Source organism: Leishmania braziliensis, chromosome 36 (genome assembly GCF_000002845.2).
Source record: "Leishmania braziliensis MHOM/BR/75/M2904 complete genome, chromosome 36".
Taxonomy (NCBI): Eukaryota; Euglenozoa; class Kinetoplastea; order Trypanosomatida; family Trypanosomatidae; genus Leishmania; species Leishmania braziliensis.
In genome coordinates, this window is record NC_009327.2 from 1,202,889 (window position 1) to 1,326,418 (window position 123,530).

At 56.9% G+C, this 123,530-nt stretch overlaps 41 protein-coding genes across 41 annotated transcripts; all 41 read right to left on the minus strand.

Annotated features, from left to right (window-relative positions):
• Positions 1 to 252: 252 nt before the first annotated feature.
• On the minus strand, positions 253 to 12,834 carry LBRM_35_3160 (conserved hypothetical protein; the record flags this gene model as incomplete). The annotated part of the gene is made up of 1 exon (XM_001568885.2): positions 253 to 12,834. The coding sequence occupies one exon, from the start codon at positions 12,832 to 12,834 to the stop codon at positions 253 to 255; it is 12,582 nt and encodes a 4,193-aa protein (XP_001568935.2).
• Positions 12,835 to 15,949: 3,115 nt separating this feature from the next.
• Positions 15,950 to 17,191, minus strand: LBRM_35_3170 (putative succinyl-CoA ligase [GDP-forming] beta-chain; the record flags this gene model as incomplete). The annotated part of the gene is made up of 1 exon (XM_001568886.1): positions 15,950 to 17,191. The coding sequence occupies one exon, from the start codon at positions 17,189 to 17,191 to the stop codon at positions 15,950 to 15,952; it is 1,242 nt and encodes a 413-aa protein (XP_001568936.1).
• A 761-nt stretch (positions 17,192 to 17,952) lies between these two features.
• On the minus strand, positions 17,953 to 18,351 carry LBRM_35_3180 (conserved hypothetical protein; the record flags this gene model as incomplete). Its single annotated transcript, XM_001568887.1, has 1 exon — positions 17,953 to 18,351. One exon carries the CDS (start codon positions 18,349 to 18,351, stop codon positions 17,953 to 17,955), a length of 399 nt encoding a protein of 132 aa, XP_001568937.1.
• An 867-nt stretch (positions 18,352 to 19,218) lies between these two features.
• LBRM_35_3190 (conserved hypothetical protein) lies at positions 19,219 to 19,734 on the minus strand (the record flags this gene model as incomplete). The annotated part of the gene is made up of 1 exon (XM_001568888.1): positions 19,219 to 19,734. One exon carries the CDS (start codon positions 19,732 to 19,734, stop codon positions 19,219 to 19,221), a length of 516 nt encoding a protein of 171 aa, XP_001568938.1.
• A 1,413-nt stretch (positions 19,735 to 21,147) lies between these two features.
• Positions 21,148 to 21,858, minus strand: LBRM_35_3200 (conserved hypothetical protein; the record flags this gene model as incomplete). Its single annotated transcript, XM_001568889.1, has 1 exon — positions 21,148 to 21,858. One exon carries the CDS (start codon positions 21,856 to 21,858, stop codon positions 21,148 to 21,150), a length of 711 nt encoding a protein of 236 aa, XP_001568939.1.
• Positions 21,859 to 22,859: 1,001 nt separating this feature from the next.
• Positions 22,860 to 24,323, minus strand: LBRM_35_3210 (putative GTP-binding protein; the record flags this gene model as incomplete). Its single annotated transcript, XM_001568890.1, has 1 exon — positions 22,860 to 24,323. The coding sequence occupies one exon, from the start codon at positions 24,321 to 24,323 to the stop codon at positions 22,860 to 22,862; it is 1,464 nt and encodes a 487-aa protein (XP_001568940.1).
• A 906-nt stretch (positions 24,324 to 25,229) lies between these two features.
• On the minus strand, positions 25,230 to 28,094 carry LBRM_35_3220 (putative ATP-dependent RNA helicase; the record flags this gene model as incomplete). The annotated part of the gene is made up of 1 exon (XM_001568891.2): positions 25,230 to 28,094. The coding sequence occupies one exon, from the start codon at positions 28,092 to 28,094 to the stop codon at positions 25,230 to 25,232; it is 2,865 nt and encodes a 954-aa protein (XP_001568941.2).
• Positions 28,095 to 28,717: 623 nt separating this feature from the next.
• On the minus strand, positions 28,718 to 29,176 carry LBRM_35_3230 (putative glutathione peroxidase; the record flags this gene model as incomplete). The annotated part of the gene is made up of 1 exon (XM_001568892.1): positions 28,718 to 29,176. One exon carries the CDS (start codon positions 29,174 to 29,176, stop codon positions 28,718 to 28,720), a length of 459 nt encoding a protein of 152 aa, XP_001568942.1.
• An 880-nt stretch (positions 29,177 to 30,056) lies between these two features.
• On the minus strand, positions 30,057 to 30,797 carry LBRM_35_3240 (putative exosome complex exonuclease rrp41; the record flags this gene model as incomplete). Its single annotated transcript, XM_001568893.1, has 1 exon — positions 30,057 to 30,797. The coding sequence occupies one exon, from the start codon at positions 30,795 to 30,797 to the stop codon at positions 30,057 to 30,059; it is 741 nt and encodes a 246-aa protein (XP_001568943.1).
• A 1,931-nt stretch (positions 30,798 to 32,728) lies between these two features.
• On the minus strand, positions 32,729 to 34,048 carry LBRM_35_3250 (clathrin coat assembly protein-like protein; the record flags this gene model as incomplete). Its single annotated transcript, XM_001568894.1, has 1 exon — positions 32,729 to 34,048. One exon carries the CDS (start codon positions 34,046 to 34,048, stop codon positions 32,729 to 32,731), a length of 1,320 nt encoding a protein of 439 aa, XP_001568944.1.
• A 463-nt stretch (positions 34,049 to 34,511) lies between these two features.
• Positions 34,512 to 34,994, minus strand: LBRM_35_3260 (putative pre-mRNA branch site protein p14; the record flags this gene model as incomplete). Its single annotated transcript, XM_001568895.1, has 1 exon — positions 34,512 to 34,994. One exon carries the CDS (start codon positions 34,992 to 34,994, stop codon positions 34,512 to 34,514), a length of 483 nt encoding a protein of 160 aa, XP_001568945.1.
• A 464-nt stretch (positions 34,995 to 35,458) lies between these two features.
• On the minus strand, positions 35,459 to 36,088 carry LBRM_35_3270 (conserved hypothetical protein; the record flags this gene model as incomplete). Its single annotated transcript, XM_001568896.1, has 1 exon — positions 35,459 to 36,088. One exon carries the CDS (start codon positions 36,086 to 36,088, stop codon positions 35,459 to 35,461), a length of 630 nt encoding a protein of 209 aa, XP_001568946.1.
• A 492-nt stretch (positions 36,089 to 36,580) lies between these two features.
• On the minus strand, positions 36,581 to 38,701 carry LBRM_35_3280 (cullin-like protein; the record flags this gene model as incomplete). Its single annotated transcript, XM_001568897.1, has 1 exon — positions 36,581 to 38,701. One exon carries the CDS (start codon positions 38,699 to 38,701, stop codon positions 36,581 to 36,583), a length of 2,121 nt encoding a protein of 706 aa, XP_001568947.1.
• A 937-nt stretch (positions 38,702 to 39,638) lies between these two features.
• Positions 39,639 to 40,340, minus strand: LBRM_35_3290 (fibrillarin; the record flags this gene model as incomplete). The annotated part of the gene is made up of 1 exon (XM_001568898.1): positions 39,639 to 40,340. One exon carries the CDS (start codon positions 40,338 to 40,340, stop codon positions 39,639 to 39,641), a length of 702 nt encoding a protein of 233 aa, XP_001568948.1.
• Positions 40,341 to 41,102: 762 nt separating this feature from the next.
• LBRM_35_3300 (putative lipoate protein ligase) lies at positions 41,103 to 41,900 on the minus strand (the record flags this gene model as incomplete). The annotated part of the gene is made up of 1 exon (XM_001568899.1): positions 41,103 to 41,900. The coding sequence occupies one exon, from the start codon at positions 41,898 to 41,900 to the stop codon at positions 41,103 to 41,105; it is 798 nt and encodes a 265-aa protein (XP_001568949.1).
• A 646-nt stretch (positions 41,901 to 42,546) lies between these two features.
• LBRM_35_3310 (conserved hypothetical protein) lies at positions 42,547 to 44,982 on the minus strand (the record flags this gene model as incomplete). The annotated part of the gene is made up of 1 exon (XM_001568900.2): positions 42,547 to 44,982. The coding sequence occupies one exon, from the start codon at positions 44,980 to 44,982 to the stop codon at positions 42,547 to 42,549; it is 2,436 nt and encodes an 811-aa protein (XP_001568950.2).
• Positions 44,983 to 47,736: 2,754 nt separating this feature from the next.
• On the minus strand, positions 47,737 to 48,387 carry LBRM_35_3320 (putative ATP synthase; the record flags this gene model as incomplete). The annotated part of the gene is made up of 1 exon (XM_001568901.1): positions 47,737 to 48,387. One exon carries the CDS (start codon positions 48,385 to 48,387, stop codon positions 47,737 to 47,739), a length of 651 nt encoding a protein of 216 aa, XP_001568951.1.
• Positions 48,388 to 50,142: 1,755 nt separating this feature from the next.
• On the minus strand, positions 50,143 to 51,282 carry LBRM_35_3330 (conserved hypothetical protein; the record flags this gene model as incomplete). The annotated part of the gene is made up of 1 exon (XM_001568902.1): positions 50,143 to 51,282. One exon carries the CDS (start codon positions 51,280 to 51,282, stop codon positions 50,143 to 50,145), a length of 1,140 nt encoding a protein of 379 aa, XP_001568952.1.
• A 941-nt stretch (positions 51,283 to 52,223) lies between these two features.
• On the minus strand, positions 52,224 to 53,930 carry LBRM_35_3340 (conserved hypothetical protein; the record flags this gene model as incomplete). The annotated part of the gene is made up of 1 exon (XM_001568903.1): positions 52,224 to 53,930. One exon carries the CDS (start codon positions 53,928 to 53,930, stop codon positions 52,224 to 52,226), a length of 1,707 nt encoding a protein of 568 aa, XP_001568953.1.
• A 1,057-nt stretch (positions 53,931 to 54,987) lies between these two features.
• CYP10 (putative cyclophilin 10) lies at positions 54,988 to 55,590 on the minus strand (the record flags this gene model as incomplete). The annotated part of the gene is made up of 1 exon (XM_001568904.1): positions 54,988 to 55,590. One exon carries the CDS (start codon positions 55,588 to 55,590, stop codon positions 54,988 to 54,990), a length of 603 nt encoding a protein of 200 aa, XP_001568954.1.
• Positions 55,591 to 56,684: 1,094 nt separating this feature from the next.
• LBRM_35_3360 (conserved hypothetical protein) lies at positions 56,685 to 57,434 on the minus strand (the record flags this gene model as incomplete). Its single annotated transcript, XM_001568905.1, has 1 exon — positions 56,685 to 57,434. The coding sequence occupies one exon, from the start codon at positions 57,432 to 57,434 to the stop codon at positions 56,685 to 56,687; it is 750 nt and encodes a 249-aa protein (XP_001568955.1).
• Positions 57,435 to 58,457: 1,023 nt separating this feature from the next.
• Positions 58,458 to 59,726, minus strand: LBRM_35_3370 (putative ADP-ribosylation factor GTPase activating protein; the record flags this gene model as incomplete). Its single annotated transcript, XM_001568906.2, has 1 exon — positions 58,458 to 59,726. One exon carries the CDS (start codon positions 59,724 to 59,726, stop codon positions 58,458 to 58,460), a length of 1,269 nt encoding a protein of 422 aa, XP_001568956.2.
• An 819-nt stretch (positions 59,727 to 60,545) lies between these two features.
• On the minus strand, positions 60,546 to 61,550 carry LBRM_35_3380 (conserved hypothetical protein; the record flags this gene model as incomplete). Its single annotated transcript, XM_001568907.1, has 1 exon — positions 60,546 to 61,550. The coding sequence occupies one exon, from the start codon at positions 61,548 to 61,550 to the stop codon at positions 60,546 to 60,548; it is 1,005 nt and encodes a 334-aa protein (XP_001568957.1).
• A 757-nt stretch (positions 61,551 to 62,307) lies between these two features.
• Positions 62,308 to 63,342, minus strand: LBRM_35_3390 (conserved hypothetical protein; the record flags this gene model as incomplete). The annotated part of the gene is made up of 1 exon (XM_001568908.1): positions 62,308 to 63,342. The coding sequence occupies one exon, from the start codon at positions 63,340 to 63,342 to the stop codon at positions 62,308 to 62,310; it is 1,035 nt and encodes a 344-aa protein (XP_001568958.1).
• A 2,897-nt stretch (positions 63,343 to 66,239) lies between these two features.
• LBRM_35_3400 (receptor-type adenylate cyclase a-like protein) lies at positions 66,240 to 70,454 on the minus strand (the record flags this gene model as incomplete). Its single annotated transcript, XM_001568909.1, has 1 exon — positions 66,240 to 70,454. One exon carries the CDS (start codon positions 70,452 to 70,454, stop codon positions 66,240 to 66,242), a length of 4,215 nt encoding a protein of 1,404 aa, XP_001568959.1.
• A 4,350-nt stretch (positions 70,455 to 74,804) lies between these two features.
• Positions 74,805 to 76,526, minus strand: LBRM_35_3410 (conserved hypothetical protein; the record flags this gene model as incomplete). Its single annotated transcript, XM_001568910.2, has 1 exon — positions 74,805 to 76,526. The coding sequence occupies one exon, from the start codon at positions 76,524 to 76,526 to the stop codon at positions 74,805 to 74,807; it is 1,722 nt and encodes a 573-aa protein (XP_001568960.1).
• Positions 76,527 to 77,786: 1,260 nt separating this feature from the next.
• LBRM_35_3420 (putative DNA topoisomerase III) lies at positions 77,787 to 80,642 on the minus strand (the record flags this gene model as incomplete). The annotated part of the gene is made up of 1 exon (XM_001568911.2): positions 77,787 to 80,642. The coding sequence occupies one exon, from the start codon at positions 80,640 to 80,642 to the stop codon at positions 77,787 to 77,789; it is 2,856 nt and encodes a 951-aa protein (XP_001568961.2).
• Positions 80,643 to 84,007: 3,365 nt separating this feature from the next.
• On the minus strand, positions 84,008 to 84,784 carry LBRM_35_3430 (14-3-3 protein-like protein; the record flags this gene model as incomplete). The annotated part of the gene is made up of 1 exon (XM_001568912.1): positions 84,008 to 84,784. The coding sequence occupies one exon, from the start codon at positions 84,782 to 84,784 to the stop codon at positions 84,008 to 84,010; it is 777 nt and encodes a 258-aa protein (XP_001568962.1).
• A 700-nt stretch (positions 84,785 to 85,484) lies between these two features.
• LBRM_35_3440 (conserved hypothetical protein) lies at positions 85,485 to 87,140 on the minus strand (the record flags this gene model as incomplete). Its single annotated transcript, XM_001568913.1, has 1 exon — positions 85,485 to 87,140. The coding sequence occupies one exon, from the start codon at positions 87,138 to 87,140 to the stop codon at positions 85,485 to 85,487; it is 1,656 nt and encodes a 551-aa protein (XP_001568963.1).
• Positions 87,141 to 88,769: 1,629 nt separating this feature from the next.
• LBRM_35_3450 (putative oxidoreductase) lies at positions 88,770 to 90,392 on the minus strand (the record flags this gene model as incomplete). Its single annotated transcript, XM_001568914.1, has 1 exon — positions 88,770 to 90,392. The coding sequence occupies one exon, from the start codon at positions 90,390 to 90,392 to the stop codon at positions 88,770 to 88,772; it is 1,623 nt and encodes a 540-aa protein (XP_001568964.1).
• Positions 90,393 to 91,054: 662 nt separating this feature from the next.
• On the minus strand, positions 91,055 to 91,978 carry LBRM_35_3460 (conserved hypothetical protein; the record flags this gene model as incomplete). The annotated part of the gene is made up of 1 exon (XM_001568915.1): positions 91,055 to 91,978. One exon carries the CDS (start codon positions 91,976 to 91,978, stop codon positions 91,055 to 91,057), a length of 924 nt encoding a protein of 307 aa, XP_001568965.1.
• Positions 91,979 to 93,069: 1,091 nt separating this feature from the next.
• LBRM_35_3470 (hypothetical protein, unknown function) lies at positions 93,070 to 95,724 on the minus strand (the record flags this gene model as incomplete). The annotated part of the gene is made up of 1 exon (XM_001568916.2): positions 93,070 to 95,724. One exon carries the CDS (start codon positions 95,722 to 95,724, stop codon positions 93,070 to 93,072), a length of 2,655 nt encoding a protein of 884 aa, XP_001568966.1.
• A 1,288-nt stretch (positions 95,725 to 97,012) lies between these two features.
• LBRM_35_3480 (conserved hypothetical protein) lies at positions 97,013 to 98,563 on the minus strand (the record flags this gene model as incomplete). The annotated part of the gene is made up of 1 exon (XM_001568917.2): positions 97,013 to 98,563. The coding sequence occupies one exon, from the start codon at positions 98,561 to 98,563 to the stop codon at positions 97,013 to 97,015; it is 1,551 nt and encodes a 516-aa protein (XP_001568967.2).
• A 638-nt stretch (positions 98,564 to 99,201) lies between these two features.
• On the minus strand, positions 99,202 to 99,786 carry LBRM_35_3490 (conserved hypothetical protein; the record flags this gene model as incomplete). Its single annotated transcript, XM_001568918.2, has 1 exon — positions 99,202 to 99,786. One exon carries the CDS (start codon positions 99,784 to 99,786, stop codon positions 99,202 to 99,204), a length of 585 nt encoding a protein of 194 aa, XP_001568968.1.
• A 903-nt stretch (positions 99,787 to 100,689) lies between these two features.
• LBRM_35_3500 (putative 60S ribosomal protein L22) lies at positions 100,690 to 101,079 on the minus strand (the record flags this gene model as incomplete). Its single annotated transcript, XM_001568919.1, has 1 exon — positions 100,690 to 101,079. The coding sequence occupies one exon, from the start codon at positions 101,077 to 101,079 to the stop codon at positions 100,690 to 100,692; it is 390 nt and encodes a 129-aa protein (XP_001568969.1).
• A 1,809-nt stretch (positions 101,080 to 102,888) lies between these two features.
• LBRM_35_3510 (conserved hypothetical protein) lies at positions 102,889 to 106,398 on the minus strand (the record flags this gene model as incomplete). Its single annotated transcript, XM_001568920.2, has 1 exon — positions 102,889 to 106,398. One exon carries the CDS (start codon positions 106,396 to 106,398, stop codon positions 102,889 to 102,891), a length of 3,510 nt encoding a protein of 1,169 aa, XP_001568970.2.
• Positions 106,399 to 107,449: 1,051 nt separating this feature from the next.
• Positions 107,450 to 108,280, minus strand: LBRM_35_3520 (conserved hypothetical protein; the record flags this gene model as incomplete). The annotated part of the gene is made up of 1 exon (XM_001568921.1): positions 107,450 to 108,280. One exon carries the CDS (start codon positions 108,278 to 108,280, stop codon positions 107,450 to 107,452), a length of 831 nt encoding a protein of 276 aa, XP_001568971.1.
• Positions 108,281 to 110,697: 2,417 nt separating this feature from the next.
• Positions 110,698 to 113,160, minus strand: LBRM_35_3530 (conserved hypothetical protein; the record flags this gene model as incomplete). Its single annotated transcript, XM_001568922.1, has 1 exon — positions 110,698 to 113,160. One exon carries the CDS (start codon positions 113,158 to 113,160, stop codon positions 110,698 to 110,700), a length of 2,463 nt encoding a protein of 820 aa, XP_001568972.1.
• A 1,321-nt stretch (positions 113,161 to 114,481) lies between these two features.
• On the minus strand, positions 114,482 to 115,705 carry LBRM_35_3540 (putative actin-like protein; the record flags this gene model as incomplete). Its single annotated transcript, XM_001568923.1, has 1 exon — positions 114,482 to 115,705. The coding sequence occupies one exon, from the start codon at positions 115,703 to 115,705 to the stop codon at positions 114,482 to 114,484; it is 1,224 nt and encodes a 407-aa protein (XP_001568973.1).
• Positions 115,706 to 116,870: 1,165 nt separating this feature from the next.
• Positions 116,871 to 117,335, minus strand: LBRM_35_3550 (conserved hypothetical protein; the record flags this gene model as incomplete). Its single annotated transcript, XM_001568924.1, has 1 exon — positions 116,871 to 117,335. One exon carries the CDS (start codon positions 117,333 to 117,335, stop codon positions 116,871 to 116,873), a length of 465 nt encoding a protein of 154 aa, XP_001568974.1.
• Positions 117,336 to 118,540: 1,205 nt separating this feature from the next.
• LBRM_35_3560 (conserved hypothetical protein) lies at positions 118,541 to 119,767 on the minus strand (the record flags this gene model as incomplete). Its single annotated transcript, XM_001568925.1, has 1 exon — positions 118,541 to 119,767. One exon carries the CDS (start codon positions 119,765 to 119,767, stop codon positions 118,541 to 118,543), a length of 1,227 nt encoding a protein of 408 aa, XP_001568975.1.
• Between the last annotated feature and the right edge of the window lie 3,763 nt (positions 119,768 to 123,530).

Sequence of the window (123,530 nt, forward strand, 5' to 3'; positions counted from 1 at the left end):
ATTTGCACTGAGCAGCAAGAGGAAAAAAAAGAGACGAATGGAGGAGGCGGAGGGGGGAGGGGAAGCCAGAGCTGCACGTCTGACATGGACTCCTCGCGACACAGAGGCCGGCAGCAAAGGTTCCGTACGTACTCTGTACTACGTACAGGTTGAATACCACCGCGCAAGCACGCACATACCCGATCGTGCGCATTCCTTTTCCATCTTGGATTCTTTTTGTTTCCCTAATTTCGCTTCTCCCCCTTTCCGGCGCTACAGGTACGCCTGCCACCCTGCATCGGCACGAGCAAGTACGCGCGAGTCAGACGCGATGCGCAGCAGTCGCTGCACAAACACATCTTCCTGTTGAGGCGTCGAGAGTGCTGTCTCCGCGAGGTCGTCGTCCTCTTCGCTGTTGCCTTGTGTCCTCTCAAAGAGGCACATCTTGATTCCACTCCACACGTCCTTGTCTTGCGTCACGTACGCGTTGCGTGCAACATCGCGCAAAATAATGTCGGCGGGGTTCTCGAGGTGGAGCTTGCGGCGCACTAGGTCAAGCTGGTGCGCAGCGATGCAACTTGCCTCGTCGCCTATCGCGTCTGCATCGGGCATTAGGAGCGCAGCGACCATTCCCTCGATAGTGTGTCGCTCGGTGCGCAAGACGTGCAAGACGCGGCGCATGCGGCAGCGCGTGACATCGTTACCCAACACCCCTTGCACTCGCTGTAGCTGGGGCGTGTGCCGAAAAGGCACCAGCTCCGGCACCGGCAGCTTGCGTGTTGCGTCGCCAAACGCCAAGCCGAAGTTCATGGCGACCAGCTCACAGCTCAGGAGGTCCACCATCAAAGTGTCAGTGTGGCGGCCCCCAACACCCAGCACAAAAGACACCGTGGAGGCGGCGGCATTCGTGTTCAAGAAGGCGTCTCGTACGCCAAACCAAGAACAGTAGTCAGGGGCGATACTTTCGAGCGACTCTACAAGGGCCGACTGGCGCAGACATAGCACAAGATCTGTGTACTCTTGTTCTGGGCTCCTGGTGATATGGGCGCTTTTATAGAGAGCAAGGATGTCCTGTGGCTTTCCGCGTGTTCGGCAGAAGCGGGCCACCGCCTCGCGCGCATCTGGTGGTGTAGCTTCCTTCATCAGCTCCTGCAGCGAGGCAGTCTTGGGTACCCAGGCAACGAGTGCCACAAACGGCGAGGCGGGGATGACGGCATATGTGCGGATCATCAACGCCGACAGCCGAGTATGTGGAGACGCGAGAAGACACAGATTCGCGAATGTGAAAACCTCCTGGATGCGCTGGTCTAGCCGGAGGTCCTTGCCGCCTTTGACCATGTATGTGCAGCTTCCGGTGGAAGTGTAGATGTCCACCTTCTTCGGCGACCGTTTCGACTTGAGCACGAACACCTGGTCCGCTACGCCAATGAGTGTGCGGCACTGCTGGGTTGCCTCCTGCGGTGTGTGGAGGAGATGTGTCGGTTGAACTGGGTGTAGGATCGGCTCGGCTGCCTCGCTGGTGCAGCCCAGCTGGAGAGTAGCAGTAGTAGTGGACATGGCCATGGCGCTGCACCGCAGGACGCGTGGGAGTCGCTCCGAGTACAGTGTCAGCTCCTGTGACCCGGTGGCGCTATCTGCCACGCTCGTGGGGAGGGTGTTCAGCGCTATCGTTACCTGGCGAAGGGCCTCCCTCTTTGCGCTGCTGAATCGCTTTTCTGACCGGAGCACTTCTGTGCAAAACGTGTTCCGGCGATCGAGTTCCTGCAACACCTGCGCGGCGCGGCGGTGGTAGAGTTGGTCCCACCCCCAGCGTGCTGGGTCCATCAGGGTCTCTTTGCAGCGCTCGTATAGCTGCCGTGCTTCCATGAGATACCCTGTCTGCACGCCGCCGCCGCCGCCGCGTACGCACTGCTCGTGCTGCTTCACGAGGAGTTCAACCTCGCTCAATCGAATTTCCAGACGATGCTGGGGCTCCACGAGTTCATCAAGGGCGGCGGCGAACTCGGCAACAAGGGCCATCCTGTGGCCCCTGTGCCACTCGTTCAGCTCTGCAAGTTCACGTGCCAGGCCACTGTCGATGGTGCGGCGGGTGGCGCGACATTTTCCCAGATCGGCGAGACTACCCCATGCACAGTTGATAGGGTAGTAGAGCACCTGCCCATGCTCGCGACAGAGGCGCAGGAGAATTCGGGCAAGAACGGTGTGCTCTGTCTTTAGTAGCGTAGTGATAAGAAGGGTTGCCCATGGGAGCCACACCTGTGCGGGCAGTTGAACCAGGGCCTCCCATGTATTGTGCCACTGAGCTTGCGCTTCGGCTTCGGGCATTGGTGGGAGGGCAAAGAGCGAGAGCAGCTGCGGCACTCGTGCTGAGACCGGAAGCTGTCCACCACCATCGGTTTCCACGCTGCGGTCACCAGTTGCCTGTGCACACCACAGAAATGTGTTGGCGTAGAGCTGCCAAAGCGATCGCGTCGCGGCTGTTATGGAGTACACGTGCTCGGTATCCGTCGCATCTCCAGACATGGCGGCAAGTGTGCAGGCGCCGTGCAACACAGGCGGCAGCAGTTTCTCTAGCGCACTGAGCAGGGTCATGTGGGACGGTATCGCGTCCTGCAGGTTGTCCTTGAGCGGCGCCACCCACGTCTCTCTTTTCTGTGCCAAGGTTGTCGACTCGGTCGAGCCGCTTAAGATGCCGCCGATGGAGGTGAACATCTCTACTTCACACTGCGCAACGTCGGCGGCCCACTGCCGCAGCGCCGTGGGAGACAACAGCCCCAAAGCTGCATGCTGCTGCATGTCTTTTCGCGTCATCTGCTGGAACGCGGCAAAGGCCTCTTCTTGTGGTACGCCACTCACTTTGCCTGACATAGCTGCAATACGAAAGAGGCTACTCCGCTTCCCGAGAAGATCCAGGGCGCAGCGTGTCTGCTCGGAAAGTGTGCTGTGGTTTGCGTTGGACGCTATAGTCTCGATGGCACTCGTTTTCGCTGGGAGAAGGAGTAGTTCTGCACACTGCTGCACCGTCCATGTACCAAGCAGCTCGTGAGCCCGTGCAACAAGCTTGTGGCGTTCGTCGTCCGTGAGCTGCAATGTGTTCGCGAGATCACCCTTCCGTTGGACATGATAGTCAATGACTAGCTTGCGGATGAGAAGAACGTCGTCAATAAACAGTGGGCCATATGCGTCGCCAATGGGTACCGATGTTGGCATCGTATCGAGGTAAGTTTGAAGCGCCGCTTTGGCACTGCCCACGGCGCTTGTGGAGGCCTCTCGCAGTACCTGCGCCGCATCTGCCAACTGCGAGAGAGCATTGGCGGCGATGTAACAGCGGGTTTGCGAGATGCCGTCGCCGTCAGAAAGAGAAGCGGTGCTTCTAAGCAGATGGTCAACAGAGGCCTCTACGTGACGCTGACAATCCAACCACAGTCCATCTGCCATGAGACACGCACCCCACTCAAACCCCGTGCGGTGTTGCAACGCCATAGATGCCCTCACTGTCGCTGCAGAGGCAGTCCTGTCGCACATCAGCTGTAGCTGCGCGCGTAAGCGGAAGCGCACGCCCTCAGCGCTTGCTTCCTCGCTTTCTCCTGCCCACTCAGGCGCTGCAGGCTGCAAAGTCGACGCGGCGCCACCCCAATCCAGCAGCAGCTGTGAGGCACGACTGCGGTAGTGGCGTAGTACTTCCTCCCGGGCAGCGAACAAGGCGGGGGATTCACCGTTCGCGTGCGTCGCAGGGGACGCTACAGTTGGGACTGCTGCTGCTTCTTTTTCATCTTCCAAGAGTTTTCCAATGAGGCGCACCGAGTAGGCTGCCCCGCCCGCCTCCATGGCATCCAGAACACCCTGCAACTGACTGACTTGTGCTCCATGCCCCCTCGTAGCCCTGAACAGACGCAGAGCCGACTGGAATGCCACGTCATCGCATCGACGCAGTCGCTGCGCCACGTGATAGGCATGCCACATCGATGCAGGAAATGAAACAGAGAGTCTTCTAGGCGCCCCTTGCGTTGTCGACGGTACCAGCGACGACAACAATTTCTCCACGACGTGCGCTGTGCCGTCCGCAACGGGCAGGGGTGCTGTTGGCACCCTACCGCCACGCGCCTGAGCGTCGTTCGTGAGGCGCACTAGAGCTGCGCAGTCCAGGCTCTCGAATGGAAACCCGCAGGCAGCCTGCGCATGCAACAGTAGTTCTAGCGCAACGAAGAGGTTGAGGGGGTTCTTGGCATGCTCGCACTGCCTGCTCGTCGCCCCGCTTTCAAATGCAGAGAAGAGGGAAGTGAGGGCACTAGAAAGAGAGGCTGTGCGTGGCAACTCGCTGGTGGTCGAGGGTGCGATAGCGGCGTTGCTGATGAGGTCAATGAGCACACGGGCGGCCACCGCATCTTCATGGAGACACAATATTTGCAGCGGCGCCAGCAGCGACTTCAGTACCAGCCGCACCTCCGGGAAGCGTTCCGCCGTATGGCTTTCAAGGAGGGGCGCTGTGGATGGTGTGTTGAGCACCGCGCGACCATCTCGAAGTGCGGCGCCATGTGCAGTGCGTAGCCGCATCGTTTCAGAGATTTGCCGGGACGCCATCACCCTGGCCGATGTCCCAGCGTCGTCTTGCTCAGAGTCGCTGCTATCCATGCGCAGCCAAGATTGGGCTACAGTGGATGTGGAAACTGTTCCAGCACCGCGCCACGGCGCCACGGTGGCGTTGGTGCGCAGCGCGGCATCAGGTCGCCTTGCATCCGACAGAGGCTGCTGCTGCTGCTGTGGTGGCTGGGGTATCAGAGTCGATGGCACGAAAATCTGGGAGAGTGCAGTGGTAATCAAGCATGCAGCGTTCGCTGTCACCGCACCCGAAGGATCACCGTACCGCACTGTTTGGAAGAAAAGAGGCACGTTCCTGGGATCCCTCCGCGCACCGGAGCTTTCCACCACAGTAGTTGCTGTCGCCGTCAGTGTCGGAGACGTCCCTTCCGACCGCAAAGCTTCGGTGAACGAGAAGGTGTTATTGGCAGAGTTGTGCGACCGCTTTGACAGAGAGAGAAGTAGGAGGGCGGAATGCCGCACCCACCCCCCACTGCCACTGTCGCCGTCTCCGTTGGCCCCGTCCTCGGCTGTGATAAGATACGTGAGACGCCCCCACATCGTGTCTGGTACGTTCGGGGCGTGGACATCAAGGTACGCCAGCACCATACCCTGAACCGCAGGAGAGGAGTCGCGGAGCCCACGATGCACCAAGAATGCCTCAACATCTGCGCTGACGCTGTCGCCATCGTCCTGCTTCTCCTGGTCTCCTCTCATCACCGCCCACCGCTGTAAGGCAGCCAAGCCCATCGCATAGAAGGCAACACGCGTCTGCTCCACTGACTCTAGCGCTTGCAAGGCGCTGAGACAGCAGAAGTCACGCAGAAAGTGGCGCACCGACTCCATCGACAAATGCGGTAAGGAGTTCCTCATAACTGTGCAGACGCCCAGCAGAAGGTTGCTGTTAGTGCCACATAGCTGCCCAGACAAGTGCATGTGAATGGAGTCGTAGTTGTCGGCGACGTAGGTGCCGGCGTGTGCCAAGATGCGCAAGATGAGCAGTTTTTCTGAGTCCTTCCGAGTGTTGTATCGATGCAGCAGGTCCGTATGGCTGAGCAGCTGGTACACCAAGTCGCCACTTCGGTCCTCCTGCATCGCCTCGAGCACATCCAGAAATTTCTTGTCTGATTCGTATGAAACCAGAATTGGGCATACGGTGTCCTTTAGTGCGTCACGAAGGAGCTTTCTGACCGCAGAGGACGGCTCCCGGGTGTCAGCTTCGCTCAGTAGACGGTATTCAAGGCCTACAAGTCGTGCCGCGATGCGGTGCAGCTGGGGTGACGCCGAGACATCCAGAAAAGCGCCAAGCAAACTGTATACCTCCACCACCTCCTGGCTGTCGCCGGTGCAGCCGAGACACCCGCACAGGTTTGTGACCAGATAAATCACTTCCAAGGAGGCGCGGCGGTCGTACCCAGGGTGTGAGAGGAGCGTCTTCACCTCTTCGGAAGTGAGCGGCGGCGAAGACACGCTGGCGGGTGCTGCGCCTTGTGTCCGACGGATTTGCTCCAGCAGCTCCGCAAGCCTCTTGTGAGAAGTGAGGTCGAGTGGTCGGCTTCCCTCCCGTGCAGTGAAGGCGTGTTCCCATGCCAGGTGAAAGGCAGCATACCGGGCGAGCGCTTTCAGGTATGCAGGGCTACCCACCTCTAAGGCTCCCGACCCTCCTTCGCGGTGCCATCTGGTTAGAACAGCGAGAAGTTCCCAGACGACCGGCCCTGCCCGTTCCGAGGGCGCCACTGCGGCCACGGAGTCGGCGACGCCGTCGAAGATGCGCCGTGCGAAGGTGCCCAAGAAGCGTTCGTTACGGCAGATACACTCGTAAAAGAGCTTTTTGACGGACAGGCACACCTGTGGGTGCTGCACAATGGCAACAAAGTGACGGACCCACTCCGGTGGCTCGCCCTGCACCACCAAAGATGAAGGAAAGTGCCGAATAAGATGCGCGAAGAGCTCTGAAAGTTGACAGTTGTTCATGTCCCGCCATAGTTGCACTTCGTGCGGGTCGACACCGCCTCCCTGCGCTAGCACCTCCCCCTCCGCGTCCAGCGAGCTCGTCACGACGACGTCCCGCTTCTTCACGAGGAAGAGTACGTTCCACTGCGCAACGCAGCACTCTTGAAAAAGGTACTCACAGAAGACCTTCTCCGCTTGCTGAGTTTTCGAAAGCGTCGCGAGAAGGCACCGGAACGCGGCCTGACGGTATCGACGCAGAGCGTCCGCGTGCGTGCTATCGCCAATGCCACTGTCAGTCTCCCCAGCGCTATTGTCACCATTGGTGTTCGGTCGCTGCCATGCCTCGCGACACGCCTTCAGAATCTCCAGCGTGAGCTCCTCCCCGGTTGTATTTGGATTTCGGCAGGTGAACACTTTGTTAATCGATCCTCGCAAGTCAGAGAGAGGGCAGAGACGATGCATCAGCTCCAGGCAAGAGAGAGCCGCCGTCTGTACATAGAGGCATCCAGGCGTGGGTGCTCTGCCGGCCTCCGTTACCCAGTTGCAAACCTCTGCCTCGAAGAGTTGCAGTCGCACCGCCTCAGCGGAGGCGTGCAGGAGTGGAAGAAGAACGTGGTCTGTGAGGGCGTCGCAGATTCGAGGGTGTGTGCGCTGATCGCGCAGCAAGCGGAAAGCGCAGCTGAACGCGTCCAGCTGTAGCGCTTGATTGCAAGTGCTCAGTGTCTGAAGCGCCCTATGCACGTGGCGAACAATAGTGCCGCGCTGTGGCATAGACTCCTTTGCGAGGAGAGGGGCAATCACCTCGAGCACCTCCACTTTGTAGGGCAGCACCGCCGCGAAAAGCGCTGTCCCTGAACGGGCCACCTTGGCACCATTCACCTTTTCCAGCGGTGTCTTCAGCTCTGTCCACCGCAGCGGCAGTGCATTGTTGAGCACCTCGCTGAGAAGGCCCAGCGCCACTTCCACAGCCCGCAGGTCCACGGGGAAAACCGCCAAGGAGCGATGCGCGGGGCGCGGCGTCAGAATTGCCGCAAGCATGTGAAAGCCCCATACAACGCGGTTTGTCGCATCAGTACTTGCCAGGAGGGCGTAAATGTTGGTAGGCTGGCTGACGCACAGAACAAGATTGCAAAGAGCGCCGCTTAGAGTCGGAACTGTGCGAATGCCAGGGCCTGTAAGCCGTACAAGCATCAGCAAAGCTGCGAGCCGAGCGACTCCGCGATCGTCGTCTTGCCCCTCCGTCATCGAGCTCTTTCGCATTTCTTGTTCCGCTGCAACCATATCCGCGCAGACAAGGCAGAGTACCTTGTCATGCTCGGATGTTAGCGAGCGCTGCTGCAGTTCCGCGAGCCAGTCCCTAACCAAGCTGAAGAGGAAGAGTGCCTCGCTTGGACCTCGACAGGCAGCTTCTGACATCAGGACTCTCGTCAAGGATGGCAACGCAGATACGAGACGGTCTGTGGGTAGCGTAGCACTTGCTTGCTGCCAGCACCGCGCCATGGTACTGCTGAAAGCGCGGCCCAGCGCTGCCGAGCTTGATTTGGATGAGGATACCACAGCAACCGCACCGTCATCGTCGTCGAGGCTGACAGAGAACAAGGGGCTCGTGAAGGAGCTGTTGTGCTGCACCACGTCGGAAGCAAGCAGGGTGCGTAGGTGCTGGCAAAGGAGTGCAGGGTCAGCCTCACTGAAGAAAAGTACGAACAGTCCCTCGCATACCCCTTCTCCACCTGCACTGTTGAGGGCGTCGGAGTTTTGCAGTAATGCCAGCAGCATTTTTACAACCACGTTGGGCGATATCTTCATTGAATCAGCTATGAGCATCCACAGCGTTGTGAAGGCGGAGGCATAAGAGGTCTCCATCTGGCAAAGTGCGGCTGCGAGGGCCACCGGCTCAGTAACGAGCGCTGTCGGGCCCATTCTCAACGCATCGATAAGTCGGCTGGCAGGCGAGGCTGCGGTGAACACATCAAACACACTAGTACCCTGGATGGCGCAGAGTACTTCCTCAACCACCTGTTCACCATGACGCCTTTGGTTAACGACGCGCATTACAAGCTGAATGAGTTCCAGGCCCAGTCGCGCCGTTGTCGAGAGCCGCGAGGAGGGTGTACATCGGCGAAGCGGCGCGCCAAAAGCCTCACCTTCGCCGTCGTCTCCTGCCCACTGTCCCATGGTTACTTTAGCTCCCACCACCATCACGCGAACAGCCTGCGCTATTACAGTAGGCGTGAAAAGCTGAGAGAAATGCGTGGTGTGCGTCTGCACCGGCATCACGTCCACGAGTTCTAGCAGCCACCGTATGAGGCGCGGCGAAACGCATCTGCCTTCGTGCGTCGCCACGCGTGCCTCTTCGACGATGGCTTGAAGCACGGCCGTCAGCAGGTGAAGCAACTCTGGATCGAGAGAGTAGTCCTCCGCCCGCGCAGAGATAACGGGGGGTGCCGCTTCGACGGTCGCCCTTTCGCTCCACCCGGCGAAACATCCACTCTGAAGGAGCGCTACAAGGGCGGCGCACCCGTCAACCACGCTGTCGAGTGACTTAACTGCGGCGGGGCACATCCGCTGCCGCTGCTCACGGACTACTTGCTGAGAAAGCGACGACACCTGGTGCACGTTGCCGCTCATGTGCGTGACTGCAGGCAGCGCCTGCAGCAGTGTGATGGCGCAGGCGATGTGTCGTTGCACCAACGCTGGCAGCACCGCAGGCGCAGCGTGTACAAGATATGCTGCGCCTTGATCCGCTCCCCTCGAGTCCTCTTCGCTTCCCAGTTTGCGGATATCGCGACAGTAGGCTCCCACGCAGCGGAGCGCCTCTTGTACTTCGTTGCACGTGGCGGTCTCCATCGCCCCCCATAGAGGGACCTCCGTGCAGCGTCGCAGACAGCCCAAGGCACCTTGCACCACCGCCTGCACTGTGCGCCCCAGCCCTGGTACCTTCGCTTTGTACAGGGAGCGCACCATGCCATGCACACACTGAGCTGCCCCCAATCGCGACCACTCCGATGCGCCACACTCTATCATTGTCAGCTGCCTGATCACAGCTAGAAAATGAGGTGTCGCCGTTTGCGGCTCATCTGTGGGTGGTATGGCATATGCAAAAAGGGCCTCCATCGCAACCTGTCGCTGCCTCACTTCTCGCTCACCAAGCCCGTGCAACAGTACGAGCACAAACGACTCCGCCTCTTGGGGGGTACCCGCTGGCCTACCAAACCACCGCGCTGTTTGCATCAGTAATCTATGCAGCTCCTGATGCACCGCGCTACCACTGTTGTCATCGCCGCCACTACTACCCCCTGTGCTGCTGCTGCTGCTGGCTAGAGAAGCAAGGGACAGCAATGGGGAAAAGACAGCGCTGTACCAGTGACTCACCCTCTTACAGAGCACCCACATGGCGCACCAGTGCAGGACTTCCGCTGCCGCTGTGCGTATCGCTGGCTGCTTGCCGTGCAGGCTCAACCGAGAAGCGAGGGGGATAAGGTACCCAATATGTAGCGCACTATCTACTGGTATAAGCGGTACTGTGACTGGCTGCATTGTTGCCAGCCAGCGCGGCATGCTATCTCGAAGGCCGTTGCTGGCTCGCTCGCCGCTGCAGAGCAGGGCGAAGGTAGCCTTGCTGCTGCGATGCTGCAGTTCTGCGGCGATGGTGATACCGTGCCGTGCCGCCAACATCTGCACGGAGGCTCGCACGGCAGTCGCCACCTCCGTGGAGTGCAAGGCGGTCGTGAGTGCCGGCAGCACTACAGCTGCCCAGCGAGGCGAATGGCACAATTTACTGTCCAACACGCGCAGGGCATACTGCCGGTTACTCTCAAGCATAGCGGGGCTGCTGCTGAAACTGTAAAGGGCGTCATTCGCGCCGCCGGTGGGGATTTCGTCATGCAGTGGTGTCGGCGTGGGCGCTAAGACGACCTTGAAGGCGCGCACATACGCATCGAGGCGGCGGTCGTCGCGTGCTCGGGCGCGACTACCGATCATCTCACCCCGCTCTTCACTTCCTACAAGCGCCACACCAATCAACACGCACATGGCACACTGGTAGAGCAGCTCATCGCTGTAGACATACAACAATCGCAGGGATTCGATGTTAAAAAAACGGCGAAGGGGCGGTGAGACGCATGGGTGATCGTGGTGGTGGCCATCGCTGGTGATATCCGAGCTGCCACTCACTAGTGAGGCACCCATGCAGGGTCGCGCACGTCTCGATAAGTGTGGGCACATTCCCTCACCCACAAGGGTGCGGTGGAGCAGCGTGTAAAAGCCGGAGACGTGCGGTGCGGCACTGGCGCCACGCACCAGCGCTTCCAGCCACAGCGTCATTTCTCCTGCTGGTAGGTGGCAAACGCGGTCAGACAGTCTGAGACCCTCGCTGAGTCGGACAAAGAAGTCCACAAGACTCAAAAATGCGCTGTACTGCGTTGGGAAGCGAGGCTGCATTCCATCGGGGCCGTCCACCAAAATTTGCTCCAGTGTCGCCTCCCTGTTGCTCGCCACGACCACCACTTCCAGCCGGGTCCTCTCGCAAAAGTCTCTACAAGCGCGGTAAAAGGCGATAGAGAGGCGCTGCTTCGACTCTGTCTCGGTTTCTGGGACAAATTCTTCGCATGATGTCAAGAGCTTCGTCCACAGTGTTGCCATGTAGTCCAACCGCTCCTCACACGAGATGCACTCCCCAGCAAGCCTCATCATGGCTGCACCTGGTGCCTCTCCCACAAGCTCAAGGGTACGCTCGCTTAGCAGGCGTGGCAGGGTACTGTGGGGTGTGTATGGGTGGTGCATAAGAGCTGTGATGACAACCATGATACCCGGCACCGTCTTCTCCCGATCGTAGAACTTCGGGTGCGGGTAGAGGAGAAGGATCCAGTCCAGGAGTTCCCGCACCATTGTCTGCTGCCGCGGCGACACCGATGGCAGTAGCCTCAACAGCTGCCCAAGGGTGGCGAGAAGGTACGGCGCCTGCCGAAACAACGCCTCCGTCTGCACTGCAGACGTGGGGGCCAGCAGAGACCCTACACGCTCCTCGAGTCGTGTGCTCATCGTCTGCAGTGTCTGAGTATCACTTAGCGCTGCCACGGCGGGGAGCAGGTGATACAGGGCTTCCAGGGCATAAGAGGCTTCCCGATCCGCGCTGGAGTCCAAGGACCGCAGGAGGGTCTCCACAATGCGGTGAAGTTTGTGTGATTCGTCTGTGTTATGCGTGGTACTCGTGCCCACCACCTCTGATGAGTGGCGCTGCAGCAGCTGTGAGCTCAGCGTGGACCAGAACGCCGCCACCGCCGCGTGCGACTCTCGACGCACATCCTTGTTTCGGTGCACCCACAGCGCCTTGAGAGCAGCACCGTACTCAGCGGCGCACAGCAGTATGAAGGGGGCGAGGGTGTCGGAGGCTCGGCGACGAAGCAGGAACAGTGCTGAATGACAGAACATGTAGTTGGTCGACGTTTCGCCCAGCATCAGCGCGCTGAGTACGATGTTGTTAATGAGTGTCAAGACAGAGGCATCCTCTTTGCAGCGGAGCGGAAAAGTGCCCAGGAACCCAACCAGACCCCGTAGAAGGCCCTCTCCAAGGGTTTGATTCACTTCTGTCTGCTGAGTTAGACACCTCGCAACATCGAGGAAGCATTTCAGAATTCTTTCCACGAGCTGCCGGCTTAGGGCGCGCGCATACTCTGGTTGTTCACACAGACACCCCAGTAGTCGCATAGAGGCGTTCTGCGGCCGAAGCGCGACATTGTGCTTGGCTCCGCAGACATCTGTGCACATCTTGGCCACCTGTGCCGCCTCATCCCCCGAGGCAACCACCGCGCAATGCGCTTCCTGCAAGTTTGACGGTTGCATCAACGCGAGCAGGAGATGCAAGCACTCCGCCAGCGCATCCGTGTGTTTCTTTAATGGAAGTAGCGTCCTCAGCAAGCGCATCGCGGCCTCAAAGAGGCACCGCAGTTGCCCAGGTGACGCACCTAACACGAGCGGTGGCTTCACAGCGTAACACAGCAGCTTCACAAGGGGTTTCAGAATGTCTGCCTCAGGCGCACGGGAGGAGGCCGCCACTGCATCGGCAAGGCGGTGAAAGAGCGAGAGGAGAGTCCACTTCGCTGCATGTGGCTCTCTGATAGTGCTTGGCGTTGGACATACAAGCTCCCATACGCGCTGGCCGTTCATTTTCTGGCCAATGAACAAGTATGCATGATCGGCAATGCACTTCCCTATCGTGTCGATTGTGATGGACGCCGCTTTCCCACTCAAGTCGGCAGCAGGGCCATCTACGAGGCGTCCAAGCTGCGTGATGCACTTCAATATGACGCTGATGACCTCATCCATCCTAGTGCTTTCTCTTTTCCCCTTGTAGAGAAAGGGATGGGTGGGGTGGACAGGTGGAGGAAAGAGTCGATGTGTCGATCGCAGCTGTGGCCTTTTCGTGTGTTTTTTTTTACCCTTTACTGTTTCAGACAAATGAGTGCGAAGGCACACTCGCTTAATGGGCGTATCAAGTCACTCGATGACTGTCTGCCTTCCGTATCGGAGTACATGTGCTGAAGAGGTAGGAGCCCCGCTTGCCGATCTTCTCACCATGGATGCAATGTTGGGGGAGAGGGGAGTTAAGGCAGAAAAGAGAAAGAGCCCAGTTCCTGCCATTGACCCTTACTAGCGCGGCATGTGCGCATACGTGCATGTCTCTGCGTGTGATGAGTGCTGAGGCTGACGAGTAAGGACGAGGCATACATACACTCGCCACGTCCTGAGCTTTCGTTTGAGGTAGGCAAAGGAGATCGTTCTACAGCACATTGACCCTTAGCCCCTTTTTTCGTACGTGCGGGTGACGCTCACCAGCAGCGCGAGGGAGGTCGAATGGGGGAGAGGGGTGGACATGACGCAAGGCCGAGGGGGCGAGATAGCTGCTGAAAGAGAGGCGGCGCCCTTTGCAGGGGTGATGACGGCCGTCCCACGTGCATATGCTTACGTGTGAGGTATGCAGACCTTTTTTTTTCATTTCCACCCTTGATGCCTTCAATATGAACTGAATTTGCCACACCGCTTGCCGCGGTGGCGCCTTCCTTTTGTGTTGTGTTGTGTTTTTCTGTTCGTCATCTCGTTACGTTGGCCACACACTTCAAGGCGTGTGCGCCTCTCGCATGTTTAATGCTCGACTGGGGGTGCGCGCGTGCGTATGTGCCTCTCCCCAAACAAAGAACCACAAAAATGGCTCGCTCTCCTCCGTTTCCCCCTTTGCCGTACAGAACGAGCGGGAGAGGAATAGAGAAAATAAAAACAGAGAGAAGCCCAGGAGGAAGAGAATCAGCTGTCGAGTGTGTGCGTGCTAACATAAAACACATACACATATGAGCTTATGCACAGTTTCTCTCTTTTTTTCCTTTCGCCCCTTCGCTGGAATCGGGTATTGTGCTGTCACTCTTATTTTTGTTCTGGAAAGCGCAGTTTCGGCCTTCATGTGCGTGCGCGTGTGTGGTCAATGACTTGCCTATGACTTTGCCCTTCATCAAGTGCTCATGGTAGTAGGACATGTTTGCCTGTGCGCGGCGTTGTCGTCATTGGGGACAAGTCAGGGCCCGAAGTCATCTAACTTCCGCAGCTAGTACGCTTATATGTATGTCTACGTGCTGCTGCAAGGGGCTCAGCAGAGTAGACATTCATCAACAAGAGCACCCACAATCCACACACACACACACACACAGACACCGACAGACACAGACAAAACTGATTCCCAAGAAACAAGAATAGTAACATCTTTACTCCCCTTACCCCTCTGAGTTGACTTCCGCAGTGATGCTTTTTCCTCTTCGCACCCCTTTCTCCCTTCTCTGTGCACTTTTCTTTCTCCTGGAGCTGCGCTTCTGCTTGACCTGAGACGAGGAGGTGAGAGGGAAAAGGGTGACATGAGATGAAAAAGAGGAGGGGGGAGGGAGGGAGGAGGAACCGAAGACGAGCTCTACGCGACCAGAGAAGTGAGAGCGTAAACACACAGATGAGGGAGAGAGAGAGACAACACCAAGTCAACCAACAAGCGATAAAAAGAGTGCACCACTGTTTGCTTTGCTTTGTTTTTTTTTCCCCTTCGCACTTGGCCACCCTGGACATTGCCTTTTGCTCCATCCCATGTGCTTCTTCCCTCTCTCACGCACGCTTCATTCACCCTCTTTCTGTGTGAGTGCGCGTGCATATAGGTCAGCAAGCAGAGACGGCTGGCGAGGCAGAGGCGTAAGGACAGTAACACACATACACACATAAGGGATGGGGGATGCGATGTGTGTGTGTGTGAGAGGGAAGGGAAAGGAAGACGCCGAAGTGGAAAAGAGGGAGGGGAAGTGGTGGTGGTGGTGGTGGGCTGAGCGGAGCCAAATCCGAAGAAAAAGAAGAGAGCTTAACATGAGAACACACATACACACACGAGACAAACAAAGAGATGGTCAAAGCGAGACATAAAGGGTGGCGAAGGCACAAGACGAAGAGGCGCCTCGCTGTCTCCCCCTTTTTTTGCCACTTTTCTTCACACTGTTGAACGACTCGCTTTTCTTTTATATTTTCACCTTCACTTCGGCCGGGTGGGCAACACGGCAGAGAAGCATTAGAAAGAGAAGAGGGCGGCAAGCACTTGTTGCTGGTTTTTTCAGGGGTGAGGTGGGGAGGGGGGAGAAAGAAGCTGGAAAGAGAAACGAGTCAAACGGGACAAACGATGGGAAAAAAAAGCACACAGGCAGTTCCCCCCTCCCCCTCCCCTCCCTCCACACAGACGCAGACACCTCAAACCGGGACCCTCCCTCACTCACTCACCCCACAAGAAAATTGAAAGAGAAGACACACGAAAACAGTTTTTGTTGTTTTGTTCTTCGTCATCGCTCAGGGCTCTCTTCATTCCTCCATTCTGTCTTGCTTTCTCCTTTCCGATTTCATTCCCCACCCCTCCCCTCTCTCCTCCTCGTATTCCCCTCTCGCACCCTCCCCCTCCTTTGCTCTCGTGTTTGTTTACGTCCCTTTGTCCTCGCGTCGGGCTTTACCATCACCATAGCAGGCGATCGCAGTCGTGGTTGAGGCGCTAGAGGTGAGAAGAGGGAGGAGGAGGAGGGGGCGGGGGTGCGGATTTTGACTACGCTCATTTGTACCAGGTGTGACGGTCAAAGGGGGGAGAGAGAGAAGGGTAGATGGAGGCGGTGGTGGGTGAAAAGGGGCGTGCACTCATACACGCACGGCGACAGAGACACGTAAGGGACATGCAGCACCATCAGGAGTCAAGAGAAAAGAAGTACAGAGGGTGGTGGGCAGACGAGTGAGGGGTAGAGAGGGGCAACGGCAAATGGGAAGAGGAAATGGACCAACAAACAGACAAAAACAAAGGAGGCCTTTTGATGATACACCACCCGCGTGCGCATGCACAGACACCCGCAGAGGTCCCTCTCTTCTTCTCGCTGCACCGTCTTGACTACTTGGCCAGCTCTACCGCTTTGCGGGCAGCAGAATCAAAGTCATCGGCGGAGTGGATGGCGAGACCACTATTGCTGATGATGTCCTTGCCACGCTGCTCGTTTGTTCCGCAAAGACGCACCACAATCGGGATGGTGGTGCTGAGCGTCTTGGAGGCGTTCACGACACCTTGCGCTATGACATCGCAGTGCATGATACCACCGAAGATGTTCACCAGGATGCTCTTCACATGCGGATCGCCCGTGATGATCTTGAAGGCGGACACAATCTGAGCCTCAGAGGCACTGCCGCCAGCATCAAGGAAGTTGGCCGCGCTGCCACCATGCAGGGAAATGGCGTCCATGGTGGCCATCGCCAGACCAGCGCCGTTCACGAGACAGCCGACGTTGCCCTCAAGGGCAATGTAGTTCAGGTCGTGCTTCTTGGCGAGCACTTCCTTGCTATCGATCATGGTCTGATCTTCCAGGGAGAAGATAGCCTTCTGGCGGAAGGCGGCATTGTCGTCGAAGCTGAGCTTCGCGTCGATCTCCATCACATCACCATTCTTGAGCTCAACAAAGGGGTTAATCTCCACCATGGTGCAGTCATTGGACTTGCCGATATTGTAGAGGGTTTTGATTTGCTCCGCCGCGTGCTCCGCCGTCTCGCCTGAGAAGCCGAGCTCCTTGGCGTACGCCACAGCCGCATCGTGGTCCACCCCCTCAGCGACGTTGACCTTCATGGTCTTGATCTTTTCCGGGTTCGTCTTGGCGAGCTCCTCGATGCTGGTACCGCCTTCAGCGCTACCAACGAACATGGGCGACGCGCTCTTTCGGTCAAGAATGAGGGAAAGGTAAAGCTCTCGCTTGATGTCCGCGATGGCCTCCGTGACGTACAGGGTGCTCACCAGCTGGCCCTTGGGACCGGTCTGCTTTGTCACCAGCGTGTTGCCGAGCATGTGCTTGGCAGCCTCGACGGCGGCAGCGGCGCTGTCGCACACGTGCACTCCACCCTGGAATCCATCCTTGAACACGCCCTTACCACGACCGCCAGCCAAGATCTGAGACTTCACGACCTTCTTTTCCGTCTTGATCTTGGCGCACGCGGCCTCGACCTCCTCGATTGTCTTGCATGCGATACCGAACTCCACCTTGCCGCCGTTGTCTTTGATGATCTTCTTGGACTGGTACTCGTGGATGTTGAGGAAGCGGCGCTGCACACCGGCAGTCTTGGGGGTGCACAGACGACCAAAGCGTAGCATGACGAATGACGGTTATGTACGTATATAAACACGTGATCACCACGCAGAGGACGCAATGGTAAAGGAGCGAGCGAGAGAAGTGCGTGAGTAAAAAAGCGACTGAAAGGAATCTTATGATCAAATGCAAACAAGTCGCAGGGCGAGAATAAGCGGGAAGGCTGACTTTCGATTCCTGCGTCGGCAGCGAGGGTAGCGGAGGTGGTAGACGTACAAGGGGAGAGGGATTGGGGGGGGGGGGGAAGAGGAGAGGGAGAAGAAGAGTAACGAGAAGCAGGCATGGAGATGAGTGCGCATCTGTCTCTGAAAAAGGATGCATGCGAACCACCACCACGAAGGTGAGCACCCGCTTGCGCAGAGTCCATTGCATCGATCTCGGGATGCGGTGTGGGGCAAGAAGCAGCGACGGAGAAGAGGAAAGGAGAGACTTTCTTTCCCTTTCCAGCTTCTTCCATGTCACCATTCATCATGCGACGCCAAACCGCATCTTTCCGATCGAAGCACGTGTGATGGTGTGTTAATATTGTGCGGTGCACTTTCTGTTTGCTGTCCATCCACATGCTGTAAGCCCCCGCGGCGACGGGAGGGGCCGTAAGCCAATACGTAGAGAAAGAGAGAGGAAGAGCCACGGCCATCAAAGGATTCGACCTTGCCAGCCAGTATCGCGCAATCCCCACACCCCTCACAGCTTCCCTTTTCCTCACAGTGAGCAGCTGCTCCTACACGCGCACGTGTATGTATGACCAACACGGATAGGGATGGCGTCACTTGCTGTACTCCCGCAACATGCACATCGTGGTGTAGTACTGCCGCCCGTACAGCAGCGTATTCCCCAGCATAAATGTCAGAAGGATCGTGTTAAGCTGCGTCGCACCACTGTGCTGAGTGAAGAGAAGCGAGTAGACCACCAGACGGATGCCCTCGTGGATTGTGTTAAGCATCAGTAGCCACCGGTTTAGTGGCTCTAGCAACACAAATATGCGTGGAAGCATCAAGAAAACGAGCAGGGCAGCGTACAGTGTCCCCGCAAGCGGCGCGTTAGCCCCTCTGTCGAACCACCAGGTGCCCTGCGCTACCGTTTGCGGATTGGCCTGCCACAGCTGAAGCAGTTCATACGCATCTTTGAGGATGAGCACAACCGTGTACCACTGAATCGCAAGCATGGGCGGCGCTGCGGCAGTTGTGGTGAAGCAAACACAAGACAGTGTGACCAAAAAAAGAAAAAAGACAATCGATGCGAGTTCCCCTTGCGCTGAGCAGTGAAGTACGTGCCCGTGTAACGGGAGGGTTGATTGATGCTTGATTAGTCGCTCTGCCTAGGCAGGAGGAGAAGAGGGGGCGGAGGCGGCCAGCAGTTGAGAGTTCCTGGAGACGCAAAGTTGTGGGAACAGCGGCACCACAGGCAGTGCAAGAGAGGTGGGGAGAAGGTGCGCAGAGCTGAGATGCTAGCAAGTGCATAACGAAGAGAGATCCAGAAAAGGAATAGAAGGATGAAAAGTGCCCAGCAGAAGAGGAAAACCCGTCCATCAACCTGACTCGAAGGTGATGGATCCTGCCACCTCTCACCCCTCTATGTCAAGGAAGCTCGTCTTTCCCTGGCAAGAGACAGTGCTCGCTTCTCAAAAGGCAAGCCGGCGAAGTAGGAACACCACCACCACCACTACCATCATGCACCACTGCAGTCGGCGAGTATTTGCCTGTATGTGTGCAGCTCGCGTTGCACACAAAGTATAGCCCAGCAGGATCGCCACCGCGACGACGCCCTGCGGACCCAAGACAGGTGCTTTACCCACAGTCACACCTTCTTCCTCGAGTTCGCCGCTGCCGCCGCCCCTGCCCAATCGTACCCAGTCTCGATAAATAGCGCGAGAGAGAGAGAGAGAGCTAGGTCCGAAGAAAAGACCAAAGGGGAAAACAACAGCACACAGAAGGTATGAGCAGACACCACGCTGACGAGCAGATGACAAGACGCCACACGAGACAAACCACAGCTAAAGCGAGGAACTGCCGTACCGGTGCGTCCAGAAACTTCAGTTGTTCTTTTTTTCTCCCCTGTTCTTTGCATAGTCTGCACGCTTCTTGCGAATGATGGCAAGCTGCTCTTGCCGCCACTCGAGACCAGCGACTTCGGCTCTTGTTTGTTGCGCCTTCAGCTGCACCAGCCGCGCACAAAAAAGGCAAATGTTCACTAGCATCAGCGTGCCAAAGACATACACGGTGCGGTTTGGTGCCTCCTCCTTGTGCTTGCAGCAGTAGAGGTAGAGCCCTGCCTCGAACGTGTGAACGGTGACGAGGTAGGCGATGATGATGCGTGACTTTGGCAGTGCGCAGGCCATCCCACGTGAAACGATGAGGCACGCTAGTATGGCCACAAACACGTACATCAGCGACTTGTTATTTGTATAGTAGTACTTGTCGTCAACCCAGGCACCGGCATTTGGAAGAAGTATATCACCACGTAGCAGCATCACAATCGTGGGAATCTCAAAGAGGACAGCCCCTGCGCAGTACGCCTGGAATACTCTTGTGATGGAGAGGCCCCACATGGTGCTCTCTTCCGTGGCGTCTGGCGAAACGAAGAAGAGACAACTTCAATGAAAAGCGTAGAGATGGTATGATAAGGGGGAATGGCCACAATTCCAAAATTTGTGTGCAACGTGAAAGGCCGAAAGGAGCAGGACGATGTTGCGCGTGCTTGCAATCATGGGTGGAGAGGGAGAGGTGAGGAATTAGGGGCTCGAGGGGGAAAAAGTTTCGCAGAGAGAGAACGGTGGGGCAAGACGATGACAACGAAGACTCCATTGTAACCTCGAATATATATATATATATATATACGGAAAGAAACACGTACGCAGAAGTACTTCACGATTATGTTGGTCTCGCTGTCCCTGCGGCTGCATGTCTGTCAGGCATACGCACCTCTCTCTTGTTACACATGCCTATTGCCGATTCACTTGATGGGTTCACCTAGTGGAGCAGGAAGACGTGCAGCCGAGGAAGAAGAACGCATGTGCGATGCGGGGTGGCGAGGCGGCCACCGGCAGCAGATGAGAAGAGCTTACAGCTGCCGCGGCGAAGACTCATCATCGACGATGCAGGTCGTTGTGTTTGCAGAGGTCTATGCGCGCGTGCTTGACCTGCACCTTCTACGGCTTCAACTTATCTTTCAAGGCGTTGGGGGGGGGGGGGAAGTGTCGTAGCGCCCCCCCTCCACCTCGTGCGTTTTTTTTCACGCCTCCACACGACTGCACAGCACAGACGTACACTTTTGCGGCGCAGTTGGTGTGTATGCGTGGGCAGTGGATGAGGGCAACCTCACGTGTTCACTCTTTTCCGCCATTCTCTGCACGAGGAAGCGTGAGGGCAGAGGTTTAGTCTTTGAGAGCGGTGTCGGGGGGGGGGGAGAGGAAAGGAGAGGTACGACAGACAGGAGAGAAAGATAGCGCAATGGGGTTGTAACGCTGAACAGTTCGTAGGGGGCAGGATGGTAGTGGTGGTGTTGTTTGGAGAAAGGGGAAGTGTCGGAAAAGGATTGGAACTAGAAGCCATGGGTAGCACGCCAAGAACCACCCGAGATGCGTACACACACACACATACACTCACGAACGCGTAGTACGATACTCGGTCGACTTTTCTGCCTTTTCTTTTTCCTCTCCGGTGGCCTCTCCTAAATAGGAAGTGGGGCCGATGAGCAGCTTCTACGCTCTACCGGTCAGTCGAAGCGATCTTGCAAAGCGTCCCAACACCTGTTCCTGCCCTCGATGGCGCGGTTCATACTCTTCTTGAGGGCCTTTTTGCACTGTTAGTTTGCGACAGGCGTCCGAACTTGTCTGCCCCCCTCCCCCAACCCGCTTCTCATCGGTTCAGGATGAGAGGGGCGAGGGCAGTGACGTCCATGATGGCTAATACGCGCAACTGCCAGCAGCCTTGCGAAAAGAGGGAACACGGCTCTTGTGTTGTCACTCATCGTCATCGCCATCTTTTGACGCGCTATAGGAGTTGAGCGAGTCCTCCTCCTCCTCATCGGTACTGTCATAACTGACGCTACTGCTGCTACTGCCACTCGCGTCTTCATCGACCGAGGACATCTCATCGCTATCGTCGCTGCCCCCACCGCTGCAGTCGTCGGTGCTTTGCTGATCTGCCTCGCCTCCCGTCGCTCGGCGCGCGTACATGGCTCGCAGCTTCTCGAGAGGGATCTCCTTTTCCTTCTCCATCACCTCTAGAACATCCTCGATCTTCTCTCCTCCCTTTTTCTCCGCTTTCCGCAGCGTCGACTCGTCGTCGCGCACCTTTTTCGTAGGGATAAACACCTGATCTGCATCGAAGGACAGTCCAGACTCCTGCGCAAGAATCAGGTACCGCTTCTTGAGCTGCTTCGCCAAATGATGCCACTTCGAGCCTTTCTCATTAAATTCCAGCGCGTTGGACAGCATGAGCGCCACGTCGTTCTCGACTTCAGCGTCCGTGTTGTACCTGCCCGCATCAATATTCTTTCGAATCGTGGACAGGTCCATAGGCGCCTCTACGACGTCATAGTAGCCGGGCACCTCGGTGCTGCTCACCGGATGGTGAAACATGGCGAGCGTGTCAGCCGCCCAAAGCTTCTTCACAAAGGAGAGGCACTGCTCCTTGTGAAATGCCTCGCGTGGCCGCTTGCTGCTGTCCATGGTGACGCTCTTCAGCGTAAACTGAAGGCAGGGGAGAGGTACGATTTGTTATGCGATAAAACAACTAGGGACCCGGGAGTCTCTGTCACCTGGCACCCTACTACTGTCAAGTGTCTGCAGGCGGCGTTGCCTTCGTTCTGAGCACGGAAGCACAAGCGCTACAAGAGCCGAAGGGGGTGCTGCAGTGTGCGTGTGATCAGGAGTATGCTGTGCCCTTGTTGCTCCAATTGTGTAACGGGGCATGATGCTGCGACAGAATAGAGGAGGGGGAGGGGCAGGGTCGACGAGGTGTAGAGAGAGAGAGCAGCAAGATAAGGTAGATAGATGGAGGCAAAAGTGCTGAGGACGCACACACGTAGAGAAAACAGCAGTAAGCGACAGAGAGAACTGAGGTTGAGGTTGGGACTCCTCCTCTCCCTCCCCCCCTACACACACACAAAGAGGGAAGACGCTTTAATTCACAGCTTTCCCACCAATATAATAGAGGAGCCTCGTTTTCTTGGTCACTGTGTGGGCGGACTGCATCGAGACTCTCTTGCCGCTGCAACGCACAAGACACCCCCCCCCCCCGCTGCACACCACCTCGCGTGCGTGTGTGTGCTCTTCACGTGGCTATGCGAACCCAAACGTGGTGCTTTAAAGAGCATGTACTTTTTCGTAAGTAGTGTGCCTTGCAGTTGCCCTCTTACGCACGAGGCCCTGACGCCAGAGACGAAACACGAGATGGTCAAGCAGCTAAGCAGGTAATCCATGTGTGGTGGTTATGTATACAGCGGCATCTGCAGAAGCACACCCGCCTTCGCACATACTCACACACACGAGTGCACGTAGGCGTAAGTATGGGCGCATCTGTGACGAGGCAAGTTGCAGGTGGCTTGCGGAGTCCAAAGAAAAAAAAGTGGGAGGGGGCAGTCAGGAAAGTGCACGCCGTTGCCTCGCCATGTGTGTCCGTGCCTCACCCAGTCTCATTCCACCTCCCCCCCTCCTTCCAGCGTCTTGCGTCACTTCCACTTCTCTCCTTTCATCACCTCGCCATCTTGCCGGGTCAGATTCCAGTACTTGCCCTTCATAGTGAGATCGCGGTAGCGATGCAGCTGGCCCCGCGCCGCAGAGTTTTCATAGGCATCAAACTCCACACCAAGACCGCTGTTACCCAAAAAGTCAAGTTGCTGGTCCACTAGCGAGAGGCCGCTGTTGTCGGCCTCGGCACCTCGGTCTTGGGGGACCTCTGCTCCATGTGCATCCAGGGCGTGTACCTGGGGTAGAAAGACGCCGTTGTACTTGGCGCGGAAGGCTCGTTCGAGCTGTGCGCGTTCGTGTGAGAAGCGGAACTGTTGTATCTCGCGATCGTGCAACTGACGCGCAAAAACTTCTCCACACATGAACTGCAAGGCCGGGGCTAGTCCGGTTTTCTCGTGCTGTGACCCGAGGTGGATGCCGAGGGCAGCAGAGATGGGGAACACCGGCATTGACACGCGTCGCTTGAGCTCCGAGAGCTTCATCTGCGTGGAAGAGCCAGTGCTGTCCTTTTCGATGTCCATTTTGTTGGCGAAGGTCATAATGACGCGCTCACTCATGCCAGGGAGGTAGTACTCCAATTCCTGGAGGAGAAGCTCCACCACGTCCCACGGCTGCAGTGCCTTGTAGGAGTTGCTCGAGCTCGTGTCGGGGGCGTATGTGTCACACATATCCACCACCAAGGCAAGACACTTTGTCCGCTCCACGTGGCGCAGAAACTGATGGCCCAGGCCGCGGTTTTCGTAGGCACCTTCAATGAGGCCTGGAATGTCTGCGACACGGCACACATTGCCGTAGAGGTCGTGAAGCACGCCAACGTACGGGCGTAGGGTCGTGAAAGCGTACGGGGCAATTGTGGGCTTGCTGGCACTTATGGCGGACAGCAAGGATGACTTGCCAGCATTGGGGTAGCCGACGAGGCCACAGTCGGCGATAGTCTTCAGTTCGATCTGGGCGAGCATTGTGTTGCCTGGCAGCCCATTAGTGGACTCGATGGGAGAGTGGTGCCATTTGTTGGCAAATGCAGCATTGCCTTTGCCGCCCTGGCCGCCTTCCAGCAGCACAATCTGCATCCCCTCCTCATCCATGTCGTACTGCACCTCGTTCGTGTCCATGTCCACTACCTGGGTTCCCAGCGGCAGCGGCAGCCACAGATCCTGCCCGCGTTTGCCGTGCGCCTCACGGGAGAAGCCGCAGCAGCCTGCACCAGCGGAAATCTGGCTACCCATGTCCTCGATGTGACTGAGGTCAGTGTACTGCTTGGCGCACCGTAGCATCACATTACCACCGTTGCCACCATTGCCGCCGCCTGGGCCGGCAAACTCGTTGCCGTGTTCGTGCGCCATGATGCTTGCACCATCGCCACCAGCCCCACTGCAGAGTAACACCTTGACACGGTCGACAAAGCGATGCTTTGCCCTGTGCGCGCAGCCCCTACGCCAGAGCATGTGCTGTGGTGCAATCAAGAGGGCAATGCGAATGACATGCACACTCAAAAGGAGCTGATGTGGGGTTGTGAGTCTGTCTCCACCACCTTTCGCAGATTTGGTCCGTGGCACCACCGACAGACACTAGAGATGCCCGAAAGAGGAAGGGGAAAGGAATAAGGGAAGAGAGGAATAGAGAAGGCGGTTACAACAGAGAGTCTTGCGTGTGGACCGTGATAGGAGTACACGATGCTCCATCCTGAGAGGCTTCAAGTGAAGCCAACACTCACATCAATACACCCATTGACCAATAGCACCTCCCCCCAGACACACACCACAGGCTTGCGCGGGTGATGGAGAGAGGGAGAGAGAGAGAGAGAGAAAGAGGGATCGCGTGATGCGTTGAGGCTCATGAGGTCAATGGCGAGAGGAGCGCGGGAGGCGAAAACACAAAAAAAAAAGACACCGTACCCGTTGGTTACTCTGCTGTCGTGAAATAGGCCCTACGCAGTGCCAAGCGCGCACACACACACACCTCCCCCCCATCCATCCCCCTCCCCCCACCCCACACAGGCCTACCCAACTCTGTGCAAGCGGCTACGCTCTACTTTTTGCTTCGTTTGAAGTCGATTCTGTACGCAGAGTCTCCCTTCCCCTCCCTCCCGTCTCCATCCACAAGGGGGGGGGGGGGAAGGGGACGGAAGGGGAGGGCAACCGCGCGAGAGGGTGACCAGACTCGCTTATCCGAGAAAGTTGGTGCGCTGCTTTAGCACCTTACACACAAAACGAAACAAGAAAGAGGCGAGGGGTGGGCCAGGGAAGAGGCCACGCGTATGTCCGCAGCGACGTTGCAGTGAACCCCCTGTGGATCCACACACACACACATATGTAAACCTACGTGCGTCTGTCATCATTCACGTAGCGTAACTACAGGTACAGCGATGACGCAAAGACGATGTCACGCTTAATAAGCTGGACACCCTTGAGGAACTTGTCGTGCAACACAATGCTGCCGATGGCCGGCGACCGCGCCGCGGAGGCCAGCTGGCGCAGCATCTCCTCCAAACGACGCATCATGCGCACAATCTCACCTTCGTACGCGGTGGTCTTGCTCACAAGGTCGACGAACTTCGCCCCCTTTGCCCAGAGGTAGGTCACCTCCATGAGTGAGGGCATGACTTTCTCCACCGAGCTGTTCTCCTGCATCAGCCCGCTTTCGGCGCTAACGGTGGCGATGCGAGTAACAACCTCGTTGAGGTCCTTCAGCGGCTGCTCGAACTCCTGCGGCAGCGAGAAGCCGTCCGGGGTGCGGTGCACGTTGACGAGGCATGACAAGAGAGCCACAACCATCTCCGTCTCCATGGAGTTCAGCACACCCTTAAAGAGCAGCTCCGTCAGCAGGATTTCGTTTTCGTCTGTCGTCGTTATCTCGCACGCGACGCGGGCCTTGCGGAGGATGATGTTGTCCTTGTCGATGTAGTCCAGGCGACGCAGCACCCGCATCATCTGCTTCAGCTCTTCGGAGAAGACAGCCTTGCCCATGCTCGCTAATTCATCCTTCACCTGCTCCAGTTGGGTCTCGAGGTCTGCCTTTCTCTTGTACTGCTCAAATTCCTCTTGCAGCTCTGGTGTAGGGGAGGTGGTAAGGACGTTACCCTCGAGCTGTTTTTGCAAGTTCGACACTTGTTTCTGCAGCTTACTCAGTTGCGCATCCTCTGGGCCCATCTGCGCAGCAGTGAGCACTGGAACATTGCTGCCGAACTGACGCTGCAGTTTCGACAGGATCTGCACCATCTCGGCACGCCCTCGCTCCGAGTCTGGGCTTTCGGGAAGGTTTGTCTTGAGCGTCGCAAGGCTCTGGACGTCTGAGAAGTCAAACATCACTGTGTACAAGTCCGCTTTTTCTGAGGTGTACTCGCTGACCGGGCACGGCGTCAGGGCAGTCGGATTCAACACATCTGCCTTCAAGCAGATCACGGCAGCATGAATGGAGAAGGTGCTGGCGTCGCTGAAGTCTGGGTTGGTGTTCTTTGCGGTAAACGAGCGGCAGATGCCCCAGCCAAAGTCGAGCTGATCGGAGGCGCGGATGATATGCACAAAGCGCCCCGCCTGCACCCAGTTCTTGAGGAACTTGGGTTGGTGCAGAATCTGGTTCACCTCACCCTTCTTCTTCGAGATCATGTCCTCGCAAATTGTGTACTGCCGAAAAGCGCTCTCGTTGGCGACGTGGATTTCCTCGATGGACCTGCGCAGAGCAGCACACTTCTCCTCCAGCGCTGGTTTGTCACGCAGACGCTGGAACTGCGAGAAGCTGCGCTTCATCATGAACTCGGGATCGACGTCCTCGACGCGTAGCAGATTCAGCACCATATTGTAGGTCAGGTGAAAACTGCTGAGCAGAACGTCGGCACCACCGCCGGTCAGCTGCTTCAGCGTGTCCGGCTCCACTGCCTCATCCACCATGGCAATGACAACGCCGACGCGGTCGAGGCCACGCCGGCCGGCGCGCCCCGACATCTGAATGTACTCGCCACCAGTGAGGTAGCGGTTCTTCTCGCCGTCAAACTTCTTGACAGAGGTGAAGACGACGGTACGGGCCGGCATGTTAAGTCCCATCGAGAAGGTCTCGGTGGAGAAGAGAACTTTGACCAGACCCGCCTGGAAAAGAATCTCAACAACCTCCTTCAGAATGGGAAGGAGACCGGAGTGGTGGATGCCGACGCCGCGCTTCAGGAGCGGGAGAAGGTGCTCAATAGCGGGAAGCTTCCGGTCCTCCTCCGCAAGCGACTCCATAGCATTGCCAAATACTTCCATCACAAGTGCATCCTCTTCGGTGTTATTGAAGTTCAGCCGCGAAAGCGCGAGGGCGTTGCGCTCGCACTCCGCCTTGGCGAAGGAGAAGACGATCACTGGGTACATGTTGCGGTCCATCACAAGCTTCACAATCTCCATCATGGACTGAGAAGAGCCGCCGCGGCGGTGGCCACCGCCGCCGCCCTTGTTCCCGCGCGGGCCGCTAGAGGCGCTGTTGCCTGGAACTGCTGCCCCCGCACCGTTTGCACTGCCCTCCGCCCCCATCGATGTCATTGCCTTGCCGAAGTTGTCCTCGCGGAATTTGCCCTTTTCATCCACAATGAGGAAGATGCCGTCGGCCCCGGCCGGGTACAAGTAATGCTGCAGTGGCACTGGTCGGTAGTTCGTGTGAATGACGTGCACCTTCGTGGTTGGGTGAATGCTCTCCACCCAGTCCGCAAACTCGCGCGCGTTTGGGATGGTGGCAGAGAGGAAGACGTACTGGCATCCCTCAGGCAGTAAGCTGATCGTCTCCTCCCACACCACGCCGCGGGACTTGTCGCGCATGTAGTGTACCTCATCGAAGACGACGCAGCCCACTTCGCGCAGCATTTCGGTCCCGCGGTACAGCATGCTGCGCAGAATTTCCGTCGTCATGACAAGACAGTCCGAGTCCGCCTTGATGGTGGTGTCGCCGGTCATAAGACCAACGGAGTCGAACTTCTCGGAGAACTCGCGGAACTTTTGATTACTAAGGGCCTTGATGGGGGAGGTGTAGATGACACGCTTCTTCTCTCGCAGCGCCTTGGCGATGGCGTAGAGTGCCACCGTGGTCTTACCGGCTGACGTGTGCGCCGACACGAGGACACTGTCGCCGTCCTCGAGAGCGTCGATACTTGCCTTTTGAAAGGTGTCGAGCTCATAGGGGAATGTGATGGCGGGGTCGACCTCGTGGCGTGCCCGCTTCGCCGCCGGCTTGTCTTCGCATCGATCTGACATTGGTAGTGCCGTATGCGTGCCTTGGGATCGAGGAATGTGTATTGTGTGTGCGTGTACTCGTAATACCGCAGTGACACGATATGGAGACGAGGGGGAGGGGAGAGCGCTGTACCCACGTGCGTGTGAGGACACGTACTGCCCAAGAGATAGAACAAAGGGGAGGGGGAGGGGTACCACCAATGAGATAAATGCACGCGGTAGGGTAGCAGGAAGGCCACGAGACGTACGAAGCGAAGGGAGAGGGAGAGAAGTGGAGTGAAGAGAACTTTGGGAAGCTGTGCGCCTTCTGCCCTACTGACTGGCGAGGGAGTTGGCCCCCAAGCACGTAGCTCGCGTCAATTCCCGCTCGCCATCTTTTTGATCCTGTGCGTCTTTTGCTTCCTGCACGTGCACGTGCATGTGCATGTGCATGTGCATGTGCATGTACATGTGTGTGTGTGTGTGTGCGCTTTCGATTTTATTTCGGTGCGGGGGAGGAGCAGCGTTCGAAGTTACACACATGTGTGCGTGCGTGTCTCTCTACACATGTCTGAGAGTTTGTCAAGAAGGCGCGTGTTCCTCGTCCACCCCCTTTCTCACCACTGAAAGACTTGGGCGGCCCATCTTGATCGCTTTCCACGCCACTATAAAACAGACTCGATAGACTGCCGTAGCGCGTCCATGGAGCAGCCGGGCTCCAGCTTACGGCGCGGCACACCGCTGCGGTCGCAAAGGTACTTGGTGTAGTTCCACATGGGAGCCCCCTGCTGTGCCCGAAGCATTCGAAACAGTGGGTGGGCTGAGGGATTCTTCACGTTGACCCGGTCAAAGACCGGAAAGAGCAGCCCAATGTTCTCGCACCACTGCGCAATCTCGGCATTACTGAGCGGCTCTTGGTTCGCAAACTGTGCGCACGGGAACGCGAGAATGGTAAACCTACGGGAGCCATACGCTTGTTGCACCCCGTTCAGCATCTCGACGTTGGTGGAGGTGAAGCTACACCGCGACGCCACGTTCACGATGAGCGTCACATAGCCCGAGTACCTTTGAAGCGAAACAGTCTTGCCACCTTGTACGGCGCTATAGGTGAAGATGGATGCCATGACGGCAGCGCGGTCCCCAGACATACAGAGCCGACGTGCTCAAACGAGGAGTTGGGGCAAAAGCCACAGAAGGAGAAAAAAAACGGCAGGCCACGCTGCGGAGAGGGAGGGGTGGGGGGTGAGACGCAGAGATTTGATACGGCTGTGAAGGACAGAAGCCGAAGTGGCGAGTTTCTCCTGTGAGGCACAATTCCGGTCTAACGGCGCGTGCACCGCTCGAATGATTCGAAAAAAGAAGAGAGGCAATGCAGAGGCAGCGCATGCAGAGGTGCAGACATGGAAGACGGCACCCAAAGAGAGAGGTGGCCATCCGCACGCTCCCTGAGGTTAGAGAGGGAAGAAGAGGGGAGCGAGGAGGAGGGAGGAGAGGGATGATAGAGGTTGATGGCGGCGGAAACAGCAAAACCTGTAGCTCTATGGCTACCATTGAGAACGAAAAGAGCAAGAGCGAGGCACCACCTCCACGTATCTTGCACGGCCATGTGCTGTTATTGCGCGACAAGAACAGTTCGCCTTCTGTTCTTCGAGCTGGCATGATGTGATCTCGCCTACAGCGCATACGCGCACTTTCTTTTTCTCCCGGGCTGGTGCCATGGTATTGCAAAAGGAAAGAGGGAGAGAGAGAGAGGCGTTACTCGCAGGGTTAACGTTACAAAGGGTGGCGAATACACGACGACAAAAAGAGAGGAAGCGGAGGGGGGGTGGGTGGGTGGGTGGGACAGTAGGCGGTGCTGGGGATGAGGCGACCAGCCAAAGACTAAGGTGGTGCTTCAAACACATGATGAGCTGCTGCTGCTGCTTCGGCTACTGAGTTTCCAAGCGCAGCAACAGCAGCAGCAGCAGCACAGGGTTTCCACCACCAACATCTCACACAGTGCAACTAGATTTGTAGTGTCAAGATCTTCTTTGCGTGTTCCTCCAGCGACTTTCGGATTGTTGTCTCAAAGAGCTCCTGGGCGCCCTGCTCCGCGCACTTGAGCAGCCGCGCCACCGAGTCGGGAGGTAGCCGCGAAGTTGTCTCCAGCCAGATGATGTTCTGCGTGTCGTGTCCCGTGAACGCTGCTACAATCACTGGGCACTGAGAGCGCAGCTCGTCGTTTGCCAGGTCTATCAGCATGTGCTCGTCCAGAAGCCCTACACTGATGCAACACACCACGTCCCGCATGGCAACGTTTGCGTCGACCAGGGCGAGGCATGCTGCATTGATGCACGCGACCTTCTCGTTCCCATCCTGTTGAAGGACCTCGATGTAAATGTGAATCTGCGAGTTGGGGTACTGGGAGAGGAGGATGACGGAGCGGGCCACTTGAACGACGGCAGCGTCGATGTCCTCCGAGAGCTTGCTACGCCGCTGCGGATTGCGACGGCTTTCTCCAGCGAAAGCGGCAACAGCCACCTCGCACGTGACAAGCACCTTATCGTGCTTTGCCTCTTGCTTGTGAAGTGATTCTCGCGGCCCAAAGATGGATGCACACACCTTCGATTGCCCAACTGTGATGTCGCAACTGCCGTCACAGGCGGAAAGCGTGCCGAATACGATGTCCATGCGCCGTGCCTCCAGTGGACGACGGCCGTCCAGGCGAAGACCTGCTGGACTGACGTACTCCTTTTGGCGAGACATACGGCTGTTTGCTGCTCTTGTGTTGCGGTTATTCCTCTCTCATTATGCAGTGAGGTTGTGGTGGTGAACGCAGGCAGAGGAGGGGGATGACGGTGTGAGGTGCAAAAGGGAGAGCAGTAATAGGAGGCTGGAAAGGGGGATGCGGGGTATGAGGCATGGCCCCGGGTGTGCATGCCCCCAGCGACAAGCACGATTAAGAAAGCGAGGGGGCTGGAAAGGAAGCGCGAAGAAAGGCGCAGCATGGCCTACAATTCTTTTCCCGCGCGGAGAGAATGACCGTGCTCAAGCTCCAGACCTAACGTCGAATTCAACACCTGTATTGACAGCAGCCACTTCGTAAGCAGAGGTTTCCCTACAAGACAGAAAGAGGGGCTTATTTTTTCGATTGGCCTAATGTGTGTCTGGGTCTGTGTGTCAACGACTGAAGCAGATCATTGAAGGTAACGAAAGGCGGAGAAATCTGTGTAGCAAAGCTGACGCTTTTTCTCTCTCTCTCTCTCTCGGTGTGTTGCGTAGCAGTTGCGCAACGACAGCAGATGAACGCTCGTTGTGCACGTTGGTATCTCGGGCCGTGTGGTTTTAACCCGTGCCGCCATCGTCCCGCGTCGCTGCTTCTGTCTGGACACCCAGCATACGGTAAGCGTGTGCTATCGTGCAATTCTCATGTTGTGCAACCAAGCCGATCAGTTCCTGTCCGAGGTCTTTGGCGGCGTTATAGCGGTGAAAAAGCTCGGTAAACGGCAACGTTGACAGCTCCCAGCAGAGAAGCTGGTAGGGCGTTGCGATTTCCTCTTCCACTGGCATATTCCTTGTGAGTTTGCTGCTAAAAGGCTATGCACACGGCCTTCCTGATTGTTGGAGGCGCTAGAGGTGACAAGAAGATTGTGTGGTCAGGGAGGTAGAGAGCGAGCGATGTGAGGCGTGACGGTGGCGTTCGTCGGCAAGGAGGGGTGGCAAACAAAACAAAAAAGGGAGCAAACCCCCCCTCATATAGTGTCATTTCGGGACGCACTCTGTACGTGTGCCCCCTGCGCAGGCATGGCCGCCACTCAGGGTCCTATGCACTTCTTACCTTCCCTCGAGGTGCAACCAAGATTGGGGAAAAAGGAGGAAGTCGTCGTCTTTACACCATCAGAGTGAGAGGACAGGTGCATGTTCGAGGCATATGTACACAGGGGAATCGAAGTGAATCGCCAGTGTCTTCCAGTGGTTCATTATCGTGCGCATGCATCCGGGAGGGCTGTCGAGGTGAAGAAAGCGCACCAGGCATAACCTCAACGCAGCAAACAACGAAACACTAGTAGTCGCCAACACGAAAGGAGGAAGTAACTAGGAACACAGCAAAGGGCCGCAATACACTTATCGGTACACACCCCCACCCACACCCACACACAAATACATCGTTGCCACCTGCCATGTAAGGTGGCAGTGACGAGAGCAAAGTATGCGGGCGCATGTGTGGGTGATGCGTGGGTAGGGGATGCTCAGGGCACGGCGTGGGACAAAGGGAGGAGAAAGCAACACACGAAAGAGGAGAGGCACCACAGCGCAACGAAGCGGACTGAAGAACGTCGCGAGCATACAAGGCGGAGGTGGGTGCAGTTGTGGCGGCTGAATGAGAGAGAGAGAGAGCAGCTGACGACCGTCAGGTTGAGTTGGTGCTCTATCGGGTGGAGAGGAAAACAGAAATGACGAACGAGACGTCGCCCTTCAACCTCACAGTTCGTTTTTGCTCCCCTTTCAAGCAAATGCCTCACCTCTGCGCTCCCCCCTTCTCCACGCTTTCCACATCACGTCTGAAGACGAAGTAGGGCACCTATCCACCCAGGCGCCCCCCCACGCACGGCATATATGGTAGGGTGGATGGTGCGCTGAATGAAGGAGAAGCGGGTGCCGTTCGACTCCACAAGCGGCGGCACACGCTGCATGCGCTACATACGGCACTGATAGTCACCCGCCATGACGGTGTAGCGAATCCACTTGTTTGGTGTGTACATCATCGTTGGCTCCCTGACGACCAGCTCATTGATGCGCAAGCCTGTGAGCGACAGAGACATACACTGAAATGCGATGCGGATGGGCGGCTTCGTCCACAGCGTCTCCGTTTTCTCCGTCGGGGAGATCTGCTGAATTTCTGCAAAGAAAGCTATTTTCTCCCCACTCTTCACCTGCGGCAGCTTCCAAACAATGGCGTGACTTACGGCGTCGTAATCGGCTTTACCCTGCCCTACCTTCGCTTCAGCAATAGCCGTATTGTCCGGGCAGGCGACACTCACCTGGACGTCCCTGATGACCCTGCCTCCTGGGGCGTCTGAGTGAAGTGTGAACTCGACCTCGGTGCGCGTCTTTGAGATTTCTCGTGCCTTGGCCGACAGCACCTTCATCGGTGGCTGCACACTCACGCTGGAGCGGTACGTCATGAGGGTGAACTTTCCATCCGGCGGCACAAAGGTGAGTTGCCGTTCCTCGTTACCTGAGGCTTTGAGGCGGACGCAGTTGTGAAGGGAGATGTTTGACAAGGGGACCAGCTTCCCCGTCCCATCGGCAGCTTGGTTCTCGGTCGTCTCGTCGGGACTGCGGTTCATCACTTTCGCGTTCCAGTGCAGTTGGCACTCCGGCATCCCGGAAAGGAAATTGTTCATGACCACGCGCCCCGACACGCTGCTCTGCAGCGCCTCTCCTGTTTGGGAGAGTAGCAGATTCACCTCTTCAAACACGTCAATGAACACCTCGTTCACGCGGAACACAAGGCCCTCCACCCGCCACGGCGTCTCGCCAGTCATCCTATCGGCAATGCGCTCCGACTCGCGGGTGTTCTTCAGAACGGCAGCGTCCACACCGTCTGTCGTGACAAATTTCCGTATGGCCTCTGCGTCCGTCAGGATGGGGTACCCGAAGTCCATCGATTCATCGATGATACTCTGCAAAGCAACAAAGTTCTCCTTGATTTGCTTTTCGTTCAAGTCCTCGTAGTACTTTTGAATGTACTGCAGCAGTCGTACAGCGTACTGGAGACACATTAGGCAGTTGGCATTAGAGTCGGACACCATCACAACGTACAACTCAGTCAGCTTCAAGTGAATGAAGCACACGCGTTTCACAATGTTGATAGGACAGCGGTCAACCTGCTTTGTAGAGATGATCTCAGTGCAGAAGGTTTCAGCGAGCGACCGCACTGTGTTTCCCGCCCGAAACGTCCGCGAGAGCACCACGTCTCCGCGGGAGTTCAAGAACATCAAAACGGATAACATTGCCCCACTGAACGATTGCCGTTTCGCCTGCGAGCAGCAGTCCAATGGTGCGGTGCATCTTGTGTACGTGAGATGCGAGAGGCGGCACGCCCGCACAACTCCAAGGAGGAGGCAGAGAGGGGGGAGGGTGCAGAACGGATGGTCTTGAGAAACAGGGCATGGGAGGAGGATAGCACAGAGGAGTTGGGGGGAGGGAGTGGGGGGGGGGGTACACCGCAAACGTCGCATCACGTGACGCCATCCCATTGTGTGCGCGATGCCTACACGTTCTTTCGTCGATTTTTTTTTAGTCCGGGTCTGCAGACCAGTGGTGCGTCTCTCTCACGTTCTCATCTAGGAACATACCCGCATACCCATACATATACCTACACGGCTCAAGAACGCGACGCCAAACAACCACCACAGCACAATCGAAAGACGGCAGCAGCCGCCAGGAGCCGATGAAAAGTGTCTGCGCCACTCGTCATCTATCCGGCTCATCGGCGGCTTGTGCGACGTTGGTAATGTGCCTCTTGTACTCCGCCTGCATCTCTCGCTTCCGCTTCCGTCGCTCGAGGGCCTTTTTATCTCGCTCTTCTTCGTATACAGAAACTCTCAGGATGCGGTCCTTGCTCAGAGCGTACTCGTTGAGCGCGCCCACTGCATTATTCGCGGCCTCACACTGCTCGTACACAACAATAGCGCACCCCTTTGTTATGAAGGATGACCCAATGCGGATTTGCTGAATGCCCCCGTAGGCCCCAAAGAGGGAGTAAAGGTACTCACTGGTGCACTGCTTTGAGGGAATGCCAGTCACAAGCAGGATGCGCTCATCCGGCATGGCTGCAGCATGGACGTTCGCGTTGTTTGGGCTAACGTGAGAGCACATAACGGAGGAAGGAGACAAGGAAACAGGAAGGGTGAAGGTAGTTGGCCTGGCAGAGTAGTAATACCCAAGGACAAGCATGGGAGGCAGTGGCAGCGTGTACGTTACAAGCTAGTAGCTGAGGAAGGGGGGACGAACACGAACGGTCCCCGCATACCCTATCGCGACAGCGTGTCGCTTTAGAGAAGAGCAGGGGATTGCAGAGGCTCGGGTGACAAGTAAACCGTGTGTTTGCTGGCAAGGAAACGCTTACGACTCTCGCGCTTCAATGGGTTGGACATCACTTCAGTAGTCCGTCAGGCGCACCCATGAGCACAAAAAGAAGCCATGCGTGGGCACGGTGGCATGACGACTCTTTTGCAGAACCACACAACCACAAAGAAGCGCACTCCAATAGACAGCAACGGCAACGGCAACGGCACACACACACACACGAAACGTGTCATTGGGATAATATAAGGAGAGCGAGACACAGAGTAATAAAGCAAAGCTACCTTTGATATATTGATTTTCTTCTTGCCCTTTTGATTCCACATTGCCGCCGATTACTCAAGGTCGACGGCGATGGCCTCCACAGAAGGCACGCACGCTACATTGCTCGCCACAACACCATCGCCGCCGACGAGGACTAAGGTCTGAATAACGCGCTTCAAGAACATTACCTGTGCCGCATTGTTTGTGACGAGGAGGCTCGGGTCAATCTGCCGCGTGAAGGCCTCATATCCCTTTTCTGTGGTGCAGAAGAGGATGCGATGACGCTCGATTCCGTCCACCGCTTTGACGAGATTAAGAATCTGCTTCTTGTCGGCAGCATCACGAATGCGGCACATGAGATACACCTCCGAGGAAAACGCGTAGAACCGGAGAATATCCAGCGCTTTTCCCTGAGCCTTCCAGCCCTTATCATCGTACAAAACTTCCCACGCGATGCAGATCTTCCTCCCAATGAACGCCTTCTGCTTTATGCGCGTCACTGCATCGCATGCTTCGACAGCATCGCGCGGTGCACCCAAGGGCCGCCTTGCAGAGGTGGGCGGACGTTGCGCCGGATCCTTTCTCCGGTAAAAAATGTATAGCGACACCGCACTCACTACAATGGCGACGAGCGTCGTGGTCGACACAGGTAGTCGCTCAGAGATCTCTTCTAGGAAGGATCGACGGATTACGCCAACCATGATGCCGTTTATATTGGAAAGGGGGCCTTCCTCTTTTTTTTTTTGTGCGATGTTGGGCGCCGCCAAAAGGAGAATCATCAACACCGTTACGAGTGAAACTGTAGAGAGGATAAGAACATGGAGAGCAAAATAGCGGCATCCCTCTTTCCAGCAATGTTGCGTGCATTGCACCAAAGTTATCGCCAAGCTTTCTTCCCAAACGTCTCACCAGAGAAGGGTATAGATTTTCTGCCGCTGCCAAAGAGCTTGCTATAGCAAAGAATGGGCGGAATGGCGGCTAGAGGGGCGGGGAAATTACGACTGTTCCCAGCGAGCTGACGTAGACGGTGAGGGGTAAAATGCCTGTTAAGAGGCAGCCTACAATCTGTTACTTGTGGTTAGTGCCCGTCATGCAAACACATCCACAGAATTCGCTTGAGTATGTGTGCTGAAAAAAAAAAACCTGGTTTGGTGAAACATTTTCCTTTGCTGAGAAGAACTACACGTTGTTTTTCACGAACAGTAGACATAGCAGTTCGCTGATTCACCTCGCATTAGCAATCCTTTCTCCATCAGAGCGTCTACGCGCAGTTTGATATCCGTTCGTGTGGGGGAGCACACACCCCGCAGCTCACTTTCGATGGCACAGCATAGCGTATGGTAATCAATACTATTGTGCTCTTTCAGCAGTTTCACGATGGTGGCATCCAGGCTCATTGTTCGTGCACCGTCCATGCCCTTGCAAGCGGCGATGGCACCTCCACTACCATCATGCGCCGACTTCTGCACCCCTGCGCTCACTTTCACCTTCGACTTTGAGGAGTAAAAGCGACGATTAAACCTAAACTCTGTGCCGTTGCGTTCGGCAAGACCAACGTGGCAAAGAGTGTTGAAGTGGGTAAGTACCTCGTCAGAACTTAGTGCACCTTGTCTAGCAACGACTGCGACGCTCACATCCTCATCCGAGTTCAACGCCATGATACTGTTCACAAAATGAGTATGCGCCGACACGTGGTATGTTCTGCCTCCATGGCAAAGCTGAAAAGCAATCGAGCCCAAGCTCATCTGAAAAACGAGCTTCCGACCGTTGTGGCGCCGACGGTAGTACTCCTGAAAAACATGCTTGCACGATTCCATGCTCTGCGGAATGCTGAGTGGAATGTTGGTGTACTGAGGCCACAGACCGCTTGTCAAGACAAGGACATCGAACTCTAAGGGAGGGGATATCTTTTTCGTCTTCATATCTGCTACCAACTTTTCCTGCGCCGCGGTGGCACTGCGGATGTCCTCCACCATTTTCTGAAATCGATTCACCACACTTGATCCGTAGATGTTGAAGAGGCGGTCAATAAAGCGACACTCCATGTCCACTGCGTGTGGCTTTGCGTAGATCAAGCGAACCGCCAGGTGACTTCGAAACGCCACCTCAAAAGCCTCAAGATCAGGCGTCAGCTGCAAAATAGTAAGAACATTGTTCCCTACTGTGCTCACAACGTCATCCTTGCCTTGCCGAATGCCATTGTCGTAGTAAACCGAGAGGGTTTCCATAAAGCGCGTGTCGCTGCCCAAGACGTTGCGTATAACGCGCAGAAACGGTGACTGGCTATGGCCTTCCTCTGCTGCAAAGAGGCCATCCAACTCCTTTGCCCTTTCGATCAGCTGCAGCATCTTTTGGACCCCGGGAAAGGGAAAGACGCCTGTGCTTCGATCGTTTATGATGCCCTCGCTTTTCTCTTTCAAGGCCTGAGCAATAACGTCGATGACGTCCTTCTCCCGCTTCATGGCGCAGAAGACCTGCACAACAGTGGAAATACTGGTCACATCCCACTCCTCCAACATGTGTACCAAACCGGTCGGCCCCGTCAGCATATCATCGACAGATGATGGATCGCTGAGGACAAGCGAGGAGTAGAGTGCATTTGTGAGTTTATCCAACAGAATATAGAAAAATGTATCGGCGTACTTGTGACTTTCACTGCTCACGACGCTCTGAACCCACTGCAGATAACTGTTCGTGGTGAGCGCCTGTTTCTGTTGCTCCCCTTGCGCAGCATACTTATCGACTATTGCATCCACAAAGGGGGTTTCCATACAGCGTACAAAGTACTTGCTGCCTTCGGCGGTGTATAATTCTTGACCAATGTCTCGAATAATGGACTCAGCGGCAGGCACGTGAATCGACTGCTTGATGGAGGCGATGAGACGTGCGGACACCTCAGGATTGCCTAACGTAGAGGAGCAAAAAATACGCTCGCCAAGATGCTCAATAGAAGAGTGATGACAGGCGTACATGTAGTTCTTGTTGAAGTACAAGAGAACGTTGCTGATTTGACTCACAGAGTCATTGTAGTCCTGCCACTCACGAAGAAAGTCAGCGACATACACTGAAGAGTCCTCAATTCGATTGAGGACTGTGGAGACTTGTGCATACAGCTGCTCTTCCAGACGCTCCAGCACCTGACTCCCGTAATGTGCCTGGCACAGCTGGAAAACAGAGTGGTGTATTCTCTGAAACGAGTTCCTCGAAACCTCTTTTTTGAAAATGCAGAGTACTGTCTCCTCAATGATGCCCCACTTATCCGAAAAAGTGGAATACTCTGCCATGCGCTTTCGACTCGACACCACACTGGACATTGAACTCGCAAGGGGCTTTCCGTCTTCTGACTGACACCACAAGGATAACGTTCACTGCGGAACAGAAAAGTGCACAGAGCCCAGAGCGCAGGCCCGTTTCTTCGAAAATAGAAAAAAAAAAAAGATGAGAGAATGTTAGGGCAGGAGCGAAAGTAGTTTGTTTCGCCAACGGGAATGGGCCATTGCCTCAATGGCTCAAATCCCCGCACGAGACACGAGCGCCGTAGTCTAGACGAGAAGAAATGTTATACAGCACAGCTGGGTGGTCATGACAGGCTGAGAGAAGCGTCGCCCCCTCCCCCCAAAACACACAGACACACACACGTCGATCGCTTCCTCACTGACACGGTATCGAAGCAAGTTCAGCGATAACACGGTTGGCCTCCTACTTTTAGCCCTGTTTTTTTTTTCTTCGTTTGCGTGTTGTTCCTTTCACGATGCTGGCGGAGTATTTATAAGGGCACAGACCCATATTAATGACAAAGAACCACGAAGATGCTAACATGCCTTAAACTCGTCGTCCCCCTCCCTCCCCCAAAACAACAACAACAAACAACAACAACCACAGATAGCATGCTGCATATTCCCTCCGTCGTGGTTCTGACTAGCATCCTTAGAGTGCGATTGAGCGCTGTGGCAGGAGGAACAAGGCCTTACCAGGCGCACTGTGGTAGCTCTTTTTTCATTTCACTGGCTTTATCACGTCTTCCTTAGCCCGTCAACAACGATGTGCCTTTAAAAAAAAAAAACAAAAAAATCCCCCTTGCATGTATTTGTTTCCAACAAACATGCCCGCAGAGGACGAAAAGGAACGAAAAGCGGTGACACAAGCTGTGCGTATGAGAAGCCCACACAAACAGCTCGCATTGTTCACGCAGCTTAAGCCCATCAATGCAGTGTGTCGAATACAAAGAAATGGCAAGTGCTTAGCTCATTACTACTTCGACTTCTTGACGGGGCGGTACACACCAACAACTACAGCGTGGTCGCGCTCAAACGGCTCAAGAGAAACCTGCTCCAGTGGCTTCAACTTGTCCTTCTTCAGTTTGTTTAGCTCAGACGCAATCACTACAGGTGCAGCCAGGGTAGAGTCAATGCAGTTAGCCTTGATGGAGATGACATAGTGACCACCATTCTGCAGAAAAGCCTGTGCATTGAGTGCAAGAATTCGCGCCTGGTCCGGCTGTGCGACATCCATGAAAATGCAGTCGACCATCGGCACAAGCATGCGGTACTTCATGGGATAGCGGGCGTCTTCAATGATGGGGACGATATTCGAACGGCGTTTCGACATCTCGACTAAATCGCGACCAACACGGTGCGAGAACTCCACCGCATACACCATGCCCTCGGGTCCTACAAGGTCGCTCACGTGGCTGACTGTGGTACCAGTCGCCCCACCGAGATACAGCACCTTTGAGCCGGGACCCATATGAATGCTACTTACACCAGCGTAAATGGCAGAGGCAAGCTTCGAGCGGTAGGGATTCCACAGACGGTACTCCTTTTTATCATCACCGCCCTGCGTTGCGCTTAACTCGATGCGCTTCTCACCGTACACGGAAATGCCGGGCACCATGTTGAGCGTGCAAAGAGAGTCGGTCTTGGCCTTGGAAATGAACACGCCAGGGTGTAGCATGTGCGGCTCCACGATAACCTTGGCACCTGCGCTACCGCCGCGGCCACCACCGCGACCGCCGCCACGCCCTCCACCGCGACCGCCGCCACGGCCTCCACCGCGCGCACCGCCGCCACGTCCCCCACCGCGTGCACCGCCGCGGCCGAAGCCTCCGCGACCACCACCGCCACGTGCAAACCCACCGCGCATGTTCGATGCAGTGCGTTGCGAAGGTTGACAGACACGATTCCGTTCACGTGATATTATTTGCCGATAGGGGAGTATACCACACTTTCAGTCCTGAGAGAGAGAGGGAGGGAGGGAGAGGGAGGAGTGAATGAGATACAGAGCAAACTGGGAAAGAAAAGGTGGCCTTCATAGAAGTTTTATCCCCGCCTCCGCGGATAGTTCGACCCTGGCAGACGCCGAATTGTGTGAAGTTTCTGCACTTTGGCTGACTTCGTCATTGTAGAGCAAGAGATCCATGCATGGACCAGCACCTTCAAACAAGCATCGGAATGTGCAGTTCGCCTTTTTTGTGTGCGCGCGCCCAATTTCGCCACAGAGGAATATAACCACGCACCGTGGGCTGTAAACTGGCGTTGGATAACGCGCGTTCCGCGTGGGGGGGGGACCGCCTCTGTTTTTCGGGGGGGGGGTGGGTCGTCTCGCTGCCACTTCCCTTTCCTTGTTCAGGCGCCTTTGTGCGTTGGTTTCGTCGCCCGAGGGGGGGTCTGGGCGCGGAGATGCGGGCGTCGGCAGCTGGACGCGCCGGGCCGCGTGTCAGGAAATTGGGGTGCCGGCGGCGTCGATAACGCGTTCGTACCAGTCCGCGTCCGCCGACAAGTCCACCAGACGCGGCGCAGCCCAGCTTGGTGGCTGGTGAAGGCTCTCGACGAACTTTTGTAGCAGAACGGGCGCCGTTTCTGGCACCAGCGGTGGCGGTCCAGGGACGCCACGGTGCTGCATTTCGTTGCTGATCGATGTGGCGCGCCGGCCCGGCAGCTCACACATAATGATGTCGTCGAAGAAGCGCAAGTCGCTTGCAACGTTGAAGCCAACTCCATGCATGGAGACCCAACTCCCCAGCTGCAGCCCGATGGCGCCGAGCTTCTGCGCCGGGATGTCCTTGTACTGGTCAGTCCATACGCCAGTCTTGTATCGGTGTGTTGGGATGCAGAACATCGCAGCGGTCTGGATCATTGCTTCCTCCAGCGCCCAGCTGAACCACTCAATCGGTGAGCGCGCCTTCTCCACTGTGCAATTTTTCCACAGAAGTTGGATGTTGATGATGGGGTACATGGTAAGCTGTCCAGGGCCGTGATAGGTGATACCACCGCCTCGCCGCGTCTTGACGACGTCGACGGTGCAGTGCTGCGGAAGTCCCTGGGTTGTGTCACGCCGACCTACGGTGTACACAGGGGAGCTGTGCTCCACTAGGATCGCGACATCCGGGCGGAGCGGCAGCGTGGACTCGCCGCGCCGCACACTCACCTGTCGCGCGATCTTGGCGTTAAAGATCGCCTCTTGCAGGTTTAGCACGCGTCGGTACTCACATTTGCCGATGAAGAACGCCTTCATGCGAGCAGCAAAGACAATTGGAGGACAGCGTGGTTTGTTTGTGTGTGTGTGGGGGGGGGGGAGGAGGAGGCTAAGTAGGGGACGAGGGGAACAAGGGAGGGAGGGAGGGGAGGGGGAAGTGAGTAGTCCTTTCGTGGTAGTGAGGGTGCGAAAGGAAGGCTGTGCAGTTGCCGCTGGCCTTGGCATGGCGGTGTGCGGATTGGTTCGCCAAAGGGCTTTGGCGAAGTCATCACAAGCTTGGCTCTCTCCTTCATTCTTGCAGAGACACGTGAGAACGCAGTGCGTGTCTGATTTGGAGCCGCTTGCCCTTCAATGCATAGACATGGGCAAAGCAAGACGAAAAGAAAAAAAGACAGCGGCAGTAGGTGTTTCCTCTCGCTTCCTTGCGTACATCGCACCGAAACACACACGCACACGCATATGGGATCAGCTGAAGAGATTGCGCCAAACCACAAAACAAAGCGATCGCGGTATATACATCATGTGTTCTATGTGACTTTTGCTTGCCCTTTCCTGGCAAGGTGGTGGCCCTTGACATCGCTGCCCGGCACGCTCACCTCTTCATTGTCCGCTGATGCCTGCATGAGGTGGTGCTGGTCGGGACGGAGGATATAACCAAAGTGTACAGCGCACAACATCGCTTCCTCTAAAGGTTATCCTCGGGTATGGGTGTGGCGGCTTCGGCGGACGTGCCATCGTCCACCTCATCGTCGACAAACTCGCCGTCGGTGGCTTTCTCCTCGTCGCCGTGCTTCTTGTCTAGCCGGTTCTCATCCTCGATGAGGCGTGCAATGTAACTGGAGAGGAAGTCCTGGAACTCATCATCGCACACGTTCTCGACGAAGTGCGCGACGAGGGTGTCGGTGCCCTGCTCGGCCACCTGCAAGCGCGCGTACCACTGACTTAGCACCATCGTGTCCTCGTTCTCATCTGTCGTGGCGAGCTCAATCACCTTGGGCAGGCCGATGATGCGCAGGATAAACTGCCCGCCCTGTGGCACGGCGGTCTTGAGCGGCGTCAGCGCATTCAGGATGAAGACGTCGTCCACGGCGAGCCCCTGGAAAGCGGCCACTGCAGTCTCGGGAATACAGTAGCAGAAGCACTCGTCCGGGTAGGCCTCGGAGGCGCTCAGAGCAAGGGCGGTGAAGGCGAGGGACTGCTGCTGCCTGAGAAGGGTGCCGTCCGACAATTCCTTCAGAAACGTCTCGCACTGCGGGACCAGGTCCTTTCCCTCCTCCGGGTCACAGGACATGAGTATCAGTGACAGCTTGCCGTACGACAGACTCTCCGAGCCCACCTTCTGGTCCGCCGCGATGCACATCATATTGATGTCGGGGTAAGGCACCCCTTGCGCCATCAGATACTCCGCCAGCGTCGGGAGGTCTGCTGTCGTCGACAGTGCCTCATGCGCCGGCGTCGTGTCGTTTGTCAGGTCCGCCATCAGTGTCGTGCTCTCGGGATAGTGAAGCGGCAACGCCGCTACCGTGTTCCACACGTGCATCTCTTCCTCCGTCACCGTTATCCAGCGATCTGTGAAGATCTGGTTGATGACGGACTCGTCTTGGTTGCCGGTGGTGTTGACAGTGTCGGCCGGCAGCGCAGACGACGGCGCTTCGTCAGGGTCTTCGTCGCTGCCGTCGTCCAGCTCCGTGGTATCCATACCCGGCTGCGGTGTTGGGTATGGCGCGCGGGTATCGTCCAGCATCTCCCCCTGCTGATTGTCATCGTTCTCAGTCGCACCAGATGATGCCTGCGTGTCGACCTCTCTCTGAGGTTCATCAGCCGGCGTGCCCAAAGCCTCCTCCACATCACTCTCGTGGTGCTCTTTTGCAGGCAGGCTTAGTGACGACGTGGGGGACTCTACAGCTGTCGCAGTCTGCTGCTCCGGCAGCTCCTCGTATGGGTTGTCAGGCTCATTGCCCTCGGGCTGCTGCGCCGCTTGCTCCTCCACCGGGTAAGCCTCTACGGGTTCGTCAAGCTCATGGGTGTCTCTGCCTGCCTCATCCGCCTCCGCCGCATCGACGGTGGGCGGCTCGACAGCAGGCTCTTCGCCGGATCCATCCGTGGCGGGCTTGGGCAGCTCCTCATTGTACGACACCTCGGTGGCATCATCCTCAGTGGGAAAGGTCCCCTGCACTACATCTGCGTCTACTTCAGTCCCAACGACCTCAGTCTCTTTGCCGTCAGCCCCTGCCTCCTTCACCGCCTCATTGGATTCAACGGCCGACAGACTTTGAAGTGACGCCCGCGGTTCATCGTCCGCAGCTTTTTCCCCTGATTCACTAACCTGTGGCTCTTTCTCCGGCGGCAGCAGCGGTGCAGCTGGCGTTGCTGTGGCTATCGCTCGCTTTTCTGTAATGATAGTCAAAATGGCATCCTTCACGCTTCCGCTATCACCGACAAAGGACTGCAGGTGGGCGGCCGTCACTGTGGGCCCACTGGCGCCCTGCACCTTGGCCGTGATATCGGCCAAATCCGTCTCCGACAGCTCCGCCGCCGAGGCGCCGAGCAGCGCCTGCACCGCGCGCACGAACTCGCTCACAGCCACCTCGCTCTCGGAGAGCGAGAAGTGCGATTCCCAAAAGTGTAGCGCATCAGCGTTCATGATGTACTCGGAGGCGGCGTTCTGCTGCTTGCACAGGTTATGTACGATACGGCAGATCTTTGGGGTGTCGATACCCTCCAGCTGGGCTCGCATCTTCCCTTCCTTGTAGAAGGCAAAGAACGGCTTCGAGTGATTCTGGCGCTGTTCCAGAATCCCTTTCCAGAAGCCGACAAGAGTATCCTTGGAGACTTCCATCCCCTTCTGCCGAGGACGATGGACCTTCACCTCATCTGGGTCGTTGAGGCTCGCCAGCACCGCATTGCACTCCACTGCGAAGAACCGAAGGTGAACCAGGTCGCCGGCGTCGGTAAAGAGACGGCGGAAGGTGTCACTGAGTGCCTTGCAGTGACCCCACTCCGCGTTGTACACATCCAGCACTACCACACCGTGTTGCGCCTGTGAGAGCTGCAGCTCATCTTCCAGCTGTGAGGCCTTGGTTATGTTCTTCACCACATCCTTGTGCACTTGTGTCTGCATCTTTCTCGCGGTGCGTGCTTGCAGGATTCCTTATGGCTTGCGTGCGTGTAAAAGAATTTGTTGTCCGTGAGTGCTACAATGAAGAGCCGAGCCGATCCCAGCGCTGACGGGAGGGAAGGTGGGCAAACGAAAAATGGAAGGAGAAAAGAGTAGCGATGCGGGGTGTGGGACCCACGATGACAGCACACCGAGAAGAAGTCGCGCTCTCTCAGACAAGCACGCCTATGACCTTATAAGTGAGTGACACGTGAAAGCGAGAAAATGGGGGGGGCTAAAGAGAGGCACGCGCAATTGATTCGCACCTATCAACAGTTCTGGTGGCGCTCGATGTGTGTGTGTGTGTGGGGGGGGGGATGAAAGAGGAGGCAAGGGGGAACATACAGAGGACGAGAGTGTGTGTGTGGGGCAGAGCGAATGCAACGCACGCCCTCTTTCTTCTTTATCATGCACGGCTTTTCAACAGCGCTTTGGTTCATGGTGCGATTTACTCTGTAAATGGCCACCCATGCCCACAAGCGCTGAGGCACACGAGAGAGGGAGGAGGAGGAGGAGGAGGAGGAGGGGGGGCTACATTGCACGCTGATGCTGAGTCCGGCACCACCCCGTATAGACCACTGGGCTGCGGTTTCGAAGGGTTGCTGCTTGTGCACCTCCCCCTACACAGAAGGGCATGAGGATGGATATGAGAGAGAAAAAAATACAAATACGAACGCGTGTGGCGTGCTCGCTGAGGCGTGTGCGAAACGGCTTAGAAGATACACACACCCACACACAGACATGAGGGCCAGTGTTCATGTACATGCTGCGCGGAAGAAACGAGGGGGAGGGGGGGGGGAAGTGATGTTGAGGAGGGCGCTACCCACTTTCAGATATAACCACACTCTCCAAATTGCGAGAGAGAGAGAGAGAGAAGGGGTGAGGAAGGCGGATGCGGAGGCACTCCAAAGAAGAGAAAAAATCAGAAGCAGAATACTAGTAGTATACCGGTACTCCAAAGTGACAGATATGTAACGTGGCTTCCTGCGCTCCATCTGAAGCTTATACAACGACGGCTAGTCGCTTGCCACATCGACTGCAATAGGTGGCTGATGCACGTGCTGCTTTGGCGCCACAGTGTGCACACGTCACTGGGGCGGTGCCCGTGACGTGGGCCTGGATGGGTGGGAGAGTTACCGCCTCGTGAGAGGTGCGGACAGGCGACAAAGTCGGCGACGTACTAACGACGGAGCGCGGTCGAGCTCGTGGAGTCCCTGTTGGCGGTGTGGAGGAAGTGCGCGGGGTGCAGGACACGCGAAGCGAGGGGAGTAACTCGGGTGAGACACTCACAAAGTTGTCGCAGGACTGATCTCCACCCTCATTATCTGCGAGAGCAAACATCGTGGGTGGAGCGTGACGGTGGAACGGCCGCGGTGACGTGAGCGGCGGTGTTGACGGCTTCGCAGGCCTTTGCGCAACAGAGTGTGGTGCGCAGTCAGTCAGTTGCTCTACATGGGATACATCTCGGTCGTACGATTCTTCTTTAGCTATCCGTGTCTTTGAGGCCGAGGCGCTGCGACTATGAGGTAGATGCTCCTCCTTCGTCGTTGTGTTCCACAGCGTTTGTAGCTCGCTCAGTCGCGACCGCAGCGCAGACACGGTGACAATGTCATGTTGAGTGACTTCCATTAGGATGAATCATAGACTACCGCGGCAGACACACGTCGTTCAGTGCAGCAGTGTGGCTTCCTTCTCCACCGTCGAAGTCTCTGTCTATATAGAGAAAGGGAAACACACAAACAACAACGCAAGGGTGAGGGACAGAGGGTCACACAGGTGAGACATGCGATGAACGAAGGTGGATGGAAGGGGGGATGAACGTGGACGGAGGAGCAGCTCTCTTTTTGTTCCTAGTGGCCGGGTGCTGTCATGACGGCGAATCACTACTACCACCAGCATTTCCCTTGCGTCTTCTTGTCTTCTGCACCCTCGGGGTTACAAAGTGAGACGCAAGGCATCGCGCTCCATGATGGGCGCTGCACTGTGAATGTTTCTTGAGAACATGCGCCCACACCTACGCACATCCTCCTTGAGATCTACCTCCGCGGCATGAGAGAGAGAGAGCGACGGCGGGGGCGGCGGAGGGAATGTTGCTTTACCATTGACTTCCTTCCCCTTCTGTCAGAGAGGGACGCGGTGGGTGTCACAGAGCACATTTTCTCTCTGGGCTTTCTGTCCACAGCACCGGCGTGGCATCATCATCATCCACTCAGCCGAAACAACAACGGCTCTTTCATCCCTACCACACACGAACACATAAACGAAATATAGAAGCGTACCGTACAGCACCCGCGTCATCGGACAACAAACCCCGATTTGAGGGGAAGAAGGACGAGGACCAGTGAGAGGAGAAGGGGAGGGTCAAGAGCCAGCGCGGGAGGGTGTAATAGACAGGAAATTGCCTTTGTTCAGTCCAGCAAACAAGAGTGCGCACAGCAGCAGTGGGGTTGGTAGTGTAGGGGACGGAAAGAGAGTTGACAATAATTTTGGCTTCGTGGAGAGGGAGTGGGCACCTCTTGAGGCTGTCTTAGAGGCCCCGGAGAAGAACGACCGATCCTATCGGCATCCGGTTTCCCCTTTTTACACTACTTCCTTCACACCCGCGCATCTCGTCGTCTCGTTTCGGGTCATCGCTTCTGTGCCTGTTGGACTGAAGCCGTGTGCACCCCCCACCCCTTGTATCTCCCTCGCGTGAGACGGTCATCGTAGTCTCTGCCGTTATATCGAGGCATTGGGGTTGAAGAGGTAGTAGCGCACCGTGGGCAGATGTTCATTGAAGCATGCCTTGGTGCGGTAGGCGAACGTGTTGTTGCACACGACGCGGCCGTCGGTTGACTTCACCACTACGCCGCCCCACGCCTCGGCCGTGCTGAGGTAGCACTTGTTCACCTGAATCGAGATGGTGGCGCCAGTCTTTTCCTTGTACCACCGCTCCAGCATCGGAATTTCGCACTCGATCTCGGCCTCGTCCTCTTTGCGGCACTGGATGACGGCGTCCGTGCGGATGGACATGAGCGACTGGCGGATGAGACTTACCAGCATCGGATTGTATTGGGAAGGGTTTTTCACCATGGCCACAATCCTCTGGCGCATCTGCTCGAGCAGATGTTCCACGATCGTCACCCGCTCCTTTATGACCCGCATGCGCTGCAGCTTTGAGTAGTTGGCACGGGCCACGCGGCGGTCCACGTCAACCTGCTTGAGCTTCTTTTCCGCCATGACGCGGATCTTCGTCTTCTCCGCCTCGACCAGGCGCATCTTCTCCACGTCATACTCTTCCTGCGCCGCCGCCTCGAGCTCCTCGACCTTCTCTTGAGCCTCTCGCTCAATGAAGTCGATCATCGACTGAATTTGGCGTGCCTCGCTCATGGTGGCGGATTAGACGAACAGGTGTTGAATTTATAAGTGAAAGAGGAGGTACGGTAAGGAGGAGGAGGGGGGGGGGAGGGGAGGGCAGAGATGCACAGATGCAACGGGGGACGGACCGGCTTTGTTGCGAGGGTGTGGAGTGACCGATGGGGGAGGAGGGGGGGGAGAGAGAGAGCAATCAAGGCGTAAATCACAAGGCAATGCACACGTCTGTCTGTGTGTGTGTGTGTGGATGGTTTAGACGATAGTTGGTGATGTATCTTTTGAAGGTGTACGTGTGTGCGTAGACGTTTGTGTCGAAGCAAGAGGGAAGGGAGCGAGGGGAAGGGGGGGAGGAGGGAGGGACAACCAAAAAAGCAGCCAAACGGGAGGATGAGGTGGCAGCAAGTGAGTGGCACGGGAAAGGTGCTTATCTGGGCGACTGAGGGAATCACAACGACAGAAACGACACATGAGAAGGCGGTGTAAGGGCCCACCATACGCGACAAATAGACTCAAAGAATGTCCCATGAGCAGCCACAGCAATAGACGGTGGAGGTGCGGCGTTTTCTCGAATCCCCCGGCGTTCCGTCTCGTTCTCTCTTGAGTAATGCGGTAAAGGATTTAAGAGTAAGCAAAGGCAAACCTGTGGTCACCGTCAGAGTCACACCCACACTTACACAAACGCAAGCACGTACGCGCGCATTGTTTCGGTCAGCGTGCATATGAAAAAAAAGGAAAACGACGTGGCCTCGTCACGACACTGTCGCTTCCGAACTTGTCATGGACTGGCGGCACTGTGCCCACATCATCATAAGCAGTAGCGGGGTGGTGACTGGTAGAACATGGCTGCGCCACAGCCGGAAGCGCATGCTATGCACCGACACCAACATCGCATAAAAGGCCCACCCGCTGAACACCATCAGCAGACTGCTGGATGGAACCGTGCGAAAGGGCGCCATGGCGGCCCCGGAGGTGGCACCCAGAATGAGGAGATAGTTGTGAAATGTCGTGAACCAGCGAATTCCTTCCCCACAGGAGAAGACGACGAAGAAGCACATGCACCAGCTGGCCACCGCGTACACCCAGAATAGTGCCTCGAGAAGTGCAAAGAACATCGCGTGGCGCTCTACTACCGTTCTGCTTCTGCTTATCAAGTCCAGGGCGTGAGAGCCCGCGTATAGAGGGGGGGGGTGGGAGGGGGGAGGAAGACGAGGATGAGCCACATCACACGCCAGAGAGACATGGTTGTGGTGGGGTATTACATGGTTGATGAGTGGGGGAGACACGTCCCGCACACACGCACGAAGGCGCAGGTGTGGGTAAAAGAGAGGGAAAAAGGAGGGTACGTAGCAGAAAGAGGAGAGCGTTGGCAAGCGCATGTCACTTAACCACAGTCCTGTTCTTCAGAGAGAGAGAGAGAGAGCACGAGAGGGAAAGAGGGGCGGTGGTGCAGCAGGGCAAGATGGGGTTGGGGTGCTTTGAGTAGTCCATCACTCGTGCACCGCATTGTGTTCACGTTGTCTTTTGTTCACACGGGAGTGTGCGGCACTGGGCGCACATTTTTTGTTTGTATTTGTTGGCGTTGCGCTTCGCTCCTCTCTTCCGCCTCAGCAATAGACGCTGCCTTACAGTGCCGAGTAGAGCGTTACCGATATTTTGACCAGCGCCAAGGGCTCTCGCGCTACTTGGAAGGCACTAGCTGGCCGATAAACAATAGCATTGGGGGGAGGGCACCCGGAGATCAGATCAGATGAGCGCACCATCATCGCCCTGCTAGGTGTCCTGCACCGTGCGATCTGCCTGCTCCAGACACATGCGCTGAATAAAACTTCCGCGACCCTTTTTGCTGCTGCTTGTGTACTTGGCGAGGATGCTTCTTCGCTGCTTCACACCGCTGCGCCAGAACATGCGAAGCGTCTCCAAGGCGGCCTTCTCAATCATTTCAGAGGGGAACTGCTGTAGCACATGACGACCAACAAAACGCGGGCGGTGTGCAGGGGATGGATCTGCAGTCTCTTGAGGGAAGGGCAGCACGACCCCACTGAGGGGGAGCGCGCCTGTACTGCTCACGGGCACATGCCGATGTGCTGCAAAGAAGCCCTCAAGGCTGTGGCGCAGCGGCTCGGCGTCCTCCTCCAGGTGAAGAAGATCTTCCTCGTTGATGTCGGTGTCCACCATGGCGATCGCCGCGCCCTTCGGCAGCGCATTCATCGAGGAGGCGTTGATGATAGAGAGGGACGAGGTGGCGGCGCTACCAGACAGGGGAGGCGGAGGGGGTGGCGCGGGAGTGGCCGCTGGCGTTGCACCCTCAAGGCGCTGAATGTCCTCCTCCAGAAAGGTGCGCGAGAAGCAGAAGTACTTGCGCACAACCGCATCCCAGAAACTCTTCTTCGTCGCCTTGTCCACGACTCTCTGCTGGAAGACCGCCGCGAGCACAGGAATTTGGCGCAGCACGTCGTTCTCCATTTGCTCGGTAATGGGTAGCAGCTGAAATGTTTCTCGGTCGACGAGGGTCTCCAGCGCGTCGAAGGCCTGCTCCACTCCACGCTGACCCGCGGCGTTCATGATCTCCTTGAGCTCCTCTTTATCCAGGACCCCGACCTCGACGGCAGCGTCGCAGATAGTGGAGACTACCCATTCGTCGTTCGACAGCGCCTGTTCCGCTTCTTGGGCGCGAACGATAGACTCAATGAACCCTTCTCTGTCCTGCAGAGACTCAAACTTCAGCACGTAGGAGTTGCCGTCCGTCACCAGCTTGGCAGTCGTGCCATCCTTGCGAGACCGCAACAGCTGGGTCACGTTGTGTGCCGCTACAAGAAGCGGGTCCTTGACCACTGTGGCATAGAGGAATGTAATGAGGCCCCCCTTTATCTGCACTGAGCAGTCCTCGCTATTTACCAGCACGCGCACCATGGAGGCTGTGCGCCGCGTGCGGATGCACTCTTTTAGAGGGCGGTGGTAGTGATTGATGGGAGAGGAGCAAGCGAAAGTGGCAAGGAGACACATAGAGGGAGAAGCAGCCACTCAGATGGGAAAGAGAGAGTCATGCAGCTGCGCCACATTGAAGACGCGCCACTTGAGGGACAGAGGCGTCATGGAACTCTTGTGAGCGTTGTCATCACAAGATAGCTTCACGTGTTGCAGGGTCTAAAAGGGATGGTCGGGGAGGTTGACGCCTTGTTTAACCGAAGGGGGTTCGTTGTTGTCCTGATCATCCCTAGCGAGTGTGTTACGGGGGGAGGGGTTGGAGTTGTGATGAGATTGGTTACAGTTGGAGCACCCTTGTTTTTTCATTCCTTCTTTTTTGTGTGTGTGTGTGTGTCACTTGACTTCAAGAGGTGTGAATGAGAGAAGAGGGGGCGAAGCCGCAAGGACAACAAAGGAAGAAGAAGCAAACCTACACCCCCCCATACACACACCCGTGTGTGTGTGCCTCATAACACGGTATGTACATGACTTGCGCGAAAGTGACTGAATAGTTGGAGGAGAGGTGCGAGCAGACACTCACGCACTTGCACAGAACAAACAGCAGATATACTGGTATGCATCGTGGAGGAGACAACAGAGAGAGAGAAAAAAAACAAAGCGAAAGGAAAAGGGAGGACAACCGTGAAACCAAAAAAAGTGAACATGCGAGGAGGAGTCACGTCGTGTGCGTGTGTGTGTGTGTGAGGGGGGGGGGGAGGGGGGAGGGCGACGGATGCACTCGCAGAGAAGGCACCAAAGAGAGCACAGCGGAGGAAACACGCAAAGCCCCAAGAGAAAAACAGAAGACGAAAGCGTCCGCCCGCATCGGCAACGCGCCCACTCCCCCCTACAGGCATCTCCCCTCTGTGTCCATCGCTGGCAAGACTTTACATGTCGGTGGACACAGCGAAGTCTTTCACGCCTCGTAGACCGCATTGGATCAGCAGGCGTCTCACAGCCTCTCGGTTGTGCGTGTCCAGCACCAGCGAGTCTGGAAGCCGAACCGTCTCGGTTGGCTTGTCGTCGTACATCACAGTGAGGAGGCGGTGCGGCACACCCGACAGATAGGCAGAGGTGGCGGGAATAGCCCACGACTGCAGCAGTAGTTTGCAGAAGCGCTCATCAGATTTCTCCGCGGGCGAAACATCCGCGTAGTATTCGGCAAACTCGTCAAGAGTGACGGTGCCGATTTTGCATCCCACACGTCCTGGCCAGCAACTCTCAAAGTCGCGTACGGCCTCCGCGCGTTGAATGACGCCGTCAACTACATCCGGGATTGTGGCGGCGTTGAGGCAGAAAAGGCTGTGCATGTCCTTGAACTCAACAGATCCCCGTCCCTCAATGCTCAGCTGCTGGTACGCATAGATGACTGCCTGCATGCGGACCAGCGGCATCGTGCCACGCAACTCGGCCAGAATATCCTGCGCGCACACAACGTTGTCACCAGCTGTATCGAAGCGCTTCATGAGTACGTCCGTTTCCATGGGACTCAGCCAGACACCAAGTCCGGCAATCGCCCTGCGAAGCGCGTTGCGGTCAAGGAAGCGACGTTGCCGCTGCTCGTTGCATGCCACACCGAGGGCGATGGACAGGGAGCGGAAGCCAATGCGCCCACCAATCACAAGGGCACCCTGGCGAATGCGCTCCACCAACGCCGCCACCCCGCTATCTGTTGTCATTGTGAGTATGGTCGTTGACCTACTACTGGGCTTTGAGGTCGTTCTTGGCTTCATTAGCGCTGGATCGGCGTCGCCCCCACCAGAGAAGTAGAAGACGTTCTCCGGCTTCACCACGACGGCACCCCGAGAGCGAGAGTAGTAGTCGGTGGTGTATCCACATGTGACGGCATATTCCATGCCGTACGACGTGCCCACGTGCTCACCGTTGCAGGCGAGAGGCAGATTTGTGAGGGAGTGCAGCAGCACCACGCCATCGCCAACCTTCACAGGGGAACCAAAGTGCACATCGTCGCGCACCGTGCCGGCGCAGCTCACTACAAACACGTTATCTGCGCAGGCGTTGAGAGCGGCCACGGCGTACTGCACCTCTGACGAGCGAAGGCCGGATGATCGGGAGGACTGCACGTACAGGAATCCCTCTGCGCTTGCGTTTTCGTTCGCAAGGCGAATTCGCTGGCCATAGTGCAATACACTTGGGTTGCTGCGGTTGTAGCTGTGGTTGTGCTCGTCTTTGCACCGTAGCAGAGTCCAGGTGGAGCGCACCTGCGGGCCAGAGGCCGAGGACCCCGAAAGAGCGTACTGCTGCGACTGGGAGGAAGCCCCCCCACCAGTCCCCAGGTCTAACGCCAGAGCAGCTTGTGTTTTCTGGTTTATCACCCAATACGGCTGCCCTATGCGTACATCATCTCCCTTGACTGCGACAACGGTGGTCGGCTCTGCTAGCTGACTCGCGAGCATCGAACGCGCTACTGCGTTTGTTGCCGTCTTCTCGGGGTGCTCCGCTGCGGCGTGCCGTTGCGCCTTGTACAGCTTCAGTTGATCTTCGCGCATGGCGATGTCCTCGAACCAGTTGCCCACCAGCACCCCAGGGGAGTACTTCTGAACGTTGGAGTGAGCCATGGTAAAGTCCGCCATAGGAAAACAGTAACGCCAGAGGCGGGAAAATGTGTTCGCCTGCTCCGTTGTGGGAAGGGAGAAGGGAGCTGCAAAAAAAAAAAACGAAATCAGTGAAGCAAACAGAAGACTTTGCAGCGATCTATCTCGTGCTCGAGTGCGCGTGCCTTTGCGTGCGTGCTCGCTCTACACAGGCGGTTTGCGACGTACACGCCCCACCGACACACAGAGGCGCACCAGTTTGGCACACCAAAAAAAAAAGGGGAGGAGAGAGAGGGAGGGGAAAGAGGGAGAAGCGAGTGTTGGGCGCATACCGTTCGTACACACACACACACTCAGAGAGAAAAGCAGGGGTGTCTCTCAACAACGCCAGTGCATCGCTAGTGCTCTTTCTCTCCCCGTCTTCTCGAAATCTGTCGACATTGACGTTTTCGTTGTATGTGGACAGCTGGAGAAGAGACGGAAGAGGCCAAGCGGTGCAGAGTGAGGCATCTCTGCCGAAGTGAAAGGAGGATCGTGGGAGGCAGCTGTCACAGGACGGGAGAAGAGGACGACATGGGGTGGAGTTGAGCCAGCAACAGATGACCCTGATGGTGGTGTGCGGTGGGTAACATTCCACCAGACGTGCACACACCCTGTACTGCTCTTGAGAGGAGTGGGTAGACTTCCACTGCCGCTGGTGCTGTTGCCACCTTTAGATGGGACATGCGCTTCGCCGGGGACGTTCGTCGACCGCACGCCAGCCTCATTTCTGAGTACGTAAACGCTTGTGAGCCACATGATGGAGAGGAAAAGGAGAGGAGCCGAACAAACCATAGCACAGCAGCGACAGCCAGCAAGCAGTTCACTCGAACACACAGGGAGAGGAAGAGTACAGGGCGTACTCTTCGCGACCCACTCCTAGAGACCTGTGGAGGAGTCGCTCCAGACTGCCTTGCCTTGGTTCCCATGCGCCATCTTCGAACCTCGTGAGTAGAGCAGAAAAAGACCGACATCCACAACAGCGATGCTCTTCAGCGCCTGCGCCTCCCCTAACGGGTGGTTCATTCTCTTCTTCGAGCGGCCCGCGTGTGTTCTTTTAGAGCTTCCCGCAGTCAACCACTACAACCCGCTCCACTGGCTCGCCAGTGACCGTTAGCGGGATGGCCTCGATGGCCTTCACCACGGCCCATCCGTCCACGACACGGCCGAAGCAGATGCACGTGCCGTTGAGGTGCGGCGCCTTGTCCGCCGTCAGGATAAAAAACTGCGACCCATTCAAGTGTGGTGCACTCACAGCGGTGCCTAAGAGACCCATTCGATCAAACTTGGACGCTTTCACTTCTTCCGGCGCGTCGAAGAATTCACCGTAGATGGAAAGCTGACCCGTGCCTTGACCAGAGACGATATCACCGCCTTGCACAAGATAGCCTTTGCAGACGCGGTGCACCGTCGTGTTTCGGTACGTCAGCTGCGGCAGAAACTGGTATCGAAAGGATGGCTCACCGATCCCATCGATGCTGGACACCCGCGGCAGCACATTTTCACCGGTGCATAACTTCAGGAAGTTCTCTGAGGCAACTGGGCACTTCTTCATAAAGAGTTCGAAAGACACACGCTGCGGATCCTGCCTGCCAATTGTGATGTCCATGAAGGCGTGCCGCGACGCAGTGGACCGGCTAATGACCGATCGAGTAAACATCGTCGTCGCTCACTCTGCCAAGCGCGAGGTGACAACGCAGAGCATACGAGCCAACCCGCACCAATGTATACGGTATAGAATAAGTTGGGGGAAGAAAAGGGAGTCGATAGAGGAGGGGGGGGGTAGTCGTAGACGAACGACATAGCTAGGACGTACACATGCGCGTACACAAACGCGAGAGTGGCAAAGAGGAGATGTGATGATGACGGTGGCTGGTGCTGAGGGAGGCCGAAGGAGGAGGGAGGCGGAGACGAAGAAGAGGCGAGCGAGAGACTCGCAAAACGGTTGCGCTGCAGCGACTTCATGGGTGTTTCTCAAATAATAATAAAAAGAAAGAACAGCGCGCCAGACTGTTCTTGTTTGATCCCATGCTCGGTTTTGAGGTTCGTCTCGCCCTAATCCCCCCCACCGGCACACCCAAACACGTACAGACGCAGACATGCATCGCTGCGTAGGTGTGACGATGTGAGGCTGCTGGGACGGGAAAAAGGCGTTCGCACCATAACGATCGTTCCTATGGCATCTATTTTCCTTTGAAAGAACATCGATACAGTGCAACCGCATCTCTCGAGGTTTCTCTTTAAAGGTGCGACCCGCATGTACGGATTTGTGCGTGGCGGAAGCAAAGCAAAACTGATCGAAGAAACGGTGAAAAACAGCAAGAGAACACGCAACAGCTGCCATGGGCGATGCTATTACTCCAATTTATAATCGTATATGTGTGTCTACGAACAACTCCCCCTTCACGGAGGAACGATTTGCTTGCTTCTATGGATGTGGGGTTGGTGATGGTGGTGGTGCAAAGAAAAAATCTCGCAGCACGACTGTGCAAGCTCAGCACGTATCATGCATGCGCCCACGCGGCAGGGGACCCCGGCCGACGGCGAGGGGGATGGTCGAGGGCGAGATGAGGTACTGCAGTTAGTGACTTTCTAGCATGGCACGTTAAGTGTTGTGTGTACGAGTCTCGACAGCCGCGACAGCAACGATACCCAAAACGCCCACTGTTAAGGCTCTATGAGTGTGCAGGGTGCATTAGGTGCAGTAAAGGAGTGCAGAGAGAAAAAAATAAGAGAAGCAGTGCCTTATCGTCTTCAGAGCACCTCGACCGGGTACAGCCCCGCTTCCCTCTCTATCGTGGAAACGGGGAGGCCGTCCTGCAGGAGCCGCTCGACTGCAGCGTCGTCAGCGCTGAAGAGGTCCCAGCCCGGCTCGCCCAGCACTTCCCGCCAGTTGTCCCACTCGCAGTACTCGTTGGCGATGAGGCAGTGCTGCGGCCGCAGAGCGGCCACGTCGCTGCTGCGCAACCGTTGAAGCTCGGCAATGGTGTGCGCGTACACTGGAAACGCCGGCGACGCGTCGTTCAGCTTCCAGCCAATCAGATGGTTTGTGTGCAGCAGCAGTGGCATCGGCCTCTCTACGGATCGAAATTGCGGAGACGACGAGCGCGCTTCGGTGGCCACGGGAGGTATCATAGCAAAGCCGCGCCGCTGGAGGTAAGAAGCTAGAAGACGAGTCTTCCGTGAGCACGGGGCAGGCGCCGGCGATGATTCGGCGGCAGGCAGACCAGTCCACGATACCCGGTTGCCCTGCCTAAGGGTCACTCCTGCAATCCCGCTCGGCCGCTTGGCGAGGAGTATTACATGCGATGGATTGCAGGACTTTCGCATGAGCCGCGGCATCGCCGTCACCTGCACCGCCTTGGCGGCAGACCCGAAGGACGTCGATGCTGGCAGCACTAGACACGATGGCGACGAGAAGGCTGTCGCTGCGCTGTGACGGAGATGATGATGGCTGAGCTGAAGAAGGGACTTTATGGCCCACTGGGTGTCAACAGAGGCCATTTTATCGAGGTTGCTGTGAATCCTCTCTTCCTGATGACGGTGTTGCAAGTAGTGGCTCTATGGTGAGAGAAAAAAAAACAAGAGAGATCGCTGGGCAACCGTGCCGCTTGCACTTTCGACAGCGTTGTGAGAGAAATGATTTTATGCAAGAGAGAAGAAGCGAGGGCTAGAGGCGTGTTTGTGCGTGTATGTGTGAAAAAACCACTGCTACGTTAGGCGCGTCAAGAGCCGCCTTCTATCCATCAGCCGCCGCAGCAGAAAGAAGAGCAAATTGTCTTGGCAGGGTAAAAGAAAAAAAGGCGCACCACTGTATCCATATAGAGAGAGAGAAAGGGCCGAAGACTCCTATGGGCGTGCGCCTCACGTTGTCCTGCTGAGTGAATCAGAGAGCGATGAGTAGCTGCTGTTGTGAGGGAGAAGCGAGAGAAGTACGAGAGCAGTTTTTCTGAAGTGAGACCACAGGGTGAATGCAGGTGCATGTATGGAGGGTCTCTGCGACTCGTCACAGCACCATGGATGAGTGAACGACTGACACACATCCCATCCTTTGGTGCCAATGGTAAGGGAGAGAGGGTTTTGAGAGCAGCTGTGATCATGAAGCAACTACTCATCCCACTCTTGTGCACAGTTGCCCACACTGACCGCACTCCAGCAGAGGACTTAAAAGGGAAAAAAAAGCACGAGAAATTCGCACGCATGACACAGAGAGGTTGTTCATGACTGAAGCTGACTCAGCCTTTCTCCGGTTGTTGCTGAACGTGGCTGTGCTTTGAGGTCCTGCAGCGATTCGTGCCAACAGAGACACGCACAAGCACTCACGCGCGCAAACTGGAAAGGCAATAAGAAATGAGAGAAAGAGAGCGAGGCGACTGGTTCTGTTCACGACCTCTCCACCCCTCTGCCTGCGACTGGAAAGCCACGTTGCCATACCGACGCCCGTAGATAAGCCCGAGTGCATGCCTGCCGGCATAGCCCCGCATTCTACCAGGCTTTCCTTCCCTCGAACAGAGGGGTGACTCACGGTCACTTCGACTGGGAGTTCTGCGATCTGTCATTCTGCTGCTTCGTAACTGACAAGACGACAATGCGATTAATGTTCGAGCTTGGTGACGCACTGGAGAAGGAGGGTGCACTCCACCCTTCCTGCTGAGGCGGCGGATTGCTTGAAAAAGGTGATGGCTGGTAGGCCTGGGGTGCGGCACCGGACGCGGAGGGGTAGACGGTGGTGCTTGGTGTGACGCTGTTGAGGTTGTGGTTGTGTGACTGAGCGGGCGCAGAGTACGGGGCCGCTGCCCCAGAAGTGCTGAACACGATCATATCCTGCTGTGGCTGTTGCTGCTGGTAAGGCAGTTGTGAGGACTGTAGCGGAGGCGGTGTCATTATGTTGCTCGGAGGACCTTGAGTGAAGTTGCACCTGGTGCCATGAACAGGGAAGTCCATCGACTGCTGCTGTTGTTGTGGTTTCTGTGGATAAAGGGCGCTATATCCGCCTGCTGGCTGCACCACTGGTGGCGGCACTCCGGCAAACAGGTCACCTACGATACTGGTCACTGTTGCGGGCTGGTGCCGTGCTGGCGGAATAGGGGCGTGTGACGCAGTCATTGGTGATGCTGTGGCTACTGCAGCATGTGCTGTAGGTTGAGGCTCCGACGGAGATTGTACAGGTGCTGCGAAAAGGCAATCGAAGATGTCGTCTTGCGGTGGCCGCACGGATGGGGCCGGGGCACTCGATGTTGGTGGTGCTGCTGCTGAACTAGGTGGCGCGGGAGCCGTCGCAGCAGAGACGGGTCCGGGCTGAGCCGTGGGCACCTCTCGAGCTGGTGCGAGGGAGAACGCCGTAGGTCTCGTCATGGACAAGGGCGGTGGCACCTGTGAAGGTGGCTCATTTGGGTGATCCCACAACTTTTGCAAGGCAGAGAACTCCTGCGCATTCCAACACCGCCGCTCTTCAAAAATGCTGCGCACATGGGTTTTCAGCGCTATCACATCACCGGGGCGGGGGAGCTGATCGCGAAAGGTGCTGAGCCACACATTGCGGGCTCGGTCATTGCCGGAAACAGCGAAACGAGCGATCTCGTCGTCCGTAAATTCACTCATTGTGATTCCCTTTACTTTGTGCTGGAAGGAGCGGTGCACAGCGCTGCAGCCGGAGCACACAAGAATGCCGAAATCCGACACCACGTAGAGAGGACCTCGCATGCCGCAATCAAAGCAGCTCTTGTTGCCTCCAATTTGGCTGAGTTTCCGCAGCGCCTCTTTGTGCCGCTCCGACTTGCGCTGCCGAATGTTCATCTTTGTTTCTAAAAAAAGGCAGCGTGAGCTTTTTTTCGTTTTAGCGCTGCGTGTGCAAGTCCACTGCCCTACTAAAATCGTGGCAGGGCTGTAGTGAGCAACGTCAAGGGACTGGAAGGTATGGCCTGTGCGAGGGTGTCGGATGTGATAATCGCCTTGTCCTTTGCTTTGGTGCCCACGCCTTCCTGAGTAGACCAGCGATGCTGATCGGCGAAGGCATGCATAGAGGCTGTTGTACGAGGTGAGGGGGGAGGGGAGAGGTAAGGATGGGGGCAGATGTGCGTGCCTGTTGTTCTTGTGGATACGGAGCGCGAGAGGCGGCAAAGCGGCACGTAATGCGCGGTGAAGAGATCTACAACGCCACAGGAGACAGAGATAGCCCTCCTCGCGAGCACAGCAGCGTGCGGCACCCCCGTGGGGGTTGTGTCTAGATGTGGAGCTCGAGCATATGCAAGCATGACTCGTTTCCACGAAAAGACGGGGTTGCCGAGAACGTGCGGGTTAGGAAACGTGCCACATGAGAGAAAAAATGCGTACGACATCAACAGGAAACTGCAATCATCCACGGGCTTCCCCCGACTTTCAATGCAGCGGTGTTCAAAACATCTGCTCCTCCCTCCCCCTCCCCCAGGTAGTGTGGTAGCTTCGGTAGTTGCACGCATGCATACCGCCGGATGAGACGCAGGAGGCAAAGAAGTTGAATAGTTCCCTTTCGCTCTTCTCCCTTCAGAGTGCACTGAATTACGCCCACCCGGAGGAAGAACAACAAAGGGGAGCGCACCATTACAGTGTGTGTGTGTGTGACAGCTGCTCCCCAACTCAGTGAACTGCAGCAGCAGTAGGGTGAGCGGATGAGGAGGGCAGCGTTGCGGGCCCAAAAACGGCGGTGCTCACCCTTTCCTCCTCTCTGGTGAGCACACGCCAGTGAGGACTCGGGCTCTTTTTTACCCACTGAAAGTCGTCCACTTTGATGTAGTTTCGCTCCGTCCGTGCTGTATCTTCGATTTCGCCGACGCGGCGCACCCACTCCATGTGTGTGGGGTACGCCTTCCCATCCTCGGTGCACGAGCTCAGCAAGCCTGCCCAGCACTGATAGGGCCCGAATCGCATGGCATCACATGTCTCAATGATTGGAGTAGAGGCGCACCACGCGTAGAGGTCCAGGTTCATGCAGCCCTTCAGTCGTAACTGATGGCAGGCAACGTAGACGCGACAGTTGGTGCACGCTGATAGGAAGACGGACCCGGCGATGGGAAGGCAATAGATGGTGCAATTCATGCAGTCCCTGATGAAGACGCCCTTCGAATGGTTGATGAAGAGGTCGGTATCCGTGGATGGTCCGTAGACGTTGCCAAAGCCGTTGGTGCTGTTAACCGTCTCTGCGACCGTCACAGCAGCCATCGCAGTCGGTTCATTCGTGCCGGATGTACCAGTCGGGCATAAGGAGCGGATGGTGGACTCGGCATCAGGCGTCGGTTTCGCCTTGGCGCGCGAGGAGAACTTGAACTTTTTTGGCGCTACGCTGCTGCTCTTTTCATCTACGAGTTGCTGCAGACGAGCGAGAATCATGTTTGCCTTCGCCATCTCGTGCGCAGTAAGAGAGATGCTGTTGGCCGTGTCCTGCACCAGTGTCCGCAATGCGTCGAGGCGCTGCTGCGACTCCGTCACGTTGCCTTCCTGAAGGAGCTGGGTGACCTGCGCTTCCAGCAGCTCGGCCTCCGACTCGTATTGCTGGCGCTGCACCGTGATGACCGCAGTTTCCTTGGAACGCTGTCGCCGCTGCTCCTCGCGCCCCTGGCGCAGCTGTAGGAACTTCTCCTCCATTGCGCTGTAGCTCTTGCCCGGCGTAGATGTCGTTTAGAGACGAAAAAAGTGTCGCAGCCCTTTGGAGAAGTTGGTAGCCGGTAGCGCTGCTCCCTCACCCGCACGACCGTTCCTGGAGAGAAATGTGTGATGGAGCGAAGGAGCGAGGGCTTAGAAATGTGGAGGTCCGTAGGGCACAACAAAGAAAGGGCAGAGGAAACGAGAACGAGATATACACGCACAGGATGAGTGTCACCATCGGCATCGATGCCTCTGTGCATGCGGGTCCAGACACTGGAAAGGAAAGGGGGAGGGAGACGCGTCTCGTGGAAAGAGAGGTGTGTGGCGAAACATTGGTGCCCCCCCCCTTCCACGTAAGCAGGCTTGGACAAAACGGATGCTAGCCAACATGCTTCAGGTTGTGCATGTGCATGTGTGTTCATTGTGTGATACCAGCCGCTGTACAAGAGACGGTTCCGAGTCGGACCTCGTTGTAGCGACGATGGGCCAAGGCAAACAAAGAGGAATCCCTAACACTGCGATTAAGTTTGAAAGCACACCAGAGAAGGTGAAGGGGGAGAGAGAGAGAGGGTCATCACGGTACACCAAATCACCGGAAGGATAGGAAAGCCCTGTCTACAGCCGCGCTTCCTCATCCGACCAAGGTGGTTGATGCTCGTTTTCGTCTTTCTCCTTCGCCATGTGTGCGTCTTTATTCTTACTGCTGCAGGAACTTCTCCTTTTCGTACCTGGCGTACCCTTTCTCCTCTCCCAAGATCTACTTGGTCGCCTTCAGGTGCTTGGCAAAGATGGCTCGCAACTTCTCCTCATCCAGCTTTTTGCCGAGCACCAACGCGCGTGTGCAGCCGAACGGCACACTCTGCCCCACCATCGGAGTTACGTCAAAGAGGTCGCCAATGCTCTGGAGCTGCAGGAGGCCGTATTCCCCATTCTCGTAGCACCATATCGCAGCCTTGCACCGCACCACCTCGAAGCCGTACTCTTCGCATCGGTACAGGAGGTCAGTAGCAATGGCGTGCACGTCGCGGTGCGAGCTGACGGCGAGGCCGCGCTCTGCGTCAAAGAACTCCAGTGACACCGCACTGATGGAGGAGGGATGGTTATCGTGAAGATGCACCAGCTCGGTTGCCGCGCGGGTTGTGTCGATGAACAGAATGTCTCGTAGGTTGGGTACGCGTGAGTGATCGCTCTGAATGACAGCGGCCACAGGGTTGATCTTCCGCACCGCCGCGAGAGCCGCCTTTTGCTGCGCTGCAGAGGCAATGTCGCACTTGTTCAGCAAAACTTTGTCAGCCATCAGGATCTGCCGCTCCGCCTCCTGCATCACGTCTTCGTCGTGCAGGTATCGGCAGATGTTCACCGAGTCGACTAGGGTCACGATGCCGGACAGGTACAGGTAGCCGCAGAGCGGCGCATCTTGCCAGAACATTGCCGCGATCGGCCCAGGATCCGCAAGACCGGACGTTTCCACAAGAATCAGATCGAACGTGCCTTTGCGCTCCATCAAGGACTCGAGGGCCTTGACCGTCTGCGTCTGGGCGGTGCAGCACATGCACCCATTCTTCAGCTCCAGCCACTCATCGTCCGGCTTCTCGGAGCTCTTTAGCGTTAGACCCTTCTCGATGGCCCTGCCAAACTCGAACTCGTTCACAATGACGGCAATACGCATTGTATGATCCGCCGACAGGACGTAGTGCAACAGCGTCGTCTTGCCACTGCCGAGAAACCCTGTGAGGATGGTCACCGGGACACGGGCCGAGATCAGTTCCGGGCATTCCTCATCGCTACTCATCCTCGTCTAGAGGAAGAGAGGAGGAGGTGAGATGAAAAGTGCGGGCAACCCCCTGACAAACACCCAAGCGAAAGGCACTTCTAAAAAAGTGTCAGTGTGGACTCGCCGCTTTTTGACATGCGCGCACGTGAATGCGGCAGGGGAGATTTGGGAGACAAAAGAGAACGGAGTAAGACTGGTACATATAGCTGGCCAGACAACCCACGGAGCCGGGTGACTGCGTGTCCTCGCTGACCTCCATCGCAGCAGCAGCAGCGTAGCTGCTGTGTTTGCTCTTCCTTGTGCTGAGACTCACGGGGTGTTTTTTTTTTTTTAAACGAAGTGTAGTCTAGGGAAATGTGCGAAGGAAGAGGGAGGCACTTGCGCTAAGCAGCTTCTACGCACGCAAAGCGCTGAAGGGCCTGTGAGTGCGACTGATGTCGCGGACATGCCCATCATTTCATACACCCACTCATGTCTGCTTCGCTCATTTTCTGCTTCGTCATTTGGTGTTGCTACTGCAGGTAAATACCTGCAAACTACTTTCATTCTCTGGTCGATGAAGTTCCAATGGGGAAGAAAATCCACACATATGCACACGAAGGCGGGCTTGACGTGCGACTGGGTAGAGAGAAGATAAAGGAATGAAACGAACATGATAGATGCTGCTGGCGCTCCTGCTAGTCGCATGCGCTTCCCTCAGCGTTCTTCCCCATTTGGGGAGCCAAATTCACCCCATCTTTGCTACGCTTACAAGTCTCCTTTTGCCTTCAAGCGGACTTCTGGCCGGGACCAGACCACGTCTCGTTAACAGTGATGAGGATAACATAGAATGGGGCTCTGATTGAACAAAACACCAGCACTTTTTGTCGGAGAGAACGCACGCAGAGGTTACGCTGCTTGAAAGGCGGGCCGCAACACATTCCTGCGCTGTTGTGAGTATCCTTGCCCTTAGTGGTAGGGTCTCCTTGTCCCACAGTTTGTGCAGACAGTGCCACCCGCTTAATTTCACTGAGTGAATGATCTTATCGGTATGCTTTCTGCCTAACAAGCTGGGAGGGGGAAAGTCACATGGCGACACGCTGACTAGAGCTCAACGTAAAGAGAAAAAATATAGTATACATTGCAAACAAGGATGAAAGTGCACTGAGTGCTGAAGCGATGGGGAAGCGCTGTGCATCATTAGAGGTTGAGCGGCGGAGAAATGATTGACATCTACGAATGTGAAGAGTATAATATATACACACTGACCACGCTTAGCGTGCGTCTTGTCTTCGAGCGAGAAGCAACACAGAGAAGGGGAGGGGGACGTGCTGTTTTGATAGCTTATCGGGACTCCCGGCGGCTGAGCAACAACAATCACAGATGTGTGTGCGTACGCGTGTGGAGCAGCTCGATGCACCCCATAGCGCCATCGCATCGTCTCTGGCGTATCTCATAAAGAGGAGGGACAGGTGGAAGAAGAGAAGTGGCGCCCGACACTCCAGAGAGAGAGAGAGAAAGACGGGCAAGGAAAAAAACGAGGATTAGGCGGGCGGGCGCTTTTTTCAAACTCTATTGGAGAGGTGGGGCGGCGACTGTGCTTTGGAGGGCGACGGGGCTTTACCACTTCACCGCACATTTATTGTCTTGCACAGCGACATAAAGGGAGGGGCGCGGAAGGGAGAAAGTTCCAGTCCCGTGCCTTTGTGCTTACATGGCCCCACACACTACCCCAGTCCCATCTTTGTCCCCGCCGCATCGTCGTCCCCCTTCATGTGAACATTACTCATACTCCTGATCCACTTTTCCCTCATCCCCGTTCAAAATTCATTTCCAAGTTTAACCAACGCGTCGGAGCCTCGCACGAGGTTGTGCTTTGCAAAGCACACAGGAAGGAGAAGCAAGAGTTCTCCACTCAAATTCACATATTGAACACGCAGAAAAAAAGGTTGAGGGAGGAAGAGAGTGTCAACGTACGCTACTCGACTGTAGAATAGGAAAGCGTCTGCACGTATGTGCGCGCGTGCTCAAAACGCGCAGGCTGAAAAGCCCCCCACCACACCCGATTTCTGCGGTGGCGTGGCTTCCACATGAGAGACGATTGAGCGAAAGACCGAAAGGTAAACATACAACATAGAACGAGATGACGGAGCAAAGAAAGGCAATGGCGACAGCGGTGTAGACGGTGATTATGTACGTCCAAAACGAAAAAGATAGACAGCGACGAACAAAGAATCCAGGAGAGAGAATAAGAGGTCAACCACTTACAAGGCATACGTGCACACGCACAGACTAAAGAGCAACAACGGCTTCCAGTTATGAATCAGAGTTCCCACCTTACCCATTCTAATCTTTTTTTTTTCCTTCTGCTCAAGCGCACGTTTACTTTCGAGGTTGATTGGGTAGTGCTGGTGGTGACGGCCATGCAAAGGGAATTGCCTACTACACTGGGGGAGAGGAACTTTCTGTGGATCGGCTTTTTCTTTCCCTTTTCCTTGAACTATGGTGATCGGGTGACGTTCACCGTCGACACGCACACGTCGACAGCGCCCCCTCCCATGGCACAGTTTGCCAGCAGAGATGGCAGAAAAGCAAGAACGGAAAAAAAGAGAAAAACACGAGGAGCTACCCAGAGCTGCTCAGGGGCTTGGTAAAAGAATATCAACACAGAGAGAGAGAGAGACCTACACGTATGCGCATCGATGTACCAACTCGAGCGAAAGCTCCGACACGACTGGTAGATCCACGTGCGCGGCCTTGAACAGCTATGGCGACGGTTTGAGGAGCGGGAATAAGTGATGATGGTGGGGGCGCGGACAAAGAGTGAAAGAGCGGGGTACGACTGTGGCGTAGGTGCGAATGAGCAATGCAAGGAATTCCCATGCGTACATAAATACCAACGCCAATAGCGCCCCACACGAAAACACACGCCTGCGCTACTCACTGCCGTTGAACACCATCGCGCTGTATCGCATTTTGTACCCGTTGACGTGGCCCGTCATGAGCACCTTCGTCGCAAGAGGTGGCACGAGCAGGTCACCCTCATACCAGCCTGTGCTCTCCGCTTGGGTGACTCTTCCAGCAACATCCGGGCCCCACTCCACCGTGCTCGCGCGGCCGACAGAGAAGTAAATATGCATAGAAAAGTTAGTAGTATCATTGTAGAAAGCCCACCGCTTCGTCGCCTTGTCAATGATGCGGAAGAGCAGCCCATTACCGTTCCCAAAACAAGCGCTCACTTCATCGCCGCTGATTCCTGGGGTGCCGTTCAGGTACACTGTCGTCGCCTCGCAGACCTCCTTCAGCGGCTTCTCGGTGAGACCTGTACTGGGATTGTTGGATAACGTTAGCAGCTCGCCGTTGTCCAGCACCAATACCACGGTGCTGCCCAAGGTCTCTTGGCTCGACTGCTTCTCCTCAGGCCAGTCAATCATGATGGTGCGCCGTCGCTTCACTTCCCCTGCAACTGGCGATTCCACATCGCTGAGGAAGACACTACTGTGCCGGTGCAATCCCGGCGCGGCATCTCGGTGGCCTGCCATCTCTAGCGACGCGGCGTTGTCCTTGATTTCAGCCGTAGGGCCAATCCCATCGCCCTCCTTCTTCTTGTGGAGGAAGTCGATCACGGCCGACGTGCGCGTGGCCACCGTAAGCATCAGGGCGTGTAGGTATGCATCCTTGGACGTGAACATTTGGCGCGGAGGGTCTGACAGGCAAAAGCACTTACACGTCTTCAGGAGCAACTTGATTTTCTGCTGACACGTGTAGGGGCTGAAGTATACGTCCAGAACCTCTGCCACCGATTCGATGCCCGCCGGCGTCTCGATGGTGGGCTCCTCTTCCACCAGCATCGGATTGCCCTCTTTTAAGTTGGGGGCGATGCCAGCATTGGTGCCGACGGCGAACGACGCCAGCGGGTTTGCCTGGACATCACGCGCGCTTGAAAGGAAGATGCGGCTTGGCACCGTGCGCAGTTCGTACATCTCGATCGGTGCTGTAACGCCGCGTAGCTGGTGCGGACCGAGGGGCACAAACTGTACAGTGCTTTGCTCCTCCTCAGTGAGGGCTTCCACCACGCTCGAGGTGCAGATGACTTGTCCACCGCAGCTGATGCTCTCCGTGCGTGCAGCCGTGTTGACGACGTTGCCGTAGTAGTCGTAGCCTTTGGTCACCTTGTCGAGGTGTACCTCCACCAGACCGCAGTGAATTCCGGCACGAACGCGTAGACCGCTCCACGGGCTCGTCCCGCATTCGCTGGGGCTGGTGCCCCCGGTCTGTTTTCCGAACGACGCGTAGGCGTCATCAATGACCGTCGATCCCCAGTCAGCTTGCTGAAGCTCTAGCTGAAGGTCGCGCGCGAGTTGCACAGCGGCGAACGGCTCTTTACACGCAATCATGAAGGAGTCGCCAATTGTCTTGACTTCGTAGCACTTGTGCTTGATAATCAGCTGGCGAGCCAGCTTGTGATGCAGCGCCACCGCGGCCGCCATGGCCTGCGGCGCTGTCGCCCAGAGCGCCGTACTGCTCTCAATATCCGTGAATATGAGCGTCACAGGCTTGTTATCGTCCTTTGGCGCGTTGCGGTTGTCGCGGCTGTCGCCAAAGCCGAAGGCAAAGATGATGCCAGCGGCGGCCATCACAGCCACAATGACCGCGCCAATAATCACGGAGGTGATGATGGTTACCTTCGGTGTGGGGCTAGTCTGCTCTTTGGCGCTGCTGCTGTTGCCCACATCGGCTGTTTCGACGTGACCGAAGAGGTCGACAACATACGGCCCAGCGATTGGCCCATTGGCTTCCATTAGCATGTCCGAGTAGGACCACAAGTAGATGCCACTCGCGCCGCCGTTCACGACGCCAGTGCACTCCACGTTTTTACTTTCCATCGAGTACTTACACCCCGTGCGCTGGAAAGGGCCCATTGTGAGGTCATCCACCTGCAAAACCTGTTGCGTGTAGAGTGCATCCAAGAGCCCACGACTCGATGGGTTTGCGGCATTGCTACCCATCATGCTGAGCGCGCGCAACGCGACGTAGCCTCGCATCGAGGCTGGCGAGTGGTAGTTTGGCCCAATCGCAGTATTGAGAAATGATGTAGATAGTGTAGATACGTCCCGGCTCTTTTGCACCCAGGGCGGCAGGTTCGTCAGAAAAAGCAGACGTTCGCCGGAGGAGGTGGGCAGGGTCGTGAACTTGATTTGGATTTCACGGTACCACTGCGTCATTTCATCGAACAGGAGTATCACCCGTGTATCTACGTTACTTTGCATGTACGCCGCCAGTGTGCCGATGTCGCTCAGTATGACTCCAGTCAGCAACACAAGACCGGATGTCGGAAAGTCGCTAGAGGACAGCGCCTTACCAGCATCTAACGTTCTCGTAGATTTTATGGTGACGCCAGCGTCCGCCATGATTCGGTGCAGCGTGCTCTGCATCGCAGTCGCCGAGTCACCGGAGTTCCGCACCACGGCGTGCACATCTGGGGCGATGGCCGACTGCGCTACCCACGTTGCCACCGCACCCAACTGCTGCTCGTTGGTCGCTGTCAGGTAGATGACGCTGCTCACATTCTGGTAAAGAGTCGGGTGCAGAAATACAGGGTCTACCAAAACTTGCTGCACGGGGCTTTTGTCAACGCCAACGGAAGCGGCTCCAAACACAGCTGTGGCTGATGAGCTGTCGAGTACGGCCTGCCAGGCAGCACTAGATAGGCTCTCTAAGGGGCCAATGGTGGTGCTGGTGAAGGTGGCTGAGCCCATGGCAGATGAAATGGTGTTCTCCATTTGTGTTGTCATGTAATCGGAGTTTTCGCCAATGGCTTGATACTGCACGTAGCCCGCCCGCACCATCTTGCCAACGCGCAACGTGACATCCGCCGCGTGGCACTCCCATGGCTTCAGCCTCAGAATCGCATTGGGCACCGACGTCAGCCCATAGTAGGCGTTCTTTGCTCCATCATACATCTTTGTTAAGGAGTACAAAATCACCATACGGCCGCCCACGTTGCACGCGCTGCTGTACGCTCCAAGAACAATCTCCCCACCGATGGTGTAGAAGCGCTGCTGAAACAGACTGTTGAAATAGCTCTGCTGGGTTGGCGGCTCGGTCCAAAGAGTATAGGGCTGTAGCGTCGCCACAGTTGCTTGGGCAGTGATCCAGCCTGCGACGGCGTCTACGCCATCCGCACTGCTGGAAGCGAGTGTTGGGTCGACGCTACCGTAGTCCTTTGTGAACTGAGCCATTGAGACTGCAAAGTTGGTGTCTTGGGGGTGCGGGTTTGTGGAGGACACAATTACGTTGCTGGCAGGTACGGATGGAGACGTTGCAGCGAGGTACTGGGAAGCGGCGGTAGCGATTAGCCACGAAGGCATCAGGAGGTTACTTACATTTGACTGCGAAATAAGCCTCGCAAACATGCGGTCGGTATCACTGCTAGCAGGGGGGAAGAAGAACACGACAGAGGTACCTTCCAAAAAGTGGTCCACAAACGCCGCAAACTTCGCTGCATCGTAGGTCTGGGCCGCGTCATAGGTTGTGACAGTGCCGGTGTAGGCAAGCTCGTTGCTGCGTCTCAGAAACTCTTCGTACACCGCAGCACCCGCACTGGTTCCGCCTGTAGCCGTGCTCGCGTATACGAAGCCCATTTTCGGAGGGACTCCACTCGTCATTACATACGACAGCAACCCCAACATCTCCGTTGCAGGATCGGCGTTTGTGAAGTACACATGGTTGGACATACTTCTCGTGTCGAGTACGCCTTCAGATATGGAGGTGACTAGTGTGCAGCTGGTGGATGATGACGCTGCCACTATACTGCTCAGATGCACGTCAGAGAGCGTAGACATGTACACATTCAGCGTACTACCCGAGCCGTCCGTAGGTGTCCATGTTGAAGGGTCCGTCAGGCTCTCGCGCGTGCAAGCAATCAAGGCCTTTTGAGCAGTAGCATCCGCGGCGTTCAGCGCGATACTCGACTTCTCAGACGTCTGCAGAAGAACGCACTGAACATCAAAGAAATTGCATAGGTTGTCACTCTCAGCCGACACGGGAGCGCAGGGGACGAGCAGCAACAGGAGGAGCAGAAGCGTAACTGATGGATGCGTGCTGCCGCCTTTGCAGTGATTCATCATGAGCTGTTGTGTCTGCAGCATGCGAGAGAGAGAGAGAAGCACGAGGAGGATGAGGAAGGAAGGAAGAGAAAACAGCGAGCGAAGGAGCGAGAGAGAGCACAAGTGGAGCGTCGGAACACACCATGAGCCTCAGCAACAACACCAAAAATGCAGGGGAAAAAAGGCGGACGCTCGTAAATAGCAAGAACAACAGCACACAAAAAACACTGATGAAGAGAAAAGAGAGAGGAGCATGAGAGATGGTGCGAGGGTTCTGACAACTATCAAAGTGGTTGGCGTGTATATGGAGGGGTACGGGCGCACTTGTGCCGCATATACTCGCGGTGACCGAGAAAACGGGGAGGGGGGAAGGGGGGGGGGAGCGACGAGAATCAACAAAAAGATAAGAGAGCGGGCACAGCACCTGCAAGGGTTGTGCGTGCAGTTTTTCTCGCTGATCCTTCACACAGAAATGCACATAGGCACAGAGAAACCGCCAAGGAAAGGGGCACTCGAGGACGGGGAGGCGCACCTTTCGCAGCGTGCAGAAGAAGAGTGGTGAAAGGTCGGAGAAGGAAGAGAGGGGAAATGGAAGGAATCAATAATGTAGACCACCGTTGCATGTCTGAATATGTGTGTGCGTTTTATTAGCACAGAACGTGTTCGATGCTCCCTTCTACGTCAACACTACTGTGTGCCAAGAAGGATACCAGCACGTGCAGGTGCAGTTCTTTTTTTTAATGCTTTTGGAGGTTGACCTATTCAGCTCGGGCTGCGCGCTGTGCATGCAGCTGCGCCTCAAACTTTAGACGGTGCGAGTCAGATTGGCGGCAGGAGAGAGCGAGAGAAGACGAGGGGCTATCGCAGGTGAACGTGGAGGCCTCCTAAGAAAGACCTCCCCACAAGACGCAGCGTTCTCCAACTTTTCGTCCCCTCTTTGTTTTCCCCCAACTTGTCTCTGATCTTCTCTTTTGCCTTTTTTTATTGCCTCGCGTGTTTGCAGTGCGTTTCACAGTGTTGCACCCGTGACAGAGAACAACACACGCACAGGCACAGTTCCACGCCGAAAGAACGCCCAATTTCACCACTCCCCGGCGTTGCAGAGGACTAGTGTACATGTGGAGTGGACTGACCAGTGGGACAGGAAGCCCCCCCTTTGCAGCAGGAGATGTGGCAGTAAGGAAGTGAGGGTACATGATACTCAGCAAAGAAAGTGCAGGGATATTTAACCGCTTGCCCCACTCACTTGGCCGTGCCAGGCATGGCTGTCTCATCGGCAATGCGAGCCAGCAGTCGATTGTACAGGTTCTCGAGCGTGTCCTTGGTCGTATCGCTGCGTCGGGGTTGCGTAGCTGAGTGCGCCGATACCGCAGCAGCCATGTTATCCGCAGGAGGGGGAAAGAGCTCGATCACAAAGTCCAGGCTCGGTTCACTCATTGGCAACGTGTAAACAGGCCGTGCTCGATCGCGCAAGAGGGTCGTTCTAGCCACCGATGCACCGGACTGCGTGTAGTGATGCCGTACCCACGCACATGTGTCGTAGTACTGCTGGGGGACCTTGGCCATTGCGAAGACATGTGGTGCTCGCAGGTGAAGTGCACACCCCCACCCTCGCACAGACCCTTTCTTTCGCACCAGTCCAAAATATTTCGGGAAACAAAGCTTAAGTATACCCAGCAAACACGTTTTCACCCGTTTCGTTGATTTGCGTCTCTTGCGTCCCACGTGATTACAAGTTGGCAAACGGTGTCCTCTCTGCGTGCTTGTGCGCTTTAAATATGCCCAAGGTTGTAGTCTGAAGAGTAGGTGAGGAGGGGGAGGAGGTTCTGGCAGGGGTGCGAAGCGTCATCAGCAGCAGCAGTGGAGTCAAGGAGAAAGGCCAATAAGAGCTCAAGTCGGTTCTCTTGGCGATTGAGATGCTGCAGACCTCTTGCGGCACGGTGAAAGGGTGAAGGAGAGGAGGGGAGAGGAGGGAGCGGGTAGGTACCGCGTGAAAGGATACGCGAAAAATGCAAGTCTCAAACAGTTCCTGCAGCCGCTTGTCTTCTTTTCTTTAGCTTCAAAGGGCTTGATAGGGGCTCTTCGCTAGCGTTTTTTTTCCTGCCTTTCGCTCCCTTTCCGCGGCACCTCGAGCGCTGCTGCCGTGTGAGATGGTTGAGGAAAGCAATCCGTGCACGTGGCCATTCACCTCCCCGCAACTAGCATTCACGTCAGTTTCATACAGCGCCGTTTCTTTTCTGAGGAATTTGTCGCTTCTTCTTCTGTTTGTTACTTCTTTCCTACGGTGTGTGTTTTCTCTCCCTCCCTCCCTCTCGTGCTTCCGGTGCGGGCTTGCGCATCAAGGGAGTTGGCAACGAGTGCAAACCTGAAAGGACATGCAGAGAAAGGCGTTACAACTCGATACAACTACACGAGTGGTGGCGGTGGCACCCATCACCTGGCGGTTCATGTTAGGCGAAAAAGTGAAACGCTGGAAATCGCCCACGAAGGAGAGCGACAAGGGGGAATGGAACAGGGGATGAAAGGGAGAGGAAAGGGGTATGGTGTCACCCTGCCAGTGTCTCCGAATGTGGTGGTGGAAATGGCTGTTGGGGCGGAGAGGGAAGAGAGAACAGGGACGAATAGGGGGCGTTAAGGGTGGTAGTGGCGGTGTGGGGATATCTCAGGAGGTGTGTAGACATGAAAAAAATGTTATCGCATCACACCTAAATAATGAGCTTCGCAGAAGAGGAAAGGGAAACATACAACACACACACACACACACGCATGAGCCCACACAGTGGGAAGAAGAGGAGGGAGGGGGGCGCGGTAAGAAGGGGGAAGGGGAGAGGAACACGAACGCACGATGAGCTATGCAAGCAGCGTCGAGGGGAGGTGAGGGTAGTGGGGGGGGGGACAGGGGTGGGTTAGCGCTCTCGCAACAACAGCATCCGAAGGGTAGACAGCATACACGTTGACGTTCACTCAAATCCACTCGCACAGGGATTTCAAAGGCGAAGTGGCCAAGAGGGAGAGGGTCTGATGGGGCACAGAAAGAGGAAAACGAACAGAAAAACACGACAAAGCCAAACGCAAGCGAGAAGGTGCTGAGACTGAGGGGGATCTGTGGGAGGTTCTGGTGAAGAGTCAAAAGACAACAGAACAGGAAGGAGAGGAGAGCGAAAATCCTTGTTGATTTTAAACATAAAAGGAAACAACAACAACAAAGACGACAGCGCAGTGGTGAAGGGGCCTCCAAAACAACACGAACACAGCAGCAACAACGGTGACAGCGCAGTGAGATGCGCAAGCGAAAAAGGATACACACCTACCTGTCGATTAACTTGCAGACGAGGTACAGGCACACGCATACACCCACTGAACTCAACGACGACAGGTGGAAAGACAAGGCACTCATGCGCACAAGACGAAGGAAAGGCAGAAGAACGATCGAGGGGGCAAAGGCACAAGACACATGACCGCAAAAGAGAAACTGTGGCAGAGTGCTAAAGGGACGCAGCGCCCTCTAATCCGAACATCCACGGTAAGCGAGAACGAGTGAGAGAAAAGGACAGCCGCTGCCGCCGCCGCCGCAACGAAAGAAAGAAGAAAAAAAAAGGTGCACAGAGGAAACCCAAGTTAAAAAGTGGCCCTCCAAGACGCAAAATGACCCCCCCCCACACACACACGTGGGACGGGGTGCGGAGGAGCTCGATGCGCCCCATCGCTTCCTATCCCACGCTTGCTTTTATGCTTCTCCTTTTGCGTGTGTGAGTATTTCTTGCCATGGGAGAAGGCCAGCAATTCATGCACACCTACACACACGAATACCTCCTGGCAACTAAAGAAAAACGAGCCAGGGTGGTAAGGAGTGAGTGAGCGACTAGGCGCGCAAAGAGAGAAAATCTGGCGATGGAAAAAAAAAGCGAGGGGGAATTAAGCGGCGGACGGATTCGACTCCGCGAAGCTTGACGGAGTAGAGAGGATGGGACAAGAAAAAGGCGTAATAAATTACCCAAGTAAATACGCACTCACATAGGTGCTTCAAAGGAAAAAGGGCACAGACAGGAAAACACTCACCTCCCCGAGCGAGTGGTGAGAAGGGACAAAGGTGGTGCGTGTGTGTGTGTGTGTGTGTGTGTGGGATGGCGTGTCCTGGTAGTTTGCTACAGGTGCATTTTTACCTAAGGCACATCTGCACTCTCCACTCGTCCGCTTCTCCACCAACTTCCATGCACTCCTGTTCTCTTTCCTCTCTCACCCACGAAGACTCTGCTTGTTGTGCTACTGAAGGCATTTTAGCTCAACTTTATTGAGGCGAACACAGAGTACGCAGACGTCAGCGAATGCCGCAGGAGAAAGGAGCCAGGGCAAGGAGAAGAGAGAAAGGGAATCCACCAGGCGTCCTATGTCCTAGCAGGAGGATCTGAATACTTTAAAGGTGGGGAATTCAATCGTGCGCCCGCCCTCCGTGTGTGAGGGACGGTCCAGCAGCAGGCGCGGCAGGAAGTCCGTGAGGTCCTGATGTTTTCCGTACATTTTCGAAATGGAATCTGAGGTGCCGCAGACGCGGACTGGATTGGAGTCTGCGTGCTGGTGCGAGGAGCGGCGGAGGGTGTTGCAGTACTCCACTGCCGGATAGACGTCGGCGTCGCCACAGAGCAGCACCACTTGCTGGAATTGCCGGCGGTCTTGGAAGAGCTCAATCACGCACGTGGCGGTTGCGACGTCCACGCCGGTCTGAACCCACACATGACCAGGCCCGTTTTCCGTGTACCCGCGCTGCCGCTTCATGCCACCCACCAGCTTTGTCACAACGTTCGGCAGGGAGCCACCACTATTCATCTCGTCCGTCAAGTGGCGCTTCCGCATGTTGGTCATGCGAAGCGCCTGTTCGCGGTGCGCCAGCGGCATGATTGTCTCCACGAACTCTATGAAGGCGGTGGTGTCCGTGTCGAGCCAGAACGCGAAAGGCTCGCGCTGGAAGATGTCGCCGATGTAGTCGATGGTGTAGCGCAGTGCGTCGGTGATGTCTTGGTAGTAGGCAGGGTCGCTGCGGTTGCGGCGAAGCGCGACGCAGCGCTCAAAGTACGACCCGTCCACGACGATCGCCACTCGCTCGTCCCTCTTCGGCGCATCCAGAGGAATGTAAGGAGGCACCACAGGCACGCACGAGGCAGTCGCTGGAGGATGAGCCTCAACGCCGTGATTGCTCCTATCGTCATCCGGAGCGCGCGACATAGAGGAGTTGTTCGACTGGACAGCACTGTCTGAGATGCACTCGCTAGGCAAGGAGGCGGAGCGCCCCTCCGAGGCGCGTGCGTGCGTCACAGGCGACATGTATTGCTGGTGACAGTGCACCGTCTCGTGATTGCGGCCACAGTTGTCGCAGTGCACGTTGTCACACACGCCAGCGGTGTGGCCCTTCACATGGCAAAGGTTACACACCACCTCGGGACAACGGGCGACGAAGTGACCGGGGCGATGACACATCCGGCACAACTGACCTTGCGGGCAGTTTGCGGCCTCGTGGCCCGGCTCGTTGCACTGGTAACACAGACGCCCCTTGGAGCGCATGGGGCATTCCGAGGAGCGGTGCCCTGAGTGCGAGCACTGGAAGCAGTGCGGTTTGCTGTGGCAGATTTGAGAGCTGTGGCCGAAGGTGCCGCAGTTGTAACAGCGTGTCTGCGGGCAGGTCGTCATCATATGACCGAGCTGGTGACACTGGTAGCACTCCAGAGCCTGGTAGCGCACGGGGCAATTGGCCTGGATGTGGCGCGACGAGCCACAGTTGCGGCAGACGGACCAGCGGTACTCCTCGTCGAGGTTGACGTCATCGCATGGCGCGTTCTCGGCCGAGCGCACTCGCTTCGACGCGTCTTGAGGGCAGTCTCGCCGAAAGTGACCCAGACGCTTACAGAGGTTGCACTTGATCGTGGGGCAGTTGCGGCGGAGATGGCCGCGCGTCTTGCAGTTGTCACACACAACTGCGCTAGCTGCGGAGTTGAAGGGCGTCTTTTGGGAGCAGGTGTCGGAGGCTAAGTGGGCCGCAGGCTGAGTGCCGATCGGCGGTTCTTCAACCGGAAGCAGAGCCGGTGGTGGAGCGAGCGGCGTAGGCGATGATAGAGAGGACATGGAGGGGGTGGAAGGGAGAAGCAGCTCATAAGGCGCGCGCACGCAGGCAGAGGCTCTTTTAAAAAAGGAGACGTTTCGTTGCAATAGAGGGAGACCCCCACACACCCACACACACACACACACACACAAACACGCTTGATGAATGACAAGGATAACACAATAAGCGAATAAACACTCACACCGACACACGATAAATGAATCGCAATGCCAAACAGTGACAGCAGCTGCAGGTATCAATCTGGAGAGGGAGAGAGAGGTCAGACAGAGAAATGGAGAGTGATAGAGAGAAGAGAGAGCTACAAAGAGGATAATCAAGTTTGAGCCCTGATGCCACACGTGGGAGGATTCTCTATTGCGCTCTCTATTGGATGCTATCGGTGCAGAGAATGAATGAAATGAGCGATGGTGAACTGTAGGGAGGGTAGACGGACTTAACCACCGTTAATTACGCACCTACACACACACACACACATACAGGGAGAAAGAACAGTAGCGAGGCTGGTGCACGGTGCGTAACGATAGAGGAGAGCTACTTGAGCAGATACATATGCGTGTATCTACAGCAACGCAAGACGTACGGTTGGGGTGCGGGAAAGGGAGGTGGTGGAACGACGGTGGAGGGCTGGTGCACACGTAATGTTGACGTACGCGGACGGTTCGTGTTTGCATGTGAGAAAAGGTTAAGAAGGGCATGTGGAGAGAGAAGAGAGGGCAGGGAGAAGGACAGTGAGGGGATAAGAGGAGGCTAAGGGTGAGGAGAAACAGTTGGCACCACCGCATTGGAGGCGCCCGCCTGGCAAAGGAAGGGGTGTTCATTCCCCCCCACACTGGAGTACTTGACACACCGCCTGCCCCGCGCAGCTGCTTCAGTCATGCAGACGTTAGTGCGCTACTGTCATGCGCATAATGAGCGGCGAGAGGGGGGCAAGGGAATCCACCAGCCCCCCTTATATAGAGGAAACCTTACGGATGGTAATGTGTCTCACTTCACACTTGAGATAGCGAAACTGCCGTTTGCTTTTGTGTCTGGTGAGCCAAACCGCACGTTGCGCGTGAACGACGCACTGCACGGCGACCTGTGAAGGGTGCAGGGCTCAAAGCAGTGAGCGAATATAGGGGTGCGGGGACGAGGGGGGGGGGAGACAGTGGGCGTTTCATCGACTACCAGCAGATAAACGTGGCAAAGGTCTTGGCGGTGCTGTACACACGCACAAGCAACTCATCGCGCAGTTGCACATCGACAGCGGCGGAGGGCGTCTCTCAGTCAAGCCACTGAAAGAAAGCGCACTTCCGACTAGCACACGTGAGGAAGCGTTTGCCGCGTGAAGCTTCTTTGCGTGAGACGAGCTGCTTCACTGGCATACCGCATCCACACACTGTGTCGACTCTGCCAGTGGACATGTTCGCCTCCCCCGCCGCCGCCCCACCACTACGGCCACCCCGCTGCCCACCTCCCCTCCCGCTGCGGCGTGCGGAAGACGTTACTGAGGGCAGCGTGTACGTCCCTGTCACGGTGGAGGCTACAGAGGCGGCGCTGCTTGGCATTGCTGACGAGCTTGCGCCGCCCGTTAGAAAACCCTTTACCGTTATGTAGTCTTTGATGCGTGCGTCGCATCTAATGCAGATGGTGTCGAGCATGTTCAGCCCCGGGACCCCTTGACGGCCGCTAAAGTCGAATGTGAGAAGCACTGCGTTGCACGCGGGGCAGCGCTGCGAGGGACTTGGCTTCACAGAGGCCGCCGCCGGCAGCGAGACGCTCAGGTGGCACGAGGGGTACCCCCTACACGACAGAAAAAACCCATTCGGCCCAGGGCGTAGGCGCAGTTCGTGCTGGTGGCACGCAATGCACGTGGTGATGCCTATCGCTTCGAGTCCCTTCGCCAAGGGGCAGTCGGCAGTACACTGGAAGCAGCGGAACTCGGCCGCGGCCTCGATGTCGGGAAGGAGAGCATCTGCGCCGGCAGTACCACAGCCGGTCACGTTCCATGCCCTCGGCGGACTTCCGAAACAGTGTGGGCAGACGTGGTAGGACGTCTGCTTCTCGCGATTTGTGACACGTAGCACGACGAATCCGCACAGTGGACAGGTGTGTGGCGGGTTCACCGGCTCCAGAGTGTTGAGGCGGCCGTTCGGCAGCCGATGCATCTTGTTGCACCCGCGGCAGCGCACACTCCACACCTCCCGATCGTGATCGCGCTCGCCGGCGCGCTCGACGAGGTCCATGTGTCGGCCACACGTTCCGCATTGGATGAAATTGTCCTTCACCACTGTGACCTGGACGGCATGCGTGTCTGTCTCCGCCGCTAGGCGCAGATGTCGCTTGAGTTCCTCGTAAAATGCGCCTGTGCTGGCCATGAGGCGACTGAAGATCTCCTCGTAGAGCTGCACTGCTGCCGCCACCACCTGCGCTTTTGTGGCGGCGCCGTTTGCGATGTCGCCCATCGCCAACTCCATCTGCGCCCGCAACTGCGGTTGCAGCAGGCTGGCCAATCCGAGGGACTCATAGGCGGAGGCCAGGGCAATCCCCAGCGTCGTCGGCACCAGCGACTGACCTTCCCGCCTCACATACTCGCGATCCAGCACGGTCTTGATGTGCTGAGCAATGGTGGCGTCTGTCCCAATACCGTTGCTGTCCATCAGCGAGATGAGACGTGACTCCGTCAGGTGGGGCGGCGCTGAGGTCCGGCCCTTCTTGAGCAGCACGGCTGTTGGCTCAAACGTGTCGCCTATCTGGTAGTTCGGGATGCACGTACTGTCCCACCGCTCGTACGGGAAGATGTCCAGCCAACCGCGCTGCACGATCGTTGTCCCGCCGGTGGAGAACGACTCCCCACCAAACTCCGCCGACACCCGTGTTGTCGCGGCGACTGCGTCGGGGGAGAGTGAGGCGAGAAAGTGACGCACAATCAGATTGTACAGACTGCCGCGCTCGTCCCGCGTCGCGTTCCAGGCCTTGGTTGGGTGAATGGGCGGGTGCGCTTTGTCGTCGTGACCGCCGCGGAGCGGCGGGCGCACGCGCGCGGCGATATCGGCCAACATGGCTGTCGCATACTCGGCCACGTCGGGGTTTGCAATTTGCAGTCGAATTAGCTCTAGCAGCTCGCTCTCTTGAAAGGTGTATGAGTCTGTCTCTGTCCGTGGGTACGAGATTAGGCCTTCTTGATAGAGGGACTCAGCCAGCGTCATGCAGCGCTCAGAGGAGATGCGGAGGTGCGTTGCGGCCAGTTTCTGCATAATGACGGTAGCCAGTGGCACTGGCGGGCGTCGGCGACTTGGACGCTGCTGCACGTTGGTGATGCGGCCCTTGTGCCCCTCCGCCGCCGCCGCCTGCAGCATGTCCTCGTAGATCAAGGTGGCCGCCACCTGATCGTACAAGGAGCCGCGACTGCTGTAGAACTTGGTGTCACCATGTTGCACCTGAAGAGTGAAGAAGTCCTCTGGGACAAATCCCTGTTGTTTCCAGTAGCGCCGCACCACAAAGCCGAGGGTGGGGAACTGACAAGGGCCAAAGCTCAGCACTCCGGGAACCTCGGCAAACAGGTGGCGAAACTTCACCGTTTGATAGCGGGTAAAGGTCGCCCCGATGCGCAGGTCCATCTCCTGTCGCGCCTCCACTGCATCTGAGAGACGCTTGTCTGGCAGCTTGAGGTTGTGCACGGCGTTCAGCAAGTCGCGTGCGGTGAGGGCAGAGAAGTGGGCTCGCTTCACCTGCACCTGTGGTCGCTTGCTTTGCACTACTTGCATCACCTCGAAGCAGATGTTCTCGCCTTCCCGGTCGCAGTCCAGCCACAGAATGAGCGCGTCAGCTCGAGTGGCGAGTGCTTCGAGGTTCTTCTTCACCGGTTCGAGATCGGTTCGCACGTACTTGGAGATTGGTGCCGAGAAGAGACCCTGAAATGGGTAGGTGGACCAGTTCTTGGTGTTGGGTGGAAACTGGTCCTCCATGAGGTGACCCACTACCGACGTGACCAGCATCGTCTTACCCTCGAAGTTAAACTCGAAGACTGGGTTAAAGCGAGACTGTGATTGCACTGTGCGGCAGTGGCCACCCGAGAGGCTCTGCGCCATCTCCTTGGCAACGCTGGGTTTCTCGGCGACATTGAGCCACGTTGGCATCTCCCACTGCGTTCCCGTCGGTGTGTGAGTGAGCGTGTCTGCGTGTGCGTTTCTTTGGGCCTTTGATGGTGTCCTCCCTCACATGTAGAGGGCTTTAGGGAACGGAAAAAAGAGAAGGGGAGGGGAGGGGGGCGGGTCACAGGTCCAGACATTCAAGAAGTTTTGTTGGCGGCGTCTGCGACGGTGTGCGGTGTGTCTTTGCGGTAAAGAAAAATGCCCGAGGATCCTTTGAGGATGACGCACACACGACGGCCTGCGCGACAACTCCAAGGGAGGGATGGGGAAAGAGCCGCAGGAGTGGGGGATGCAAGAGTGGGATTGGCGCGGTGGAGCTACGAAATGAGTCGCGCCTTCCACAGATACTCGTCTACTGTGGCGGAAACGTGCGTTTTTTTTTTCAAAGTGGCGTCACTCGGCTGTGTGCGCCTCATCTCACTATCGCCGGTCACTATGCTCAACCACAGAAGCGCCTGAGTTTTACACGCTGCTGGGAAAGAGAGAAGGAGGGGGGGGGGCGACGACAATGATGGAAAGAAGTAGTGAGCCAGTGAACGTGGGAGGAGGACTAGAGGCGTTTCGGGTATGTCGAAGAGGCTAGTATGCATACATAGGTGTTGGCAACAACAGTATGCAGTCCTTTTCTGCTTGACGCTTCCGCCTTTCCATCTTCGTGGCCTCCCTCCTGTCCACCACACACCCCACTGCAATGCCTACAGGAGGCGAATCCCGCCTTTACACCAGGGCAGAGGGTAAAGGAATCTAGGGGAGGGGAAGCGGGAAGGAGGAAACAGAGGAGGAGGGGGGTGGGTGGGTGGGGGGAAACAGAGAAGGGTGAATGGAGAAACAGCACCGCTACCGCGGAGGGCGCACGAGTGCTGTCTTTCACGCGTCCCTCACCACCACAATAGTAGGATGGATGGGGGGGGGCGAGAGAGAAACAGAACAGTGTAGTGACTCTTGCTCTCTTCCGCTCCGAGAGTGCACGTGCGAAGACCATCAGGGCGAAAGCGCGAGAGAGCGGGGGGTCGCTTTCTGTTAGGTGCTTTCTCCAGCCAGAGCACCTTGTTGTTGTTGTTGCCGCTTTTTTGAATTATCATTTCTTCTCGATGCTGCTTTACAGTACCAGGAGGTGCACACCACCAAAGGCAAAACACAAGCGCAAACACAAGCCACGCGTACATTACACCCACGCACTGCAGAACAACACCACCAAAAAAGGAACAGAGGAGTTGGCAGCATGGGAATTGTTCCATCTAATGTGTTCGAAGGAGAGTGTTACCACGTAGGAGTGAATCGCTCAGCTAATTTTTGTGTCTTTGGCTGTCCTAGTGTTCTCCTTTACTTTTTTTCCCATTCCCTTTCTGGAGATCCTTCTCGCGTGCGCTTGTTCTGCTGTTGGCGCCCATGTGAGCTTATCTTTCGTGCGCCCGTCCCCCCCTTTTCTCCCCAATACAACTTAGCCTTGCGAGGCAAACCACAAAACAGACAAGCGAACAAAACAAACAAAAAGAGCGAAAAGGAAAACAAAACACGGACGCGAGAACTAAGGGGAAAATCCGAGCACACGAGTCGAGCACACAGTCGCACAAGCTTACCACTCTCACGAACAAGTTCAAGCGAAACCGCGCCATCGCCGCGATCGCTGACCTTTGCGAGAGCCACAGCAAAGCTTAGTAAAAGTGGAAAACACCAAAATCAACTCCTGAAAGAGGGAGAGAGGGAAGAAGAGACACCCAGCCAATGACACACGCACATGCGTGCAAACACCATTGCCAGCAACATGGAATGCAAAACGGACAAAACACCGAAAGCACTAGTGGGAATCAGGAAACGAGAAAAAAACAGAAAAGAGGCAAAGCCATACAATCGGAGGAAGGAACATCAAGAGATGCGTCCAAATATACACCACCCTGCTCCTTCGCCTCTCTCACTTATCAGCTTTTCTTGTCCGCCATTGTGTTTTCCTCTCTGTTCTTTACAGCCCATCTCTTTTTCACCACCTTCTCTTTAACGCTGAGTCGTTCGTGTGCGTCATCTTCTCCCCTATGTAATACGACTCCCCCTCCTCTTTGCGCGTCCCGCTGCATTGGTGGCTACAGCCGCAGGTCATCAAGGCAGCACGCAAAGGAGAGAGAAAGCGAAGCGCACCTAAAATGAGAGAGATTGCTTCTCTCTGTAAGGCACACAAAGGTGCGACGAGCACATCCTCAATCGTGGCAGCAGGAAGCGGGAACAGAGATGTAAGGGGAGAGAAGGAGGGGGAGATGGACGACTTCGAGCCTCAGAAACAAGACCAGGCTGAAAGAGCAAAATAACGACGATATATAAAGGGAATGCACCACCGAGGTCTGGGAGAGAGACAGAAAACAAACGCGTGTCTCTGGGCTCAGGTGATGCCACAGCAAAGAAAAAGAAGGAGTCCTATAAACATGGCACGTAAAGATGTGCGTGTGGCCGTAGCTGCCTTTGGACGTTGGTGTGCTCGTTTGTTTCGTGCTGGTGCCTCTCTCTCTCTCTCTGTGCAACGGACGCGTATATCGATGCTGCAGTTGCTTTTCCCGGCCATCCCGGACACACACACACACCAGAAGAAGAAACCCCCACGAAGGAATTTCGAGAGGAGCAAAAAAGACGAACCAAACGAGGCAAACATACCCAGTCGTCTCTTCGTCAGTACACTTTGTCTATCCTGGGAAGCTGCCGCCTCTTGTTTCAGAGAAGCGCACCGCCACATTGTCGTTCTTTTTCCCCTTCAGCCCCCGCGATGCGGCGGTTTCAATGCGCGTGCCTGTGTGCCTTCCTTTTCGCGCTACTCACACCAAAGCGGAAGAGGCACATCGACACCAACAAGTACACATCCCCACACACTCGCGGAGAGGATCACAGCAATCGACACGCGCATCCTCATGGAATGCAGCTTTACAACACGAATCGGAAACGCTTCTTGGGCATCAGAGAGACCCAAGTACATACGTATTGCACAGGGGTTCTATACTGCTCCATGCGTGCCCGTCCTCGTCTGAGAATCCGCAAAGGTGAGTGCACTTGGGTGTTTTGGTCGGCGCATCTGCTTTGGTCGAGGAGGCTGAGAGAGAACGAGGGTACAAAGTGCGGAGGCATGGAGACAATGGGGGGAGGGGTGTAATGCGAAGGAAATGCCGAAGGGAAGAAAAGAAGGTGCGAGAGCGTTACTTCTGTGGTCGCCTGTGCGCATGTTGCTGGTGAAGCAGTGAGTAACGCTCCCCGCATCATTACTACCACAGTCAGAGCGTGACCTGAACAGGATTTCGTCATAACGCAACCGCCGTCTTCCTGCTGTTGCTGCTGTCAGACACTCCTCCAAAAAACAACAACAGCGCACTATCTTACAGCTGGTCATCCGTCCACAAGTTGAGGTTCTCGCGGAGGAGGCGCACGATCGTGTTGGACTCGTGATACGCCTCGTCGTCGAGCGTTTCGAGTTCGGTCACGGCCTCGTCGTATGCCTGACGAGCCAGCTGGAAGCCCTTTTCGTGCTCCTTCATGATTTCGTAGAAGAACACGGAGAAGTTCAGCGCCAGGCCGAGCCGAATCGGGTGCGTTGGAGCGAGGGACGAGTTCGCGACGTCGGTTGCCTTTTGGTAAGCGTTCAAGGCTGCCTGCCGCTGGCCATCGCCGGGGTCGATCTCAGCGTAGTAGCGGTGGTAGTCGCCCTTCATCTTGAGGTAGAAGACCTTCGCTTCACCGCCCTGGGCAGCCGGGATGAGGTAAGTGTCGAGAAGACTGAGTAGGTCGTCGCAGAGCGGGGAGAGCTCCGCTTCTAACTCCTTTCGCATGTTCACCACCAAGGGTAGTGTTGTGCTGGTTTCCTTGGCGTTCTCGCGACCCTCGATAGAGGTGATGACGCGCCACGCGTTGCGGCGCGGCGTAATCACGTTCTTGTAGGCCACTGACAGCAGGTTGCGCTCTTCCGTGTCGAGCTCACTGTTCAGACGAACGTACTTGCGAATGCAGAGGAGCATCTCATCAAAGCGCTCCGCCTCCTCGGCCAGCTTGGCCATATAGATAAGTTCGGAGGGGTCATCGGGAAGCTTGATATCCGTGTGCTTGGGGACCACCTCGTCTTGAATGGTGACGTTTTTCCACTTGATCGTCTCCGTCATTATGCCAGAGGAATCGAAGCAGGTTTGTGTTTTTTTTTTTCCTTTTCGGTTTATTTCGCTGCTGAAGAAGTTCGCTTGACGGTTGCAGGTGTGCGTGCGTGCACAGACTACGCGTCCTAAGAAGGTGGGAAAACGAAAAGACAACGGTGACGATGAACAAATTGGGAGGGGTGGGGGGGGGGGATAAAGCGCGGACAGGAGGTTTGATGGAGGTGTGTGTACGTGTACGGTAATTCCTGTCAAGGAAAAGAGAGGGAGCCAACGCAAGCACATCCAGAGAGGGCAAGAGAGAGAGAGAGAGAGAGGGAGGGAGAGAAGGAAAGTAGGAGTGAAGAGGGGGCGGGTGAATGGGTGGACCACTGGGGGAGGAAAAGAAGAGCTACGTAAGACCAGTTCTCCTTCATAGCGTTGCTGATTGTGTGCAGTGCCGTCAGGAGGCACGCAGGCCCACACGGAGGTGTGTTCCCACGTTATGTCCCTCTCTCTCTTTGAGGGACACGAGAGAGAGCGGAGCAGAAAAGAATCGACCGTTTCTTAGGTGAGTGGGGTCGCTTCTCGGATTTGAGAGAAGCAAAAACAAAAAAAGGAGCCGCACAGAGGGCATGTATATCTATTGTATGCGCACCGAGACAGTCACACAGAAGAACGAGCTCGCCTACCAGAGAGGGCATTCCGTTACGCCCACATTGTGCACCGCTTGTCACCGGGCCAACTGCACGAGACGAGTATGCAGCTCCTCTGCCTGTTGGCTTTGGTTTCTCAGCATACTAATAACATTTCTGTAAGCGCTCTCCGGGAGTACCGCACTGCTGGCTGGAATGGTGGCCGGCTCACCCTCAGCAAGTGGGATGGCGTGCCCAGTGAATCGGGAGGCGCGATACAGCCCTGCGTCTTTTTCTATCAGCGCGGTCATCAACTTGCGGCGCAGACGATCGGCCCGTGCCGCCTCGCTGGCGCGCTGCTTCTTGTACGCCTTCAGCTCTCGTCGCAGCTCTCGCACCTTGAGCGCAGAGGCTTCCTCCATTTCACGCAGCTGTGATTCGCACATCTGGGCAGCATGCCGATGGTTCTGCGCCTCTTCTGTCGCGTTCGCCAAGCGCATGGTCAGCTGCTGTACCTGCAGTGTTACCTCCTCGTGATGCATGAGCGCCTTGTTGAGCGCATCCAATTGCTGTCGAGCGACGGCCAGCTGGTCGGCAACGCTCTGTCTTTCACAGGTCAACCACGCCTCTTGCTGGGCAGCGGTGTCCAGCTGAGACTGGGACTGCTGCAGCTTCGCCGCCAGGCTATCGTGGCGCGCCTGCACCGCCTGCAGAGCTTGTTGTTCATCGCGTAGCTCGCTATTCATCTTCTCGAGACGCCACTGAAGTCGCGTGTTCTCCTCCTTGAGGGCGGCCTGCGCGCGACGCAGTGCACTCGCTTCCACCACTGATGCGTTGCGCACCTGCGCCACCTGTTCCTCTGCACTCGCTTGCACCTGACGGTGAAGAGCTCTTTCCTCCGCCAGATTGCGCTGTGCTGTGGAGAGGTCTGCCGTGAGAGACACCACACGCTCCTGCAACTCGTTTCGTATCTCTGCTGCATCCTGCGCTAACTGGTCCATCTGCGCCTGGTGGTCTTCTTTGAGCTGAGTGAGCCGGCGGCGGACCTCTTCCGCGTCCGCGCGAAGCTCCTCTACCTGATGCTGCGCCACCGTGGCGGCGGTCGAGAAGCGCTCCTTGAGCAGAACCGCCTCGTTTTGCAGCTCGGTCGAGCGCCGCACTGCCTCCCGCATCTCTGCCACATCCGCCTCCATGGTACGGTTGCGCTGCTCCAATTCGAGGTTGCGGCTCTGTTGCTCGCGCAGTGCGTTGTGGGCTGTCAGCAGCTGCTGACTGTGCCGCTCCCGATCCTCCAGTAGCTGGGCATTGATGGTGGCGCACCGTTCCTCTAATTCCAACGCTTGCCTCTGCGATTCGCGCAACCGCTGCCCGTCTGCCGCCGTCTCCACACGCCTGATCATGTCCTCCAGCTGCTGCTTCAGCTGCTGCACTTCTTGGTCATGTTCCAGCGACGTATCCGATGCCTTCCGATGCGCACGAGCGACTTGGGACTTGAGGTGCTCTATCGTCACGACAGCTGCGTGGTATCGCTCTCGAAACGTAGCGGCGTCTTCTGCCTCTTTCTTCAGCTCTAAAAGCTGCTTGCGCTGCTGCTCTTCACGCGCCGCTGCCTCGTCTAGCTGCTGCTGCTTGCGCTCACACATTGCCTTGGCGTTCTTGAGTTCCAGTGAGAGAGCGTTGTACTTGCCAGTCAAGGCGGAAAAGTTCTCCTGGAACTCTGCGCATGTCTGCAGGAGCTCAGCGTAGGATGACATGGCCAAGGGGACGGCGGGGGTAACTCGCTCAAACGGCTAGAAAAGAGAGACGGGTAGGGGGTGCCCGACTACGAACGAGTCGATGTCTTCGCTCGAGTGTAAGAACGCCTTTCGCTGTATGCCGCTGTGTCTCACTGTGTTTGGCAGCGCGCATCTGATGGCTTGGCCATCAAGCGAGAGCTGTGCTTCGTTCGCTTCCAGATTCCGCTTCTTCAAGGCAGCGGGGACTGCAGAAGAGGGCGGGAAAAAAAGGACGGAAGGAGCGACGAGGAAAGGGAACGGGACACCGAAAGAACGAGGGAGCCGAGCGGCTAACTAAATGTGAGAGGACGAACGCGACGGCAGTGACACCACGAAGTGTACCACAATGGGGAAATCAAACAACAGCAACAACAAAAAACACAGCAGCGTCTTGACGCCACAGAGTGCGTGGGGCGGATACAATCACGCTTGATCCGCCAAAATCTATCGATCTACCTGTGCCGTCGTACACCGGAAAGACAAGACGAAGAAAAGAGAAACCCTCCAAAGTGTGCGTATCTATTGGTTGTATGCATATATGTCCCTGTATCGGGGACACTCCGTCACAGGTGTGAGAGATCCGTCGTCCCCCAATGGCGAGCACGTCGCAGCAGCGACACACAGGCACCGAAAACTAAGTGGTACCTTGAGAGAAACAATTTCACTCCCCTTTTCCTCGCAGGGACGGGGTGTGTATGAGGGGGAGGGGGAAGGGAAGGAGGAGAGGGGACGGAGGACCGAGGGAGTAAATGTAGCGGAGAACGCGGTAGCGTGTGCGTCTATGTTTGCTTGATATGAAGCGTGTGCTAGGGTGTGCGGAAATAAGTGGCTGCTCAAGGGATGCGAAGAATGCTCTCACAGTGAAGAGAGGCGGAGCGAGGTAAGTGTGTGCGCAACGAAGAAGGATGAGAAGGAGAGGAGGAAAAGAATGCGTTACGGTTGCCCTTCTCAAGCGCCAACACTACGCGGCTTCATGTATGTTCGCCTCTCTTTGTGTGTGCATGGTACAGCGTTGTTGCGCGGTGACGTGTCCGTGCCGAGTCATAGGAGGTGTGTGTCGCCGTAGCCGAAAAAACGATGAAGGAAGGAATAACAAGGCCGAGGAAGAGTAAGAAGGGAGGTGCCAAGGAGGAAGTGACATGCGAGAGGCATTTCAGTTTCAAGGGGAGGGGTGGTAGTGCAGTGAGCACGCCAGGGAAGTCTCCAATACCACCGCGACTTCACGTATTGGAGCCGCGCAGGTGCTGAACGATCCTCGATCAAGTTCGGCTGCGCAGTTAAACACCATCACTTCGTGCACGCGCGCTCTACACCCAACTCTCCGGCATTCCACCTAACATCTGCGTCTGTGTGGTTCGCTCCGTCGCTGCATTTTTATTTTTCTGATGATGTGCCTGTGAGGGAGGAATCACTGGAGGTTGCATGACTCGGCAAAGATCACGATGACCACACCACCCATGAGTACATAACTGTGGTGGGGGGCTGAGAGTGATGCCTCGACAGAGCCGCAGCTGCCACAACTGCAGCACCACGCAGTGACACGTACGCTTATCTGAATGGAGAGAGACCAGGCACAGAACTGAGGTGGCCGCGCTAGACTATCACCCCTCACTGAATGAAGGAAGCGACGCGAGCACCGATGGCACTGCCAATCGTGCTGCTGCTCGCCACTGTGGGCACAGGCACCACGCTGCTGTCCGCCACAAGCAGCCCGTCAATCCCCTTCACGTGCAGCTGGCTGTCCACGACGGTGCCCATGGCGCAGGTTCCGTAGAGATCTCCGCCGCTCTTCACGTGCTCCGCCAAGAAGGCGGCTGTGTCGCGTTGTGTGTCGAGGCCGCCGCGGGGGTGACGTAGTACCGCGTTGTAGGACCAGAACGGGCTCACATGCCGTCCGTTCTCATCGACATGGTACACTGACCGCAGAGTGCCGTCACGCGTAGTCAGCAGTCCCACCCACTGCACTCCCTCATCCATGGCCAGCACATCCTCTCTTGTCGAGAGCATCCCGCTTCGAATGAGCGTGGTGTCCTTGTCGCTATCATAGCGCACCTCGCCGCGACTCGACGGGTAGTGATGCGTCACTCGCATTGTGAAGCCGTCCATCGGCCAGCAGCGCGCCCAGTTCGCCGTCCCCATTTGTGGAGTGCGAAAGAAGAGAAGAGACAGATCCGGCGAGTCTTGCTGCGGGTGCGACCGCACGTACGCAGCACCCTCGACGAAGGCGCTGAACACGCCGGTGCGGTTTTCCTTGTACTCGCGCCACTGCTGGTACAGATACTTCGAGTTACGCCAGCTGATGGACTTGCTGTAGACATTGACTGCGTTGCCAATGCAAAAGACGACATCAGCGGCGCTTGTGGTGATTAAGTTCTGCCCAACCGCCGGGGCGTCCAGCACGGTACCTTCCGCACCGATGCCGCTGCGCTGCAGCAGGAGGGGACTGCGCAGCGTTCCAGCGCACACAACAACGTGCCTAACTTCAAGCACCATTTTGTCTCCGCGGTGCGCAACCTCCACGGCGCGCACCTTTCCACCCTTGCAGTGGATGCGGTCAGCGAAAGTGTTGACCAGCAGATCGAGGTTTGGGGTGCGGTGCTGCGTGCCCTCGATTAGCGTGTCAAAGGGCTGTACGCGCGCACCTCCACCGATGTAGGACTGCATGGCTGAGAAGCCATCCGTCTTACCAGTGTTGAGGTCATTTGTCGCAGGCACTCCCGCTGCCTCGCAGGCTTCAAAGAACCGCACATTCATGCTCGAGTCAATGTTGCTGCGCTGCGCATCCGTTACTTGCAGGGGACCGGCCTCACCATGGTCGCGCGAACCACCGCGCGAATTCGCCTCCAGACTCTTGAACACTGGCAACAGCGTGTCGTAGGTCCAGGAGGCGTCAGCCCATCCTTCGTAGTCCTTTCGAGTGCCGCGCATGTACTTCATGTCATTGCAAAGGCAACTACCGCCAAGGCCACGGCCACGCGTGTACACCAGAGAGCGACTGGCTAGATTGTCCTCCGCGACGCATGTCAACGTCTGTAGAAACGGCCTTGCCGCCCGCGTTGATGTAATGTAGGGCTGCATTACTGGCACTCGAATCACCTGCGGAACAGCCGCGCGGCCACCCTGCTCGATGAGGGCGATGGAGGCACTAGGGTGCTGTAAAGCGCAGTTGCGCGCGGCCGCACAACCCGCAGCGCCAGCACCGATTACGATGATGTCGTACGCCTTCTTCATGACTGACCCACGAAGGAGGGAGGAGGAGCAGGGCGGCAATCCCAGCTGGACAGTGCGTCAACGCTATTGGTGTCTCTGAGGGTGTGCAGGGGCACTCACTGCGTGACGTCATTGTCCTTGTGGAGACAGGGTTAGAAAAAGATAGTAGAGGAGGAGAGAGATGATCATAGTGATGGATGCAAATCACAGATGCGCGTGTGCGGCACACCCATCGCCTCGAGAGGATCACCCAGGGAGGAATTTTTTTCCTTTCCTCGGGTGGGAGTGCAGTGACTGCCCAGTTCACCATGACTGCAGAAAAAACTGGGTAGAACACGTCACGCTTTGAGGAGACGGCGTTCACAGAGAAAGAGCACTCGTCCTAGCATGCCTTCCTGCCCTCGCTGGCTTACGCATACACAGGCACGCGCACGCTCAGGAACTTCTGCTACCCCTTTTCCTCGCTGACATACTCTTTCCGGCAAAGATGCATGAGAGGGGTCACCATCGTAGCGCTTTGCGTTCCTCTCAGTATGCAAAGCAGCAATCCCCATCCGTGGATGGCGGGGTGGGGGGGGGGGTAGGCAGAAGTTCCTACGCCACGAGCGTCATTCGCTCCTGCTAGCCAATTCCTCCTCAAACACAACTGTACACACACACACACACAGACATGAGGATAGGTGCTACTTCTTTGCTGATGCTCTTTCGGCATCGTCAGGCTCTGTCGCCAGCGGCGGCCGCTCAGCTGCGCGTGCGCGGTCCGAGGCGAGAAGCGCGATCCCGTGCGGCTCCTTGTAGCCCACCGGGTCTTCGCGGAGGTGCTGATGGACATCGCAGAGCGATCCTCTCGCCCACTTACGGATGAGGCGCACCTCATCCATGTCGGTCTCGAGCAGCTTGCACTGCATCTCTACGCCTTTCTTGAAGCGCTTCACGTACTCCTCCGGCGGCGGTGGCATGCCTGGCTGCTGTGGGATCCGCTGGGCCTTGAGCTCCTCGATCTGGTTTAGCGTGTACGTATTAACGTCTTCGAGACAGTCGACACAGTGCAGGTTATTCAACGCCTTCTTATGACTATTTTGTGCCTGAACAATACCGATGCCTAATTCCTTGATACCCTGCCGGGCGATCACTGTGGTGGTGAGGCAGGCGGCAAAGCTCACCATGACAGAGCCGATTGGGTGATGCCGCATCCAGCCAATGCGCTTTCGGCCAAACGACAAGAGACCGAACCCAGCTGCAGAGCCGGCGGCGAGGGTGATGTTCATGGTCATGAAGTCGTACCGCCATCGTCCGCCTTCTTTGGCGCGCACCGCACTGGTCAGGAGGGCGTAGCGCAGCATGCCGTAGCTCGTTGCCATCGGCATCACCTTCTCCTCGTCGACTATCACATACCCACCGTGGATGTCGAGCGGCACCGTTTTGCCGAGGTACCCACTCATCATGGGCACGTTCCAGTACGTGAACTTGTGCGGCTTCAGTCCCACCGCCATCAAGGCATCTGTGCTGAGGTGCTTGTAGCCGGCGGACATGTCCTCATGGTAGAGAGAGATATGCGTAGCGAGCTGGTGGAACTGCGCCTTGCTAATGAAGTAGAGACTGTCCATAGCTTTCGCTACTGCGCCTGTGGTCGTTCCGTCGTTTCGGGTGTGTTCTGCCACTTTGACTAAGAGGGGATAGAAGAAGCAGGAGGGAGGGGGGGGGAGTTGATGTTGACATGTGCACGTGTATGTGTGTTACACAGAGCCCACGGGGGTAGACACATCCCGAATCAGTCCATACCGGGCACAGATGCCCATTAGAGGGAGAAAGGAGATAAGAGTTACGGTAAGGGTGAGGGATGAGTGAGGGGGTGGGGAGATGCAGGGTAGGAGACACGAGTGTCTGACCCAATCGCGAGTCGCAAGACATCCCTATCTGGTTCTCCCGCTGTTTCCCACCACCTGGGCAGTATGCCTCGCGCAGAGGAGAGGCAGCAGCATAGGCGATTTCCAACACAGAGATAGCTGAGCTGATGTGTGCGACCGTGTGTGGAAGTGTCAGGGAGGGCAGTGTTTCGGAGACACGCGTACAGGACAGGTGTGCCAGCGATCGAGGAGTGCAGCATCCTGTGCTGCAGTAGAAACCAGGGGACCTGCTGGTGCGTTTGGGCGTTTTTATTTTGTAACTGCTGCTCGTGTGGTTCGCTCACGCCTTCCTCCAACGGTACCAGAGGCGTGACAGTTCACTGCATAGAGTAGGGGCAGAGCGAAAGGGAAATGGCTAACCGCAAGGCAGGCCGTTGCCACAACCACACACACACACACACACACCCTACAGCAGTGCACAGACACCGGAAGGAGGGCGTGAAGAGAGAGAGAGAGAGAGACAAAACGAGTAAATCCGTGATGCCAGGAAGCGTGGAGAAATCGAATAGGGACACTTCTGCAGGAAAGAAGACGAGGGAGGTGGAGGGGAGACAAGGAGAGCGTGTAGAGAGGCGGGGTGGGAGGGTGAGAGCGTACACCCTGACGACACATCTCCACACTACCATCACCGCCCCCCTCTCTCCATCCACGAGGTGTGAGACATCGAATCCACACACCCCCGAAAAAAAAAAACAAATTGCACGCGTACACACGCACTGGGAAACATGCCATCTGAGCCTCGCATCTTTACGTGCCTCTGCCTATTCACCACAGCAGCAGGGGGAGCAGTTTCACTGTTGACCCAGTCGGCTGCAGCCTAAAATGAGCAGGTTCAGGAAGAAGACGAGGAGGATGCTACCAACGTAGAGGAACAGCTGCACCGTCTCCTCGTGTGGCAGCAGACGCAGTGCGTCTGTGGCGCCGGTAACCGCCGGAGTGGGCAGATAGCGCTGGAGCGCCACATCCCCCGGCATAACCTCAATGACGCCCCATTGGCCCTCCAAGACCTGGTAGTTTACCAAGGTTGATCCCATCTGGAGCGACAACGATCGCTCCCAGGTGTTGCCGGCGGTGCTGTACACGGCGCTCGCGATCCGGTTGAACTCCGGGTCTGGCGTGCTCAGCGCGGTATACATCGCATTCACCGCGTGCGCGGCGGTGCTGGATGCCAGGAAGGTGCCCTCGTCGCGTCGATCGATCAGGTATAACGCTGTCGTCCCGCTATGCTGATTCACCTTTAGGGTGCTCGCCATCCACCCTGCGGTTGTATCAAGAACGGTAGCGCGCGTCACGTAGCCGTTGCTGTCGTATACGCTTGGGTACACGTAGCTCACGATGACAGACGTGTTTCCGGTGGTATCGGTGCGGAGGTACGGCTTTGTCCAGAACCCGGCAGTGGCCGTGTTGCCCTCAATGTACTGCTTCGTGAAGGTGCCGTGAAGCGAGGTGCTTAATTTCCTCGTCTCGATCTTGTCCTTGGCGGAGTCACTGAACACCGACCCCTCGAAGAAGGTCTCCAGCTGGTTCGAGTCCGTATAGAAGCACGTCATCTGCGTAGAGGACGAGTAGGTGCATCCGCACACGCCCCACTTGTGCCTTGTTGCTGCAGCGGCGCTGCCGCCACTAGCGCTCCAGGCGGCATCAACGCCAAACATATTCACCGGACGACGCCCTGTCGTCGCTGGAAGTGCGACCGTCTCCTCCATAGTCTTCCCGCTGCTGTCGGTTGAGGCCACAGGAATTGCTATGGCAGCGTTCGCGGCGGAGGACGGCACCAATGACTGTGCCGGCGCAGACGGGGACGACGACACGTGGCTGACGCTTCCGCTGCCAGTGCTGAATTCGTGCAGGGAGTTGTTCGTGGCGCCGGCACCACGGAACGCTGCCGCTGCCGAGGAGAATAACGAGTGCAAAGAGGCCTGAGGGTCAGTGTTTTTGGCAGTCGCATTTGAGGACGCACACGAGCTACTGCTGCTGCCCTCCTCGGCGCCAGCAAGCACGTAGGGCGTGTACAGTGAGTGCAATTGTATGCCGAAGGCGAATTCAATCTGACCAAACGATTCCACCGTGATACTGTTCTGCTGCTTGGTGGCGGCTATCTCACAGTCGTGGTAGAGGCCTGACACGGCAGCCGCGATACCTTTGCTCTCCTTCACGAAGGCACTCAGGGTGGCAGCTACCTCCGCCACAGAGAGAGCCAGCGGCGAGCTGGCAATCAGCGTCCAGTGCGACATCATCGTTAACGACTGATAGATGAGTCCGTTTTGGTAGAAGGACCCGTTCACTGCCAGGGTGCCGTCGTTTTCACGCCAAATCGCTTCCGCCAAGTCCCTGACACGACTGACCGGCGCATTGAGCACCCCGTACGAGGTCGACCAAAAAATCGACTCGTTGAAGGAGTCGAACACAAACTGCCCGCCTTCGCTGGCGCTGTAGCGATTGTCCACGACGACGAGCTCAATGTTTGGCGTGGCCGTCACCCTCACGCTATTTATCAGCAGCCCTACGCTCACGTCTATGCCGGCCATGGAAGTCGCATAGCCCTCGGCGTTGAAGGCGATGGGTAGAAGGTAGGTAATTGTGCGCACAGGCTTTTGCGAGAAGATGCTGCATGTCATGGAGGCCCGAGTCCACACCCCCGATGCGGCCAGAGTGCTTCCCTTGGTGGCCGTGGTTGCTACGGAGAGTAGGTCAGGCATGCACCCCTCAATGTACACGCCACTCATCGAGGGGCCGCCGTCGCTGGCGTTTGTAACCGTGTTCCACGGCCTAGCTGTGCCGTCTTCGTCCACGTAGAAGCACACGGAGCTGCTGTTGTCTTCGGAGGCACAGCCGATCTGACCCCAGTGGGCACTCGTGAAGCCAGTCGAGGCTGCCCTGGGCAAAGTGTACGCGACGTAGGTCTTCACGTTGGCTGTGAAGCTCGATTGGAAGCTGCTGACGAGCGAGAAGAAGGTGGTGTCAGCGGAGGTGTTGATGTCATACCCTATCACAGAATTGCGCATGTAGGCCCAACCGATGGTCTGCACTACCTGCTCAAGGCCGCGCAGCTCCTCTGTGAAGGACATGACGGCGCTGCGGAGGGTGTCGGCCGGCTCTAGTCCGGGGTGCGCCCGTACAGCAGCGTTTACCGCCTTCACAACAACCTGCTGAGAGTACTTGAAAAAGAGTAGAATGATCGCCGTAGTGAGGATGAGCCCCATCGGCTTGGGATTGCGCACAAAGTACTGGAAGAGGCCATTGAGGTAGCGGATGAATAGCGTGCCGCAGTCCCACGAGTTGAGCACCACGACATCGCACTCCTCATCAGAGTAGATTGTGTTCTTCATGATTGGATACACTTCACCCATCCTGCGCCGACGCACTCCGGTGTTGTTGACGGCTTTTGTTGCCGCCGTAGTCTGCACGTCATCGCGTTCGCACGGGCTAGCCTGAACATTTTCCATCTCGTGGTCACTATTACTGCCGTTCACCACCACGTCAATCGCCCGCTCGTTGCGTGGTGCGCGCACAGGCTGCCCTGCCGACGCATTGGTTGTGGCAACGCACACGTCCCCGAAGCGGTGGAGGGGGACACAAAGCATGTCACCTGGGTAATCTCCTTCACGCGTTGCTACCGGGGCACCGCTTGAGAGCATTTTCTTTTGAGTTTCCGTTGAGGGATCGAATCTCTCTGGTGTTTGTCAGTGGCCACACACACACACACACACACCTGCCCACCTAAAGAGCTGAGCGGAAAGCGCTATGGTAAAGATGGCAAGAAACAACCATACACACATAGAGAGAGGGGGGAGGAGAAGGGGGTATGCCCAGCAGGCACAGCCGCAACCGCACACGCGCATACACACACCCCCAAAGACAGCGACGCCCAAGAGGCGGACGTCGCTGAAGACAGCGTCGTTCGTGAGGTTCACAAAGTATACAAATTACGCAGAAGAGAGAGAGAAACAACAAATCAGAAAGAGAATCAAGCGTGCGCTGTCCACACAGCTACACACAGAAGATTAACCGATACAATGTGAATTGAGGTAGAGGAGAGGAAGGGTTGTTAGGGAGAGGTCCAAGGAGAGAGGAACCCACCTGTAACACGGGGAAAGAGGCCTTCGCTAGTGCCCTCTACATTAATGTGGATTCCTGGATGAGTGTGTGTCACGGTGAGGGATAGCCAGCATAGCAGACCCCTAAGTAATTGGGTGAGTGGTTGGTGTGGGTGAGGTGAGGAGTGGATAGAAAAAGAGGGTGAGTGGTAAAGTTGGCTTCAGTGGCGGAGCGCAAGGGGGAGTACGTGATGAAGGAGGATAGCCGGTGCAGCCACAGCAATGGGTTACGTGTTTCTCTAAGCCCAGGGCCGTGGGTACGAGGTGCACGGCTCAGCGCATACCGCCTTACTACTCGCACCAACAGAAGGGAAAAAATTCACAAGCAAGAGAAATCCATGTGTGCGTGCCTGCGCATCATCGGCATTAGCGATTACGCGCACCACTTTCTCTCTCTCTTTCTCCCTCCACATACACACAAGGATGTCCAGAGAAGAGCACAAGCAAGTTTGGCAGAAGCCTCCACCCAGCCCGCTATGAAAACCACAAAAGAAACACTGCGCATAGCAACGGCGTAGCGGGAGAGAGATGATCATGATGCAGCTTATACACTGCTGCCATCGCACGTGCACTGGAAGAAAGAGCTTGTGTGCCCTTGTGCCAGGAAAAGAGGGAAACAAAAGGTAACGTTCACTGACTACGGCGCTAATAGGAGGAGACGTTGCACCTCGTAAGCAAGCTGGCGAACACTCACCGAGGACTGCTGCTGCTGCTGCCAAGCAAGGACAGTTACTGTGGAGTTGGCAAAGCGCAGGTACAACCAGAGCGAGTTCCAGCGCGTCCAACATTCCAGCACGCTGGTCAAGGTGGAGGAGGGTAGGTGCAACTTTGTCCAGTACACTAGTGTTTGCACGTACTCGATGAGGCCGGGCACCACGTGGCGGAGAGGTGTCCCCTCTACCACAGCACCCCTAAAGCGCCAGTGTGCAACGAGGCCGCTCGATGCCGCAATTGACGGTTTTACAGTCAACTTGTAGTACATCTGATGTGCTGTCACACTGTGTGTGGAGAGCCAGTAGGCGTCTTTCGCCTCCACTGTGGTGGCCCCAGCCGCTGATTTGCTAAGCAGTTGGCGCACTTTGGCGCCAATGATGCTGGCGTGCTCCAGCAGAGCCGAGGACACTGCTCGCCCGCCCACGTTAGCAGACTGGTCGTCATGACTTTCGACTAGTACAACGACTACGTTTCCATCCAACCAGACAGCCACGTTGCACAGCCCGTCCGGCTGCACATAGCACTGAAACGAAGTACAAACGATCGGTGCATGCAGGACTAGGTAGTACCTCAAGACCTGCACCACAACACGAGGCAGCTGACTGTCTGCCACGACTACGTGCAGCTGGGGCAAATTAAAAATACAGTAGCGTACATGGTCACGGCTCAGAAACGACGGTGTGTCACCATCGGGCGCGGCTGCATAGCAACCCGCACGTTGCCACAAAATGTGCCGCACCACTTCCTCGACGCGTCCCAGCTGCAGTGAAGACAGCTCGCGGTTGCTCACGAAGCGCAGCGGGAGTCCAAAAGACGCTTCGGCGGAGAGGTAGTGAGCCCAGTCCTGTGCTGACATGGCGGCGGCTGACCGACTAGTCGGTTCTGTCTCACCAGTGCGCGCCTTACACTGTGCTGACAAAACGCTCGAGATGAAGGTGGCGCATCTGGTGAAGAAGGACCGCAACGCCGCGCGTGCCGCAGTGTCAGAGGTGGCCGCCTGCTCTGCCGCTGGGTTCGAGGAGGTTGAGCTGCCGGAGAGCGTTGGTGAGCCTTTCGTTCTGCTATTTTCGATGGTGGGTAAGGTGAGAAGCCCCATTGTGTCCGCACTGTAAAGCAGTTCAAACAAGGCACAGCTGAGCTGTAGTAGGTGGTGCGTGGTGAGTGCGGCTTCGTTGCCGCCACGTACATGTGCACTCACCCACAGGTCCTCCGCTGGGCTCAGTAGGCAGACGCTGCTGCGCTGCTTTCGGATCGTCTGAAGCCGGCTGGAATGTACCCCAAAGCGAGGTGCGAGGGAGCTGATGGCGATGCAGAAGCCCACCTGGTTCATCTGCGAGTTGAGGTGCGTGTCGGGTGGGAAGTAGAAGAGAATGTTGTCCGCCCCGCGCTCCTCCTTGTCAGCGCAGAGCAGCGGGCAGTACACGGCGAGGCTGATGAGCGGTTCCCCGACATCTGGCGACGTGGTGAGGACCATGGGAGAGGCGGACGGTACGTGGTCGAGGCGGGGAGCGATAGGTAGGCATATACAGGCAGCCAGAAGTCGAAGAAAAGAAACGGGCTGCTGTTTATGAAGGGGTTTTGTAGTGCTTGAGAGCAGCAAGATGCACTGACCGCTGTAAGTGATTGATACGTCAGTTGCCTTTTCGCGCGCGTGTGTGTGTGTGTGTGTGTCATGACGTGTACCCGTTGCGCATCCACGCACAGACACACGCAAGCACAGCGCAGAGTGGTATTGGAGGGGAGCGTGTGTGACCGTAAGCAACACACAGAGGTACAAGAGAGAGAGGGAGAGAGGTAAAAAGAAAGAATACACGCAGTAAGGTGGAGAGACAGAGTGCATTGCGGTTTGAAAGGAAAACGAGCGATGCGATGGTGCCGGGGGCTTACGGCAAAGAGAGGCGCGCCGTAGCCAAAGGCGTGTGCCGTCACGGACTCGCCGCACAAAAGGCCCCCCCCTTCTCTCTCTCCCTCCGCCTCTCTCTGACTGGGTCCGACTCCTGGAGACACAACCGCTTACTTCTACCGCAACTCCGAAAAGGAAAGTAGCACGAACAGCAACACCACAGCACCACGACGCGCCTTCGCACGAGCAGCGCTGCCACTTGGTAAACATCACTTCGGTGTCGTCGCACCCACATCGTACTCTTTCCATGCATCCATCCACGTCAGCGTTGTGCGCGGGCCTTCTCGCTGCAGCACCTCAGAGCGGCCGGCGCACAGCATGCGCTCGACAGCCTCCTTCAGCTGCCGTCTCGCCGCCGGGTGCGCTACTAGCGGATCTTCCGGGCGCGTTGCGTAGGCCTCCTCCGGCACCTGAGCCGTCATCGGCGGCGGCGGCGGTGCCACACGCGAGGCGCACAGCTCCATTACAGCACGAAATGCCAGCGGCTCGTATTGAGCCAGCTGCTGCTGGGTGCGAGGCAGAAGCATCAAATTCTGCCGAGCAAGGTCGTTGCGGAGGTGTTGCCACCCACTGCCGTGCTCGTGCGCGGCGCTATCGACGTTCTTACGCACAATGGCGCGCTCCCAGTGAGCCTTGTACTCCACACGGTAGCGAGTTTGAGTGCGCATAAGGAAGGTAATGCGCTTCAACCCAACCTTGCGTTCCAGCCGTGCACGACCGCGCAGCATGCCTCGAAGCCGGTCCAGCTCCGCTGTGGCGCGGTAGTACCACGAGGTGCCCGTGAGGCGCAACATTGACAAGTAATGCGACGCAAGGAATGTAGATCACTGACGGTCACACACACATTCAAAGAGAGAGAGAAGGGTATGGACAGACAGCAGGGAATGCGAGGAGGAGGAGGAGGGGGAGGAGGAGAGGAGCAACGGAGGGGGATGGAAAAGAGAGGGGATCTATCGCGATACAACGCATCTGAGCATCGAAATAGCGAGAGGAAGCACACTGCCCGCTCGCGACGCAGTGTGTATGTGTGGACGGGGGTAGCGGCTCGGCAGCACACTCTGTTTCGCGAATTGCATGGCTGGCTTTAAGGGCGATGAACGCTAGGAAGGGAAGTTGTCGGCATGATCGCTATCTTCATCCTTCTTTGCCTTGCCTCCCCTCTCTGAGCAACTCCTTTGCCGACGCAGAGGCGTACGGGCACACGCCATACCCACACCCACCCACCCACCCACACACGTATGTGTTGCTCGCACAGCACCGCACACCTTGACGAGCATCACAATCAAGTGCCCAATCACCACCTGTGGTTTTATGTTTGTTTCCACATTACTGTTGTGCGCTATTTTGTTCTTTTTCTTTTCTCAGTAGAGATGGCAGCGCTCGAGTCAGGGAGGGGAGAGGTGGTGGCTGGGGGCGGGGAGAGAAGATGCGTGGGCACGACCACCTGTCCTTCCCCTCCTTCTCCCCTGCCCCCTCCTCCCCCTGTCCATCTCGTCCTCGGCGACTGTCATACCACCACGAAATGATGAAGGGAAAAAAAGGAAAAAAATCAATGCAAGAGAGAGAGCGTGTGTCTTTACCGCTCCACATCCACGTGGCTCGTCGCGGGTGTGCACGTGAGCGGGTGCTGGAGCCTGGAGGAGGCTGGCATGCGCCCTGTGCACGTACGCATCGATTCCACCCCGCCGGTGGTGGTCTTATTCCTCCTGGTCCTGGATGTTGAAGTACTTCAGCTGGTACGTCCCTTTGCCGGTGGCGAGGATGCGGATCCAGTCGCGCAGGTCCTTCTTCTTGAGGAACTTCTTGGTGAGGTACTTGAAGTACTTCTTGCGGTACGCCATCGTGGTGGTGATGGTTAGCACGTTGTCGTTCATCGACAGGCGGACCTTGTCAGACAGCTTGCCCTTGCGGCCGTTCAGCTTCGTGTTGTCGTGGAAGAACTGCTCGAAGTTGCCAAGCACATCCTCGCTGAAGATGCCGTCGGCGGCCGGAATGCTGCAGTCGATCTTGAACACTTTTTTGCCCTTGACCAGCTGCTTCTGGCGGACGTAGCTGCGGGAGCCAACCTTCGCGCGAATGGCAACCATCTTTGCAAAAGAAGAGGCGGAGACGATGTGTCTGCGGAAACGTGAAAGAGCACACGCTGCTGGTCGGCGAGATGAGCAGCACGGATTGGCAGCGGAGAGAGAAAGAGATGGAGAAGAGGGAGAGAGAGGTAGTGGGGGGGGGGGGAAGTACACTGCAGGAATCAGCAGGCGAATGGAACTGTGCGGAGAGGAGAGAAGTCTAACACCAGGCACACGAATAGTGGAGCGCAACATGCCCTCCCTGCCCACCAAAGCTTCGTGGGGAGCGGAAGAGACGAATACCCCACCACTGTATGCGCGTGGATATCTTCGAGGTGCGCTTTCGTTAAAACAGTCCTGCAGTCACCGCCCCTCCCCCTCTCTCCACACACACCCACACGTTCACAGACGTGTGATGCGATGCATTCAGCTGTTTCGTGGTACTCGTCTGCATCATCAACTCCTTTTCTCTGTTGAAAATTGAGCTGCGGTAGGAGCGTGCTTTTACGGGACTTGAGCTCCACCACAATGGTGTAGCAGCCCTTTCCTTCCGTCGTTCATCTCCTTTGCATGTGCGTCTGCTTTACGCGCGTGCTCGAAACACTACCCGGACAACGGCCCACCAACACATCCCCCGTGTCACTTCCATACCAACGAAGACAGACGCAGACGAGCGCACATGCCGACGGACTTCACTGCTTTCTAATTGAAGTACGTTGGGTGGGATAGAGGCTGCACGAAGTCAGCCACTACAGTCAGCAGCCTCGCCTTACTGCATCGCTCACGTGTCTGCTGTGTGTGCGTGTGTGCGTACGCCCTCTGTTTCAGTTAATGGTGATTCTTGTGTCCTGCTTCACTTTAGAAATAATCAAACATGAAGAGAGGCAACACTACCACTACACGTAAGAGAGAGCCTCCTTTTCGCTCCAACGTGTCCACTCACTGCCATTCAACATGATTTCACCTACACTCGACCCCCGGCTTGTCACAGGCACACTGCATGGTGCCAAGCAGCGGTGGACACACGATACAGCAATGCGCCGACTCAGCCACTGAAACGTGGTCTCTACCTCAAACTCCAGTCAATCCTCGCACCGCTGGTCGCCTCTCAGCCGCTTCCACTGTGTCGGTCGCCACCTGGTGCATTCCTCGGAGTCCCTCAGGCTTCCCCACACCAGTGGGCAGTGAGGGCCGGGTAAGGCGCATTGGAGTCACACTGCCGCTTTGCTCATCATGTGGCTAGTGCAGACGTACGCACTCTTGTAGGTCGTCCCCATGCAACGCCAGTCAGGACCCGACCGCCGACCTCGATGGTGATACATCGCACTGACCTCCCCTACGTCGTGGGTGCCTGACCTTGTCACCGCCAGAGATGGTTCGATATTGGCAGGCATAGGGGTGCTGCTTGGCTTTCCCAAATAAAGTGGGGAGGGGGGGTACTGGACCCTGCGATGGGACATGCCGAGGTGTCCCCCTCGCCATCCAGGCGAAAGAGAGAGCGACGAGCAGCAAGAGGAGACGCTAAAAACAAACAAGCAAAACAGAACAACGATGCGAGCAGCAAGACGGTTGGAGGGCGGGTGAGGCGGTGGGCGGCCAGCACGTGCTGGGGACAGGAGGGGAAGAATGGAGATAACGGTGTCCAGCAAAAGAAAAAAGGGCCGAAGCACCAAACACGACCCCGCCTGCATGAACCTTCACGCCAAGACATTCACACGGACAACCCATCCGATAGGCCAAGAGAGAATGCCTGCCAGCGAGATTACTGCACCGCTGAAAGCGGACAAGAGTCCTCCCCGCCCAACGAAGGTTCCGTCGGACGACACCGTGTCATGCGCTATCAGCGGCCTCGTCGACGTCCTCTTCGGGCAAAACAGCCTCTTCGCCCTCTTCGCTGGTGGCGCCGTCAGCTCCCCGGGCTGCAGTCCCACTCAGCAGCTGGTTGAGGAATACCTCCAGGTCCTTGTCCACGGAGTTGCTACCGCTGTCGGCACCCTTGCGCCCGCGAAGCAGGCCAGAGGGGTTCGGGTTGTGCCCAGGCTGAATGAACCAGCGGTAGTACTCATCGTCGTAGATCTTCTCCTGCTGTGTTGCAATCTCTGTCCGGTTGTCGAGCTTACCCTCGACGGCCTTCTGGCGCAGCTGACGAGCCCACGACTCAACGCCGCGCTCCGCATCACGCAGCTTAGCAAAGAAGCGCTCCTCTAGCAGCGCATTCAACTCCTCACCAGCAACACCGTCAACAGCGTCCTTTGAGGGCCAGTAGTTATACTGCTCACGACCAGCTTCGTCATACACGGCCTTCTCCGCCTTCTTGTACTGCTGCTCAAAGTATTCCTTGGAGCCAGCCGTGAAGCCGTCGCGGCGCCACGAGGACGGCGTATCTTCCCATGGGTGACGGGCCATCTCGTAAAAGTTCACGTTGGTGGGCACATGTGCATCGCCTTGAAGCGGAGGCACCTTGGGGTTGCCTTCTTTGTCCACCTCGCCAAGGTTGGCCACTACCTCAAAGCCGCCAGCATCGTCTATCATGCCAGCCAGTCGATCCGCTTTGCTGGTGTGCACGACGACGTTGAACTCCACCGCGTTGTCCTTCTCAAAGTCGAGCGGGGATGCGAGAGGTGCGAGGGACTCGGCGGTCACCTCCTGCACCGTGCGCGGAGACCAGCGTGGCCGTAGCTGGAACGTGTGCCCATCCAGCTGGACGTGGCGTTCAAAGACCACCTCGTAGTCTGGCAGCGGCCGAGTCGGCAGATGCGCCTTGTGCACGTTGCGCGCTCGCTCCTCCTTGACGACGTCCCACTCCTCAGGCGACTTATCCACGTGCTGGCCCACCTCATAGAAGTCGGGCCGCTTCAGCAGCCGTGTTGCGTAGCGGTACTCTGTAGCCAACGTGTCGGCGAGCGAGCGCATCGCCTCAGCGGAGCCGTCGCCGCGCACTTCCTGAAGTAGCTGCAGGGTTGCCTTGAGGGCGTACGGCGACTGCAGGAGAAGCTGATGCTTCACGGCATAGGCCCACTCCGACAGGTGCAGTGTGTTGCGCTTCACGAGGAAGTAGATCGGCGGGTACCGCAACTGCGCGCTCGGGTCCTCCAAGCCAGGGTCGCTGTGTAGAACGTCGACCAGCTCTTCGTCATTGCGGATCGGGCAGGTGTCGAGGGTTGGCAAGTACCAGCAGAGGTCCACGTCGCGATCAGCGGGCATGCTCATGGCTTGCAAAATGGCTCGCTTGAGACGGTCCACCGAGGCCGTGTGCAGCACCTCGTCATTGCTACCCATGCCGGCACCCTTCGTGGCAGAGATGGCCGCCACATTGCCGGCAGGGTTGATCGTAAAGTCAAAGTCCACTAGCGTTCCTTCGCACCCCTCCAGTCGCGCATACACGTGGCGGCGATGTGGGGCGCTCTTTACGTTGCTGTACATCGCGTACTCGTGCTCGCGCTGCTTCCGCCACGCCTCGACCTTTTGCCGGTCACGGTGAGTCACGATGTTCACCTTACCGCGCCGCTCCAGTACGTACGAGGTGAAGATCTCCGCGGCTTGCCGCACCTCTACCGTTTCAACCGGAGGCGTCACATCCCACGGCGACAGGGTGTAGCGTAGCTGTGACGCCCGCAGCTTCTCCACACCTTCAGCCACGCTCGCGAGCGTGTACGGGGTGGCGTAGGAGGGATCGCAGGTGTTGTGCCGGTCCGTCAGTGCTAACTTCTCCATCGCGCTGAGAGTCTTGAGGATCTCTTCGATGGAGGGCTGGTCGGCGAACGCGTCCTCGACCCAGCGGGCACGAATGGGCGTCATGGCGCAGCGCTCCATCGCGCCTGTGTGCGAGCGGTCTTTCATCTGGAAGCACTTTTCCAGAAGATGCCCCAGTTGCCATGCCACGGCGTCATTGTGCATGTGCTCTGTGCTGTCGAACCAGTCCTTAATGTGGTAGGGCATGTCCGGCAGCGATGTGAAGAGGTCCGACCAGCCCAGCCGGAGCGCGTCGCCGGCGAAGAGGGATGCACCAGTGAGCATCACGAACTCTGCTAGCCCAGGGTACTTGAGAGACGTCTCTGGCCGCGCCAGTAGCCGTGTCATCCCGCTGTACGGAGTGAGCCCCACGTTCGGGCCGTCAACGATGAACTCGCTGGCGTCTTGCAGCCCGGCGTACTTCGCCGCCAGTGCCAGCCCGCACCCTGTGCCACGGCACTTGCCGTTCACGAGCGTCATGAGTGGGCGTGGGCTCGTGTAGGCGCGCCAGATGACCGCAGCATTCTCACGCAGGACAGCGTCGGCGCGCTCCTCGTAGCGCTCCGCATCACGGAGCAGCTCCTGCACCTTCGCCTCCACTTTCTTGCACCCTGACGCATCCCACTTGCTGAGTTCCTCGGCCTCTTTTCGGAGAAGCTGCGCCATGGTGAGGTCGAAGCCGATGCTTTGTAGGTCAGCGCCGCCGCAGAAGAAGTCTGTCAACCCCGACTGTGCGGAGGTGAGGACTGTGAGCTTCGAGTAGAGCCCATTCGTGGCCTTGTCGACCTCTCGATTGAGCTCCTTGGCAAGAACCGCCGAGAGAGCCTGGTGGCGCTTCGGGTCATTGATGAAGATCGTCTTGGAAAACCGCCCGTCGTTTCCGGTGAGGGTGTGGCTGCTGTTAAGAGGCCGCGACATTGCTTGCATCATCTTGCGGTCCATTTCACCCTTGAACGGGGCGTTGATACCCGGCACGCAGCCGTGCGTGGGGCCGCGTGTTTCGGTCTTGAAGTAGGCCATCTCCTGTGTATCCGTCTGGGTCACCATTGGGCCTAGCAGGCTGTTGGAGGGTATGACATCCAGCTTGATGTCGCCCTCGCCGGGGCGGCGCTTGGAGAACATCTTGTTCCAGTGCTCCGGGTGCGAGAAGAGCTTCTTGTTTGGATCGAAGCTAGTCGAGATATCGGGATGCGGCCCCATCGTCGGGTCCTGGCCAGCGAACCAGTGGCTTGTGTCCCCCTCTGCGCGCGTCGGCTGCAGCGAGTCGTCAAAGTCGAAAGCGACGCGTTGGTGCCGGTGTGGCAAACGCGCTTGCCCTTGCTCCTTGCCCCAGTGCATGTAGTCAATGAAGTCCTTGTTGACGCGAAAACGCTGGTGCGTGTTGTAGTGAGTCAGGAACTGCACACCAGACTGCCGGTTGGGGTGATTGGCGTAGCGCTGGTAGAAGCGGAACTCGATGGGAGTGCCGAGAGGGCGATACTCACGCACATCAAGAGTCTTGATCGAGCGACGTTGCTGGCTGTCAGCCGACACAGGTGTCGCCGACGACGACGCCGCCGCCGGGCCGACGGCGAGTGATGGGACAACGCAGACACGGCGACCCAGCATCACCGAGAGGGAATTACAAAACTAAGCTGTGGAAAAGAGCTGTGGGCAAAGGCAACGACGAAGAGGAGCGGCAACTGGCTAGGAGACTCCACGGCGCCGCAAAGACCAGGCAGGCAAACACAGCAGAGGCGCTGTGCGGCCACCATGCGAGAGAGAGGGGGGGGGTGCAGGTGCCGTTTTTTCTTAAACACACACCCGGTGGGTTGTGTCGTGATGATGCGCGTCCCCCTCGCCTGAGGATGCCGCTTGACTGTGTAACTACAATCGCATGGCACCATATGGTGTTCAGCGTGTCCGTTCGCAGCATAAAGAGCCAGCGAGGTGTGCCACCAAAGAAGAAGAGAGGCGAATGAAGAACAGAGGAAAGCAGTAAGGAGGTGGTGGAGAGAGGGTGGCGACGGTGATGTTATGAGAGAGAGAGAGCAGGGTAGAGATGCCGAAGGGAAATGAGGAAGCGAGGAAAGCCATGCCCAAGTCATCGTAAAGACAGACGTAACAGGGGGTGGGTGGGGTAGACAAAAGCGCCAGACACTCGCTTTCCAGAGGGATGTGCGGTCGCGCTGTGGTGTTTGTTCGCCACTCGCCACGCTCATCTGTTGTTTTTCTGTCGGCTTTTCATTGGGTGACGATCAGAGCACACCACCGACATCCATTGCCCCACCACCCCTGCTTCACATGCCTGCTTGACACGTGAGAGTGCACACATGTAAGTGACAGAGCGAGTGTGGGGTGATGACAGTAAAGAGCCTCGTGCTTGTGCATCTCGCTCTTCTCGCTTTCGGCGCTTGGGATTGGCTCATTCTCGCTGATGCGCATCTGTGTGAACGATGGAGAGAGAGAGAGATGCTCTGTAAAGAGAGAAAACACGAACAACCACGAGTGGGCCAGCTACAACGACAGGGACACAACAAGAGAAACACATCCATCCTTGGCACCAAACTCAGACACCCCCTCACAGACAGAGACGGACGCAGCGGGGCCGACAAAAGAGCGATTGAGTCCAAGCGCACCCAAACGATGCGTGTGTGTGTGTATGTGTCCGTGTCCTCGTTCAACTTGTCAGCCCTGTCGGCAAGTTTTCAAATGCCTTGTTGAACATGTCCCACTCGCGATTCATAAAGACGCACAGCTCGATGTTATTCTCGTTTCGCAGCACGTACTCTTTGTCAAACAGGTGCAACTGCTCAAACCCCATGAGCAGTGCTGAGTGCGTGATGGCGGGAAGTTGGTTGTACAGCGGCCCCGCCTGTAAGCCGCCCGAAAGGGGAACCATGCGAAGCGTTTGGCAGTTGCTGACGGCGTACTCGTGTAGTACGTTTCGATACGCCCGCGAGAGCTCTATTGCAGCCTCGCGCTCCGACCAAATGCCCTCGCGGAAGTCGGGAGCTGATACGTGAATTACATGCTTTTCGCCAGCCTCACTGTCCTTGGGGCCGTACTGATGATGTTTTGCATCGCCCACCTTGCTCATGGCCATGACTACATCGTTCGGGAAAGCTCTGGTGAGGCCTACCCACTTGTAGATAGCACCCGACGTCCCCGTCGCGCCATCGACGGTGGTGAAGACGTGCATCAGATCGCACGGGTCAGTGATCACCGTTGTGTCGTCCGGCTTTGGCCCGTCTTGCCGCAGCGACCCTTGCAGCGTCATCTGCGTGCCCATAACACCATACGGACAAATCTTGATTTTACGGATGAACTGATCTTTCGGAGACACGTAGCTCATACGGCGGTAGATCATGTCCGCGGCAGCCGCCATCGCGGCCAGCCCAAGACCAACGCGGATCCACGGGAACGGCTTTCGGTAGTTGGTGCCGAAGAGATGGCGCGGGGCGCGTTTACGCCCGTCTCGCGTCACCTGGCCTTCTAGGTACGAGACCATCTAGCGTGCCCCTGCTGCTGCTTCTGCCGCTGGCGGACTGCGAACCACAGGAGAGAGTAGGGGAGAGGGTGTGTATGTGTGTGGGACGAAGGTCAAGAGAGCGATACGAGTGAACCTTGTCGAAGGCATGGACACAAAGGGGAGGAGAGAGGGTAGGGGATGGAAAAGATAGGAGACACAGAGCTGGAGAGCTGCAAGAAGAGAGACAATCGAGGGCCACGAAAGGAAGGCAGGAACGTGGAGCTGCCTTGCCAAGCTTGATGCATCACATAATGGAGATCAGATAGTCGAAGGAGGGGGGAGGGGGTCTGAGAGAGCTCAAATCAGTGTACCGAAAATGTGGTCGAAAGCAATGAAGGCGACGTGGAAGTATGAACGTAGAGCGCACCCCTGTTTCAGCAATAGTAACGGGACCGGCCAGCGGCGGGGGGAGCGAGAGCGAGCGACACAAAAGTGCCGACATATATGGGAAGAGGGAGAGAAGCGGGTGGGGGTGAGGAACGTGGGAGGGACACGACGCGACTAACTCAGCCATTACATCACCAACAGGAGTTAGAAGGAAAAGAAAACCGCAAATCAGCGAAAAAAACGAGCAAAGCAGAGGCGAAGAGACAGATGCCTGGGTAGAAGGTGAGGCTTTTAGTGACGATCGAGCGCGACGACAACAGAGAGAGAGCTAACGGGAGGCGGAGGGGAGACACACGGGGCAGTGTCTCCCAACAAAGAGAGCAAAACCACAATGCGTCCTTCCACCGCTGCCCTCTGTTGCGTTCGCTGCTTACGGCCAGAGCGAGCTGCCACCCCAGCCGCTGCCACCACCACACTGCCGCGGCCCGAACTGGCCACCGCCGGGGCCACCAAAGGGGTCACTGGGGCCGCCCTGTGGAGGCAGGAAGAGGTCGTTGTCCGGCTCTCCTGGTTGAAGGGGTGCACCCTGCCCCACCCTGCCGCCGCCGCCAAGGCCACCCCGGAGGCGGCCTGGTGGCATCTGGCCAGGAAATATAGGGTCAAACCGGGCGTATCTGTCGGCAGACCTAAAGTCTGACTCACGTTCCCCTGGGGCAGGAGGCGAGGCACACGGCATCCCTGGTCCCCGGAAGTTGCGCTCATTCATCACCATGCCTCCGTTGCCACTGAGACTGCCACCTGGAACCAGGTCTGCATCACCGTACCGTTGTCCTTCTGGCCGTATCTGAACATTTGCGAATGAGGACGTCGGCGCGGCAGCTGGTGCGACGCTCTGCACACCACCTGGCACTGCTGAGGGGTCTGGCGCACCTCTCTCTGCCAGACGTTGCCAACCGGCACGATCCTCTTCCATGGTCACCGTGGAGGAGAAGCGCACCAAGGAGAGGATTATTATTTCAGAGGAGTCTAGGACGTGTGTATGTGCACCGGCAGAATACACCAGTTTCTCAGGCAGTGAGTGTGGCAAAACGCAGCGAGGACGATGGTGGCACCACGTGTGATGCACATGGAAAAGGGAGGGGATGATAAATAGAGAAAAGGATAGGTAGACTAATACGTAGAGAGCAGGTTAGAGACGGGGAATCGCAACTGAGGGGGCTTGAGGAGGAACACAAGTCGGAGGTTGTGTTAGAGGGGGGAGGGAGGCGGTGAATATCTCCTGATGCTACTTGCACACGATGCAGGCAGATGAGAAACGAGAGAGCAGCTTCTCAACGCAGTCGCACTCACTCCCTCCTCTCCGCCTGCTCAGGTCTGTGCATCCATCTTCCCCCTCCTTTGAAGGGTTGGCGGAGGCCATGAGGGGGTGAAGAGGGTGTGTGTGTGTGTCTAGACTGTTCCCGTTCAAAGAACAGCGCAGACCCCCTCCGCTTCCTTGCCCTTACTCTCAGCTCCGGGGTACCGGGGCAGGGAATAGGAGTGAGGTGAGTGGGAAGAGGCTTACAGACAATCACATAACATACGGGGCAGACGAGTGACTCACGTGTATCCACGTCACATGGCGCTTTACCGGTTTCCAAGTACAAGCAAGAGAGAATAGCGATATAGAAGAGACAAAGAAGGCGAATCAAGAGACATGTACCACACACACACACACACACACATGTGCACGAACGTTTATGAAAGGTAAAAAAGGAAAAAATCAGTCATAATACATGTCGGGAAAGTTAGTGTAGATTACATGGCGAAAAGGAAAATTAAAGGTAGTCACCCACCCACCCACCCACACACACACACACCCACACACGCAGAATACGTACAACACGTCATCGCGTTGCCAAAAAAAAAAAAAACGAAACAAGTCACGGGTCCATTGGTTCACCCCTCACCGCCAACAGTCAACGGTCTAGCAGAATCTCAGGGGAGGGGGATCGCTCTTGTTGCCGTGCCTTCGACAAAGCGCTACGCTACACAATGGTCGGCACCCCACTGCACACATACCACTTTGCTCATCGCCACATCTGCTGAGGTAAGCTGGTTATCCGTTGCTTCAAGGCATCCTGCTCGGCCCGCAGCTTGTCGCGAGCGCGTATCGACTCTTCGTAGATGAGCTCACGCTGTCGCACAATTGTGTTAGCGGCCTTGCGCTTCTCCAGGAGGTCAACGACTGTGTGCAGCTTGTTGAACTCGGCGATGCGTTGCAGCTGCAGGACAGCATAAGCTTTTGCCTCCTCCTTTTCCCAGTCCGCCTCGCGGCGCCACATAATGTTGACCAGCTGGCGTGCTCGCGTATCGCGGTGGTGATCCTCGTGTTGACGATGCTTTTCCTCAACGGTAGCCTTGAACAGTTCCTCCTTTGCCAACGCCTGGGAGCGAATTTCGTTGAGGCGCTCGTGATGTGTCGCCAGTGCTGCCGCCCGCTGAGCGGCTTCTTCTCGCCGGCGAGCCTGAAACGCGCGCTGGCGCTCCTCAGCCTGCAACTGACGCTGCAGGGCCGCCTGCCGCACCGCTTCTTCCGCCTCCGCCGCGCGCTGCTTCGCGTCCTCTCGCAAATATGCGGCTCGCTGCTGCTTCTCCACAAGGACGCGGTGCTCTTCTTCGAGTCGTGCCTCGCGAGTCGCGCGTAGCTTCTCCAGGCTCGCCTCCTTTTCTTGCCGTTTCTGCTCTTGTACGGCAGCCTGCTCTTCCAGTATCGCCGCGTTGCGCACCAACCGCCGAGACCGTTCAGCCTCTTGCGCCTCACGCCGCTGCTGCATCGTCTGCCTCTGCCTCTCGCGCGCAGCCATTCGCTCGGCGTTGCAAGTCGCTGCCTTGTTGAGACGAGCCTGCAGCAGTTGCTTGTACGCCTCTTCCCGCCGCTGCCGTTCGGCGTGGTGCGCCTCTAGGCGGGCCTGCTGAATTCGGTGACGCGCCTGCACCTCCAGCGCCTTGCGCCGTCGCTCCCCTTCTGCCTCTGCCTCCGCCTGAAGTTTCCGCTGCACCGCGGAATCCTGACGCTCTTGCAGCTCCTTGGCCTGCTGAACCTGGCGCATCATGCGAGCTCTGCTGGTCTCGAACACCCGCCGCTGTTGCTCCTGCCGCTGCAGCACTGCCGTTGCAAGCGACATCTCCTCCTCTTCAAGCGCTGCACTTTCAAGCATGTCGGCCTCGCACAGGCGACGGTACGAGCCGACGAGCTCATTGAAAGGGGCACGTGCACAGAGCAGCGAGTAGCTATCCTGCAGGGTGCGGTGCAGGGCATCACGCTGCTCCTGCACGTACGCGCGGCGGTGTTCAAGCACCTCTGCCTGAACTGCAGCCATGCCCTGTGGTGTTTCTCCGAGTGTGAAAGCGGAAGCGGTATCACTTCGCGGGTCCCAGTCCTTAGGCGAGACGCCGTTCTCCAAGAAAGTGAGCACGGAGCGCGGTGAGTTGATGCGAAGCTGCGGGGATGCCCCATTGTCGCTGAAATAGCTCTCAATGGTGGTGAGGCGATGAGGTACGGCTTTCCCGTTCCGTAGCCACCCGAGGTCAAAGAAAGACAGGTTCAGGTGGAGGGAACTGGCGTACTGCTGTGGCGGGTCGAGCAGCACCCGCAGCAGACGTGCCGTGGATTCCGCAGTGGATGCCTCATGCGCGGCGAACGGGGCGCAAGGTCTGCGGGGGGTGGTGGGGACCGTAGCAGGCAAGATCCCTCGTACGGGCTGAGGTCGCTGCCCCAGCTTTGGCCTCACCGCTTGTGCCGAAGTGACAGATGAGGAGCTGTTGTGCTGCCCTAGCCGTGTGGCAGTCGGCGGCGGCTTCAACGAAGGAGCGGTGCGTGCGCGCGGCTGGCTCATGGATGTAGGGGGTGGCGCGGGTTTTTGCCTTGGGCCTGCCGAGGATGGCTGAGGTATGTGTCCAGGGGCGGCTTCGGTTGCTTCTGCAGTCCTGGTGCGTGTTCCAGCGGCTTCGACAGGGGTGAGCTGCATAGCTTCTTCACCCGCTGTCAGAGCCGCTGGGGCAGCGGCGGTGGTAGTGGGCGTGTCAGCTGCGCTGGACGAGCGCGAGGCGGAGGGGGTGCCCCTCTGCTGGGGCTCCTTGTCTGCCGACACAAACAGGGGCGGCTGTGGAGAGATGGACTTCCCCGCAGCCGGCGTCAGAACATCCGTCGTAGCGGCTTGGGTTGCCCAGGCACTGACTCCGCGGCGACCTTTGCGCATTGCCTGTGCTTTTCTACTCTCACAGGCTCGCTCGTACTCCAGCTCTGCCTCGGTGGGACCTAAGAGAGACGGCACCGTACGATCGAAGTCTGCTGGGACATCCTTGAGTCCAAGCATGCTAGTCGTATCTGCAGCTCCCAAGTGATGACGGCGCAGCTCTGGCTCGTACTTTTCGTACTCGCTGAGGTACTTCTGCCGGCTCCTCTCATCCGCAGCGATGCGTGGAATGTTCGGCAGTGTCATGCACCCATAGCAGGCGGGTTTCTGCGAGGATTCTCTTGGGCGAGACATGGGGAGTGTTGGAAGAGACTAGGGAGCGAAAGCAAAAGAGAAGCTGCGAGTACACGGCCGCAAAAAGCGCTGTTATGCAGAACAATAGCTACTAAGATGGTTATTGAAGACGCGTAGTTGTCGCCCTCCCCCCCTCACATGTTACGCCGTATTCTACGGTGCGTAAGCGCTTCCGCTTACACCTGCGCGATGTCGACTTCCTATGTTTGCTCTACCAAGGCCTAACACGAACACTCGCGCACGTCGGTTGACAAGCCTACCAAACAAGAAAAACAGAGCGGTCAAGGTGTGACGGTGGTAAAAGAGGCTCCCTCTGTTGAACCTCGTTCCTCACTCGTGTTCCCTTGTGGCGCTATCGGTGTGCTTGTATGTTTGTATGCGGCGTCGTTTTTATATTCTTCATAGGTGTACCAGCAAATAGAAAGTAAGACTTACAGCCCACCCGCGCGTTCTCGCTGCGAAGTTCTCATATGAGGTGCCAACGGAAAAGCAGAAAGGGCAAAGGAAGACATGCAGAAGGGGGGAGTGGGGAGGAACACAACAAGTGGCCCATATGAAGTAAGATGGGAAGGGGGAGTAGAGCGAAGGCAATACTGAGGGCGTAGTGCGCGAAAAGTAAGAGGAGGAGCAAGGCAGTGTATAGCGCTGAGGTAACGCGTACCCCTCGGTGATTGCAGTTTTCTTCATTCCTGCCTCCGCTTCACCTTGCAGCGACGCACGGGTTTTCCCTAAATGTGCGTCTTGTATCTCCCCAGCACTCTCGCGTAATTGTGTGTGTTTTTCATTTGCCCTACCCCCACAGAGGCGTGTACACGTGACATGGTGCAGGAGGTAATGCTCACTGTTTGCAGGGTAAAAGAAAAAGCTGCGCCACTGACGAGCTCACGGAGACCGACAGAACGGTACCGCTTGAGCGTGGGGTGCCACTGCCACTCACTCCCTTTTTCGCTTGTTTCCTTTTTGCTTTCATGATGGCCGTGAATTGAACGGCACGCATGTGTCCTACAATAGGCACACACCCACAGACACACACACACACACACACCATCTCCACCTCCTCGAGCAGGAGAGAAGTACAAAGACAACAAAAGGAGATCCGAGTGGTTTACCTGCGGAAGACAGAGGACGGGGAAAGAGGAAGAGCGGCGACTCTCTGTGGCTGTTCTTTCAAAGCTCGAGACATGTGTGTTGAAGTAGCAGTCAGACGGTGGTGACCAAGTGGGAGGGGTGGTGGTGGGGGGGTGAATCGGTAGTGTACATGAAAGTAGGTACTTCTCTTGGTGGTACGACAGCTGCCGTCTGCTCGGGCTCGCACTGCCGACTACTGTGTGTAAAGATGCACCACGCTGCTCCCCTGCTCGTCGTACGTGGCCTTGGCGAGGCACGTGTCAGGAAAGACGCTGCTGCAGCCCCAGATAGACGCCCCCACCCACGCCGCCGCCCCACGTTCTGGGAACGCGACGCAGGTGGCCTGCGCCCCTGTAGGCGCGACGGCGGCAATCTCTCGCTGGAGGCGCTGCTCCGTGCCACGGAAAAGCGTATTGCCGCCGCCAAGAACGACGTTCTCGTAAAGGGTTTGCTCAAGGAACCGCGGGGCGGTGGCGGCGGCATCGCGTAGCATGCCTACCCACCCACCTAACGTCTTCTTCACTACATGGTTGCTCTGCGAGTACCCTGTTGGGGTGGTGGGTATCCCTGCCGAGGTGTCGGTGGTGTAGGTGAGGTACGTGTCGTCGAACAGCGCCTCAGGAACTTTGTAGGCGTGCTCGAGCAAGAAAAGACGCTCTTGATCGGGCAGGACGAACCCATCAGCGGGGTCTGGGTGGTCGTGCGTGCCAACCTGCCGGGCTTCCTCGTCCTTCGCGTCGGCGGAGACACGACACAGCGCTTCCTTCGCAGCTTCCACAATGTCGCGGTCGGCGGCGGTGGAGAGCGGGTACCCATCTGCTCGCAGCGCGGCGAACAGCTCGTCGGTCAGCGCCTCGCCAGCAATCGAGGACGACCTCACCGAGTGTGCTAAGGTGTAACCCTCCTCTACTGCGGCAACGCAGGTGCGGCCGGCGCCGCTGTCAAGCGCCAAGCCGCTCGTGCGCCCACTCGAGTAGAGCGTGGCCGCCGTGTTCGTCAGCAACCCTGCGAGAGGAATGTTGAAGGATTCGAACAGCAGCTCGCAGAGGCGCTCTCGGTCAAGTCGTGAGTGATCAGCAGGCTCAAGAAAGAGAAACGGCGATGCATCGGGTGGGACGCGGGCCTCCTCCACAAGTGCATAGAACAGAAGCTTCTCGAGTGCATCGTAGTCATGCACGTGACCCGTCCTCACGGGAAACGTGAGCGCCAGCAGGCCGCCGTCCTGGTAGGCTGCATCACCGGCTACAATGTCAAATGGGTGCTGGAGGAGCGTTGGGCGCGGTCGCTTCGTGCAAGGGAGCCCTACGCAGCTGCGGAGTATTGTACGGGGTGCCTCCTCCCCACTGAAGCCGACGCGAGTGTTGCGAGTGCCAACGTCCACCACCACGCTCTGTACGTCAGCGGAGGCACCGGGCATGATGGAGTCCTCTAGTCGAGTGTCAGAAGTCACGAAAGGGACCGAGAAAATGCGGGGGCCAAGCTGAGGCTGCTTGAGGGGGGGGGGACGTGGCAATGCTTTGCACGCTGAAGGATGAGTGAGACTGCGCGCATGACATAGGGAGATCATTGCGAACAGCAGGAAGAAGGACATGAACACGTCAAGTGGGACACACAGACGGGGGTAGGGAGGAGGGGATAGAGTAGACACGATGGAGAGGTGAGGGAAGCGGCGGAAGGTACTGAAGGAGGGGTAAGACGCAGCCTTGGATAGGAGCGAACATGTTCCCATCCCTGCCCCCTCCCGTGGGTGAGAAAACGGAGGCGAAGACGTGTAAAGAAAAGCGCGCAAACGCTCATCCATCACCATCAAGCAACATCTTTCAATACACAAATTCATTCTGCAGTGGGTGGCAGATACAGAGGTAGAGACAGCGAGGAAGAAGGAAGAAGCTCAACAAAATAGGAATCAGCTCGAGAGGCGGCTTCTTTCGCTCCCTCTACTGCGCACATAACCGATAACGCTGAACAATTGCAGCGGACGACTCGCACTGCTGACCCCACTCTCCCTTGGCCTCCCTATTTTGCATGCTGCATGAATTGAGAAAGCACGACGCGGTAAATCGATCCCCTTACTTTCTCATCCCTCACTCCATACGCCTCACTGCGAGAAGGGGGGGGAGGAGGGGAAACTCACCCGTACGTGCACATGCAGGCATAGAGAATGAAATGAAGAAGAGGCAAAGAAGCAAAACGTAGCACACGCTGAAGGAGAATGCGCCCCCCCAAAACAAAAAGAAGGAGGACGCTGGCAACATACACCGTTCCTTCCCCTTCTCTACCCCCACCCGTCCTAATCTCTTTCACCCCCCTCTCCCCACTGGCGTTCATCTACACTGGCCTTGTCGCAATGATTTCCACCCCAGCCCAGAGCTCAGCGTGAGGGGCCGTCTAAAGCACACTACCAAGCGAGAAGACATGCTATAGGGCAAACCACCGAGGGAGGGGGGAAAGCGCCGATGAGATGAGGGGCGAGAGGAGCAGGGGCAACGAAATACGGGAACGTCGATGCCACCGCAACACGCGCGCCAGTTCACTAGGGGCTATCGCATATTTCTCAATACATGTCGTAACGACCCCTTCCCTTAGGGGTTGTACAGGCCAGAGGGGCTATGATAGCCGCTAGGTGCGCTAAAGACCTCTGGCTGCGTAAGCTCAGCGCGCGTGTTGTCGATGGCCGCCTTGTGCATCTCGAATATCTGCGACATGGTCGCGTTGCGCTCGTACTGCTCATGTGGATTCATGCCACCGGAAAGCCAGCGATCTTTATTCACGGTGGTGGTGAAGGGCTGCTGGCGAAATACCACCGTGACCGCCACACAACCAGTGACAAGGATCATGATGGTAAGGAATATTTGTTCAGGTATCAGCAGCAACAGGAAGGTGGTCCGCTCCCTGTACGACCGGTGCGTATTCGGGATTGAGGCGACCTGGGCGTGCGCGTTCATGTAGCTGTTGCGGTACAGCATTCCTTTCTCGGACGGACGCACACCAGGGGAGAAGGCGTGTAGAAATGGCTTTATGTGCCGGCCAGGGGAGCGACGGAGCATTGTGTGAGTGAGTAGCGCAGCAGAGTTGGCGAAGGACTCACGCAGGAAAGGGTGCACGCGCACTGTCTAATGTCTTGAGTGCACTGGGCCCGAGAGAGGCAGAGGGAAACTAAAGGCCGCACGATGGCGCTCACTCGTCGTTTATCTTTTCTTTCTTTCGCTAGTGACGTGGCAGTTCAGGCGCTGACGATGCTCTGCGAGGGATGAGGAGAGGGGTGAAGATAGAGAGAGAGAGCGTGGTGGATGACGTACGCCACGACTTGTACACACGAGGGGATCCCTGCCTTGATGCCTGCGGAGGAGAGAGCGGGAAAATGAGTGGAGACGGTGAGGAAAAAATAGCAAAGTGCAACACCAGAGGCAGAGGTGAAGGTAGTAGGAGACGGATACACGTGGGCAACTCGATGTACACCTTGTGAAATTCCTATGTTCCTAGCAAAAAAGGAAAACATAGCTCCGAAATGCGGTATCGGCGGTAGGCGTCGCAGCTTTCCAGTGGTGTCGGCCAACTTATCGGTCGGGATTGGTGCGTGCGTGCCGCCCACGCAAGCCTACGTCCCTTTCTCGTCCCCACGTGCCCCCCTCCCCCCCCCCCCCACACCCAGTCACGCAAGGCAGACGGGTTGTGCGGGTCAGGGTAACTCCGCTGACAGCTCGTATGCATGTAAACATGTGGGTGTCTCTATTGTTTTTGGTTCGCTCGGAAGAGAGCGACACGAAAAGGGGCCAATGCCCACACCAAAAGAAAGGCGAACACAAAAGCGCCAAGAGGACGGCGTGCGGGGATGAAGGCTGCCCGAAGCGCAGAGGCGCACGCCCCCTCTGACGCGGGTCACAGCGCTCGTGTGTGCGTGCGGGTGTGTGACATCTGCGCACCCCCTCCCTCACACCTCCTCGCTGGCACGTAACAGGGCTGATATTGGACATGTCTGTATATCACGCGTAACATCAATGTTGACAAGGGGAAAAACATACAACGAAAGGTCGACGGCGCCGTTGCAGACGAGTGGAGGATGAGGGAAAAGAAAGGGCGAGAGGGTGTGAGAAGAAGAACTGAGTGGGACAGCATAAGAGTAATGCCCAGTGCTGTTGTATTCCCCTTTCCACAGTCGACTCCCCCTCCCCCGTGCACGCCTCCCCCTCGACTGACACAGCAGACATAACGACTCTCTCATTCATGCCTTGCTTCCCTCGCCTTTCTCTTTCTACATGTAGCCATTCGCGCGCGCCGCATTTTTGAACTCTTCGATGCTGCACGCGCTACCGCCCTTGGCGACCAGCGTAAACACTGCATCGATACTGGCATCCGAAAGGCCGAAGCCACACTTGTGACTCAGGCGGCGGATGTCCTCGAGAGGGCGATCTCCGGCAAAGTACTTCGACTCCACCCCCAGGGAGACGTAGTGGCAGGGGTAGAGCAGCTGGTGCGCGTGGATGTCGTCCTTGAGAGTCCCAGTCAGAGGTAGGCCACTGGCAGCCGGCGCAGCCGCGGATACGTCGGCGTTAGTGCCTACCCCAGCATCGGCAGAGGTGGTGAGGCCTTGCTGGTTAGCCTTGCCGGACTCAGCTTTACCAGTCCCAGACCCGGGCACCGTTTGCGCCCACGACGATATCAGCTCCCGCACCGTTGGCTGTTCTGTCTGGAAGTAGCTTGCCGCCGTCCCTGTTGCGCCGAGCTTGGTAACACGCCCGCGCTTCTTCTCGTCCCACTCAGCCGGATCATCGAAGCCGTAGCTCTTCGACTTGCCTAGCTCCTTGGCCACTGTGGTTTGGTAGTCCTTCGCTAGCTTAGACACCAGCTGTGTGGCAGAGTCACTGCACAGCGCTGAGGCAGTCGAGCCGTTGGGGCTGGCCGAGGGCTTGCCGAAGCGATGCTGAATGGGGTCGATGCCGGATTTCTCCCAGTCGTAGTTGCGGGTCAGCTGCTCGCCGGCGGGGTGCAGCACGTCGACGGAGCGATACCCTGCCAGCACCGACTGCGTTGAGTCGCCCTTCTTTTGCACAATGCCAAAGCCGCCGAAGGGGACTGGCACGGGATCCTGTGGCACCGGGGCGTGACCAAGAGGTTTGCGACGGTTACTGAGGTACTGGGTCTCACGCTGGGCATCCAGCAGCGCTGTCATCTTGTCCGCATACATCTCAGGCCGCAGACACGCATCGGCGCCGCCCGTTTCCTTACTCTTCACACCGTGCCGCATGTTGGGGTCCACTGAGGCGTCCTTGGCGAGGCTCCAATGGCGCCGCTGCTCACCGACATCGTAGCCGCGGTGGTGAAAAGAGCGAATGTGGTCTGGCGTCGTGACGCCATTGGGGTTGTAGCTGGAGAGCAGCTCTGCCGTCGTGGCCTCCGTCCAGTCTCCATGGACACCAGCCGGGCGCAGCTGTGGCGCAACGCGGTTCAGCCGCGCCTGCGAGTTGGCGTAGGTAGACATAGCGGCTGTTGTGAGGTGGAGAGATCGGGAGCGAAGCGATGCAAATCGTGAGACGAGTGCCGACGACAGTCTATGTAGCTACTATAAGGTGAGTCACAGTGTGGAGTTGAGCAGTAAAGAGAAAGTGATGCACACCCACACGCAGAGGATGCAGATGTACTTGCGAAAGGGGGATTTGTGTGGTGGACGGCAGTGCACACCCTGCGAGTAACAATGCCCAGAAGCGTGATCGCCTCGTAGGGGGTGCGAGGAAGAGGTACCGAGAAATTCTTCTACTGCTCCGTAGCATCCATTGAAGACAGGAGGAAAGAGAGAGAGAGAGTGCGATGAATATGACATCGCTGACGCAGCAGTCATGTAAGAGTACCCCCTTTCCTTGCTCTCCAATACCCAATGTTTGACTGGTCTGCCTTCTCTCCTCTCACTTCCTTTTCGAAAAGCGGATGGCGCTGATCGGAGGAAGAGTGCGCCTACCGCTGCTTTGGCACTGACTTGCAAGCAACGCCGACGCCCCCCTCCCTCACACTGGAAAGGGTAGAACATGGAGCAGCGAGGGCAGCAGTAGAGGCTAATGTTTCATTTTGGAAAGCAGCGGGAGATCCAACTACATGCCATGGAGCAAACGAAAGGGCAGTCAAGCACACGCCAACATGCAAAGCAACGAGCGGAAATGACACCACAAGAGAGACGTACAGCGGTGAGGGGTGAGAAAGGGGAGGGGGGGGGGGGAAGCGATAAGAGGCAGTGACGTATGCAGAGATGCACGTCACTGTGTGCGTATGTACGTGCGTGTGTGTGCCGTATATCCCGTGCTCCTCCCTGAGAAACACGAGCGCCTCCAGGATCGCCTGCTACGCTGTGGCGGATTCACCCTTCCTACAGGTGTACATTGCTTTTCCGCGCTTGCGCAGAGCACAGCAAGCACGACGTCTGGAGACCCTGGCGGTCAAGTCACTCTGCCAAAGCGCCCGCAGCCCAGACTGAGAGAAGCGCCTTGCAAGTTGGCATGAGGGAGAAGAGAAATAGGCAAGGACTGCAGGAAGAAAGAACAGAGCAAATAAAAAGTCCGACCACAGGTGTGCTGCGCAAGTGTACGCGCGCGGCGCTCCTTCAATGCACTTTGTTCCCTCTCCCTCCCTCTAACCTACAGGCACCTTCACCTTTCACACCTCGCTCCGCCCCCAGCGCCGACCTTCGTTAACTAGCGCGCTTCGGGTGCGACACAGCCGTTGATACGGCGCTGTCACCATGTCCCTCGCCAGCCGCTCCTTCGTGTACGTCGAGTGACGGATTACGACGGCTGTCCCGCCGCCGCACCTGACCCAGCCGGAACAGGTTTTCATCACCCGTATCCGCGTACATGCAGCGCAGCGAGCCTGTTACACGAAACAGTCTCTCCGCTGACCGCAGCAGGTCCACAAACTCGAGATATATGGTGTGTTCGAGCTTCAGGTCGCCATACTCTCGAGCCATCTCGATCCACCGCACCATGTTCTCCAGGACAGCGGGGTTGGCCATATTAGAGTACAACAGGGTGCTCGCTTGATTTGCCAGGACAGACCGCAGCAGCCGACCTAGGGCCAAGACTAGTGTGGTGTAGAGGGCTACAATGCCGATGCCTTTCAGAAAAGAGATGCCCATGACCACGGTGTCGGAGATGACCACCATGTACATGGGCACCTGGGCCTCCGCCACCTTGGTATTCATGTGTGCCGCGAGTGGAGTCCGCATGGTGCGGTTGCCACTGCCGTCGGCGACGTCTTCGTAGTTGAAGTCGTCACACCCTTCACCTGTCGTCAGACACCGCCACTCAGCCGCGTCACTCACATTCTTAGACGGCACATTTCCTTCTGGGAAGAGCGGTGTGCAGTGTAGGCACCAGTAGCGTACCAGCGAGTTCAGGGCAACATCCTTGTCGTGGTTCAGCTCGAGTGTGCAGTTGTGCTGGTTGCGATGTGGGAAGCGCAGGTTCGTGGGGAGTCCATCGATCCGACTGGCGCGGTTGAAGGCAAATGGGCTGTAGAAGAAGGGCAGGGAGGCGGAGGCGATGACGATGCTGCCGCTGCTGTCGTTCTGAGCGTCCACCACCGTTGCCGTTCTGGTGCCGCTGGTTTCCTGCTCCAGAATGTCGACCAGATCCTGCGCGGTGCCCCACGGAATTGACCAGCGGTTCGCCAGCGACACAACCGCTGCTGTGGCCGTACCGCTCACGTTGCGAGAAATCTCGAGCGTCTGCAGTATGTATGCGCTGGACTCGTTCGACGCTGCCGCGCGGAGGGCGGCTAGCACCTGCCGTATGGCCTGCGGGCTGGCCATCCATAAGCTGCTACTGCAGGATGTAAACTCCATCAGCTGAACTGTCTTCTCCGCCGTCATGACACGATACGCACCGAGTGTGGGGCGGGTCCGCTCAATCCACGTCCACCATCCCTCTGGAGTGGTGACGTTGTCGTGCACCGTGGTCGAGAAGAAGTCGTAGGCGCCAAAGAAGGAGAGCTGAAAGTTGAGCAGTGTGGCGCTGTTTGCCGCGGTGGAGGGGTTGTAGGTGGAATAGTAGAGCAGCGGCCCTAACAGGGCCAGCAAGACGAGGGCGAGGTAACTCGCACCAAATGCCCACTTGGAGGTCGGCGGCACCGCGTCAGCAAGCTTCTCGCCGTTGCGATGTTTTGCCAGATAGCGATTCCGGCACCTGTAGATGTACACGTAGATGTCCTCCACAGTCAAGTATTCCTGCAGAGTCAGCGACGTCCGCAACACCGTCCAGTCCACCAACGTACGCACCTCCCAGAGAAATGGAAGCGAGCGGTAGACCATGAAGCTGCTGTAGCTGACGAGGCTGCCTAGGTGAGCCGCGGAGATGTGGTGGCAGCGGTGCACTGGGAAGCCGTGACACACCTGTGTCACCGACAGCACAAGGCCCACAACTTTGATGACAAAATACGTGTTGCCGGCGGCGTGCCCCGACACCGCCACCGCGTTCCTCCACCACCAGTACAACAGGGTGTAGGAGATGGCGCACACGCCGTTGGCAAGCGCCTTCAGTCGCATACAGCGCTGAACGTACAACATGCGGTCCATGACAAGCTGCAGCACGCTCATGCACAGCAACAACGCCATCGGGCCGGGGAGCAGGTTGTTCTGCACATTGTCCTGCAGCGTTGCATTGTCATTGCCGGCTATGCGGCTGTAGAAAACGGCGACCACGATCAGCGCCAGAAAGTCGACGAAAGTGTAGAATATGTACCAGTCCTCACCAATACCTGGCACGGCGAGGAGGTTATTGCAGTAGTCGACCACAAAGGCGCGAAAGGCGTTGTTGCTGCTCGTGGCATGCGAAAGTGTCGGAAAGAGGAGGGAGACGACCCCAGGTAACGCTGTCGTTGCCGCTGTGGCGGTGGTGGACGGCGGCGTGTCTTCAGCAGACGATGCCAGGCCTTCCTGCACGACCACGATGCGGGTGCTATCGTGCTCCCTACTCCCCTGCTTCTGCTCTACATAAACACCGTGGATGATGCACATGCGGTCGTGTAGCACGAGTACCCCCATCGTCACCATATCCATCCAAAGCGTATCGTAGCGTAGGGCGCCGCGTGACGAGGGCATAGTGGTCCGCAGTTGATTGCTGTTGCTGCTGCGGTGGCCCTGCCCCTTCAACGGCAGCAATGTCCATGAGAGCACTGTGATGATGAACGAGTCCGTGTTGTCGAAGAATGTCCATATTGTCACCGCCTCCTTCAGCAGCACCCCGGCGATGAGATACACC